This window comes from Dermacentor andersoni, chromosome 7, assembly GCF_023375885.2.
Source record: "Dermacentor andersoni chromosome 7, qqDerAnde1_hic_scaffold, whole genome shotgun sequence".
Taxonomy (NCBI): Eukaryota; Metazoa; Arthropoda; class Arachnida; order Ixodida; family Ixodidae; genus Dermacentor; species Dermacentor andersoni.
Window position 1 is genome coordinate 51,282,417 of NC_092820.1, and position 119,177 is coordinate 51,401,593.

General features: G+C 48.0%; 1 protein-coding gene across 2 annotated transcripts; it reads right to left on the bottom strand.

Moving 5' to 3' along the window:
* Positions 1–25,512: 25,512 nt before the first annotated feature.
* Positions 25,513–90,452, bottom strand: LOC126534451 (sulfotransferase ssu-1-like). Of its 2 annotated transcripts, none has more exons than XM_050181726.3 (5): positions 90,367–90,452; positions 54,111–54,286; positions 44,062–44,214; positions 42,857–43,244; positions 25,513–25,793 (listed from the first exon to the last, which is right to left on the bottom strand). In XM_050181726.3, exons 2-5 carry the CDS (start codon positions 54,284–54,286, stop codon positions 25,560–25,562), a joined length of 951 nt encoding a protein of 316 aa, XP_050037683.2. In that variant the 5' UTR covers positions 90,367–90,452; the 3' UTR covers positions 25,513–25,559. The 2 variants fall into 2 exon arrangements, with proteins under 2 accessions (XP_050037683.2, XP_054928883.2); XM_055072908.2 differs by lacking the exon at positions 90,367–90,452 and adding an exon at positions 89,451–89,534.
* Between the last annotated feature and the right edge of the window lie 28,725 nt (positions 90,453–119,177).

The window sequence follows — 119,177 nt, forward strand, 5'->3', positions numbered from 1 at the left end:
GGTTGGCGGTCAACCGCGGTTAGCAGCCTAACCGCAGTTTCGCCTGCCGTATAACCACGCTAACCGCGTTTATCGATAACCGCGGTTACGTTAACCGCGGTTACGTTAACCGCGGTTAAGGTCGCCCGTGTAACAGGGGTATAAGACCACCAACCTGAGCTCTCGCTGTTCCAAAACACCAATCTGTATGAACTCTTTAGGAACATGGTTAGATCTTTCTATCTGGCCATTGACGTATGGGTAGTAAAGAGGAGACAGGTAATGCTTAATGCTGCTCTCCTTCAGGAAGTTCTAATAATCTGCAGGGAGAAATTGTCGTCTATTGTCGGACACTAGCTTCAAAAAATCCTTCTCTACTTAATATAGACATAAGACTGCGCATGACGACTTCGGATGTGACTGAAGGAATAAAAGCAACTTCAGGCCAATGAGAATGATAGTCAACAATGACTAAAGCAAAACGTGCATACTGTGGAGTACGATCAAGAGGGCCTATTATGTCTATGGCGAATTTTTCCCATTGTCTTAACCGCCATTAGACAGGTTGTAATGGAGCAAAATACAGTTTGACAGATTTATCTGCTTGTTGACACACAAACCAGTTTCCGATATGTTTCTCAATTTGTCTATCCATGCGAGACCACCAGTAGATTCCTCTCACTCTGAGCATTGTTTTAGTGATGCCTAAATGACCTTCATGAGCAATAGACATTAGTTTCTGACGCAAGGAAGCAGGAGGAACGATACGTTCACCTCGGATAAGCAGATTATCCTTGTAGGAAAATTCGGACTGTACACAGCATATGCCTGTAATTCTGGCGGAAGATCCGTGCCTTTCTCCATCCTTTTACTATTTTTCTTTTAACGCTTGGCAAACTGGATCTGCATGTGTAGCTGCTTGGAACTCTTCCTTTGTAATACAACATGAAACCAAAGGCACTATTTCCTCATTAGTGCAGGTTCACATCGGGAGGGACAGGTAAGCGCGACAACGCGTCCGCAATGACATTTTGGTGATCTTTACAGCACTCAATGGTGAAATTGTAATATAGTAATCTTGCAGTCCACCTTGAAATTCTTAATGAACGCTGTTCAGAACCCTTTGAACACAGTAATGCGACTAGAGCTTCGTGATCAGTTCGTAGTGTGAACTTTCGACCCGACAAGTAAATATGCCAGTGTTCACACGCGAACAGACATGCCAACGCTTCCCGTTCGCCTACAGAGTACCGTCCTTATGCGGAAGATAACGTACGAGAAGCAAAAGCTACTATAAAGAGCTCTTCCGCATTTTTGCTGTAGGACGGCTCCTATGCAAACGTCAGAAGCATCGACCGTCACAACAATAGGAAGATGCGGTTGGAACATGTGTACCACCAGGCGTTATGCAAGTACGCCTTTAATCGCCTGAAAGCTGTGTTCAGTATCCCGATCCCAGACAAAGGCTTGTCCTTTACTTAGCAGCTTCCTTAGCGGTTCAACTACGTCGGCATACTGCGGGATAAATTTACCGCAATATCCCGTGAGGCCCAGAAATGAATGTAGCGTCTTCTTGTCAGTTGGCTGCGTGCATCAACAATTCACTTTGTTTTCCAGCGGCGAAATGCCGTTTGCACTGAACCTATGTCCAATAAATGTGAACTCTGAGAAACTGTATCCACACTTTGCATTTATCTCCATGCCAGCAGCTGAGATTCTGGAAAGCGCAGTTTCCATATTTCTATCATGCTGAGCTTGTGCCTGGACCCAAATCAAAACATCACCTAGGCAGCACAAAGTACCTGGACAGTCTTTTAAAACAGATGACATTATCTGCTGAACAGCGGAAGGCGCAGATGCCAATCCGAAAACCACACGCTTAAACCGAGAGAGACCGTCATGAGTGATGAATGTAGTAAGCTCACGGTTTTTCTCTAACAATAAAACCTGATGATAAGCGGACTGTAAGTCCAACTTACTGAAGGTAGCAGCGCCAGCGAGTCGACGCAACTGTTCCAAAGCCCCCGTTAGCGGAAAGGCGTCGACAACGACAGCCTTGTTGGGTTCTCTAAGATCGACGCAAAGTCGAATGGAATTGTCCTTCTTCCGAACCACGACGAGCGAAGAAATGCACTCGGACGCTGAGACTATGCAGTTCAGCGGAGACTTGCTCATGGAGAACCAAGGATAGAGGACACAGATACGCTGAGACTCGTTGCACTGAAGCTCGAAGACGAACGTCGTGGACGAAGCCCATTACAAGTCCCAATTGTCCTGAGAACAGATCGGTGAATTCTGTTGGAGCGTTGTGCGAAAGAGACTAAAGCTGAACGCTTGGGTCAGCTGGAGCTCCTGACACTTGCTGACATGTGAGCGAAGATCCTTGAATGTCAATGCCCAAAGCTTGAATGGCGTCTAAGCCCAAAATTGCCTTGGTTCGTGACGTGAATTGTCACTACTGCTGTTTGCTGCTGCTGCTTGTTGCGGTACTTGATGAGAACGTAGAAATGTCCTGAATGCAAAATGTCTTGCTGAGAATAATTCTTGAGCCGAAGACTCGAAGGATATAAGGGAAAAACTTTGAAATGGTCTTCGTACAGGGAGCTGTTCATCAGCAACACCGTAGCTGCTGTATCCATGAGCAACTTAAGTGTAATATTCGCAATGAGGACTTCGACGCAAATTATTGCCGGACAGACGGAATTGTAAGCACAGACGGGAATGTGGTGGCTGATTCTGTATCGGCGGTAGCGGAAACAAGCTGCGTTCGAGCAGAGGGCTGCGTTCGGTTCCTCGAACAGCAAATCGAAGCGTAATGTCCCACTTTTCCGCACGCAGGGCAGGTAACGTGCTTGGCCGGACAGCCTGGATAGGATGCGATGTGGTGAGGTGAACCACATCTGTAGCAATGTACTGCGATGTCTCGACTGGCTTCGCGGGGTTGGGGCCGGGCGCCATGTTGGCCTGCCTGCACAGGTTGCGACTTTTGACAATGCCGTTGAGCGCCATCTTGAAGCCGCCGGGTCGAGGAAGAATTGTGGCGGAGACCGCCATCTTGCACGCCCGGGCGAGGAAGGTGATGGCTGTCGACGTCATCTTGGCGCTGCGTTGAGACGCGCTGGAGAGAAGAGCGGTTGAAGACTCGAAATTCCTTATCCACTTGCTCCATGCTTCGTCCGATTTCCTCGACTTTCCTGAGCGTGAGGGACGATCCTTCGTAGAGTAACCTTTCTCGTATTCTTGCTGATGCGACGCCTTGCAAGATTTGGTCGCGAACTTACTCGTCGTGCCAAGCGCCGAACGCAGAAGTAGGCGCTAGCCTTTGTAACGCGGTGACGAAGTCCTGAAAGGTTTCCTCGGGTTGTTGCTTTCTTTCCATGAAGATAATGCAATGCATCAGGGGACTGGTGCTTTCTTATAGTGTCGGTTGAAGAGGCGAAGAATATCTTCGAAAGTTGCATTTGTCAGGTCCGTTTGCGACGCAAGGTCGTAGTAAAGACGCTGCCCATCGGAACCTAAGTTACTGAGTAAAATGGCTTTCTTCCTCTCGTCTTGTTGTGCGTCACATCCGGACGCCTGGAGAAACGTGCAAAAAGAACATTTCCTTGTGAGCCACGGTACCGAAGGAGTACCAGGTAATGCAAGGAAAGGCGGCATGCGGGGTGCGAGCGCCATGGTGGACACCGAGAACAAAGGAGGGGGAGTTGAGGTTGACGGAGAAGCAGACGTAGTTGCGGCGTCTTGCACGCCGGAGGCAGGAATAGAAGAGAAAAGGCAAGTTGTAAGCAGAAGAACAGTTTACCTGCTCGCCAGTTTGTAGTAGCTTCAACGGGGCGGCCGGACGCGGGACCTACGGCACGAGGCCTAACGGCTGCAGAGAAGAGCCGGACTGCTCGAGTCGGGGACCAAACAAAGAATGACTTTATTTCAGCGAAGGGAAACGCAGCAGGTATGCTTACAGCGTTTGGCGCTGAGTGGTGCCCTGACGTAACGATTCGAAATCGAAACTGGAAGCCGACACAGGATATCACAATCTGTAGTGAAGGATGATAAGTATATGTTAGGCTCGGCACGACCGCGCTAGAGGGGCTCGCTGCTAAGTGTACATACGTAAACTCAGGGCCCGACAGGCCGGACTGCCCCGATGACAAAGCTTTACCCATTTCTCTCTGGCGGCTTTGCATTCCTGCATGTTTCGCCGCCCATGGCCGCCGCTTCGCGTTCTCCTCCATGACATATGCAGCATGGAGTTCCACCTCCTATTGGGCGCTACGTCAGAAGGAATTTCGTTTGTGTAATTCGACGCGTCTGATGTAGAGACGCTCGCAATATCTAGAAAATAATGCACTACCTTAAACGATCGCTCGAGAATATCGCCCTTGAATACAACTTACCTTTGAACGTTACCTTTCGTTTTCATGAGCAATCGCGGCTTCTTTATAGTATTCATAGTCGCCCAGAGATGCGTTCGCCAAGCAGATCTTGATGGGCAAGTGGCTATGCTGTTCAAATGTAGCTTGTGCAGCTTCGTCAACTGCAGTTTACATCCTTTGTGCCCGTTGGCTGGTCCGCGTAGCACTTGCCTGCTGCGCCGCGGTGCACGCTTTCGCTCTGTAAGCTAGGACAGGAAATATGCGTTCGGCCTTCCTCTACTCAGCGTTGTGTACTGCAGGGCCATTGCTCATTTTCGAGTACATATTCGAGCACCCGACGGCCACGCAACACTTCGTCACTCTTGCAAAAGCTCAAATCACGAGCGCAACGGGCAGAACGCACGGCGAGAGTGATGCCAATCAACTCGCAAATGACGAGCGAGCAATGTGCCTGCCTGCCTCCGTACAGGTGCTACAAGCCGCCACTGAGAGATAAACACTTGCGCAGTGTTGCCAGGTCAGACAAGGCGCATTTTTGCACAACCCATTGTAATAATATGTCCGTAAAGTCGTGACGGTCGACCCTTGACATCCGCAGCAGCGACATCATGCTTGCCCAATGAACACTTTTTTGGTTGGCCCCAGAAACTCAAGTTCCAGCGAATCTCTGCAGAGGTCGAACCTATCGAAATGAATCTAGAATGTAAGCACTAACAAAAACTTGGAGGATGCTTCAAGGGACTGAAACTGACCATAATGTGTTGTGAGACGTTCATGGAAATGGAATGACCATGGTTGTAGTGATGGAACTCAACATGATGTTTGCAATTGAAGTAGGGATCATAACTTTAAATTGGCAAAGAAAGCCTCAAAAGCTAGTAAGTGGCGTGGCGTGGCAGTGAAATCTTAGTACTTCGGATGTACTCTATGAGATTACTGTACATAAGTTGGCTGCTATTAGGTACAACATAATAATTTCTAAAATTGTAGTTGCTATATTATTGGACACTTGCGCTTTATTCTATGCTTCGGAAATCAAAAGCACACGCATGGATACGGCAACACGCTGAATTGCGTATGACACCTAAAATCTTCGTTCCGTTTTCGATCCGACTGGTGTCGTTTTGACTGGTTAAATAAAGCAGTCGGACAGCAAACAACGAAAACACGTAGCTATTGTCGCAGAAATACTTAAACACTTCAGAAAACATGAATCACACGAACGTCGACTTGATAGACACAATAATACATGCTCATAGTTTCGGCGGTACTTGTCGTCTGCCTCGCACGTCCGCTGGCGTGTAATCGCTATCGCCCTCACCTATTACCGTTCTCCGCATGCATCCTTTGAACGACTACATGCTCACTGCAGATCGAAAAATTCTGATAAAAATGTTTCATAGCGTTTTCCGCGGTACCACTTCATGATTTGACACTCTGACCGGTAAGTTTTTCATTGCAGTAAAATATAAGTACCATGAAAATTGGTCCTCACTACCTTTAAGCTTCGCATTTAAGAGTGGAACGCGATAGCATTCAAAGATTCCTGACTGCTTCTCAAGCTTCCTGGCAGCTGCAGCTTACGTAACGATAACGTTTGCCTGCAAACGCTGGCGGCGAATGGTATGCACGAAGGCGAGCTTTCTGGTTCTTTTTTTAATTCCCCCCCGCAATGCGGTTGCCGATGCTGCAGCGGATCCGAGCGCCATCTGGATGGTGTTGCATGGAACAGAACGGGACGCGCTGCTCCCACTAAGAGAGACGTCAAACGGCAGCTGGAAAAGGGGTGTCTGTTTGAGTTCCCGCCTAACAGAAATATGTTTTCTCGTATATTCAAATTACAATCCGACGCTATCATGTATATTCGTTGTGTGTAAGTTGTACTTTACGAATTTTCTGACGCATGTTATATTGAGAAATTTAATTTGCTCTGTAACGCCTATGCGCTACCCGAAAGATCTGCGTGGTTCGGCATCATTTTTGCTTTCATACAGAAAGCGGCGCCGACAACACCGGAAATTCTCCTACAAGGGGCCCTGCGCGCTATCGCATTAAAGTTCATCTCACGCCTAAAGCAAAATGACAGTAAAGCTTACAGTGAAAAACCTGGAGTAGGTCGAAAGCTGTGCCCGGCGCGATAGTTCAACCAAGAGCATTGGCAATGAACAGACTGGACCGTGTCATCAATCCATGCTTCCCTTCTTTCATGCCGGCGCCACGATCGCCCGACCCTATTTTGTTTCTCTCCGTTTCTGAGCATAGCCATATTTGTAGTGTACTGTGAAACAGCCTCTACACCCAGGCTCATCCCGATGTCCGGTGATCGGATGTCGTGATAAGACGGAGGCGATGTTGCTGGCGCACATGTTAGTAGGGTGAAATGCGGTGTAAATTTAAATGCATCAAAGATCAAAGCCACCTGCTCAGAGAACGGCGCACTGAGGGGAGTGGGGTATTTGGCGCACGCGCATACGTACAGCCGCGCTGCCTGCTCAGCCTGCATCGCCTTCGAGGTTTGTTTCTAGTCGACAAGTGCCACCTCTGTAGTGTGGATTATGGTGCCGCTTATAGCACAAACAAAGCCAAGTCGCAGGTTCTAAGTAGGCCAAATATAGCCACGTAGCCAAATCGCCCAAGTCGACGCCAAAACAATTTTAATTTGGCTGTATATGCCAAACCCGGCAACACTGCAGCTATTCTGTTCTGTTCCGTTCTGTTCGGCGTACTGTTCTTCACTGTAAAAAAAAACTTATAGTGTTTTACGTGCGGAAACCGCTTTCTGATTATGAGGCACGCTGTAGTGAGGGACTCTGGAAATTTTTATTGCCTGGGGTTCTTTAACGTGCACCAAAATCTAAGTACGCTGGTGCTTTCTATAGACAAGCCAATCAATGGCAAATAGGTTAATGTACGAGGAAACACAGGATGTCATTATTGCAAATAAGAAAGAGTAAAGGGCTTAGCACAATCCGTTGAGGGACCTCTGATCGAAAAGCAGTGCTTTCTGAACCCAATATAGCAATACATAGTCTATATATATGTTCAGCTGGCGTCTTTTCTAGAAAAGAAGTTTATGGCATAGCTTGTTGAATGCCTTCGAAAAGTCTAGAAAATGCAGTCAATTAGAGAAGAACGATCAAGGATAGCATAAAGTTTCTAAGTGAAAGATGGTTGGGTTTCACAAGAATTTGATTTGCGAAAACCATGCTGTAATAGCGAACAGTTAATTTTTGTTTCGAGAAAGTTAGTAAGGTTTGAAGGAAGCATATGTTCCAATATTTTGCAAGGAATGCTTGTGAGGGAGCGAAATGGGCCGGTAATGTAATAGTGATTCCAGCTTACGTGACTTGAAATGTGGAATCACTTTCCCGATCTTCTATTCAGCCGGGAAAAATACCGTCTCGAATGATTTCTGAAATAGCTAGGTTAAAATTGTTGATGAATATACAATTGTGGATTTCAAAAAGATTGTGGTAATTTCATAGCAGCGTAGTGAAAACAAAAGTTTATTTCCAGAATTAAATTTTCAGCACCGTTAGAATAACAATGCCGTTTTTAATTGCATTAATATACATTAATGTGCATTATAATGCATTTTTGTTTGCGAGCAACGGCTTCAAAATTCTTGCTTTTACCCTTGCCGTGTCTAGGTTGGTCTGTTTCCTCTTTTGTAAAATTTTGCTCTCTCTCTCTCTCTCTCTCTTTATATTGAAATCCATCCGAGACACCACTAACCTATGACCACTGCCCTTTACCCTACTTAACACTTCTACATCCTGCAATATGCTTGGATAAAAAAAGAAATTAAGCTATGGGGTTTTACGTGCCAAAACCACTTTCTGATTATGTTGCACGCCGTAGTGGAGGACACCGGAAATTTCGAATAATCGGGTTCTTTAACGTGCGCCTACATCTAAGTACCACGTGTGTTTTCGCATTTCGCCCCCATCGAAATGCGGCCGCCGTTGCCGGGATTCGATCCCGCGACCCCGTTCTCAGCAGCCCAACACCATAGCCACTGAGCAACCACGGCGGGTCACTATGCTTGGATCTGCAGAGTGTAAGGAATCTATTCGATTTCTTGTTTCTCCAATAGGGCTTTTTCAGGTCCGCTTTCTGTTACTGCGCTTCCTGAAGAACGTATTCATTATTTGAATTGTGTTTCTTTCCGCGAATTCTATCAACCTCCTCCTTCACCAAACCTAGAGAGAGAGAAATGCAAATGAGAGAACGGCAGGGAGGTTAACCAGACTTAAAACCTCCGGTTTGCTACCCTGCACTAGGGGAAGGGAAAAGGGAAGTAAAGACGGAAAGAAGAGCGTGACAAAAATAAAAGCGTGAGAAAACAATATGAGGAGGGACGAAAATGGGGTCATTATATTCGTTCTAATAGGCCACTGTCACGTAGAAAAGTCAACAAAGCCTTGACCGACTTTTGCTGCGACGACAGTTCACGTCGGCATTCCAAAACTGACTGTTCTGAAAGTGGCCTGTCGTCAAGGCGTGCCCACGCGGTTGCTAGTGGCAGCCGGTGCGCGCTGCATTGAGGACAGTGGCAAAGCACGTGTTCGATCGTCTCCGCGCCGCCGCAGTGTCTGCAAGCGGCGCTGCCGTCCATACCGACTCGGAAGGCGAAGTACCTTGTGTAGGCGACACCAAGCCACAGTCGGCAAAGTACTGCTGTTTCGAGTCGAGAGAGTCCAGACGGAGGTCGAAGTCGAAGGGATGGGTCCAGTCGGTGTAGACGTGTATGCTTTAAGCTTGGTGTGTTCCATAAAGTTTTGATGACTTCAACTGCAAGCACATGAATTTTCGTTGCAGCGTCTATTCTTGAGAATGGAATGGAGTCTTGCAAGCCCTCCTCATGTGCACATCGTGCTGCTGCGTCGGCATGTTCATTGCCCATTATGCCACAGTGGCTTGGAATCCACTGCAACGTGATGCCGTGTCCTTGCTCGATGAGGTGGTGAAGCAGCAGTCTGATTTCTAGAACTAGTTGTTCGTGGGGTCCTCGTCGTAAGGCAGAAACCAAACAATGAAGAGCAGCCTTGGAGTCAGTGAACACGCTCCATTTCTTGGGTAGTTCTTCAGAAATTACACGAAGTGCACAACGAATAGCAGCAAGCTCCGCGGCAGTCGATGAAGTCTGGTGAGATAGTCGAATCTTTATGGTGGAAGGTTTTGCAGGAAAGATCACCGATCCTGCGGACCCATTCACCATGGTTGAAGCGTCAGTATATAGATGATGATGCTCGTTGTAAGTCTCGTACAGCAAAAGCAATGAAAGCTGCTTGAGTGCTGGAGACGAGAGTTGGGCTTTTGTTCGTATTCCTGGTACCATTAGTCGAACCTTTGCTTGAGTCAAGCACCCTGGTGGAAACTGAACTTTCGCGGGAGCTGTATAACCTGATGGAAGGTATGCACGATAAGGCAGGACTGTTTCACAAAAGGAACCACGTGGTCGATCCTCTGGCAGTGAGGCTAGATGATGGGCAGGGGCTCGAGAAAAGTCCCTTACGTGTGCTCTGAGCGCTTCCATGACTATATGGGTCTTGGCTGGGAAATCCTGTGCAATGGCAATTGTTTCAGCCGTTGACGAACCCCGCGGCAATCCAAGACACACTCTAAGTGCCTGGGCCTGGACGATTCGAGTGTACGGATATTACTTCTGCAGGTGTTGGTCAGCACAGGCAAGCTGTATCGCAAATACCCAAGAAAGAGCGTCCTGTACAGTTGCATCATTGCATGTACTGAAGTACCCCAGACATTTCCTCCAATAAACTTAAACACATTAGAGATATCCGTCAGGCACTTCTTTAGGTAGGTCACATGAGGACTCCAGCAGAGGTCACGATCAATGATTACGCCTAAGAATCGGTGCGTCCTAACATAAGGTATGCTTTGACCGTCGATAGAGACATCGTATGATCTCATTGGCTTTCGGCTAAACGCGACCAGTGCGCATTTTTCTGGCGAGATCTTGAGGCCTTGTTCATTTAAGTACGCCGATGTTGACGTGGCAGCCTTTTTAGCCTGGCGCGTACTTGCGGCCATGTCACACCAGATGCCCAGATGCAGATGTCATCGGCATACATTGATATTTTAACTGTGTTCGGAATTCGTTCCACGAGACCAATGAGTACAAGGTTGAAAAGTGTGGGACTCAAGACACCGCCTTGTGGAACTCCGTGGTGCGTATAATATTGCTAGGTTGGGCCAGCTTCAGTGTTAAGAAATAGAGACCGCCTATGTAAATAACTGCGAGTCCAACGATATAATGGACCGCCTAGGCCCACCGATTCCAATGCTTCAAGTATAGCGTCATGAAGAACGTTGTCGTAGGCTCCCTTTATATCTAAGAACATTGAGACAGATAACCTCTTACACATCTTTTGGTGCTGAACATAAGTTACCAGATCGATAACGTTGTCGATAGAACATCGGTGACGTCGAAAACCAGCCATGGCGTCCGGGTAGATTTCGTAATGTTCAAGGTACCGCTCAAGTCTGGCGAGGATCATTCGCCCCATTACCTTCCCAACGCAACTTGCCAGTGCAATTGGTCGGTATGAAGTAATCTCTAAGGAAGACTTGCCAGGCTTAAGAAGCGGTACCAGGCGGCTGATCTTCCAATCTTGAGGAACTTTGCCCTCCTGCCAGGACTCGTTATAGATATCAAGGAGCGCACTTCGTGCCCGTTCACCAAGGTGACATACCATGCGGTAAGATATGTCATCCAGACCAGGCGACGACGACCAATTACATAGGGCGAGCGCCGCGTCAAGCTCTTGCGTCGTGAAAGGCAGATCCATGCGGGAATCTCGTGAATCTGGAATACGGTTCAATGTAAGCAAAGCTGTCCGAGTTGGCTGGCCCGCAATCATAGCACAGAAGTCTTCCGCGACATCAATGTCTTGTCGGCGCTGGAATAGTGCTAGGGCCTTAAACGGGAAACGTTGTTCCGGAACAGAACGCAGACCTCGCACAGTTCTCCATATTTGAGGTAGCGGTTTGCGGGGATCTAGTGACGCACAAAATTTCGACCAACGCTGAGTCTCTAGTTTATCCATGTGGCGTTGTATCTTCTTTTGCATTCGCCAGGCTGTTCTTAGATCCTGAATTGACTTAGTGCGTCGATATCTTCTTTCGGCACAGCGGCGAATCGCACGAAGCCGCTCCGATTCCAGGTCGAATTCAGAATACCTTGTATGACATGTTAGTGTGCGCGTGGCTGTCTGTGCCGTTTTCTTGATAGCTAGTTGAAGTCCTCAAGAGAGGCCTTTGTGACAAGCGTCCTCAGTCTGGGATTTAAAGACAGTCCAATTATACTTCGTATCGTGGTGGACGTATACGTGTTAGACATTCCCTTGATATTGAGGTAAGTGGGGATGTGGTCACTTCCGTGCGTTTCAATGTCCAAAAACCACTTAACATGTGTGGCGAGGCGGTGGGAGACGAAAGTCGAATCGAGGCAGCTGCTGTACGTTATGCCCCGCAGAAACGTTAGACTCGCGTCATTCAGCAGGTAGAGATCATTGTTGGAAACTAATGAAGCCAGTCGCCTTCCCGTCACGCTAACCTTTGAGCTTCCCCAAATGGTATGTGTGCGTTGAAGTCACCGGTGATAATCCATGGACCAGGTTGTGATTTTAAGATGTCTTCCAGTCTTTTGGTGTCAAATCGACTTGATGGAGACAGATACAGCCCCAAGAGTGCAAAGGTGACTTTCCTATTTTTAACAGTCATGCACACATACTGATTGTCGTCATGAGGTTGCACCGGTTGGACGACGTAAGTGAGTTCACGGCGAATAAACACGACTACATTGCTACTTTTGATGTCGCTTGATGAGAATATTGTCTCGTAGCCGGATAGTCTTATTGCATGGGATAATCCTGGTTCACAGATGAGAATGATTGGAAATCGGTTAGTGAGAACAAACTGACGAAAATCGGCGATGCGAGATCTTAGACCTCTCGCGTTCCACTGAAAGATCGACGCTTCTCTGACCTCCTTACGAAATGACTGGTGATTGTCAGTCAAGGCTTCACTCAAGGCTTGCTAGGACGGGGCCCAGCGCGTCGAGCACTTCTAGTCCACTTCGAGCAGATGGAGCGTCAATGCTTGTCAGCATGGCCCTGATGACATTCATAATGGATCGCAGCACCGGGATCGTTTGGCAGACGATTGTTGAAGCCTCACCAACAGAAGTGGGCTTCGATGGGAGCATTAAGCGTGGAGGCTCCTTAGAAGACTGAGAGCTTGCAAGCGCCGGCCACTCTTCCACGGGGGCAGCCTTTCCCGTCTGAGGCCTTCTTGTGCTCTCAGGCGTTCTATTTGAAGATGATGGCGTTAGCGCAAGCGGCGCACGAACTCCAACCTGTCTTGAGCGTTTCCATCGGTGACGACGTCGACGCCGGATCTTTTCTGAGGCTTCTCTATGGGTTGGGTTATCCCCGACCATTTGCTTCAGAACTTCGAACTCTTTTTTGATTCTTGGGCATTCTTTAGATGTCGCTTCATGGGTGCCTTCACAGTTGCCACACCTAAAGTTTGTTGCACGGCCGACATCTACCGTGTGTGACTCCGCGCACCGGGGGCACATAGGGGAGTTTGCGCAGGCGCCCTTAACATGCCCGATCTTGAAGCATTTGTGGCATTGAAGCGGCTTTGGGACAAACCACCGTACGACATGTCGGAAGTGACCGACCTTTGCGTGCGAAGGGATGGAATCCCCCTTGAACACCATCTTCACACAACGGCTGTTGCCGAGTCGGCATACGTGCGTGATGACCGCTCCTTCATATGCCTGTTTGATCAGAATTGACAGGTCCGAGTTCGAAATAGCCAAGTCAACATCGTAGATCACACCTGCAGTGCAGGCCCCATCCATAGGTATGACCGGTCGTACTTATCATCACCATCATCATCAGCCAGGTTATGCCCACTGCAGGGCAAAGGCCTCTCCCATGCTTCTCCAACTACCCCGGTCATGTACTAATTGTGGCCATGTTGTCCCTGCAAACTTCTTAATCTCATCCGCCCACCTAACTTTCTGCCGCCCTCGGCTACGCTTTCCTTCCCTTGGAATCCATTGCGTAACTCTTAATGACCATCCGTTATCTTCCCTCCTAATTAGGTGTCCTGCTCATGCCCATTTCTTTTTCTTGATTTCAACTAAGATATCATTAGCTCACGTTTGTTCCCTCACCCAGTCTGCTCTTTTCTTATTCCTTAACGTTACACCTATCATTCTTCTGTCCATAGCTCGTTGCGTCGTCCTCAATTTAAGTAGAACCCTTTTCCTAAGCATCCAGGTTTCTGCCGCGTACGTCAGTACTGGTAAGACACAGCTGTTAAAAACTTTTCTCTTGAGTGATATGGCTACCTGCTGTTCATGATCTGAAAATGCCTGCCAAACGCACCCCAGCCCATTCTTCTTCTTCGGATTATTTCAGTCTCATGATCCGGATCCGCAGTCACTACCTGTACTAAGTAGATGTATTCCTTTACCACTTCCAGTGCCTCACTACCTATTGTAAAATGCTGTTCCCTTCCGAGACTGTTAAACATTACTTTAGTTTCCTGCAGATTAATTTTTAGAACCACCCTTCGGCTTTGCCTCTCCAGGTCAGTGAGCATGCATTGCAGTTGGTCACCTGAGTTACTAAGCAAGGCAATATCATCAGCAAATCGCAAGTTACTAAGGTATTCTCCATTAACTCTTATCCCCAATTCTTCCCAATCCAGGTCTCTGAATACTACCTGTAAACACGCTGTGAATAGCATCGGAGAAATCGTATCTCCCTGCCTGACGCCTTTCTTTGTTGGGATTTTGTTGCTTTCTTTATGGAGGACTACGGTGGCTGTGGAGCCGCTATAGATATCTTTCAGTATTTTTACATACGGTTCGTCTACACCTTGATTCCGCAATGCTTCCATGACTTCTGAGGTTTCGACTGAATCAAACACTTTCTCGTAATCATTGAAAGCTATATATAAAGGTTCGTTATATTGCGCACATTTTTCTATCACCTGATTGATAGTGTGAATATGGTCTATTCTTGAGTAGCCTTTACGGAATCCTGCCTGGTCCTTTGGTTGACGGAAGTCTAAGGTGCTCCTGATTCTATTTGCAATTACCTTAGTAAATACTTTGTAGGCAACGGACAGTAAACTGACTGGTCTATAATTTTTCAAGTCTTTGGCGTCCCCTTTCTTATGGATTAGGATTATGTTAGCGTTTTTCCAAGGTTCCGGTACGCTCGAAGTCATGAGGCATTGCGTATACAGGGTGGCCAGTTTCTCTAGAACAATTTGCCCACCATCCTTCAACAAATCTGCTGTTACCTGATGCTCCCCAGCTGCCTTTCCCCTTTGCATAGCTCCCAAGGCTTTCTTTACTTCTTCCAGTGTTACCTGTGCGATTTCGAATTCCTCCAGACTATTCTCTCTTCCATTATCGTCGTGGATGCCACTGGTACTGTATAAATTTCTATAGAACTCCTCAGCCACTTGAACTATCTCATCCGTATTAGTAATGATATTGCCGTCTTTGTCTCTTAACGCATACATCTGATTCGTACTTTTATGTTGGCCAAATCTGTTATCTGTCGTAGCGTCTCCAGCGTGGTTCCACGGGTTGTGTAGACAGCTAGAACATTCTTTCGCGTGTTCAGCCGGACTTCCTTGATTTCGTTTGGCGCCTTTCCCTCAAGAAAGACAGAGAGAGCTTGCCTGTTCAATACTCGAAGGTTGACGGAAGAATCCACTGGCATGAAGAGGATGGTGTGCGGCCAGCGTTCACTACCTGCCTGCATGGTTGATGTACTCGCTGGTGACGACACCTTGATAAGCCTTCTTTTAGCCCTTCGGCTCCTCACCGACACGAAGCTATCATCGGATGAGTCGTCACTTGTGACTGAGTAGACCTCTGTCTCTTCGCTGGTGCTGGACCAGGTGCCTCGTTTCCTTGAGGAACTTGTCAATGTAGTGATCTGGCCAGACGGGCCGGCAATAGTCTCTGCATTGCCGCATGGCCACAGGAGTAGGAGTCTCTCTTGAGCGTTCACTGGAGGTTGACCAGGTGCCTTGACTCATAGAAGAGCTTGCAGCTGCAGACTTCTGGCAGCACGAGCCTGCGGAACATTCCGTGTCCATCGCCTCAAGCCAGGACGCGGAAAGCGCCCCAGAGACTGATGAAAATTTGACGAAAACTGGCTAGCTGGGACAGGTGCGTTCTAGCACTGAGTAACCTAGAATCGATGTTGTAGTTACCAGCTGCTCGTTTCTCAGCCTGGTTTTTTTTTGCCCACTTTGAATTAATGTCGCCTATGACTGCAGTACACTGAGCTTGCGCCTTTCGCATTGCTAATCCAAAGTCTTCATAACACTTGCATTTCTTCGTCATCGCGACGGGAAGGTAGACGCACCAAGGATAAAAAGCAATAAGTTTCAAGGTGGCGCTCACAAACAAATATGCAGTTTCAGAACAGGAAGGTGAACATAACAGAAGTAATGAGGTAAAATAAGTACGACCTTTCGTATGTATCTCCTATGTATAGCTTTATTAAGAGTGCTAACCTTTTGGTGATGATACAGAATTCATCAACGTTGCCTGTTGTGTCCTTATGAATCAGAAATCCTACGCCGTATTCTTTCTTATCTGGAAACCTCTGTAGCAGAGGACGTGGCTCTTAGTCCGCACTGATAAGCCTCACCAGTTCATCTAATCTCACTAAGGCCACCAATCTCCCAGGCAATTTCTAATAATTCCTCAATGAGCCTTGCTAAGCTAGACTAATTTTAGAGGGTTCGCGTGTTAAACGTTGCCAGGTTCAGTTTCCAGTGGCGGCCTGTCCAGATCCAGAGATTCATAGCACCCTGAGCCGAGTTGCAAGTCCCACTGCCACCTTTGTCAAGTACTCTGCAGCCGCTGGGGAATGAGGGCCACGGGTCTTTGGAGTCATTCTTATTCCGTCTGAGCCATTTCGCCTGAGCCGGCTCCTCTAGCAGGCTCTTCGCGTTCCAACCGTTCGACCCTGTTCGTTCGAGTTCCAGTCAGCTCGGCTCGGACTCGGCTGCCGTTCTGTTTCTGTCCTCTGCCGTTGCTCTCCCCCCACTCCACTCTGATAGACAGTAGCTTCCCTCAGCTCATTGGCTTACGGCTCACCGGTGCGAGATCGAACAAGCATCTCGCTTTCCGAACATTCGCTTGCGCGCTCGTGTTTCGCCAGAGCCACACTTTCGTCAGCGGCCGTCAGCACGGCGAGGCGGCAGTGCCAGCAGAACGCCGCGTGCTCAGAGACGTATGAGTTACATTATCAAAAGCATTTAATAGCCAATATCAGGAAAAGGAGCTCCACTAATATTAAGCTTCACGCTTTTAAATTAAGAAACTAATACCTGGTCAGCAAACATAGTCAAAGTGCCTATAACACGGCCATTTTACTAAAGCATGTATTATTTTACGAATAGACTATACGTCTTTTCAGTGAGCTGAGTCATTCGAAGCTGTCACTGAAGGGACCCGTTTCACACACCTCTATGAACAACACTCCGTAATGTGGTAAACGCGGTTTAAATCGTGCATGAGGGACCTCAAAGAGGTACAAGATAATGCTATAAAGCACTTTCCTCGTATTCGCCACAAAGTCCTCACTGAACATTTTTTCCTTCCATCTCTTCTTGCGATCTGTTTAACTTACCAAGCTAGCTTGCTAAATGTAAAAATTTAGCTTGTTAGTACATTCTTGGTAACGCAGGAACTGCGCTTAACGACGACACAAGAAGGGTAACGTATGGGTGCACACCAACCCCATCTACCTGCGTCCATGCCGTCTCTTGTGCCGTCGTTTCGCGCAGTTCGCAAGCGCAAGAAAAAGAAAATAAACTTTAATAAAAAGAATGATCCGGCAGTTTTTGTTGTAGCGGTCTCAGGTGGCGGCTCGAAGTCCTTTGACTCGGGCGGCATCTTCGGCTTTGCGGACGGCCCAGAGCTGGTCTTCCAGCTCCCAACTTTCGAGAGCCGCCTCCCAGCGGCGGCGACGCCGACGAAAAAGGTACCCGACGGCCCCTGCTACCGGCACGGCATCGGGAAGGAGGGAGCTCGAGGCTTCCCGTACGCTGGCAACGTCCGTCGTTATGGAACGCGTCGCGTACGGCGGCGGTTTCAGCACCATTGTTGCCGACACATTCCCAGAGCATGTGTCTAAGCTTTTCTCTGTGTCCCCACGCTTTACAAGCATCAGTCGGGTATAATCCTGGCTAACAGTGGTGTAAGACGGCTGTGCTAGGGTAGGTGTATGTTTGCACGTTCCCGTTTAATTTATCGTGCGGTGGCGGGAATGTGCGTCTTTCGAATCTGTAGTGTTAAGTGAGGTCTCTGAACGTGGCCAGGCGATCGCCCCACACCCATTGTGATTCGTGTTGTTGCTGCGTTTCTGTCGTAGTGACCCGACCCGGCACATCCAACGCCCCGCTCTTGGGGGCAAAGGCGGCGGTCAAACAATCTTCTGAGGCTCAGCGTGCGAGACTTCGAGCTGTGGCGTGGGCCGCCTCGTTGCCCCCGAGCGGGACGTTGGTGTGCGCCGGGATCCAGGGGAGGAAGACCGTATAATTTTGGCGTTGCGAGAGCGATGTCGAGTCGCCGTCGTCACAAATTTGGAGTGTGCGGGCCGCTTCCCGCGAGACGCGGCTGCGCGCGAAGCCGCGGATTGCCGCCTGCGAGTCGCTGACCACGATCGCAGCGTTCGGCGCCGCGGCAAGCGCTAGGGCTATCGCGGCTTCTTCGGCCGCCTACGTGTGTCCCGCGATCACCGTGGCGCTCACGAGGCGGTCACGAGGCGGTTACCCGTGCGGTCTACAACCGCGATCGCATGCGCGCTTCTCCCTTCTCCATACCGCGCGGCGTCTACGTACACCGCCTCGTTGCTGTTACCGAACTTCTTTTGCAAGTCGCTTGCTCGTTTGTTGCGTCTCCGACGTGGTGCGTCGGGTGCATGTTCTTGGGAAGCGGCGGGATGATCAGGCGGCCGCGGACGGAGGCCGGAACCACCGTCTTTTTTCCATGCTGTGTGTGCTACGTGATGCCGAGCGGCTCGAGGATGCGTCGAGCTCTTTTTGACTTGGATAATCGCTTGTATTGCGCAGCGTCGTGCGCCTCGATTAACTCGTCAAGTGAGCTGTGAAGTCTGAGCTCTAAAAACTTGTCGGTGCTCGCGTTGAGTGGAACGCCGACCGGCCTCTTGAAAGCCTTTCGTATCATGCACTCGACCTTGTCATTTTCCGACCCTATCCTGTTGAGGTAGCGGGCAACATACGGTATGCGGCTTATCGCCTACGCCTGCACGAGACGGATCGCGCAGCGTTCGCGCATACTGTTGCGCCTATTAGTGACGCGAGGCAAGAGTCGGATCCTGTCGTCTACCGAACGACGGAGTCTTCGCACCGTCTCTCGGTTATGACCATTTGCCCAGGATTCTAATTTTGTCTATGTGCGGTATGGGAGTACCGTCTGCCGATATAATGCGTGTTTTTGAGTATTGCCGTTCCTCGTCGTGCAGGGTTTTACGACCTATGCTCGTGGGTGCGAAACTGCGACTTTTTATAATAGCGCACAGCTTGAAAAAAATTATATTATGGGGTTATAAACCACTTCCCGATTATGAGGCACGCCGTAGTGGCGGAATTCGGAAATTTCGACCACCTGGGGTTCTTTAACGTGCCCCTAAATCTAAGTGCACGGGTGTTTTCGCATTTCGCCCCAATCGAAATGTGACCGCCGTGGCCGGGATTCGATCCCGCGACCTCGTGCTCAGCAGCCCAACACCATACCCACTGAGCAACCATGGCGGGTAGCGCACAACTTTGCAAGGCACCGGCAAGCAACAATTACTCAATAGCTTATAAAACAGTGCATACATAAATCGCTGCTTTGCGTCACGGAAAGCCAACGAATGTCTCTTCTTGCGTCTGCTTAAGAGTTTAATGCTGTTTACTTACGCACACGACAAACTGCCTTAAAATATTTAGAACGAAGCTTTCCCTCAAATCTAAATATTTTAAGGCAGTTTGCGTGTGCGTATCATGGCCACGCACGCTCACATCGCCTTCCGTTTCGCTACCGCACGCGCGCTTTAAAACCACGGCGCTGCAATTTTGCTTCAGAAATTTTCCTTTCCTTACTTCTTCTCCTCCCTTAAACTGGCTCGCTTTACTACACGCAGAGACAAAGCAACAGCGCTCGCATTCGATCCCATAGATGAGATGAATACATATATAGAAAATTATCAGTCATAGCACTCGTAGTACAGCCCTCTGGGCCGTTCTTTCTTTTTTTTCGAAAGTAGTCCTATTAGGGTTATTATAATTACGCGAAGGTATTTCGCCCTCGTCAGCAGCAGTCCTTGAGACAGTTACTCTGGCTAGCTTCCCACGCTATGCGTGCCGCGTTCGCCTAGCACGTGATCAAGCTTTCCCTAGTCTCTAAAGCGGCTCAAGTTCGCTCTTCTCCACGGGCGGCCATTTTTCCAAGAAAGTATGCCTCGAACATCGCGGACAACATCAGTCCCATTCCACGTAAGTATGAGGCTCGGAGCAGGAGCTATGGCGCTTCAAACTAACCTGGAGCCTGACGAACCAACCGACTGAGCTATCTTTCCGGGCAACATCCAAGGGTCACGAGTTCAAATCACTTGCTCTCTACCTTTTTTTCCCCCTTCTTTAATGTCTTTTATTTTAGTTTATCACTGTACGGGAACCCTACTAATATATATATATATATCCTCAATTATGTATGGCCACACATGTGCAGGTCATAAAAACCAGGTTCTCTAGCCGCGTGCCATCCGTGCGGTATAACCGAGCTCAGATTGGTCCACCTTCACTGATCAAATAAGGGACCACTGTAGGTTAAATGAGGCGTACAACTCCAGCGGAACCCACCGTGGTTGCTCAGCGGCTATGGTGTTAACTGCTGAGCACGAGGTCGCGGGATCGAACCGCGGCCACGGCGGCCGCATTTCGATGGAGGCGAAATGCGAAAACACCCGCGTACTTAGATTTACGTGCACGTTAAAGAACCCCAGGTGGTCGAAATTTCCGGAGTCCTCCACTACGGCGTGCCTCATAATCAGAAAGTGGTTTTGGCACGTAAAACCCCATAATTTTATTTTTAATTTAACTCCTGCAGGGGCGGTAGAGTATCCGCCTCCCATGCAAGAGGACCGTGGTTCAAATCCCGGTGCCCCGCAATTCTCCACCGGAAAATACAAAAAAAAAAAACGTGTGTTGAGAAAATTGCACAAACAGGCCTGTAGTGCGGCCTGATCCCGGTGACCAGAACCGGTAACGCACTCAGAGTTCTCACCAGAGCAGGCTTGGCCACCCTAGTGCAGTAAGTACTTGGCCACAACCTCCTATATGAATACAACAATCAAACCCCGGCCCTCAGTCCGTAGCAGCCGCGAAGCAACTGACCACGGCGGTGGTCAGATCTGTGACGCAGCACAGGGTTCTAAGAATACCTGCCTCCGGACAGGGCGCCATTGGAATCTGAACCTGGCCACGTTTAATGTTAGAACGTTATCTAGTGAGGCGAGTCCAGCAGTGTTATTGGAGGAACTAGAGGGTAGTAAATGGGATATAAAATGGCTCAGTGAGGTTAGGAGGACAAAAGAAGCATATACAGTGCTAAAAAGCGGGCACGTACTGTGCTACCGGGGCTTGTCGGAGAGACGAGAACTAGGAGTCGGATTCCTGATTAATAAGGATATAGCTGGTAACATACAGGAATTCTATAGCATTAACGAGAGCGTGGCAGGTCTTGTTGTGAAACTTATTAAGAGGTACAAAATGAAGGTAGTACAAGTCTACGCCCCTACATTAAGTCATGATGACCAGGAAGTCGAAAGCTTTTATGAAGACGCGGAATCGGCGATGGGTAAAGTCAAAACAAAATACACGATACTGATGGGCGACTTCAATGCCAGGGTAGGCAAGAAGCAGGCTGGAGACAAGTCAGTGGGGAAATATGACATAGGCTCTAGGAATAGCAGAGGAGAGCTATTAGTAGAGTTTGCAGAACAGAATAATATGCGGATAATAAATACCCTTTTCCGCAAGCGGGTTAGCCGAAAGTGGACGTGGAGGAGCCCGAATGGTGAGACTAGAAATAAAATCGACTTCATACTCTGCGCGAACCCTGACATCATACAAGATGTAGACGTGCTCGGCAAGGTGCGCTGCAGTGACCATTGGATGGTAAGAACTCGAATTAGCCTTGACTTAAGGAGGGAACGGAAGAAACTGGTACATAAGAAGCCAATCAATGAGTTAGCGGTAAGAGGGAAACTAGAGGAATTCCGGATCAAGCTACGGAACAGGCATTCGGCTTTAACTTAGGAAGAGGACCTTAGTGTTCAAGCAATGAACGACAATCTTATGGCCATCATTAAGGAGTGCGCAACAGAACTCGGTGGTAACGCCGTTAGACAGGAGACCAGTAAGCTATCGCAGGAGACGAAAAATCTGATCAAGAAACGCCAATGTATGAAAGCCTCTAACCCTACAGCTAGAATAGAACTGGCAGAACTTTAAGTTAATCAACAAGCGTAAGACAGCTGACATAAGGAACTATAATATGGATAGAATTGAACAGGCTCTCAGGAACGGAGGAAGCCTAAAAGCAGTGAAGAATAAACTAGGAATAGGCAAGAATCAGATGTATGCGTTAAGAGACAAAGCCGGCAATATCGTTACTAATATGGATGAGATAGTTCAAGTGGCTGAAGAGTTCTATAGAAATTTGTACAGTACTAGTAACACCCACGACGATAAGGTGAGAGAGAATAGTCTAGAGGAACTTGAAATCCCACAAGTAACGCCGGAAGAGGTAAAGAACGCCTTGGGAGCTATGTCAAGGGGGAAGGCAGCTGGGGAGGATCAGGTAACAGCAGATTTGTTGCAGGATGGTGGGAACACTGTCCTAGAAAGACTGGCCACCCTATATACACAATGCCTCATGACCTCGAACGTACCGGAATCTTAGAAGAACGCTAACATAATCCTAATCCGTAAGAAAGGGGACGCTAAAGACTTGAAAAATTATAGACCGATCAGCTTACTGTCCATTGCCTACAAAGTACTTACTAAGGTAATCGCAAATAGAATCAGGAATACCTTAGACTTCTGTCAACCAAAGGACCAGGCAGGATTCCGTAAAGGCTACTCAACAATAGACCATATTCACACTATCAATCAGGTGATAGAGAAATGTGCAGAATATAACCAACCCTTATTTATAGCCTTCGTTGATTACGAAAAAGCGTTTGATTCAGTCGAAACCTCAGCAGTCATGGAGGCATTACGGAATCAAGGTGTAGATGAACCATATGTAAAACTACTGGAAGATATCTATAGCGGCTCCACAGCCACCGTAGTCCTCCATAAAGAAAGCAACAAAATCCCAATAAGGAAAGGTGTCAGACAGGGAGATACGATCTCTCCAATGCTATTCACAGCATGTTTACAGGAGGTATTCAGAGACCTGGAGTGGGAAGAATTGGGGATAAAAGTTGATGGAGAACACCTTAGCAACTTGCAATTCGCTGATGATATTGCCTTGCTTAGTAACTCAGGAGACGAATTGCAATGCATGCTCACTGACCTGGAGAGGCAAAGCAGAAGGGTGGGTCTGAAAATTAATCTGCAGAAAACTAAAGTAATGTTTAACAGTCTCGGAAGGGAACAGCCGTTTACGATAGGTAGCGAGGCACTGGAAGTGGTAAGGGAATACATCTACTTAGGGCAGGTAGTGACCACGGATCCAGATCATGAGACTGAAATAACCAGAAGAATACGAATGGGCTGGGGTGCGTTTGGCAGGCATTCTCAAATCATGAACAGCAGGTTGCCACTATCCCTCAAGAGGAAAGTGTATAACAGCTGTGTATTACCAGTACTCACGTATGGGGCAGGAACCTGGAGGCTTACGAAAAGGGTTCTGCTGAAATTGAGGACGACGCAACAAGCTATGGAAAGAAGAATGATGGGTGTAACGCTAAGGGATAAGAAAAGAGCAGATTGGGTGAGGGAACAAACGCGGGTAAATGACATCTTAGTTGAAATCACGAAAATGAAATGGGCATGGGCCGGACATGTAATGAGGAGGGAAGATAACCGATGGTCATTAAGGGTTATGGATTGGATTCCAAGGGAAGGGAAGCGTAGCAGGGGGCGGCAGAAAGTTAGGTGGCCGGATGACATTAAACGTTTGCAGGGACAATATTGCCACAATTAGTACATGACCGGGGTTGTTGGAGAAGTATGGGAGAGGCCTTTGCCCCGCAGTGGGCGTAACTAGGCTGATGATGATGATAATGATGATGATGATTTTAGAATTTTGTGTCACTGACATTTCGGTTTTAGAATAGCAGATTATGAATATTGCGGGCGAATCACTTTCGATGAAACGGTGCAATTTCCACTGTCTCTTGCAGTTCATCGTAACAAGAGTCTACTACAGTTAGTGTCATGTTGGTAGAATGTGCGCATCGTACAGTACCACAAGTTTATCTACCTTTGAGTCATTCATCGTGGCGGTGAAAAAAACCTGGCGCTTGTAATCAGCATCATTACGCTGTTTGGGTCTGGTTCTGGGGTTCTTGGTTCGGACTAGGGAGTCTCACAGAGGGTCGCTTGCGTCTGTGGCCTCAGGTCTGTGTCTTTGGCCACATTTTAGACGCCACAGGAGCGTCTAAAATTTGGTAGCGTGCCTGCGTATACCTGGGCAGCGCACGAAGCCGACTAAGAGGATGCACGCCATCGTCCGTCTCAGTCGCCGAGATTTATTTGTTACAACGAGATGAGGTGAGCAAGTTCAAGGAAACGCATTGGCTTATTTGACATATTCACAACTCGCGAGTGACTGCATGAATACAGGCACACACTCCATGTTGGAGCAATTTACATGTCTGAGAGTCTGAGCACATTACATGTCAGCACGCGCACAGTGACCAAGATCCGCTTTTTAAGCCCTGGATTACAAAACAATGAAATGTAATGACCTCAACCCGACCGATCGGACTTGTCGAACTGTTCCCAGCACTGCGACCATGGTCCCATCACCTTACTGGACTCGGCCTCTGGTGTTGCACCTTCGCTCCCGCGTACCTATGGCGTAACCATGAGAGAATTGGGAAACTAGAGTCGACGCTATTCCCTGCGGAAGACGTTGACACTGGCCCCTTGCCTCCATTTTATTTTATTTATTTATTTATTTATTTATTTATTTTATTTATTTATTTACCACAGCGCCACAGTGGCATTACAGTGGGGGGGTTGCACAAAAGAAAATATTACAATGGCAGTCACAATGACAATGCAAACACTTCATTGTCAGTAATATTAACAAGAAATGAAGATAAAGCATTCCATTCTCGAACAGTGTGAGGAAAAAACGACATCTTGAACATATCGGTTCTTGACCTGAATTCACGCACTTTATGGTTATGATCAACCCGCTCGGATCTGTAGTGTGGATGAAAAATGTACTTCTCCCTAGGAATAGCAATCTTATCGTAATATATGTTATGAAAAAATTTAAGCCTTAGCTTTCTTCTTCTTACTGCAAGGGGTTCCCATTCTAATTCCTGTTTTATGCCAGACACACTAATGTATCTACTATAATTCCCAGAAACGTAGCGGGCCGCTAAGTTCTGGATTCTTTCTAATTTTTGTCTGTCAGTCTTTGTCTGCTGTTTCGGTTTGTAGGATAGCAGATTATGAATATTGCGGGCGAATCACTTATGTGGTCTCTCTGTGGTCTCTCTGCCAGTGGTCTCTCTGCGATAGTAAGCTTGCAGCGATTTGAGGAGCCTGGTGTTGATGGTCGTTACCGCTTCCATAGAATGCGGTGGTTACTGCCACATAAAGGGAGATTCTTAGTGTACCCATTAACAAGCAGCGCCGGGCCCGTCGTCGTCTAGGCGGGCGCTGCTGAAGGGGTCGGGTTCTCAGAAGCACAACAAGAATGACTTTGCCATTCAAAGACGCAACGACGCTCAGAAAATACTGGGGCCAGTTTCATGCCTTTCGAAAGTCAATTACACTCACGAGCCAGACAGCTAGCTCGAGTGAATGGAAAAAAAAGCAGCAGAAATAGAATGAAAAGAAAATGTTTATTACACCTGCGGAACCTGCTATCTGTCATCGGGGAATATCAATGTCCTTCCACAAGTCCATGACGTCACTCCCGGCAGTCTTGACTCTGATGAGCTCCAGCATGCGCTGCACCTGCACCGGGGAGAAGTGTCCTTTCCAGTCGCCTACGGTGCCCTTGCGGACAAACTCGCCGGTCATCGGCCTACGAACCAGTTCTTCCACGCTCGTGCTATTCGCTGCCACTTGGGATTCTTGGTATTTGACGCTTGCCGATTTGACCTAAAAAATGAATTATAAAAGTAATAAAAGGCACATTGGTTTCTTTTTTATATTCTGATCTATCGAGAAACTTTCGTTGTGCGACTTATCATACCGATCGGGAAGAGTCGAAACTCGATGTAAATTGTACACGGATATAGCAAAGTATCGGACATAACGAAGTAAGTCTAGACTCTTTCTTGACGATATCAGCTTGGAAGAAATATATGTTTATACGGATAGTGGGTACCGAAGGAATTTTTTACCGTACACTTCCTGTTCTGATCTAGAACGGTTATAAAATAAAGAAATAAACTCAAGTTGCCCTCTCATGTCCTAAAACGTTCGCAATGTGATTTACTGCAAAAATGTGATACAACAGAACTTCGATATAATTTGTGGGGTCTTCGTGTCTCACAGGAGTACCGACCACCGCGGATTTCAGCTTAGCGAGCCAAGCGGTCGCGTCAGCCTCTAGCGCCGCTAGGCACGAGCTCAGGCCGCAAGGGGCTACCGAGCGACGCACGCAAGAACACAGTATTGCCCTGAGTTAGCGGAAACCGTTTATTGTAGCCGACGGCACCCGACACTGAACAAACTCCCGGTCCCGCGGCGGCGGGGAACCCAAGGGATCCCGCACCAAGGGCGAAAAATGCAGTCAGGTGCGCCTGTAGCACGTCGCTGCGAGAGCACAGGCTCAAGCTGAGACACGCCGCTAGGAAAAGTTCCGGCGGCTATGCTACTTGCTCTCGCGATAACCGATGGGCCAACTCGCGAAAGCTCGGGCAAGCTCCTTCGGCTTGGGACTCCGTTAAGTGCGGCTCGGCGTGGTACGAACTCGCGCGAGCACTAGGCACCCGTTCTTCGGCTTAGCGTCGGGACGGGGTCAACGCGAGGTACGCGCTTCCCGCGCGGGCAAAGGCACCGTGCGGGAAGCGTGAGCTCAACTCCGCGTCACAAAGGTCTCGGCGGACGAGAGTAAGCATGTGCGTACCCGGCTCAGTCCCAAGGGAAAAGAGAGACGCTAACGCCAAGAGAGCAGCTACCAGGGGCTGCTTCGTAATGTCGTAGCTCCGCCCTCACCGCGAAATATCGCCGCGAGTGGAGCGCCACCGCTGACAACTGGTTCGGAGCAAGGAGGGAGCGAGGCGTAGGGATTGCAGAAACAGCTGAAATGCGGCCGCACAATGGCGCGTCGAGTTCCCTAAATCCCCACAAAAGTTAACACGGACATAAACAGTTATTCGGTATAGCAAGTGTTTCTCGCCGGTGTTATCCCGTAACATATATGTGCGTATTATGAATATCAGGTGTAAGGAAAATATTGCATCGAACGCGATTTACTTATAGCAAGTTTCGCCCGTACCGACAAAGTTGAATCTATGTAAGGCTGAAAACCGCGCACTTCAAGTATCGTCACTACGACAAGGATTTTTCACCTAGTTCGCATGTTTTCCACCTTAAGCTTTCAACTATCTATGCATCACCGCATCGAGCCTTTAAAGCTGTCTTTCTCTCATGTTATAGTCAACTCCTTCACAACTTCCTCTACTCAGCAAGTACATCACACCTTATAGTCTGTGACTATACATCCGCCGGACGCTATAATGCGTATTATACACGTTGTCCAACATAACTTGAGCCAGTTTTAAAAATGAAAGGCACTCTGGACACAAGTTGAACCGAATGCATTATATTGGCACTGGCCTAAATTTACTCAGGCTATTTTTTTTTATTTTCCCCTTAACAGATTTGTTATGTTTAATTCATCAACTATATAAGTGTTGGCCGCAGACCCCAAGTGTGATAGGCAAAGTTGTAGAGCACCTTAAGAAACCTCTCAATAAACTGTTTCCAACACGCCATATCTCCCGAGGCCCTATCTTCCGCGTTGAAAAGATATCCCGCGAAATATGAAGAAATGCCACGTGACGGAGCGATTGCGCCCTGTTATTTTGCTGCTCTCAAGCATGAGATGGATGAACAAGGTCGGCTGCAGCGAGACTGGCGCGCGACAGATCGTTATCTCTGGTGCAGGTATCTGGGCACGTCGCTTTTATCGCATGACTGCGCAAATGCGTACTGCTGGCCGAGCGGTGCCGAAGCGATAAAGCGTCTAAGGAGACGAAAGAGAACGAGAGCATAACTTAATTTTTTCATGCTTGAAATGGGCAAGATCTGGAGTGCGATCGGAGATGGTTGTTCGGCGCGTTCCTTCGGTTACCGGCGCGCGCGATTGGCCTACTCCGCGCCGACGTCGCCAGCTGCGGGGCGCGGCCACGTTTTTGGTGACGTCAAATTGACCCCACGCTCCTGTCAGTAATCTTCCAACCGGACACGTCGTCTGCTAGGCGCCGAACCCGATGGGAGTTGGGAAGTTCTGAGCGATCATACGCTCGTTAGGAGACCGGCTTCGCATGGCGCGTCTGATGAAGTGGATTGGATCCAACCGGCGGCTGCGGAATGGCACGTTTGGATCCAATCCATAGTTTAATTCGAGAAAATGGCGCTTGTGTTGGGAAATTCGGTTGTTGCGCTGGCGTTGCTCGACAAGGAAGAAGAGCGAGTGGAGCTGCGAAGCGCGTTTGGAGAAATGACAGAAAGCGAATTCCGGCGTCGATTTCGTTCCTCAAGGCAAATAGTGCATTGGTTGTACAGCAAAATCGACCCCATCATCGGGTGCCAGCGAGCCACTGAAATGTTGTTGCTGCCTCTTGAAAAGTGCGCCACTGTTCCCGTCGTTTCATTCTCCATTTTTTTTCTCACTGTGCGCGACACCACCTAGGGATGACGCAGAGAAAATAATAGTTATAAATTGTAGTAGTCATACCTACAACTATTTGAAAACGTGTTTAAGCTTGAAAAGAAAAAAATCCTTTTAGATAAATATTTCATTCATTGGAAGACGAGAAACATTTCGTTTTGTTGTATACTGTCTGCAAGCAGACGACAAACGAGGGAAGTAAACTTCCGGGGAGTTAACCGCTTGCCGATTGGCTGCTCTCTCCACCCCGTTCTCGCAAATTTTGCATACTGCAACTTTGTGACGTTGCAGCAACCGAACAGAACACGTATCGAACAAAGATCTCCGATCGCGCCCCTCGCAGCCTTCCGACGGAGTGTAATGGGGTTGGGTGGGGAGGCGGCGTTAAGGCCGAAATAATTTTCCAGTGACCTTCAATCCGAAAAGCGCCCTTTGAACATAACGGGTATTTAAAGAAGTCACCGTCTGCTGCAATGCACATTTGGTAGCTCATAGACACATTTTCCGAGGCGTTTTTGATCATGGTATCTGGGATGGAGTTGCAGACTTGCCTTATCTTTTTTTTCCTTTAGGTTTTCTGATGTTCTGGTTGGTGTCCGGCGTACTTGGTCCTTGACGTAACCCCAGAGAAAGAAATTGAGAGGAGTTAAATCTAGCAACCATGCCGGCAAAGCAATGGGCCCATGCCACTTAATCCACTGCTGCGAGAATAGTTCATGCAGCCATTTGCAAGCTTTACTGTGGCCGTGCGCAGAAGCATCTTCATGCTGATACCAAATATCCTTGATCCTTGCCACTTGAACTTCGCAAAGGAAATCCTCGAGATCCTCAAAGCCCCATCAAGTATGTCACTCACGTATATTTCGCCTGTAAGCGTGTTATAAAAAAAACGGGGCCAATGATAGTGCCACGCTTTATTCGACACCACACATTAACCGACCACTGATATCGGTGATGTGTCTTCAAAACCCAGTCAGAGTTTCCGTCGCATTAATAGTGAGCGTTGTGAATGTTCACGTAGGTATTACGTGAGAAGGTAGCTTCATCGGTCCACAGTATTTTGTTGACAAAGCCTGGGTACTCTTCCGTCCTGATTATAATCCAGTTTGCAAAGTCCTTTCAATTTTGGAAATCGCGGAGCTCCAACATCTGGTGCAGCTGCACGTGGTGCGGATGAAGTTGTCTCTTCTTAAGTACTCTCCACACTGAAGACTTTGACACTCCAGCTTCAGCATCCACACTACGAACACTTGCATGCGAGTCTGAAGAAAACTTTGACAGAATATCTGTCTCCATGTCCTCGCCCAAGATTGAAGATTTATGTCGTTTCTTCGTGAAAGTCCTAGTCTGTCTCAGCGTTTCATATGCACGCACCATCGTCATGGAGCTCGGACGCGTACCGGGATGCCAGCGTTGAAATAGCTCAACTGCGCGCCTTCTATATCCACTTGCTGCACCTAGAGCTAAAACCATATCCGCTTTTTCCTCGGTGCATTAAGCCATATCTGCTGCTCAACGTTGGTCGCAGCCAAATAGCGTTGCTGTGGAGAACACGCAGCGATACGGGTGCCTGAGGAGCGCTGAATATATTGCAGTTCGCTGGTATTGCTTCCAACGAGGAACGTAAGGTGTTATCTACAACCGGTAAATTGGAACAGCCTGCGGGCGTACTCTCTCATGGGCTGACCCGTCGGTCACAGTGCACAAGTGTGAAGCCAGACGCGTCCACCCGATACTGTGACCACGAAGCGATGCGCATGTGTGGGGTGCGAGATCACGTCTAGTGGACCGTAAGTGTTAAAAGGAGAGCAGACGGGGCCATTACGAAAAGAGTCATCGTCTGAAGAAGACACGCGTAATCTTCCTTGAATATAGCCACGGTTTTGTTTTAGCATTACTTTTGTCCCCGTGTGATTTATCCGCTGTTATTTGAGCCCTAAGATATAAAGTTGTAGCATCATCGTTCAATTGGAAAAGTACTACAAGGTAATTTGCGCAAAAAGGCAAAATTGTAGCAGCCGTCATCACCTTCCATCGTTCCCACGTGCTTCGTTCTTTCCTTCTTTACAGCAGAATCAAAATGCTGCTTTCGTCTTTTCTTTCTAGTGGCCTTAGACGCTTTATTGCTTCGACAACGCTTGGTCAGCATCATGCATTTGCGCGGTCATGCGATAAGAGCCGCATGCCCAGATACCTACACCAGGCAAAGCGCCCTGTCGTGGGCCAGTCTCGCTGCAGCCAACCTTGTTCATCCATCGCACATGTGAGAGCAGCGCAATAACAGTGCGCAAGCGCCCCGTCACGTGGCATTTTTTTCATATTATGCAGGCTTTCTTTGGAACGCGGAAAAGAGGACCACGTGAGATATACCGTGTTGGCAACAATTTATTGAGAGGTTTCCCAAGATGCGCTAAATCTTTTCGTATCACACTTGGGGTCTGCAGCCAATGTTTCAAAAGTTTATTAATTAAACATTATAACTAATCCCTTTGTTAAGGGGAAAATATAGATAGCCTGAGTAACTCTACACCAGTGCCAACATGCATTCGATTCAACTCGCGTCCGGAGTGCCTTTCATTTTTAAAGCTTTCGCTCAATTTATGCGCACAACCTGTATATATTTGCTGCATTGCCGCAGAGAGATGTTTAACTAATTATTGGCGTCTGTACTTAAGCTTTCCTCGGATACTGCATTTCACCCACATCACACACCTTAAGCTTATCGCTGAGCACAAAACGCGCCTGCATGGTTGGGACTTATTGGAATGTTATAGCAATCCAATCCACTGTCTGTTGTCACCGAAGCTTGCGTAGTCTGATTGTATGCGTGACAAGAAATGCGTAATACGTTCTGGGAGACACGCAGCCACCAGCGATTACTTCGGAAGCTTCGATGACTCATGTAAAAAGCCGACGCGCTTGACCGGCAGATCAGATTTTCGGCGATCGTCGACAGTGTTCGCCGCTATCGGAGTGGTTTTTCTGGGCACAGGTTCGCCGAATGAAGAGTTAGTTTCTCTATTTACATTTTTGTGACTGTGTTCTTCACCATCACCACCGGGTGACATCTGGTGGAGGTGTTTTGCGTTCATGTGCCGGACGCCCCCGACAAGCCGCGATCAAAGCCCGGACCGCGAAGACAACACCATCGTTGTCCCGACCGAACCATCGAGTAAGCTGGCAGGCTACAACACCTGATCTCGGAACGCGGACTTCTACCTAAGACAACCAAGAAGATCGTGCCAAGTCAAGAACCCCAACAACCCCAACAGCCGCAGCGCCCCCATTATGCTGCAGCAGCCCAAGGAACCATCGATAATCCGTAGATCATTATTTGCCGGATAAGTGACTGGAAACATGAACGGGCAATTGAAACTCCGACGTCAAGCTGCGACAAGTGTTCTTCACCTTATAAGGCGGCACCAGGACGTGGTTTTGAGAACCGGGAATCGACCCTAACCACATGGGACCTGTTCCGCAACGGTTTCCTGCCGACGTTCACGAGCGTTCTGCGCCAAGAGCGAGCCAACCTCTGCTAAACCCGCACGCAGCTGCCGAATGAGAACATCGCGATCTTTACGAAGGACATGACTCGCCTCTTCCCACACGGCGGCCCCGACATGTCAGAAGAGAAAAACAAGTTCGCCTTTTTCAACAGGTTTGTAGCAAGAGCTTCTCGCCGGATTGATGCGTAATCCGCCTAAGACCGTTGCTGAATTTATTTCCAAGACCACATCTACTGAGAAGACGCTCGAGATGCAGGGATGGCACAATAATCACGGACCGCTGACCGCGAGCCACACCGGCGTCCAAGCACTCGGCAGCGACGACCTGCGGGAGACAATCAGAGCGGTCGTTCGCGAGGAACTGCAGAAGCTCTTTGTGAGGTCACAGCTTCAAGTGGCCTCGCAGGCCGACATCGTGAAAGATGATGTTCAGCGATCACTTGGAGTTCCTGAGGTCCAACCGCAATCCCTGCAGACCCAGCCAGAAGTGATAACCTACATCGCCATCGCCCGCCGCCAAGATCCCCTCCGCGACCACGCCAGAGCCTCGTAACACCGCAATGCCCTCACCCACCGCCGCCACAGCGAGCACGCCCTCCCGTCACCCAGCGCAGCTATCAGAGGAAGACGGACATCCGGTGCGCCCCCTGCCACCGCCCGCTCTGCTATCACTGCGGCCATGGAGGAAGGAACCAAAATAGGAGAGTGCCTGCCGGAAATGCGGCCATGTCGGTATGCCATCAGCCTTTGCGCCTCCAATAAGCTTGCCGGAGCAGATAGGCGCGAGTTTTGAACTTCCATTGCTACGAGCCACCGGAAGTGTATGCTGCCGACGCACGTAAGAAGAAAGCTCCGAAACTTCCATATCAGTTTTAGTGAAGCAGACATGCCGCTGTGCTTTACCGTGGCACGTTGAAAAAGACGACGAAGACCCGCGCCGTCATTACTTGAGTGTGTCCATTGCTGGCTGACACTCGCACTCATAAACACTCAAGCTTTCACACCACACTCCAAAGTCAGCTGATTTTGTGAGTAGATGTGCTGCGAGAAAGAAATGGGCCGAAAGAAACTTATCTCACTTTTCAGAGGCCTAGAGCAGCAGCGAAAGCTTCAGGAGCGCGGTTGCTAAGGCAACGTTGACGTTTGGGGTTCCAGTTCCAGTGCTGATTTACAGAAAACAGCACGTGCCTTGTGCCACATTTTCTTCAACAGGTCCGTGCTGGCCGGGGTCTCTCCTATGCTTTCCTCTTCCATGGCTGCGGCGAATCCGACCATATCTACCGCCAATGCCCGTACCAGCACTTGAGACTGCGAGGGTTCGCCGTCAATGCAACGCACCCACAACAAGGTGAACGGCCAAGTGATATTGCCGACTACATTGCCGTAACGCCGTGGAGTCCTATATGTCTATCCCGTTCGCTGTCACAAGGACGATACCTTTCGCCGAAGAGCCGACCATACACTAGAACAGCCCGCGGGGCCAATCCGTCAGCACATATCCGGAAAACTAAAAGCAGCAACCGATGGAGCTGCAGTTGCTGTTCGTCGAATTGACGAAGATCCTCCGCCGCCGACGAAGACGCCAAATAGACTATCTAGACGATATTTAAACGAGACGCCGCCAACCCGACAAAGCCTAGAAGCAACGAATACTTTGACGAAAGAAACCTGACGACACAAGTTTCCAACCGCAGGTCGGCTCGACGCGGCCATTATCCGACGCCAACAATAAACTCCAACGCGCAAACAACCACCGACCTCGCTGTGCTTCGCGACGGCCACGCAGTCACCGCCTTAACTGCATCGGAAGGCCCTCAAATTCGGAGCGCTAGAGGACACCTAATAATGCCGACTGGTATCTGCACGGCAAGAATGACAGTTCATGACCAGACCAACCCTGCCACCTTCGTTATCCTCCAACACTGTTCACGAGACGTCATTCTCGGCATGGACTCCCTGAACCAACACGGCGCAATCATCGACCTGAACTCAAAATCTATAACGCTGTCCGAAGATCAAGCGGTACCGTCGCAAAGCCCTTGCAGTCACCATGCCTTGTGTATGCTCGAATATCAAGTCAGCATCCCGCCTCGGTCCAGCATTGTCATTTCCGTCAGCATCGAAACACCCCCAGACACAGAAGGCGTCACTGAGGCCCACGAAGGTCTTGTGCTCGATCGTGAAATTTGCGTCGCACGAAGGATCGCTCGACTGCACGGAGGAAAAACGAAAGTGATGCTGACAAACTTCAGCGAGGAGTTCAAGCACATCAACAAAGGCACGACGATCGCGTACATTGAGTAAATTGTGGAAACCAGCAATGCGTTTGTCTTCTCAGATTCTGTCGCATCTACCTCAACGAATATAGTTGCCGAACACGACTTGGACATGAATTCAAACCTCCGCATAGTAAGCATTAAAAGCTCAGCGGTCTTCTCCGACGATACAAAGACTGCTTTTCGACGTCATTGAGGATTCGGCAAGCACCAGTTACAAAGCATCGCATAGTAACCGAAGAGTGCGCTCGATCACTTCACCATAGCGCTCACCGAGTGTCGACGCGAGAACGTGAAGCCGTAAGGCACCAAGTCGACGAAATATTGCGCGACGACATGATCCAGCCATCGAGAAGCCCGTGGGCATCTCCTGTAGTCTTGGTGAAGGAACAGGACGGAACCCTACATTTCTGCGTCGATTATCGTCGACAGATCACGAAGAAGGACATATACCCCCATCCCACAGATAGACGACGCATTCGATCGGCTCTGTAAAGCTAAATAATTCTCTTCAATGGATCTCAAGAAGGGCTACTGGCAAATAGAAGTCCACGAAAGAGACCGCAAGAAGACCGCCTTCATCACGCCAGACGGCCTGTACGCGTTCAAAGTCTTGCCATTCGGACTGTGCTCGGCGCCTGCCACGTTCCAGCGCGTGACGGACATGATATTAGCAGGATTGTCGTGGGAAACCTGTCTTGTTTACTTAGATGACATCATCGTCTTCACCGGGAATTTCGACGGTCGCCTAAGGCGGCTTGAGACAGTTTAGAGGCCATCAAGTCATCAGGGCTGACCCTGAAGCCGTAATAGTGCCGTTTCACTTACGAAGAAGTTCTGTCCCTAGGGCACATAATCAGCAAGTCTGGAGTCCGCCCCGACCCGCAGAAGACAGCTGCCATTGCAAAGTTCCCGCAGCCCATCGACAAGAAGGCAGTGCGTAGATTTCTTGGCATGTGTGCCTACTACAGGCGATTTGTCAAGGACTTTTCACGTATCGCTGAGCCGCTGACAAAGCTAACTAAATGTGACGTCGACTTTACATGGGAAACACAGCAGGAAGGCACATTTCAGGAGCTGAAACTACGGCTGCTGTCACCACCAGTGCTTTCACACTTCGATGAAGACGCCGAGATGGAAATACACGCCGACGCAACTGGCGCTGGCTTTGGTGCCCTGCTTATTTAAAGGAAAGGTGGTATTGAAAGCTTAATAGCCTACGCTAGCCGGTCCCTGTCAAAAGCGGAAACGAACTATTTTACGACGGAGAAAGAAAGCCCCGTTGTTACTTGGGCTACGGCGCAATTTCGGCCTTACATACAGGGCATCGCAGCGAATTTCACCCCTAGTTTAAGAATAATCGAATGCCACGCAGCTGGTCAGAACCAAGGTAATGTTGTTTGCCATCGCTTGGAGATACTCAAATTATTTTTTCATTCCGCCTTATTAGAAAATTAGTCCTAATTATTTAATCAACTTCTCCAATATTAGAAGTAGATGAAAAGTGTCAATGAGAAAATTGTAGAAAAACTCACGATACAGCTTTCCGTTGCTCAATACGTGCTACATAAACGTGTTTTTCCGAGTGTGAAAGAAGCCCGCAAATGCACGCAAAATTGCCGCCATAGTGGCCGTTCGAGATACTTTGCGTGTATTTGCGGCTTGTTTCACGCTCGGACAAGCCTTTTTATGTAACACGTACTGAGCAACAGAAAGGTGTATCGTCATTTTTTCATGTTCTACAATTTTCTCATTGACACATTTCATATATCATTTGAGATGTTTATTAATTAATTAATACTAATTACCTAATTAGGTAGAATGAAAAAGCAAATAATCTAAGTACCTGCAAGCGACGGCAAACAACATTGCCTTGGTTCTGTCCAGATACGTGGCATTCGCATATTTTTAACCTCTGACTAATGTTAGCTGGGACAACCTGTATAAGGCAGGCAACTCAACGTGGCAAGCGACCACCACGCCTTGTGTTGGCTGGCAAAGAAAGAATCATTACGGCCACCTGGCACGATGGAGTCTCAGACTCCAAGAATTCGACATCACCGTGGTCTATAAGACCGGACGGAAGCCTTCTGATGCCGACTGACCCATCACCGCAAGGCGAACTTGATGGCGACGCCTTCCTAGGAACAATAAGCACAGGCGACTTTGCCGAGTAGCAGCGAGCAGACCCAGAGCTAAGAAGCCTTTGTGAGTACTTGGAAGGTAAGAATGACTTTGTCCCGAGGATATTTAGGTGCGGATTGCCGTTGTTTTCCTTGCGAAACGACGTCCTGGTAAAGAACCTTTCCCCAGCCCGCGCAGACTACCTCCTTGTTGTGCCCGCAGCACTGCAGTCAGAAGCCCTGCACGCCTTACAGGACGATCAGACGGCCGGGCATCTCGGTTTTCCCGTATGCTCACAAGAATACAAGAGAAGTGCTATTGGCCACGCCTGACTGCCGACGCCGCCCGTTAAGTAAATACATGCTGTGATTGCCAGCGACGCAAGCAGTGGCGTAGCTAGGTCGTCTGGCACCCGGGGCCCATAGGTCTTCTGTCACCCCCCCCCCCCAGGTGTGGCCGAAGAAATCGAGGATATCAACAATTTCCGCGTGTCTTCAGACGTATATGACACCCCCGCCCCCCACTGGCCCACTGCTCTCCCCCCCCCCCCCCCTTTGCTACCCCAGTGGGCGCAAGACATCACCGACAGGGCCAGCGGGAGCCGATCGATCCTCCTTGCCGACCGTTTCAGGAAATAGGAATACATTTTCGGGACCATTTCCGACATCAACATCCGGGAAGAAGTGAATCGCCGTGGCAACGGGCTACCTCACCCACTTCGCTGAAACGAAAGCTCTACCGAAGGGTAATGCAGCCGAAGTGGCGAAATTCTTCGCCGATAGTATCGTGCAAAGGCATGGTGCCACGGAAGTCCTCATCACCGACAGGGGAATGGTCTTTATTGTAGAGTTGACTTAAGCCATTAAGAGACTTAGATAGGCTAGTTTGTTGATGGCTTGATGGAGCGCGGTTATAACGGCGCGTTTTGGTACAGTACACAGAAAGAATGCAGAGACGACAGTTGAAGTTAGGTGGCTATCCTCTGTGCATTCTTTCTGTGTCCTGTCCTCAAAACGCGCCGTTATAACCATGTTACCCAAGCCATTCTGCAGTAAAGCCAGACAAGCCACAGGAGGACAACTGCATACCGACGCAAGACGAACGGCTTTATGGAGCGGCTTGACGAGACCCTAGCCGAGATGCTTGCAATGTACGACGACGTCGAGCACAAGAAGGGGATGCTGTCCTGTCCTACGTAACCTTCGCTTATAACACAACAGTGCATGAAACAACGCAAATCGCGCCGTTCAAGCTTGTTAACGGCAGTAACCCGACGACGACTCTCAACGCTATGCTGCCACACGTCACGGACGAAGAGAATCTCCACGTCGCTGCCTATATCTTGCGCGCCGAAGCAGCGCGACAACTCGCTCGCATGCGTATCAAAAACCAGTACAAGACCGACAGCCGGCAGTACAATCTTCGACGACGCGAGGTGGAATACCAGCCCGGCGACCGTGTATGGGCCTAGACTCCAATACGCCGACGACGACTTAGGGAGAAACTGTTACGATGTTATTTCGGACCCTACAATATCATCCGACTTATTGGCGCACTGGATTATGTGTTCGTGCCAGATGGCATTTTACAATCACAGTGATGCCGCGCACGAACTGAAATCGTCCACGTGGTGCGTCCTAAGACTTTCTACGCCCGCTGAAGAAATTACGGACTGTTTCTTTCCTGTTGCTCTTTTCTATTATATTTGTGATTCTTTTTTCCGCTTTGGTGTTTGCCGCATCGGGACGATGCTTTTTAAGAGGGTGACACTGACACGTGTACTTGAAGTGAAGTGAAAGAACTGTATACATTTCTTATCGGGTATTACGGGAAACTGTGCGACGGCGGCAATTTTTCCAGGATCCGGGCGGACACCTGCGTGGCTGACGGCGTGACCCAGAAACTAGTTCCGCGAAGCCAAAGTGGCCCTTCTCCGGCTTCAGGGTGAGCCCGGCGAACCGTATGGACAGCAGAACCGCTTCAAGCCGTTCGAGGTGTTCTTCAAACATTGCGGAGAACACGATGACGTCGTCGAGATACACTAACCAGGTTTCCCACTTCAGACCTGAAAGCACAGTATCCATGAGGCGTTGGAACGTAGCAGGGGCAGTACATAAGTCGAAAGGCAAGACCTTAAGTCCGTATAGGCCGTCTGGCGTCTCGAAAGCAGTTTTTTCACGGTCTCTCGGGTCTACTTCGATTTGACAATATCCGCTTTTTAAGTCCATTGAAGAGAAGTAACGTGCGTGTCGAAGCTTGTCGGGTGAATCATCTATACGGGGAAGCGGGTACACGCCTTTCTTTGTCACCTCATTTCGTGTTCGGTAGTCCACACAGAAACGCAAGCTGTGGTCTTTTTTCTTGACTAGAACTACAGGACATGCCCAGGGACTTGTTTATGGTGGGATCACGTCGTCTTCAACCAGTTTTGTCGCTTGTATGGCTTCACGTTCTCTGGGAACCACACGATAAGGATTTTGGTGAATCGGTGTCGCCGTATTCTCTGTCATTATTGGGTGCTTTGTTTGAGGCGTCCGATCGACGCTGGACGTCGACACAAAGCAGACGTTAAACTTGGCCAGTAGCGTAAAAAGCCGTTCTCGTTCGTGCGGCGACCAAGCAGTGCTCACGTCAAGTACAGGAGCTGGGTCTTGCGTAGCCGCTTATTCGAGTAGGGAACAGCAGCCACGAATATCCGCAACGCCGTTAAAATAAGCCACAGTCGTGGCCTTGGGAAGGTGCCGTCGCTCTGTGCTAAAATTTGTTAGCAACAAGTTCGTGCACCCATCGGTGACATTGACAATTCCTCGTCTGACCCAGATACCGTGAGTAAACAAGAACGTGCTTATTTGGTCGGCAACTCCTTCGCAACGAAACGGTACGTCACATGCTACCGAAACAAGAGTACATGATCGAGGTGGGATGACGACGTCGTCTTCTTTTAGGCGAAAGGAGTTGTGTTGAGGCGATAAGCCTTGGACTAAACCAAGGGTCATATAAAACGTCACCATGCCGTCCGGGATGTTAATTACGGCGCCATATTCTTTTAGGAAATCTATTCCATTGATCAAATCTTTGCAACAGACAGGAAGAACGATGAAAGCCGCCACGAAAGAAGAATCCCCGATGTTAATTCTAGCAGTACATCTTCCAGTAGGCATCAGTAATTGGCCGCCTGCCGTCCTTATGTGAGGTCCCGTCCATGGCGTCTTTACTTACTTCAGGCGAAGGACGAGTTCCTGACTCCTTATACAGAAGTCGGCACCAGTGTCCACTAACGCTGTCACCGGCTGCCCATCCACGAAAACATCAATGTTGGCGCTCACAATTTCTTTGATGTCGGTGTTTATCGGCTTCACGTCGTTCTGCGACGAGAGTTTTGGGGCCTTCTTATTGTCTTGCGGCGGGCCTGCAACGTTACCTCCAGAGGTCGCCGCCTTCAGTTCCCCGACGGGGGCTCAGCGACCTTCGTCCTCGCAGGTAAGCAAAAATACCTCTAGTTGGTGATTTCATCTGACGTGGAGGGGTTGGAGAGCGCGACCGACGGCCGAAATCGGACCGACCATTGGGCACGGATTCGTCACGGGTGCGCTATTGGAAGTCCCTGAAAAGCAGCGTCGTCGCGGCATAGCATGGCGTCGTCGTTTGCACGTCTACCACAGGACCAGCGACGAAGAGGCCGAAATGATGTGTCCCGATGCCAGCAATGACGCGAAATATGGCCGGCGCCCCCGCAGTGAAAACAGAATGGGCGCCTATCGATGGTGCGCCATACATCGGTTCTCCAAAATTGCGGCCGTACCGTAGTGTCGTTTTGCGGTGTTCACTAAGACGCGGCGAACGACGGCTGGCGGTATGACTGCAGCGGCATAACGGCTGCGCGCCTCGAAGCCTCCTTTTGCGGCGGCGACCAAGTGGCGGCGGTCGGAGGGTGTTGGTACGGTGGTGTGGTCGTAATGGGGTGGGGGGTGGACATTGAACAGCGGCGGCGTAACTCAGGGGTCGCTGGTGGTCTTGACCTGGAACGCCTGCCTCATTTCGTTACACACCACTTCGGCGATTGATGCTACGGGTCTATCTAGTGTCGGTGTCAGAATATTTTGAATTTCCTCTCTGATGAGCTAGCTCTCTGATCAACTCACGCAAGGGGTTCCGATACTCGGCAGTCACTGCGGCGGCATTGATTGTGGTGCTGGTGGCCAGTCGATTATACTACCTGCATCGTTGATGAAGGGCCCGCTCACTAGCCGTAGCCTCTTTGATAAAGTCAGCGACGGTGACCGGTGGATTCCGCACAAGCCCCGCGAACAACTGCTCTTTTACACCTCGCATGAGGTAGCGCAACTTCCTATCTTCGGTCATTTCCGGGCGGCTCTACGAGAGAGGCGGGTCATGCCCTCGGCGAACGTTGTGACCGACTCATTAGGTTGTTGCACCGGTAGCTCCATCACCTGTTGGGCGCGGTCGCGTTGGTCGGCACTCGCAAAAGTATCTGTGATCTTCTGCCGAAAGACATTCCATGTCGTGAAGCTACCGCCGCGGCTCTCGAAACACGTACGGTCACTGTCGTCAAGGGCGAAATAAACGTGGGAGAGCTTTTGCTGCTCAGTCCACGGGCTAATCTGTGCAAGACGTTCATACTTGTCAAGCCAGTCTTCAATGTTTTCAAATACTGCACTGCGATAGCGATCGGGAACCAGCGAATGCAGAAGGGTTACCTGTTGTGGACTGGGAAACAGGCTCCTTTGGGGTGCTTGCGGTGGGCTGGTTTAGGTCATTGCGAGATGTGTGCAACTCTTGGAGAGAGGTGGTTGAAGAGCGGAGAACTCCGGGGCAAAGCCTAGCAGTCGACGACTAAAGCGATGCACGGGTGTCGTAACTGGTGACAATTCGTTCGGGCTAGATGAACGACTCCCAGAAGGACTCCGGCGCATCAGACGCGGTCAGTACCCAGCTCCTTCACCAGTGCCACTGTACAACGTGGACAGGACCCGGGGAGACGCTCTTCAAGGGCAACGGGACAACCTCCTCAAAAACCAACAGAGCAGGGGCACGTCTTCTTCGTCATCGCCCAATCTCACTGACCCACTAGACGGAGTCCATTAATGCCCCCATCGTCGTTGCCGTATGCACAAAATACACGCGTCAATATGCGCGACGCGAACTGTGTAGTACTGTCTGGAAGACACACGGGCACCAGCGATTACTCTGAAAACTTCTATGACTCATGTATAAAAGCCGATGCGCCTGACCGGCAGATCAAACTTTCGACGATCGGCAACTGTGTTCGCCGCTATCGTTGTGCTTTCGGAATGTAGCCTGTTTTTCTGGGCATAGTTTCACCCAATAAAGAGTCAGTTTCTCCATTTATATTTTCCCTACTGTGTTCTTGACCCTCACTATCATGTGACGGTCAATGTCAACGCTCAATGTCCACCCGTAACATAGAAATGTTTAGGCTAGCCATGTACAAGGTTTAACGCCTTTCATGCATTGTCACCAGTGCTTTTGCTTGTAAGCGCTCCTCGCTACTGCGATAGCCTTTTGCCGTGTGTTGAAATAGAAAAAATGAAATACGTTAGTTAAAATAACACAGAGGCATAACAACAAAGTAACCCTCTGTTACCCCGTTTGAAGGGAGGCAGAGGCGCGGCGCTTACACAAGTAGAGCACAGCGGCCCAACGATGCAAGAAAGAGCTGAGAAGTCATAAGCGCGCGCGCAATCGCGCATTTTACTGCAGGCTCAAATAAACGTTTTACCAATCCAATCCAATTAGAACTCGTGATGTCACGTTGACGTACACCCGGGTTCGGGGTTTGAAAATGCGTTATGAGCCTGAATAAATTTAGTGTTTCTCTTTTAGCGACCCTTTGAGCGGCTACATTGTCATGTTTCAGTGCCGGGGACGAATAGAACTGTCGGAAACACTAGTTGAGGATTTAACTTTTTGCTGGGCGAAGTTCTGTCCTGAAAAGAACACACAGAGCACAACAATAGCGGTGTGCACAGTCGTAAATGCTCGAAAGGTCATTTACATTTCAGGAGCTTCGGCTCTTTGTATATGACTCATCTTACATTCCAATGTAATTGGAATCTTTTCTAATCACACTGCGTGCACGATTGTGCTTGCGTACGTCACCGAATGTACACCACTATTTGCGTCGTGCACGCAATCTGATTAGAAAAGATTTTCCCGCTTTTGAATTGGCGACAACACTCGAGAAAGTTCCGATACAAACACGACGCTCGGCGAGCGTCTTGCGCCGAGCGTTAACACCTAATTGTTAGCCTGTGAAAAACGGCCACCGGAAGAAGATTAGCAGTGTGCGCGGGTCAATGTATACGTGCCAGTACTAGACCACGTTCAGGTTAAGCCTGACGGCGAGTGCGCACAATAAACCTGCACCGGTACCTCGTCCTTGACGGCGAAGTCGCACGAGTTGAAGATTTTCTTCATGTTGCCCAGCGCCGCGGCCTGGAGGATGCGTTCGACCAGCGCCGGTTCGTCGCGCAGCCTCGCGGCGTACTGGTCGCCGAGGAAGCGGGCCATCTTAACCACAGCGGCCGCGGTGTCTCTCTTGAGTTCCTCGTAGGTCAGGAACAGGACGTTGTGATCCGAACGGTGGGCGTACCACGACAGCAGGTGGTCGAAGTAGTCGCCGAACTCGACGTCGCCCGTGATGAAGAGCTCGAAGAACTCGTCGAAGGTGCCCTTTTCGAAGCAGTAGCCCGGCAGGTGCTTGGTGTGGTAGTAGTAGGAGACGCAGCAGTCAAACGGGTTGCGCGTGATGTACAGGTACCTGCGCCAGGTGCATATGTACAGGCATACGTTCAGTCGGCGTCAAGCGCTTTCGGACCACTCGTATCGGAGATAACGTTCATGTGCAGTTTGGTATTACAGATATATAGCTAGCAACACAATGCAACACTGCGCTATTTGCACTACACACGGCTGGAAAACTGAATACCAGGCTGCATGGCCTAGGCTGGGGAAATTCGCTGCTTTTTCGCAGGTTTCGTGATCCGTAAACTATGGGTACTGACACCTGCTGTACGATCACAGCACACGTGCCAGCGGTATAAACAGGAATATAAGACATGCGGATGACCCCGAACGCATATAAATCGTTATTACTGCATATAGATCACCTGTAGAAAAGCTTTTAAGATTTGGCGGTATACCATATACGGCGGCAACAGTTATCGCTGTTGCCACGTATTTTATCAAAGCGGAAATATCAAGCGCGCTAACTTAACTTCAGGGCATGAATACACTAGAGGAATGCAATGCGATGCCATCGCGCAGGGTAAAGGTGAGAAGAGTATAATACCGCACAAACCAAGTCATTGACTGGCTGAAGTGACTGGCTGAAGGGAAAATATTAAAAGCGTTCAATACAGCGTCATGTACAGTCTTTGCAACAACAGCGAAGAGAACGTGGTTAGCCAGTAGACCACTACATTTTGTCAGATAGATATATGTCTCGCATCATATCCCGGTTCTATATGTCACAACAGCAGTGTATGCATGGTCGCAACCTTCTCGCCCGTTCTCAGCAACTCTACCGGCGTCGCAGTTACGTGCGACGGCTACGCACGAGTCGCACGGCTGCGTACTTAGCCTGCGGCGAGTAGGGCTGCCTGTCGAAGGGCAAATGCGTCTTTATGGCACCCGGCTTTCTCCTCAGGATCGATCGCTCTGCGCCGCGCATCTCCAGGAAGGGCGTGCTGTCCCAGAACTCCTCGCGGTTCCGGGGAGGAACTGCGCCGCTGGGAAAGCGGTACATAGCACTCGCTGTTAGCCGTGTACTATGGTTGAAGACCGGCCCACTCTAAATAGCAACTAGCATAGACACTGCATAGGCAACAGCATAGACACAGAGGCCGCGTGCGCCCTCTAACAGTGTCTGCACCGCCAGCGTTTGGTTGGGGAGCGCATGCTTAGCCAAAGCGTCTATTAGCTCTAGAAGCAGACCCCTACGCACTTATCTTCTTTCTTTTAAGCCCAACATATCTTCTTTCCTTTACGTGCGCCGCATAGCACGAATCTCGACAGGCACATTACGGGCATTATCTCTCCACTGTAGCAGCGCGCATCTGTCACCTGCGGAATCTTGAAAGGGAGAAATTGTCATCCACCTCACAGTATCACACATGCACAACACTTGCTTTGTATAAGTTCGTTGTGATCTGAGATGGACGAAAACCTTTATGCTTGCTAATTGCGTGTCCTTTGAAACAGGATGGCGACAAATAGTCAGCTAGTCTGCATGAGGTGATCAGGTGTTGCAAAAACCCGCAGTAAAAAATAAAATTTTATTCGAATTCTGAGGTTTCACATGCTTGAAGTACAGTATGACTAAAGGCACAAAATAGTGGGGAACTCTGCTTTAATTTTCACCACCTGGTGCTCTTTAACGTGCACCTAAGTATAAATACACGAGTCTGGCATTTAGCCTACCATCGAAAAGCACCGGCACCGCCGGCATTGAAACCGTCACGTCGAGCTCAGCCGGCCAACACGACAGCTACTGAGCGGTGGGTGCTGGCGACAAAAGTTGTCAACATTTCTAATACCATCAAATAAACCAATCAAACAGGCGGTGGTCTCTCCGGTTATCTCGGAGCCCGCAGCGATGCCTCTCGTGGTACTGCAGCACTCATACAATCGACACTTAAAGCATATGGCCCCGAGAAAAGCACGAAAGCCAATTGAAATTAGTGATTTGAACACCTTGATAAAACCAGCTCACAAGAAGCAAGCGCTGCGCCGTCGCTGGGCGAGATAAAGTCGCATAAGGATGGCCCAGCGTTCCTTAGAGACAAAGTATTCTCTATCGATAAAACCGCAGGAATCGCTCTGCTAACCCAAGACGTCCCGAGAAGCTTCTAAGGACTGTCGACCCGCGGGTTTCGTCGTCCGGTAATTTTTTCAGGTTTGCAAGCCTCTCTCACTGTAGATGCGAACTTTACGGCATTTAATAACTGCACCTTACTAAGAAAGCTTCAGCTAATCTTGGTCTTTAATATCCTGCAGTCGCAGAGCACTGTCTTCCTGTCACAGTTCGTCACAGAGCGAGCGTGTACAATAACAGCACACAAGAACGTTTGCAGACATGTACAATTTCTCACAAAAAATAACCAAAACACAAGTGGAGTCGCGTTTGCAGAATTAGGTTTTCGCAAGCATAAAACAGTAGCAATAACACCCCGATGTTTAAGCAGAATTGTACAAAAAGGCAAAATTCTAGATAAGAAATTGACTGACCGTTATCATACTCCCTAATGCAAAACTTGAGCACAGCTCTGTAGGTGTGTTCATTGCGCCAAATATCGGCGCGACTGCCTCGCTAATCGGGCGATGGCAAGAGGCAGCGCGTGGGAGACGCGTGGGCGTGATTCACAGCAGCCGCCGCAGATAGACCTTCGCTTATGCAGCGCTTTGTTTCCATACGAATGACACACGCTACTCTGGCACCATCTCGTAGCCATCGTCGCCGCAAAGCCCGTCTTCTGCTATACTACGCTTTTCTTATGCTTTCTCCATAACCTGCACCTGCGCTTTCCACCTAATGGTTGCGCTGCACCCTTCTCCTCCGCTTTCCTCCTCACGCTGTCTTCGTTATCGCCGTCTTTCATCTCCCGCTGCGCTCCGCGTTCGCTTTCATCCTTCGCTGTGCTCGTTCGCTCGGTTACGAGAGATAATGCCGACACTCGCCACACGAACATGCACCTAAGTGTTGCGCTCTAAAATAGTGCTTACATGTATGCGCATGAGTACAATAGCGCTGACCCCTACATATTGTCACCCAGCTATTACAACTAAAACAGTTTACCACCGACAGATTGGCCAAAAAACGTCTGCGTTCAGCGATGGCTGGTCCTCGGAGAACGCGCGCGCAACCACGAACTTCATCGTTCTCGCCTTAAGGGTCCCGTGTCATCACGTGCAAACTTATTTCGCGTCAATATGTTGTTACTAATAAACCGCACATTGCAAACTGAAGCACGCGGAAGACATATATAAACAACTCGCACATAATAAGCTGCTGTATTCAAGACATATAGCAAGACTTAAGAGGGACGCAACCGCAGTTGGACACGTGAGACGTCTTGTGCCTACTGCAAAGGGTGTGTGGGTACTTCAGGTATAGGAATGCATTCGCTAACATTACTTATTATTTACATTATAACAATACATCTTGCGCCATTACAACATTAATAACATTACAAACATAAATTTATTCACGTATTGTGTGCAAGTAAAATTGGAGACACAGGGGGTACGAATGCGATGGTCTGTATAAGCATAAAAGCCGATGGCCTAGCTATTCCCCCCCCCCCCCCCCCCGCCAACAAAGCGGTGGAACTCATCTCAATATGACTGTCAACGGTAATGCGTTCAGCACTGAATCGATATAGCGACATAACGTGTTGCCAACGTCGAAACGAGTTAGGCATGGGGCATGTATTGCAGTGACGATACTCTTTCGCGCTTCAAAATGGTAACCACTCGGCGCCATCTAGCACCACTGCCACGAAGCCTGCGCCTGGCCGCCGAATTTCATGGCGCACCGGTGCATGCGAACGCTCAGAAACGCGCCATGCGGCAACGAGGCTCCTCGCTCGTGCATTTTTCTGGACACGCCACGCCATCTAGTGGCACTACCGAGCAGTCTGCGCGTGGCCGCCGATACGAGAAGCCTGAAGCGCCGGGCCCAGTGAACGCTGACAATTGTTTCCTAGCTTGCCGCACACTCAATGGCACTAACTCAGTGAACGAATTTGGCGAAAGGTTCGTATAAGAGCGACACATATCCAGTGCATCATGACGCACCCTGCTAAAGCGTTGTTCTGAAATGCATTGATCGAAACCTGCAAATTCTCAGTGCATTTGTGGCGTAGCCTGCTAATGTGCCCGATTGTTGTGTTTGAGGGACCCTTGTATCGTAGGTTCGATTCTGCTCAGCATCGCAGAAATTTCAGCAATATTTTTCGTGATTGTAGAGCAGCACTTTCCTAATGACACGCACATAGCTATCGACGCTGGCGTGAAAGAGGTTCGTTGAAAATTGGCACGTTTGTACACGTTCCCACATACTCATTGGCCCAAATAGGTCTGACGGTTGGTTTCGAACCCTCTTAGCTCAACACAGCAGCCCAGTGCGCTAACCAACCGTCCACGGACTACCCAGTGACCCAGGTAAGCAGGGAAACGGTGACACACACACACATACACACGCATCATCATCATCAGCCTGGTTACGCCCACTGCAGGGCAAAGGCCTCTCCTATACTTCTTCAACTACCCCGATCACGTACTAATTGTGGCCATGTTGTCCCTGCAAACTACATACATACATACATACATACATACATACATACATAGCCCCAGCAATTATGCGAAGTACCCTAAGAATGCCAAGGCATTAACAAATTTTTACAAGCGCTCTTTTCTGTGAGCTTTTGTTGGCCATTGTCGAACTGTTTCTTTAATAAGAAGTCGGCAACGGCCTTATGTTCATCAACTCGGCGTCACCAAGGAACGCAATAAACGCGCGTAGAACTCTATTCGTGGCTGCTTCGCAGGCCCTTCCGGGAACACTACGTCATTAAAGCCCACCTGTGTGTCGTAGCGCAAGCTTTGAGTGTGACGTCTTGTGAATCTAACTATGGTCTGATATAGTGACGCCACACGACCATGTGACGTCATAGCGTTTTCCGTATAAGAAGAAGCCGTTATTGGCAATAAAGTTAGTTGCCTTTCTGCTCCTGGACCGTTGTCGCTCTTCTGCATTAGTTCATCTGGTGACGAGGATGGGATCACCGTGACCTAGCCTACTGGACATCATCAACGAAGATGCGGCCGCTCAACGAGGCCACGCTACTACCGGAGGCGTCGCTACCATAGGTCAGCAAGAGATCCGGAATTCAAGCAAGTAACACATTTACTTCTCCTACCAAGCCATGTCCCGGCTCGGCAGACTAGACGAGTACGACCCTAAGGTTCAGAACTTCGAATCTTATGTCGAACGATTTGAGCATTACGTCAGGGCAAACGAGATAGCGGAAGTGAAGAAACTGTCTGTTTTTTTGACAGTAATTGGTGCAGAAGAATATGAAATTCTCAAAAACTTGGTTGTTCCATTGCTACCAGGAGATAAGACCTTCGCGTAAGTAAAGAAGCTCTTGCAAAGCCACTACAGCCCGAAGGCGTCTGTAATTGCAGAAAGGTGCGAATTCAACCGCCGAGTGCAACTTGACCACGAAAGTGTCGAAGACTTCGTAGTAGAGTTGAAGCACCTAGCCCGCAAATGTAACTTCGGGCCATTTCTACTGGACGATCTACGCGACAGATTGGTAGCTGGGATCCGAAGTGAAGAAACGCAGAAGGCGTTGTTCACGGCTGACGCACTCACGTTTGAAAGGGCATGCAAAATAGCTCTTGACAGCAAATTGGCCGCAAAACAAACAGCCGCAATGAAAGCAGCAAGCCGGGTGGAGAGCATAAACCCATTGGAAATAAACTAACGAGCATCAGCGCAGTGACCGTGACCAAGCGAAGGATAAAAGCTCGGCGCGAAACAAGACCAAGAAACAAGAATGTTACCACTGTGGCAAGACACACGCGCGAGAACATTGCTTGTATAAGAACTACTCGAGCAAGCAATGTTCAAAAGTTGGAAACCTTCAAAACATGTGTCGAACGAGCAAAAGTGAGCTGAAGGCACATGCAGTAATGGAATCGTCAGACGAAGACGAGCACACTCTGTACAACTGCACAGTCGACACACCCGTGAAGAACGGTTACGTGGTTACTGTAAACGTGAAGGGCCAGAAAGTGTCAATGCAGGCGGACACGGGGCCGCAGTGACAGTTGTACCTGAAAGTGTGTACAAAGAGAAGTTTGCGCATGTGCATTGTGAACCAACTCGGGTTGTTGTAAAGAGGTACACAGGCGAGAAAATGGATGTCATAGGGCAATGCAATGTAACCGCGACCTATGAAGGGCAGAGTGCAGTTTTACCAATCGTTATTGTGAATAACCGCGAACGAGAGTTACCTGTATTGCTCGGAAGAACCTGGCTTAACAAGCTTCGGCTGAATTGGACATCGCTTTGCAGTGTGCGCAGCGAAGACAGAGTAGATAAGATTAGCGCAAAGTTTCCAGACGTGTTTTCACAATCGCTCGGTGCTATCATGAACTTCGAGGCACAAATTGTTTTGCAACCGGGTTGTACGCCGGTGTTTTGTAAAGCACGCCCGCTTCCTTTTTCTTTGCGCGAACAAGCAGAAAAACTCCTCGCTGAGCTCGAAAGCCAAGGCGTAATCACGCCTGTGAGTAGCAGTGATTGGGAAACTCCACTGGTTTTGGTCCCAAAGAAGCAAGGTGATCAAATACGCCTCTGTGGCGATTACAAAATCACTGTAAATCTGGTACTTAAAATAGACCACTACCCACTACCCCAACCAGAAGAATTGTTCACAGCACTGTGTGGAGGCAAATTATTTTGTGTCTTAGATTTGTCATCGGCATACCAAAAAGTGGTACTGAGCCCAGAATCGGGACATATTCTGACGGTTAACACGCACAAGGGGCTCTATCAATATAACAGACTTTCTTATGGAATAGCCAGTGCCCCTGCTGTGTTCCAGCGCATGATGGATAAGGTTTTGCTTGGTATTCCGAATGTTGGTTGTTATATTGATGATGTCCTAATTGCAGGCCAGGACGTGGACGATTGCCAAAAAACGCTCGAGCGGGTGCTAGGCAAGCTTTCGGAGCATAACATTACGTTAAAGCGGGAAAAATGTAAGTTTTTCCAAGATTCTGTCTCGTACCTTGGGCACAAGGTCAGCACCGATGGCATCTACCCGACAGAAGAGAAAGTGAAGGCAATCCTGCACGCTCCTGAGCCAACAAATGTAACCGAATTAAGAGCATACTTAGGGCTGCTCAATTTTTACAGCAAATTTATGAAGAATGTGTCATCTATAGCGATATGGTTGGCGTTCAGAAGTGCCTAACGAGCTCCAGCCATACTGCGTTAGACATATAGCGCTATCACTTGAGCAAGGTTGTGTCACGTGGAGCACAAGGGTGATCGTGCCCGAGGCATTGCGACCGGCTGTGTTGTCCTTGCTACATGAGGACCACCCAGGCACCTCAAGGATGAAAACGCTGGCTAGAGGCTTCATTTGGTGGCCAGGTCTCGATAAAGTAGTAGAAGGTTACGTACGAACCTGTCGGGTTTGCGGAGTCGTGCAACCAGCCGCGCAGCCTGTACCACTACACCCTTGGCCTTATCCGTCCAAGGTTTGGCAAAGGCTGCATGTTGACTTTGCTATGAAAGGTCAGCTTAACTTTCTAGTCTTAGTGGACGCCTATTCTAAGTGGACTGAAGTATGGCTAATGACCTCTACCGCCACAAGACAAACGATTTCCAAACTTCGAACTGTCTTCGCGGCGTACGGATTTCCCGACGAAATTGTGCGTGATAATGGGCCGCAATTAGTATCACAAGAGTTCGAAGACTTCTTGGCTAAGAATAACATAAAACATACAAGAACACCACCCTATCACCCAATTTCGAACGGGGCAGCCGAACGTCTAGTCCAAACAACGAAGCGCGCATTGCTGAAACAGCTGCTATCAGATGTCTCGCAAAACCGAGAATCAGTGCAAACTGGGTTAGACAGCTTTTTGATGAGCTATCGGAACACGCAACATAGTGTGACAGGCAGCACTCCTGCGCAGCTCTTCTTAGTCTTAGCTCTTCTTAGACCAAGTTGTCATTCCTCAAACCCGATTTTAAGCAAGATATGCTCAACAAACAGCTCAACAGCACGCGGCAGAGAGATAAGCACCGGGGTACTGAACGTGGATTCTTAGTGAGTGACAAAGTGTTTGTTAAATGCCTTCGTGGTGAAAATGTGGCTTGGGAAGACGGCGTAGTTACAAAGATTGTAAGCCCAGTGATATATCTTGTGAATGTGGCGGGTGAAGTGCGCTTTGTGCATGCTGACCATTTGCGTCACTCCTTTGCGAGAGCTGTCTCAGCTGAACCATTGCAGCTACTTCCCGACACAAGGCGCCTGGCCAAGCTGCAACAACCGCCAGATACAGATCCCGTAGTCACCCCTACAAGACTCCCGGTGGCCGCCGCAGCACCCGTGGAATCTGCATTACGGGACTCTATGCAGAGTCCAACTCCTCGGGCTTCAACCGACCCTCCGACTACGGTAACGACGACTTCACACAAGGATACATCCCCAGCAAAGCAGAGCACAGAAGTTCCAAGCAACCCGAAGTTATGCCTCGACGAAGCGGCCGTGCGCGACGTCCACTGGATAGGTTTAGACATGAGGACTTTAGGAAGTGAAGTGCGGACTTAATCTAAGTGGGAAGGAATGTCGTAGCGCAAGTTTGTGTGTGACGTCTTGTGATATCTAACTATGGTCTAATATAGTGACGCCACACGACCCTGGGACGTCATAGCGTTTTCTGTATAAGAACAAGCCGTTCTTGGCAATAAAGTTAGTTGCCTTTCTCCTCCTGGACCGTTGTCGCTCTTCGGCGTTAGTTCACTGTGGAAGCTCCCGCTTCTGCAGACTGTGAAATGACTCCTTTCTTTCCTGATCGAACTTCGGGCACAACCACACGAAGTGTTTCACATCGCCAATCTCACCACGAGTTCGGCAAAACAATCGTGCTGATAGCGTTAAGAGATGCTCAAGCGGAACAACTGCTGGCCATGCACAACAGGATAAGCCTACCTTTTGTAACACCAACGAATTAAGGATCGCCAAGGAATTGAGAATAAAAAGTCCCCGACGGTTACGATACTCCCTAATGCGAAATTTGAGCGCAGCTCTGTAGGTGTTCCCATTTCGCAATACGTTTGCTGGCGCGGAAAATCTGTCTCGTGCGGCACGCTGCAAACGAAGCAAAGTGTGGCACGACCACCTCCCGAATCTGGAAATCGCGAGGAGCAGCGCGTGGATGACGCGTGGGCGCGATTGACAGCAGCAGCCGCTGCAAACAGACCTCCCAGACGACTGGTGTGGTATGATATATGGGTGTCGTATGGGTGTGGTATATAAAGTTCCCTTTAGCTGTGGCCGATTTCCCGTAGGGCAAACGGGACGGTGTATCAATCAGAGGCTAATTAAACATAAAAGGTCGCTAACCAGTGGATCGCCTTCTAATCTTTCCTTACATTGCCAAGACTGTAACTGCATGCCTGAGTTAGATGAATGCGCTATATTGTACAGACATACGAATGAAGATACGCGTCTTATGGTCGAGGCATGGCATATCAATAATGGCGGAAGTGCGTGCGTGAGTCAGCCTTCGATTACCATACGTAAGAAATAGATCAAATGCCTTAACAGTTACCTCTCACGCAGACCGGCACGTGTACCCGATTGACACGTGATGCTACCTTTCCAGGGCATGCGCAGATGAGTTTTGCGCCTTACTTTTTTCGCCTCAGTGCTTCCTTCAGTTAATAGTCGGCGTTCGTGTTGTCCCCTTCTCTTGTGTGCCTGTCTACACGCCTTACCCCTTCTTTGCATTATGGAACAATAGAAGCGCGGGCGTCAATGCCTGCCCTTGCCTGATTTTGGTCATGTGAGCTTAGCCACTTATCCGCGATCAAAAAAAAAGTTAGCAGCCACTGAAGCTTTAATCAGTTAATCGGAACGCTAATTTATCATTCGCCCAGCCCTAGTAAACATAAAATGCGATTCAGCCTAAGGACACAAAGCAGATTACAGTTATTCAGGTGCCAAAAATGTAGGTAAATAGTAAACCGACCTGAGTGCCATAATGTTGCCTAAAAGTCTCTGTACAATGTTTACATTGATAAACCTTCGGACGCACAGTCTAGGCAAATAAACAAGATCTATTGGTGACGGGCGGAGTACGGCGACGATATATCATCGCGAAATGCGCGGGCGCGAAGTCGGAGACAGCTTGTCGAATGATTCCGCAACGCCACAGTGTTTCTACAGTGTCTTCACGAAATCTTGGTTACCGCCAATACTATTCATTCGCGCAAACATCGCCAATATCCCGCGTAATTATTTTGGCCTTTCTTACATATGTGCAGAGGTTGGCATAGTGATGCGTTGAAGAAATAAAGGAGAACACTTAACACTAACTTTCAAGCGCTGTTATTAGAAGAGTAATCCGCGAAGGCACCAATACACAAGGCCCCCGTTATGAACGCATTCATAAATTCATCAGGCATTGCAGATTATTTATCGGGTTTAATAAAAATGCAACTGTGGTGCAATAAATTAAAAATGTAACTTAAGATGTAGCCTGGTAGTTGCCTTCATAGAAAACGTGTTTTTTATTATTATTTATTAACCCTCTCTTTATAGGCGTTGAACCTGAGCATCAAACATGCAATTATGCATACAACAAGAGTTCGTAATGTGATACCTTCGTTCATAAGATAACGAGGATGCTGCACGGTGCACAACGACACAAGCTAGCACATGAGATTTTCGTGCTTTCACATGTCAGCTGCTTGTACTTCTTGCATGCTCCCGCACGTATTTCCGATTTGGAGACACCACGTACACAAACACACACATCACGGAAACAATGCCGAAATCAATCCGACGACTCTGACCTCATTGTTTCTCATGTGTACCTGTATATGTTGTAGACGAGGTACTGCAGCCAGGTCGTTCCGCACTTCGGGTAGCTGACGATGAACACGTCGTCTGGAAGAGGCTGGTAGGCAAGCGCCGAGCGGACGCATTGCTCGGGGAAGTAGTAGCTCCAGAGCATGCCCTCGATCACCCGGGTCAGCGGGCGCGTTGCCATCTGCACACAAACTCCATGTTGCACTCCATGTTGCAGCAGAGGTTGAGCAACATTCAATTGAAAGTTCGCGGTTTCCTGTGCTAAAACCACGTGCTGGTTATGAAGCACACCGTAGTGGAGGATTCCGGATTAATTTTTCACTACCTTTATTGTCCGTCCAATACACGGTACACGAGCATTCTCTAGCGACGCATTCTTTGCCTACTCTAGGCACATTGAGTCGTCCTACGTACCCATTTATCTACTCGAACTGCTACATCATAATGATGCCGTCGTGATGGTTCAAGTGGCTATATATCAGGATATGCATGATACCACATGCGTGGCATAACATGGTTGGCATTGCATGAAGTGAATGACATAAGTGATGTATGACATTGTTGGGAGCTCAGTTTAGCGGAGGCAAGGAATACACGTTTGGATATCTTGAGAACGGTGCGTCCACTGGCTTTTATTCGGAAGTAAAAGCAGGTTTGCCCAGTGGTTGTGGTGGCGTCCTAGTCGAGAAGCTGCCTCGATTCCGAAAAATAACAGGGGATAATGACCCCCCCCTCCCCCACATAACGAGGGAAACCGGCTTTCCGAGAAGCGGGGACAACGCAGGTTGCTATCATCCAAATGTGGTGTCATGTATGTCATCACCTGGCCATTTAGATCTTCGTGATGCCATCGCAGTCGTTTCTTTACCTGGTTAAATGTTAAAATGTCATGCATGACATGAATAACAGGACGATATGATGATACGGGTGACATGGCATGCAACACATGTCATGACTTACACACGTGACATGAATGAGATAACATGCACGATGTGGCGTAAATGTCTTGATGCCATTTTCTAACGCACGAGATGGCAGGATATGGCATGCAATGGTATGTATGACATGCATGACATGGAAGGCTCGTCACACGGAAGGCTCGTGCAAAGCACACAAACAACTGCTTACTTTAAGCAAGCCCATCTGGTAATTCTGAAGAGGTCCCAACAATGCCGGAAAGTCAGGCAAAGGCAGGTACTAAAAAATTCAGGTCAAGTACATCTAACGTGGTGTATTACATACATGTACTTAGGATTGGCCAGTGAATGCTACGCGAAAGCTAATGCTGACGTGCCGTTCTATTTGACAGGCTGATATTGACGGTTTTATTATAACTGATAGACAATGTGGCAATGCCTATAGTATTGAACGGACGTTTTTAACCAATGCTTAAAGACGTACAGCCAATGACGACATCCTATCAAGAAAGCAGGCCCGTAATAGGCATTTGGGTTGCCCGGCTTAGGCAATTAAGTGCATCCCCCGGCAACGCAGGGCCAGCGATAGATGTATGATACAGTGGCTTTGTCAGCACTGGCATTACGGAGGCAACGAGGGTATTTGCAGGCCTGGCTGGTGCCAGCTCAAAACCAACATCGGCCCTGGCTGGCACCATGCAATGTGCTGCCTGGGATGAGGCGGAAAGTACCCGCCGTGGTTGCTCAGTGGCTATGGTGTTAGGCTGCTGAGCACAAGGTCGCGGGATCGAATCCCGGCCACGGCGGCCGCATTTCGATGGGAGCGAAGTGCGAAAGCAGCCGCGTGCTTAGATTTAGGTGCACGTTAAAGAACCCCAGGTGGTCGAAATTTCCGGGGTCCCCCCCTACGGCGTGCCTCATAATCACAAAGTGGTTTTGGCACGTAAAACGCCATAACTTAAACTTAGGCGGAAAGTAGAGGAGGAGGGTTTGGCGAAAGCGTGAGAGGAAAAGCGTATTGCCGCTCTGCGGCGACGGTGGCTACTAGTAGCGCGCGTCGTCTGTTCACTGATGGCATGCCGCGAGCGCGTCTAGCGAAACCGTATATATGAAAACAAAGCACTGCATTAGCGGAGGTCTGTTTGCGGCGGCTGCTGTGAATCGCGGCCTGTCGCCTTCTTCCGATTACCGAGGTCGTCGCGCCACTTCTTGCTCTGTTTGCAACGTGCCGCAGGAGACAGATTGTGAAACCAAAACACTTATAGAGCTGCGCACAAATTTTGTCTTAGAAAGTATCGTAATCCTCGGTGAATTTTGTTTTCTGAGACAAGTACACTATTAAAACAAAGGATTATACATTTTTATAGATGTATGTTAGTTGAAGCGGGCTAGGTGGAATACTACAGTACCATACATTGTTTAAAACTAATGCAAACATGGCGCGGTTGGCCGAATTGCTTTGATTAAATCAAGACAAGTTCCTAGGCTGCCAAAAGGCGAGGTATTCTACAGAACGACTGCCGCACAGTGGCTATACCTGCTCCATGCAATTGCTCAAGAAATGCACGGTGGCTGTGCGCAACAGCCTCGGTTATCCTCCAGCATAATCATTCGCAACTCGGAACTTCAAGTAGCGAGAGATATTATTTAGTAGAAAGGTCGGCCTGAGCTAGCCTGTTTTGGCCTGCTACTCTGCACAGGGGATAAAGAGAGTGATAAAAGACGGTGATGAGCACAGGAAGAAGGTAAGTGGTTTCCTTAAAGCCTTGATGATGGTGATTTGGGATTTTTATGGCGCAACAGTCGTGCAGACTATAATGCGCCAAGCACATGTTTTTCGGATTAGCTTATTTGTTCAAATGCGGTAAAATGGTGTAAATGGCCAAGTAAAAATATAAAACATGAAATGTGCTGCAGTTCTTGTAGAATTCCTGTGGCTTTTAAAAGTTAAACGTATCTTCATATTGTACGAGTGGTTCATCGCTCAATAATAACATGGGATGGATAGGGATTCTTCTTTCGTAAGAAATCTGAAAATATCTTTCCCTCCATTTTTCTAAGCGAGAACATGTTATTAAAATGTGTAGCACGTTTAAAATTTCACGGCAGCGTTGGTATGTTGGTTGTGGTTTGTTATTAAGTAACTATGTGTCCGCCTTGTGTGACCAATTCTTAGGCGACATAAGGTAACCTCGCAAAATCTTTGTCTGTGGCGACAACTCCGCCATTCTCGTGAAATAGGTTTTATGCAATAAAGCTTGTTAAGTTTTTGCTCATCCCACACTTTCTGCCAGTGTTTCTCAACTGCTATTCTTAAAGTGGCTTTATAATCTTGCCAAGGTAGGCCAGCATCGTGTAGCTCCAAATCTTCGGTACGAGCTGCCATAATATCTGCTCTTTCATTCCCCGGTATTCCTACATGACTAGGAATCCAGCAGAAAGTGACATTTAAAGCTCTCTTGTGACATTAGGTGCATTGATTTCGTATTTTCTTCAGTAGAATTTTTCAGATGGTAATCTAGATGCGAGAGCTTGAAGAGAGCTCAAGGATTCGCTAAGTATAACAGATTGATTATTTCCTCTTTTCAGGATGTCTTCAAGAGCTAACGAACTGGCATGGAGTTCTGCAGTAAAGACAGTAGCCTGACTTGGAAGTCTCATTTGTTTTTCAAATTGATTTGATGTAACTGCAGCGCCTACATTGCCATTGCTTTTTGATCCATCTGTAATGTATGTCATGCAGAAATTATATTCTGATTCTATTTCTAAATAATCACTTAGTAACGCCCGCTTGGTGAAGATCGTTTTCTGTTTTTTGTTAACCTAAAGTCGCATTGCGCATGTTTCATCTCCCAAGGAGCAAAAGAAGGTTCATCTTGCAAGAATCTTTTTCTTGCGTTGTAACATAGGTCCGTATTCAGCTTTTGGTACCTGATAAAAAAGGAAGGAATGATTGCCGGTTTGCTGCTCAAATGTATTTCAAAGCGCGGCCTTGTAAATAGTAGTCTACAAGGATGCGTGGAACAGGATAGTACTCTCATTATGTACATGTTTTTAATTTAATTATGGCGTTTTACGTGCCAAAACCACTTTCTGATTATGAGGCACGCCGTAGTGGAGGACTCCGGAAATTTCGACCACCTGGGGTTCTTTAACGTGCACCTAAATCTAAGCACACGGGTGTTTTCGCATTTCGCCCCCATCGAAATGCGGCCGCCGTGGCCGGGATTCGATCCCGCGACCTCGTGCTCAGCAGCCCAACACCATAGCCACTGAGCAACCACGGCGGGTATGTACATGTTTCCAAGAAGTAGTCTTCTGTGTTCCAAAGACAACTTGTTGGTTTCTGCATAGAAGCTTTGTATTGGAGACGTACGAAACGCGCCGGAACACAGACGTAGTCCAAGACGATCCACCTGATCAAGAACCTCTCATGCCGACTTTCGAGCTGAGCCGTACACAAAACATTCGTAGTCTAATTGTGACCGGACAACTGCATTGTATATGCGAAGCAGACATATTCCATCTGAACCCCACGATCGAATGGATAGGATCTTTAATAAATTTATGAATTTCAGAGATTTCTGTTTTGCATACGCGATGTGCGCTTTGAAGTTGAGTTTCTTGTCAAATATTATACCAAGAAATTTGCGTCCATTCTTTACTGTGATTTGCTCTCCTTTAATATGTAATGTTGGATGCTGTGTGAGCCTTCGGTATTGACTGAAAGTTACGCATATTGTTTTTCCTGCGCAAAATTCAAAACCATTTTCGTTTGCCCATCGCACTATAGAGTTTACACCCAACTGGAGTTGGCGTTCGCAAGTAGCCATATTACAAGAGGTGAAACAAAGTTGAATGTCATCGACATATAAAGAATACATTAAGGAAGAAAGAATAACTGTAGTTATCGAATTGAGCTTCACTAAAAATAGTGTAACGCTGTATATTCCATGCACCTTGCGGCACTCCATTCTTCTGTATAAAACAGTTGAAGAAAGTTGGTCCAAACATCACCTGAAAAGTTCGATCCTCCAGATAGCTTTTGATTATACCAAGCACGTGCCCTTTTATTCCGTATCTGTGCAAGTCCATTAAAATGCCATGTCTCCACGTCGTATCATACGCTTTTGATAAGTCAATGAAAACAGAGACGCAATGTTGCCTTTGGACGAAAGATTCACGAATTTTGTTTTTAACCGGACTAATTGGTAGATTGCACTGCGATTGACCCTAAAGCCACACTGGTACTAATCAAGTAACTCGTTAATTTCCAAAATGTGCACAAGCCGTTTGTTAACCATTCTTTCGAATGTTTTTTCGTAAACAACTGGTTAACGCAATGGGGCGATAACTATTAGGGTCAGGACGTGCCTTTACAGGTTTTAGAAGTGGTACAACCATCGCCTTCTTCCATGCTTTTGGAAAATAGCCTTCCGCCCACAACCTGTTGAAGAGGTGAATGATTGTGTCGTACGCGTTCATGTGTAGGTGTCGCAGCATTTCGTAATGTATGTTGTCCGGACCTGCTGAATGGCTCTTCCCTAAATATATCGCATCGAAGAGTTCAGTTTCTGTAAAAGGACAGTTATATGGCTCAGTACTATTCATTGATATCCGAAGATCTTTCTTTTCTGCAGTGGCCTTTATCTTGAGAAACTCGGGAGTGTAGTGAGCGTCATTCGAAATTCCAGCAAAGTGCTCGCCAAGTATATTTGCTTGCCCTTAACATCCGTTTCCTCGTCAAATACAGGGAGCGTGTATTCTGTATGAACACCGTCAACTTTTCTCACTTTCTCCCAGACTAATTTACTTGTTGTGTGACTGTTTATCGAGCTCACATATTTCACCCACGATGTTCTTTTTGCTATCAGTCTTTCCCTTCTAGCCTCACTGCGCTTTTGTTTAAAAAACAAAAAAATTTCGAAAGTTGGGTACCTGTTTCGTCGAGACCTTGGAAAGTTTTGTTTCCTACGAGCTTTATCACATGCATCATTCCACTACAGTTTTGGTCTACGTGGAAGCTTCCCTTGTGAAAGTGGTATGGAGTTTTCAGCTGCACCTAAAATTTGTTTCGTTATCGCATCACATAAGTCGTCAATATTGAGTGCATCCTTATTTCAGACCTTTCCAAAAAAGAGACTAGTCTGCTATACCCAGCGTCCATCTCTGTCTTCGTGCTGGCATTGTTGGAGGCGCGTCGATCGGCTTCAGTATTATAGGGTAGTGGTCGCTGCCACGTGGGTTTTCCCTCACGTCCCAAGTAAAAAACCTAGCAAATGACGGCGTGCCACAGGAGAGGTCAATGCTTGAAGTATATTGTGATTTCGCAATAAAATATGTTGGCTTTCCATCATTAAAAAGGTACACATTGCAGTTGTCTAAAAATTCTGCTACCATTTTCTCCCTCGCGTCAGTGTGGCTACTGCCCCAGATGTTGTTATGAGCATTAAGATCCCCCAATAAATGGAAAAGTTCTGGAAGTTCATACACCAAATTTTCTAATTCTTTTCTTGTGATATTCTTACCTGGTGGTAAGTACAGGGAGCATACTGTTATTGTTTTTTCTCTTTGAACCTTTACTGCAACAGCTTCTAAGTTGGTGTTAAGCTTCACTTTACGTACTGGGACTCCTTGAGCAACCACTATAGCGACTCCTCCGGATGCGACTGAAGACTGTTCCCTATCTTTGCAAAAGATGCTATATCGACGCAAAGGTTGTTTATGGCAACCTTTCAAATGAGTTTCTTGCAAACACATAACAGAAGCCTCAGTATTCTCGAAAAGATCGTAAATGTCATCAATATTAGTTCTTAAACCACGGCAGTTCCACTGCACAATAGTAGCCATATTTGATGATGTGGATTATCAAGTACTTCACGAAGAAATTCTATCCAAAAGGTCACAAAGATGACATGTAAATGAGCAAGAAGCTTGCTGAAATTCTTTTTAGGTGACGTCTCCTTGGCAGGGGCAATGACCAGAAGTCCACCTCATTTCTGTTTTCCAGGGGGAATACCCGACTTTTTGGTTTGCCTACCATATGTAGGCTTTTTTGTTTGATTCGTGTCTGGCGGACACACTCCCATCATATCATCGCCCTTTGGGCGTTCATCGTTGATGGTGCTTGGTGAAGGTGCCGACTTCTTGAAAAGAAAGCGGTCCTTCGGCACCGATGTTGAGACCTTCGTGGCCTCTACCGCCTGCGTACTGACGTCAGCCCCGGCAGAAGCCTCTGGGCCTCTTGGGAGAGGGTTGCGACGAGCGTCTGTTATTTCACTGGATGAGGAGGGCTGGAGCGCTGACACTTTGTCCAGCAGCTCCACTTGGGTTCCAACTGACACCATCGGCGGCGCACGCCCTCTATGCACAGCCTGTGCGTCAGTACCTCTATAGGCAAATGCAACTCTCTTTTTGGCTTCATTGTATGATATGTTCTCTCGTACCTTCAATGCAATCACTTCTTTTTCTTTTTTCCACTGAGGACAAGATCTGGAAAAGACCGCGTACTGACCCGCTCAGTTTGCGCAGCACAGCTCTTTTGGGCACGTTTAATCACCAGGGTCTGGTTGACCGCATTTAGTACAGGTTGCTCTTCCGCGACATGACTGGGATCCGTGCCCATATTTCTGACACCGAAAGCACCAGCGGGGATTGGGCAAATATTGTCTTACTCTAAGGTACAGGTAAGCGGTCTTAACGGCACTTGGAAGCGTTATGGAGTTGAAGGTCAGCACAATGTGTTTGGTCGGAGTTTCACTGTCATTTTTTCTGAATTTTATTCGTCTTGCAGATAGAACACCCTGATCTCTCAAGGCTTCTTCAATTTCCTCGTCTGTGCACTTTAGGAGTTTTGTATCTGAAATCACACCATTCGTGTAGTTCAGTGTACGATATGGTGAGACAGACACACTGTTCTCACCGATCTTCTCAAGTTTCTTAATCTGCCTGCTATGCTCAGCCCTCATAACTTTGAGCAAGAGGTCTCCAGAATTCATTTTCTTTGCTTTGTAGGTCTCACCAATACACTCATTAAGTGCTTTGGCGAAGAGGAAAGGGGACATGTCTTGAATTTTTTGTTCAGTTTCAGACGTGATGACCAAACATTTTGTAAAGCTATCACTAGGTTTACTGAAGTTCATTACCTCTGTCCGGTGCCTTTACGGCCTCCGATCAGGTTTTGCTGAAGAGGAGGTTCTATCCATGTAATTACATACACGTTCGGCAGCAAAGCTGGCCGCCCACCATGGAGCCCAACGCGGGAATGTTTTAAAAACCACTAGCCATACATAACTGCTATAACCATATAACCAAGACCAAGGAAGGCCACGCCCACATGGTTAACCCTAGCCGTCCGGAAACTTGTAAATGAAATGAAGTAAATAGTACACAGGAAAGATAAAATAGTGAAAGGAAAAGATAAAGATCGAAGAGGGGGACAGGAAAAGGCGGCTGCCGATTTCCCCCGGGTGGGTCAGTCCGGGGGTGCCGTCTATGTGAAGCAGAGGCCAAAGACGTGTGTTGCCTCCACCGGGGGGCCTTACCAGGCTATGTTTCCAATTACAATTGAACCCTGCGGCATCGAAACCGTGATTAAATCATTGCGTCTCTCCTCTGCTCCTGGCCATGACCTAATTTCCGTGAAATTTTTGCACAGCACTGTTGTTTATTCATCTATTTTACTAGCAAAACTTTTTCGACAGTCGCTTGACACAGCATACCTGCCCCTTGATTGGAAAGTCGGTAAGGTGACTCCACTTTATAAATCAGGTGACAAGCATTCTCCTCTCAATTATCGTCCTATTTCACTAACCAGTATCCCATGCAAAATATTAGAACATATTCTATATTCACAGCTTGCTAACTTTCTTGAGTCAAATTCATTTTTTTCAAGTTCACAGCATGGCTTTCGAAAAACATATTCTTGTGAAACGCAGCTGGCTTCCTACATACATAAGCTACACCTAATTCTTGATACTCGTTCAATGGCGGATTGCATTTTCCTAGACTACTCCAAAGCTTTCGATAAAGTGTCTCAGAAACTGCTACTTCACAAACTACAGCTCATGAACATTGACCCCAAACTTCTTGCTTGGATTGAGTGTTTCCTTAAAAACCGTTCACAATACGTGTCAGCTAATAATCTTAACTCTCACTCAAACCCTGTCCATTCCGGCGTCCCACAAGGCTCCGTCCTCGGGCCTCTTCTTTTTCTAATCTACATCAACGACTTGCCTTCATCTGTTTCCTCTCCTATCCATTTATTTGCGGATGACTGCGTAATCTTCAGAGAAATAACAAGCGATGTAACCGCTCTTCAGACTGACCTGAACGCTATTTCATTGTGGTGTAAAACATGGCTAATGGAACTTAACATCACAAAATGTAAATCTCTTCGTGTATCAAGAACTTGCAACAGTATCCCCACTTATTCCTTAGATCATGTCCTCTTAGAATCGGTAGGCTCATACAAGTACCTTGGTGTACACATCACTTCCACTCTCACTTAGTCTGCACATATCACATACATAATTAACAATGCTAATCGTATGCTTGGTTACATCCGCCGCAACTTTTCTAAAGCGCCCTCTTCCCTCAAACTGCTGTTGTACAAAACATTAATACGTCCGAAACTAGAGTAGGCCGCATCCATCTGGGACCCTCATCATGAAAACCTAATACATTCACTAGAAATGGTCCAAAATAACTCGGTTCGCTTCATTCTTTCCAACTTTAACAAGACCGCTAGCATACCTTTAATGAAATCAAGCCTTAATCTACCATCCCTAGCCTCACGTCGCAAAGCGTTTCGTATCTGTCTGTTCCATAAGATGTTTCATCATCCACACCTGCGTAGCGAATTAATCCCTCCCCCACGTCACCTATCATCTCGATTAGATCATGCCTACAAGGTCGGTGTCCCATTTTGTAGGACTAACGCTTTCTTCCAGTCATTTATACCTCGTACCGCAGCAGAGTGGAATCACCTTCCTGCACTGACAGCCACCATCAAAGATTACCAGCTTTTCAAGAACGCCTTAGCTAATACTGTATGAGTAGACACACTTGTTAACTTTTATTGCAATACTCCTATTCCTTGTATCACATTTCCTATTTTTTCTTCTTTTGTATGCCTGTAAACACTCCCCTCTCCAATGTCAATGGCCCTGAGGGTACATGAAATAAAATAAAAAAAAGGTCCAAACACCCAGCATCGGCTCAACCTCCAGGATCCCCCTTTCCCCAGTCACGGCTAAGCAGCACACGGCTACACGCGGGAGGGTCCAACCTTCGTGTGCTCGGGTACGTGGTATCGCAACACACCAAACGCTTGCTGACGCAGACGACCCTGCGGGGAACGCATGCAGTCGCCACCGCTACTTGCGCACTTCGACGAGTACGCCGATACAGAAATCCATACTGACGCCAGTAGCCTAGGCCTCGGTGCCGTTCTAGTCCAGAGGAGAAACGGAGCCGAACAAGTGATAACTTACGCTAGCCGGAAACTGTCAAAAGCGAAAGGCAACTATTCTACGACCGAAAAGGAATGCCTCGTCATCGTTTGGGCTGCAGCTAAATTTCGCCCTCATCTATATGGCAGGCCATTCGAAGTCGTCAGCGACCATCACGCGTTGTGTTGGCTAGCGAATATAAAGGATCCTTCAGGACGACTGGCGCGGTGGAGCCTCAGACTACAACAATACGACATCGCTGTAACCTACAAGTCCGGACGATAACACTCTGATGCCGATTGCCTATCACGCGCCCCCATTGACCCGCTGCCGCAAGAGGACGAGAATGACGACGCCTTCCTTAGAATAATAAGCGCGGAAGACTTCGCTGAACAGCAACAGGCAGACCCGGAGCTAAAAGGCGTCGTCGAGTATTTGAAAGGGCACACCGACGTTGTCGCCAGGGCATTTAAGCGCGGATTATCTTCGTTCACGCTTCAAAACAATCTACTCGTGAAGAACTTCTCACCAGTCCGCGCCAACTACCTTCTTGTTCTTCCGTCGCCGCTGCGTCCAGAAGTACTGCGCGCCCTACATGACGAACCGACCACCGGGCACCTAGGTTTCTCCAGGACGCTATCGAGGATACAAGAAAGGTATTACTGGCCGCGCCTAACCGCCGACATCGCCCGTCACGTCAAGACATGCCGAGACTGTCAACGACGCAAGACACCCCCCACAAGGCCAGCGGGATTACTTCAGCCGATCAAGCCTCCTTGCCGACCTTTTCAGCAGATCGGGATGGACTTGCTGGGACCGTTTCCGATGTCAACATCCGGAAATAAGTGGATCGTCGTGGCGACAGACTACCTCACCCTCACCGCTGAAACTAAAGATCTGCTGAAAGGTAGCGCAGCCGAAGTGGCAAAATTTTTCGTCGAAAGTATCCTGCTGCGACATGGCGCCCCAGAAGTCCTGAAGCTCACCTAAGCCATTCTGCAGTACAGTCAGACAAGAAGGACAACTGCCTACCACCCACAGACGAATGGTCTTACGGGGCGCCTGAATAAAACCCTCGCCGACATGCTAGCAATGTACGTCGACGTCGGACACAAGACCTGGGATGCCGTCCTGCCGTACGTAACCTTCGCTTACAACACGGCGGTGCAAGAAACAACACAGATCATGCCATTTAAGCTGGTTTAAGGCAGGAACCAGACGACGACGCTCAACGCCATGCTGCCGCACGTCACTGACGAGGAGAATCTTGACGTCGCTACCTATCTCCAGTGCGCCGAAGAAGCCCGACAGCTCGCCCGCCTACGGATCAAGAACCTGCAGTGTCGGCTGTCGGTACGACAGCCGACACTACAACCTGTGACGACGCTTCGTCGAGTACCAGCCCGGCAATCGCGTTTGGGTATGGACCCCGATACGCCGATGAGGACTGAGTGAGAAACTATTGCGACGCTATTTCAAACCCTACAAGGTCATCCGACGTATTGGGGCACTGGACTATGAGGTCGTGCCAGACGGCATTTCGCATTCACAGCGGCGCCGTGCACGATCTGAAGTGGTCCACGTGGTGCGTCTTAAAACCTTTTACGGACGCAGACGAACTTTCCTTATTTTGTTGTTTTCTTTGCTATGAGTGCTTTTCTTTATTACTTTCGTTTGTTTGCAGCGTCGGGTCGATGCTATTTAAGAGGGGGGTATTGACACGTGTGCTTGTCTTTATCAGGCGACCACGTTTAATTCACCGCCTAACAAATGTTATCGAACAGCGCGGGACTTGCCTGCATGTGTCGGAAGTTTATGGAATGTTATCGATGGTTCCATCCGCTGTCTGTGACCCAACCTTGTGTAATCTGATTGCATGTGTGCGCGACGCGAGTAATGTAGAACTTTGTGGAAGGCACGCGGGTCCCAGCGATTACTCTGGAACATTCGACGACGTATGTATAAAAGCCGACGCGCTTGACCCGCTCATCAGATTTTCGACGACAATCACCGAATGTATTCGCCGCTATCGCTGTTTGAGTGTAGCCTGCTTTTGAGGGCACAAGTTCGCCCAATAAAACGCTAGTTTCGTTAATCAAAGTTTTGCTGCCTTCTTCACCGTCACTACCACGTGACATCACTCACCACTCTCGTCGGTCTTTTTTTTCGCTCTCTGCCGTAAACACTGTTGTCTGTTATACCGTAACAGAACCAAATATGCAAAATTTCGAATATTCGCACGCCTCTATAGTCGCTACGAGCACATATAGAGAGAACATGAAAGAAGCAACTCAGCAGACGGGCGGAGGCGGCAGGGGCTGCAAGCTGCAGTTAATGTGTAACGTAAATCAGTCACACGCATACACGCCCACAAATAATTAGATACATTCAGTATTACAAGAATCGCAGTGGCAATATTTCAGTGGCAATAAAAGTCAATTATTTGCTAGTATAAGCGTACTAGTATATCAAAAACGTAATATTACCGCCCGACAGCGTTATACACCGACACAGAGTAGTCCACGCAGTGCCGCAGATTGTATCAGATACGAACGACGTGGCTTGTCAAGATAATTACTTTCCGAAAGTGCGTCACGACACGTGATCTATCCACTCAGCTTCACCACAAGGATTGCAAGCCGGCGCTCGCTGATGAGCGAGGGTATGGTATGGTATGGTATGGAGAACTTTATCGGGTCCTGAAGGTCAACCCTACGTTGACGCGGGCCGCTCCCACGTTGGTACAGTCAGGCCGAGCCCTTCAGGCACATCGCGGGCCTTCTGGACTGCCCGTAATTGGTCAGAGAGTGATTCACTGTATAGCATTTGCCGCCACCATTCTTGTTCCTTGTCACAGTCTGTGAAGACCGCGGGGCACTGCCAAAGCATGTGGTCAAGAGTAATGATGCCATTGCACTTATTACAGTTGGTATGAGTTTCCCTCTCCGGATAGATCCTGTTAATAAAATCTGGACTTGGGTATGTTCTTGTCTGTAGCAAACGTAATGTGACCGCTTGGGCTCTGGAAAGCTTACCGTGTGGCAATGGGTATTCCCTTCTGCTTAAATAATAATTCATCGTGATTTCGTTATATGTTAATAATCGATCCCTGTGTTCCCCGGGTGAAGTGTAAGTTGCTTGGTCTTGAAGAGCACGGCTTGAAAGTCCTCGTGCTGCTTTATTTGCCACCTCATTGAGGTTTCTCCGAGCTCCGTCCACCACCCCCAGATGTGCAGGAAACCAGCGGATTTCAATCCTCTCACTGTTGGCGTTCTCTAGTAATTTTGTTGCTATCCGTGTCACATATCCGTTGTTAAAGTTGCGTATGGCTGTTCTAGAGTCGCTGTAAATATGCGTCCACCGATTAGCCAGGATGGCTAAGGCGATTGCTACTTGTTCTGATACTGTTGCGTCCTTGGTATAGACGGTGATGGCATCCCGTATGTTACCTTGAGTGTCTACAACAACGGAGGTATAGGCATCCTTATTTTTAACCCAGGCAGCGTCAACGAACACCGCCTGCTGCTTACGTTCATCTATGTCTTGAAGGAGTGCCTTCGCCCTTGCCTTCCGTCTCTCGAGGTTATGTGTCGGGTGCATGTTCCTAGGGAACGGGGTCGTCTTTAATGTTTCTCGTAGTCCCGCTTGCAATTGTGTTAATAATTCTCCTTCGTTGGTGTGGTTGTTAATTTCTACGCCAATTTCTTCAAGTAGCGCCCTTCCAGGTCGTGTCCCCATTAGTCTCTCCTTGTGGGCCACCTGTTGAGCCTCAGCTATCTCCTCTAGTGTGTTATGCAGCCCTAGGCGCAATAAGCTATCATTGGCCGTGCTGATGGGAAGCCCTAGCGCAGTCTTTCTAAGTCGTCTGATTAAAGCCTTTAGCTTGTTCATATCAGCCTGTGTCCATTGTAGCATGCCAGCCACGTACGAGAAGTGGCAAAAGGCGAATGCATGTACCAATCTTATGGAACTGTCTTCTCCTAGCCCCTTATGCTTGTTGGTAACTCTACGCATAAGCCTAATGACTTCTGACTTGTTAGAGATGTGTTCTATCATCCTGCAATTAGATCCATTCGCTTGCAGGAGAAGTCCTAGCACTCTAATAGTTTCCACCTGCCTGATTGGTTCTCCATTCTTGGCGTATGTCAATGCGGGATATATCCTCTGGGATATATCCGTTCGGCTTGCGCCCACGCTTACTGCTCCGTAATACCAATAGTTCTGATTTTTTACCAGAGCAGTTCAGTCCCATACCCTCAAGTATTGTTTCCACCACATAAATACTTTCCTGTAGTTTGGTCTCTGTTTGTCCCATATTACCTTCGGCACTCCAGATTGTTACATCATCTGCATATATAGCAAAGTGGATACCCTCAATCTGCGCGAGACCTCGAGCCACTTTTGACATTGCCAAATTAAATAACATGGAAGATAGGACAGACCCTTGTGGTGTCCCACGATTCCCAAGTTCCAGGGTTGTCGATTGGAGTTCGCCTAACCTGAGACAAGCAGAACGGTCACCGAGAAAGGCTTTGAATATATTGTGCAATGGCTTACCCAATCCCATCTCCGAGAGGATATTCAATATGGCCCTGTGCTTGATGCGATCAAAGGCCTTTTCTACATCTAGGCCTAGAAGCGCTCTCGTATGTAGCGGGCTAGCAAGAATAAAGTGATCTTTGATTAAAAGCATTGCATCTTGAGTCGAAAGTCCAGGACGGAAACCGATCAGGTTATGCGGAAGAACATTTCTGTTTTCTACATATTTAGTCAGTCTATTCAGTATGACATGCTCCATGGTTTTGTCCAGACATGACGTTAACGATATGATGATATGGGTCTTAGGTTATCTAGACTGAGTTGCTTGCCTGGTTTAGAAATAAGAATTGTGTTAGCAATTCTCCATTCCTTCGGATAATCACCGTTTTTCCAGAGTTCGTTAAAATACTCTGTTAAATATTTTATAGAATCATCGTCCAAATTTTTCAACAGCATATTGGAAATGCCATCTGGACCGGCAGCAGATCTACTGTTGAGGTCGTACAGGGCTGCGCGAACTTCACTTTCTGTGAAGTCTTGATCCATAGGCTCACAGACTTCCCCTGTATATTCAGGCAGGTCTGCACTCTCATTGCTATCCTTAAGTGGTAAATACCTAGCTGTGAGCCGATCCAGAATGGCCTCCTCCGTTGTGTCCTGACTCTCACGATGGACGAGTCGTGCTACTGCTGTTCTCCTATTAGATTTCGTGTCGTTCTCATGAAGCAAATGTCTAAGTAAGTTCCAATTTCCACCTCGTCTGATTCGACCATCTATGGAATTACAAAGCACATCCCATTGTTGTTTCTGAAAATTTCTGGAGTGTTCTTCAATCTCCCTATTCAACAATGCTATGCGCTTCCCGAGTCTCCTGTTAAGCCGTTGCGTTTTCCATCTATTTAACATAGATTGTTTGGCTTCAATCAAGTGCGCCAGCCTACTGGCCATGATTTCGATATCCTCCTCTGTGGTAATATCCTGCGTTGCCGCCTTTACATCTTCCCTGAGCTGAGTGGTCCAAGTTTGGAGTGTTTTCTTTTGTCCTGTCTCTGTCTCAGCTCTGCTTTTTCTTGCTTTCCGAAAACGATCTCAGTCAATGTAGTTAAAGTGCTTTATCTCATTACTTGGTGTTTCCAATAGTATTTGTAATATGTAATGATCACTACCCAGGTCAATATTGGAGTTACTCCAGCCAGCGTTCGCTAAATTTGATACAAAAGTAAGGTCTGGGGTGGAGTCCCTGCATGTAGATGTACCACACCTAGTGGGATAAGTTGGGTCTGTGATGAGGGAGAGATTAAGATCTGTAGCTAGGTGCCAGAGTCCATCCCCTTTCTTAGTATTCCAGAGATATCCCCAGGTTTGATGTGGGGCGTTGAAATCCCCTCCAATAATGAGTGGAGCGTGCTTAGTAACAGCCATAGTCTTATTAAGAAGTGCCCTGAAACTCTGTTTCATGCCGCTAGGGCTGCTATAAACATTAAGACAAAAGAGGCTTTGCGGTTTGCTTCTGTTCCTTTTCAAAATTATTTCCACAAGTAAGTATTCTAATTTGTTTAGTCCAAGGCGCAAATCATGTTCTATGTAAGGTATTTTCTTATCTACGAGCGTGGCTAGCCCCCTACCCGGCTCTTTGCCCCTGCATGTCGCTTTGTATCTCGATAGGCTGATCTCCACCGCCAAGGTTTCCTGCAGCATAATTATTTTCGGTTTGTCTGGAGAGGTTTTTATTAACTGCATGAGAGGTGCTCTTTTGTGATAAAATCCTCGGCAATTCCATTGCCGCACGGTAAAGCTCCCCCTGCAAGCCATTGCTTATAGAACCCGCCTTACTGCTACCCGCTAGAGTGCACTTCGTAGAACCCCCCGACGCGCCAGGGAGCGATCTGACGCTTTCTGCTTCTGAGGGTAGGTATTCGTCGTCCTCGCCTTGTGCTTCTACTTTAGTAAGCCTCTTTTCAACCGTCAGTCTCCATTTCCATAACTTATCAACTTTGAAGGTAGTTTTATCTATGGCATCTCTAAGTTGTTTATTCGCCTCCTTGATCTCTTCCAAAGCAGAGCACACTGTCGTTTCTACTGGGCTTATTGCTCGCTTCTTTGGAGCTGGTGTGTTTTCTTCATCCTGGCTGTTGTCATTATTCACCGGTTTGGCTATTGCTACTTTTGTGGAGCTAGTCTGCGAGTTCTTGCCAAGTTCTACAACCTGCTTAGTAAGTCCTTCATTTGCCTTTCTCAGATACGTTACTTCTTTAATTAGCTGTTCTACCCTGGCATCATTATCTCCGACCAGCCGCCCCGCACCGCTCTCCGCAGCCCTCACAGTACCTTTCACTTTGTCGGCCCACGTTGTTCCAGATGTCGTCTTGTCGCCAGGCGTCTGCCCTCCTCCTTCGAAGCGCACCTGCACTTCACGTGATCTGGAGCGGCTTCTGCCCTTCGACGGCGAGCGGCGTCTTGACCGTGTGGGGCTCCTTGAGCACGTGCGCCCCCTGGTGCCCGTTAGGGCATCCCATTGCAGCTGTGCTGATGTCGTCCCCGATGCAGATCTGTTGCGTTCTCGTCGTCGAATTCGTACCACGTATGGAATTTGGTACCGCTGTCGGCAAGTCTTGTCCCCAGTTGGGTGGTCCCCTCCACAGAATTTGCAGTTAGGCACACACATGTGATTGTCCTCCAGGTTTTGAGTTCCACATGCTCTGCACTGTACCACGTCCGGTGTTGGACATACATCTGATCGATGTCCAATCTTTCCGCAAGCATAGCAGACATCAAACTGCTTCCTATACAGGTAGCACCTCACAAGGGTCGACCCGTATCTGACATAATTGGGTACCTTGAGCCCATCAAACAGAACAATGACCGAGCCCGTGGATTTAATACGTTTGGCTGCCAGTGCCAGTGGGTTAAAGTCATGCACAATGTTCTTCGTTACCGTGGCCTGATTGTCTCTGAGGTCAACTCTCCGAATCACTCCTTTACGCGTGGTATGCGGAGCTGTCTCGTAGGCGTTCACTTCGTATTCGGTTTCCACTATAATGATTGACCTGATTCGCACATACCTGGCAGCATGACTGGGATCTGGTGTACTAACCACCACGATGTTTTGCGTGAAGTTAGGGCAAACGACATCCTCTCGGGCTTGTTGCGAAGTCAGGCCCGATGCTTCAATAATCGCCACGCCTATCGCTGTGGTGCTCACTTTGCTCAAGTTGAGACCTCCTCGTGGGCGGATGATCATTTTGCTGTGCTCCTCGGGCAATTGGGGCATCCTTGATGCCTTGACAATCCGGTTTTTGAACATAGTGGTTGTAGGTCCCTTGTTCTTGCTGCTGTTGCCTTGCTCTTGCTGGCTCTGCGGCGATGTTTTCCCATCGCCAGCAATCCTTGTGGTGGAGCGGAATTTTCGGCTTGTCACAATTTGCCAACCTAGATCTTCCTCATTCTCTTCTAATCCGGTAGCGTCTTCATCTTCCATGCGCGTTTCATCCCCTTATTTCCGCGCGACAACAACTCGCCTCATTAAATACGAACTGGCTGAATCCTCGTTCTTACAAATTAAAAGAAAATATATAGTGGACCTGTATATGGGCAACGCGTGTACATTCTCAAGGTTGCCGTGGTTTAAAGGGGTGCCGGATATTACGGGATGAACAAATTATTCGCGAACTGTAAGCACAACTGCTGAGGAGGTAAACATGTTGGTATTAGTTAATCATTGCAGCAGCGCAGAAACCAGATAAGGAATTAATGGTGTTCTAATAATAAAATTGCCATATCGAATCGAACACGAATAATCGAGAAAAATGACCCGCGAATGCCGAATGAAATAGGGAATAGGTCCACTTTATAAACAAATCAAATAGAATGTTTGCTGGAGCCCCTTTGGCACAAAAAGAAGGAAAAAGAAAGAGGCCTAATCATGTTCACCTTTATTATGCGGGTAATTGAATGTCAGGTGCCACTCAGAAGCTCGGAAATGAGGAACAACTGAAGGGTGATCGTATCTGATGTACCATTTCAGTGAATAATAAAACAAAGGGACACCGGCCGCATCACCAGATGCAGGTACTACTTGTTGAAATAGTCAAGTACGAGGGCGAATCAGAAAGTCGCTGCCCCTATTTTTTTTTAGGCAGATCACGGCTGTAGATTCGAAGTCAACATATCCATTCGCCGCTGTGGACCTTTGTTGGACCAGCCCAGCCTTACTTGACGGTTCCTCCGCGGCAAGGCGCTGCTGTCAGTTGTTGAAGATGGCGGTTCCGCTGTCCACGGCGTACGGGCAGCAAGTGTGATTCGTTTTCTTTGGAGCAAGGGACGAACGCCCATCTATATACGCAGGGAAATGCAGCCCACGTATAGGGAAAGACGTCTCGCTTTGAGAAGTGTGAAGTTGTGGTGTTGTGAGTTCGCAAAAGGCCGTGAAAACTTGCATGACAATGAGCGTTCGGGGAGACCGCGTGCTTCACTGTCTGACGACATTTCCCAAATTTAGTGCTGCGGTGGGACACATGTCTGAACCGATGTGGTGACTATGTGGCAAAATTGTGTAATTATAATGTACGCATATTTGTAATTACCTGTTTGTACCTTATCTCGGCTAATAAAAAATACAGGCAAATACTTTCTGATTCGCCCTCCTGTGGTACTACAGCACCGTACATCTGTTTCGAGGAATCCAGACGCGAGGAAATTGGTCAAATAATAAATTGACTTGCGCAAGTCGAGGCACCAGTTTCGTAGACCTATTAAGGCACGGCATCCTTATTCAACGAATGTAGGCTATTATGGCGAAGTCCTCTCTTCCACGCACTTCATCAAAAAGTGGCGCATCTTTGCAACAACCGCGGTTCTCCTGCAGGCTGGATCATTCGGAAGGGCCTAACTTTAAATCGGTATTGCTCACTGTAAACTGCAATTACAGTCGTTGTCCGTTTAGCCATTCGACCACAAACGAATATCGAACATCGCACAGCTATTTCTCGAATCTAATGCAAGTCGAATAGCAGACTATATATTTCCTATACGAAACATGGAATAAACGCCTCTACAAAGAACAAAAGATAGAAATGTACAGGGACTAAATGAGAAATTGTATCTTCTATTCGTTTTGCGCACTAGTTAATCATAAACTGAATTGTTTTAATGAAAAGATCTAGACAAGAACACACTGCCAAAGTGAGCCTAAGAAAATAAAGTGTTTAACAGTAAACCTATAAAAATACCCATTTTTCACATTTTAAAGGAACGCAACGTTAACGTTAATGCGTACAGACCCACAAGCTTGGACATCGTGGTTATTTTCAGCAACTGCGCATTTTGCGACCGCGCGCAAAGGGAACTGACGATCGCGGCGAGGGAGGAAGGAAGGTCTAAGGAGGGGCCCTGACGTCACTCTTTGTGACGCTACGTGAAGCCGGAAGTTGGCGTTACTTCGCAATCGTGTTGGGCCAACACCACCTAGATAGCGAAAGGCCTGTTCACTACGTCATACTAATGGTCCAGAATTTTCATTGCCAAGGCTGGCGTGACGAAAGCGGTGACGTCAACATCACTGTTGCCTACTCGGGAGCAGCCCCATTAGATTGTATGGCAGTAGGGCCAGTAGCATGACAAAGGATCGGAGTGAAATGGCCTTGTACTATCTGTGTGGTGTCGGTCCATTGCATCACATGCCGTCGTGGCAGCGAGCATGGGACGCAATCACAGCCATATGGCTGCAAGGTTTGTCACCGATGTGCGCACACCCCCACTCGCATGTCCGCGCTCACCCACGCGCCCACTCGCACAGCCCTACTCGAATGGCGCCTCCCCTCCTTGCTCCACTCGCAGGTGATCACGGCTTGTCTGCGTCCACCACGGGCTGCGCCCAGACACTCATGAGCCACTAAAGGCTTACGCCTTAAAAGTGGGGGTGGAAAGCAAGGGGAAATAGGAAATGCCACTTCCTCATTTTTCTCCCAGTGCGCGCAGGGGGTATGGCCTCTTAGTTCTTTAACGCGACAGCGTTAAGGAGCCCGTGCCGCAGAAAATCCGGCGTCGGCGTGCGGCGTCGGACCTCGTTTCGGCAAAACAATTTTCTAACAACCAATACCCAGGGCATCCATGCGGCGTAAAAAACTTTACTGAAATAATTGCATTTCTGAAGGTAAAATACTTCGAAACATCGTAAACTATGAATTACGCACAACATACAGACATGATAATGTCTGTAGGTTGTGTGTAATTCCCTAATGCTGCAATTTTATATAATTCTTCCGGCCTGCTCACCAGCATTTTTCTACGGCAATTTGTACGTTGCATAAAAATTGGGTTGTCTTCAGTATGCTTAATATTCTGGTGGGACTCCATTAGCTCGCACGTCACCAACCGTTGTTATTCAGTCGGAAATGCAGCACTACAGGTTGTTTTGCGCTGCGAAGAATTCTGAGCGATGATACAGCCTCTCGATCGGACTTTTCGTTATTGTTAGGCTACGTTGCCTGTTTTACTGAAAATCAAAATAGTGGCTTGTAGAGGAGCTATTATTTTCACCTTACGTCAATGTGTGCGTCAGTCATACAATGAATGCAGGCCCTGAAGAAATTCGTGGCAAGTATACCTGTGGTGTTGCAGGTGATGCGCGCTAGCTAGTCCACATTGCGTTTTTTAAGTTTTAAGCCGAAAGCCTTTAGATCGCTGTTTCAAGGTCGCGTTGAGAACAGCAAAATATCACGTGACCCAAGTATGCCAGAAACGACCCAAAGCATGCCCAGCCGTGCATAAGACATTAATGATTAGCCAAGTTAATTAATGATTCATTAGTGATTGAATTAAAGTGGATCAGGGGAGGATTAAGGTGGAAAAGGGTGTATTAAGGTGGCTTAAGGTGCTTGAACAAGGATTAAGGAGGATTAAGGTAGATGAAGGAAGATTAGGGTGAATTACTGTAGATTAACATTTATAAAGGAGGACTAAGGTGCATGAACAATGATTAATGCGTATTAAAGATAATTAGGGTGGATTAAGGTGGATGAAAGAGAATTAAGGTTCATTAGGGTGGGTCAAGGTGGATTAGGGTTGACGAAGGAGTAATAAGACCGGTAAGGGTGTATTAAGGAGGATTAAGGTGGAACCGGGTGGATGAAGGTTGATGGAGGTTGATTAAGGTGAATTAGAGTAGGCTTTACAAGGCTTTCGCATTCGGGTCTCTTAGGCGATACCTAAGTTGAGCTTGGATTTTTGTAATTTCATTTGAACTGCACTTCCATGCACGCATGAGTGGGCGACAATTATTGTTCGGTTTTCTCACGGATACAGGCAATGTGCAGGGGTTGTTCACGTGATCGCGCATGCTTGCTTTTGATATCGACATCTAGGCGGAGGCCGGGAATCTTCGACCTAATAGCGAATGTTTTAAAACCACCTTTCTGCAGTTTTGTTCTGTGCGGACACTATTTCCATTGATTTAATACGAGCCGAAATCATTGCATGAATGCGCTTTGATTACGAAGATTCAGCAATCAATCATGATTGTGGTCTTGATGCAGTAATGCAAGAAATATTCTGCAGCCAATAGTGTTTAGCACTGCAACATATTTCGTCTTGATTGACCTTCATCCTAACCTTAATTCGCCTTAACACGCCTTATTCCTCCTTAATGCACCTTAATCCATATTAATACAATCAGCAATGAATAAATAATTAACTCTGCTAATCAGTAATCATACCTTACACACGGCTGGACATGCTTTGGTTCGCTTCCGGCCTTCCTTGGGTCATGTGACATGGTCTACACCTCACAACCCGACATTCAAGCAGAGATTTAAAGCTTTCTCTTAATAAGGCACACGCAGAGGAATGTGCCACAAGCAATACTATTTCAGGCGCAAAAAGTAAAGCGTCTCATCATGTGGCAGAAAAATTATCTGCAGTATCGAACTCGCCTCAAAGCACCTTTTACATCAGTATACCCCGTTTATACGGCTTTGCGAAAAAACCAACCTCCTCCTAAACGTTTCCTTCGGCATTATCGATGCTGTTATCAGCATCTCTCAAAATTTTCAACACCACTGCGGCACGCAGCTGGCCCGAAATAACGCGCCTCATAGAATGCTGCGGCCCGTCCACGGGAGCCCAGGAGAAAAGGCGAAGAAGATCGAGGAGGAAAGCGCCACGGGGAGGAGAGTGTTGCTATTTTCAAATTATCAATGGGCTTTAGTCGTATCGTAAAACCCCTCCATCTCCAAAAGCAGCTCCAACCACTTCCCTCCACCTCCGCTCGGCGCGGCCTCGACGCTGACGGCGCCCATGCTGGCCCTGCCGTTACAGATACAGGGCCGAGAAATACCTCGGGTAACAGAATATAAATACCTTGGTATATGGATAAACGAAGGCAATGGATATATGGAAACACAGGAAAAAACCATAACAGTAAAGGGGAAGAGAACTGCAGCCATAATGAAGCACAGAGCGCTATAGGGATACAATAGGTACGAGGTCCTCCGAGATATGCGGAAAGGTGTGATGGTTCCAGGACTTACTTTTGGAAATGCGGTTGTTTGCTTTAAATCAGGGGTACAATTAGGACTCGACGGGAACCAAAGGTCAGTGGGTCCCCTCGCATTGGGCGCTCACGGGGAGACTACAAATGAAGCTGTGCAGGGTGATATGGGCTGGACTAGTTTTGAAGTGAGGGAAGCTCGCAGTAAAATTGAGTATGAAGAACGGCTGAGGAATATGGAAGAAAGTATTGGGCTGGGAGAGTGTTCAGGTATCTGTACAGGAAAAACATTGATTCACAGTGGAGGAAAAGAACTAGGAAGCTTACCAGCAAGTATGCGGCCTGTAGGGTGGGCAACACAGCAACAAAGAAGGTCAAGCGGAAAGTCAGAGAGGCTGAAATAATCTCATGGGTGGCGGCAATGGAAAAGAAACCTGCCATGAGTAACTACTTAAGAGGAAAAAACGAAATCAGGAAAGAAACCATTTATGATAACTCAAAGGGAAGCGAATTACTTTTCGAAGCGAGATCGGGATGCCTTATAAGACACACCTTTAAAGCGAGATATAAGAAGGAAGAAGAAGCATGTGCTTGCTGCGGTAAAGCTAGGGAAACGACGGAGCATGTTTTATTAGAATGTGAAGACTTTTACCCAGCGGTCGATTTAGACACCACTGGCCTCCTTGAAGCCCTTGGGTTCAGCGGGAGCAGTGGTAAAGCAAACATGTCCGCAGTAGGCATTAGTAAGAGGTGATTGGAGGATTGGTGGTAGAAAAGTAGGGAAACGACAAAAGACGGAGACGTACAGAAGCACAGTTCGCAATAGGGGATCAGAAAATTTGGGCGTGGTAGCTCATAGTGTTTTTTTTTTCATTGTTTAACCAAGGTAGGACATTAAGCAGTATAATAGCAAGAGCTTGGTGGAGCAACCCACCGCCCTGTTCCAAAGGGGACGCTCATAACATCTATCCATCCATCCATCCGTAGCAGACGACGGCTAACACGCTACCGGAGGATATCTGCGGAAAAGTTCGTTCGAGCCACGGGGGAAGGAAACTCGGGAGAGGCCCTGCCGTCATTCTTTGTGAAGCTAAAGTGAAGCCGGAAGTTGGCGTTGCTCATGGCGTTGCTCCGCCTATCGGGCCAGCTCTCCTCTCTTGTTTACATTTCTCGCGAAACCACGCTATGACCACGCCGCGCTGCGCGCAACCGTGGTGCTCGGACGCGCGCGCTCCGCAGCAATACTAAACAATCGTCAGCACGTTAGCATGATTCCGCCAAAGAGGGCAATATTTCCCGCGGATATTCCTTCGTCCGTTGCCATTGCCGTGGCGCGGTACATTGCATACAGCGTTGCATGCGCGTTCATTTCACGAGCTTCAGTTCCTCGTGTCCCACCTGGCCACAGCAAAATCCGGGCGATCACGGTCCAGCTAACGCAGCGCAACAAAACACGGAGACCAACGCGAACCTGCCCGCACGGCGCCTTTGCCACGGTACAAAACCTACGGAGCAACACGTGTGAGCGCACATAACCAAAACAAAGCCGCCATTGTGGCCCGAAAGGCGTGGCTGCCATGGCAAAGAAATAAAAAAATAAGCAAGAAAGAGGAGAACCTACTATGTCATTTCCTCCACATTTTTCTCCTAGCGCGCGGAGGGGGTAAGGCCTCTCCTCAGTTTCCTTCCTCCATGGTTCGAGCCCTGCGGGGCAGTTTTATTGCGAAAGCAATACTACTTGCACTTTCGGCCCATCGGTGGTTGTGGCGCCTCCTTAAGGCCATAATACATGGAGCGAATATGCGATGAATAGTCGGCGTTCGACGCCCGCCGGCGTACGCGCGACGCGCGGCGGCGGAAAAAACGTCGTTCGCCGCCGATGTAGCTGGCGCAGAAAAGTTCGTCGGGCGGCGACGATACCGGAAGCGGCAAACGAGCGGCGCCCCAAAGCGAGCCAATCAGGTCTCACTATCCGCCCCGACTTCCGGCTAGGCTTCCCCGCTTGTTCGTGTATCCCGATCCCACTCTATCGTTCACGCCGGTCTCCCGCCTTTCGTATTCATGGCATCCAAAGCGGCGCGGCTGGAATTTAACAAGTTAATAACAGCCATGGTTAGACAAGCTCACGTGCGCTACTTTCGGGTCTGCTTGCTTCGGCCGCGCGCGCGTTGAGCCACAGAACAGAGCCGCGGAGTCGGAGGAGCCGAAAGTTGTTTACCCGCCCAGTGTTGCGACAACGCATAGCATCGCCGCTTTCTTTAAACTACATCGGCACATGAATGTCTCAAACACATAAAAAAGACTAGAAATCATTTCTAAACAAAATTTTACGCGTTTTTAGAGTGTTCCGTAATTCAAAAGCGATAATATTTGTCGTTAAAGTTTTTGTTTTTTTTTGTCATGTGTTTCACGACAGCGCATTTGCCTCGTCTAGCCACACTGATAACAACGCAGCGACTCGCCGGCGGCGGCCGGCCTGTCTTTGCTCCATGTAGCGCAGCCCGACGAACATACAGCGTCGTGCCGCGGCAGATTTTCTGCCGCCCGAACTTCGTCGTGAAAGTTTGCTCCATGCATTCTGGCCTTTACACAGCTGCGCGTCACGTGACCATGTGACGTCACGCCAGACCGAGAGACGGAGCCCCAGCTCGTGGCATCGATGGTGGAGGCGAAGGCTTGCGCGCCGCTACTGCGGCGCTACCGAGAGAGGGCGCTCGCTGGTGTGACGTCACGCTAGGACGATAAATGGGGCTACAGCTCGGCTCCTCGCAGTGGTCGGCGCGCTGCCTTGCGCTATGTCGGATGATGTATAGCCGTAAGTTTAACAAAGGGCAACCATGTCCACACGATCAGCCGAACCAAGGCGCAGCCAAAGGTATTGCTTTCACAATCTTCCAGGCGTAACCAAGCTAAGCCCTCAGCCAATTTTTTTCAATCGAGATCTTGCTTCGTCAGTCGGTAACTCATGCTAAGAATGTCGTATTGGAATTGCGGAAGAAATAGAGAAAAGCACCATTATTTATGGCGTAAATAAAGCACGCGCACGTTGAGAGTTCGTGTTACTGAAACACGACGCATGCACGCGGTGTGCTCAAACACGCGTGTAATTACCAGCGTTTCAGGTTTTGACAGCGTGTGAAAGTATGTGTAGATGGTTTCGTAGGTTTACGTACAGTGCATATGACGCATGCGATACCCATTTACTTAATCGGACGCATAAAAAATTTAACGTTAAGCAGTAAAAATCTTAATCCTTATCAGCCGGCCTACGGTCATTTGCGGCCTTTCTCGGCCATTATAATCCTGCACACAAAACGTGCGAGTAGCCGCTGCTCATGCCTCCGATATTCAGGAAGCGTCCGGCAGCAGCGGGAATTGAGGCGAAATGCAAGAGGCCCTTGGAGAGGTTCCTCGTTGGTGTTCCGTAATTCTCCTCGCACGGGCGCGGGATGTTGCAGCAGTCGCGGGGCGCTTTTTTCGTTGCGGGGTGCTTTGGTAACCGCGACGATAGATTGTTTTATTTTACAAGTACTACTCCAGGAGGGCACATGTGACGGCTAACAGAGGCATCTGGAGAGCACGTGACATTACAAGTGTTCCCGTTGCCGCTTTGGTGCCCTGGAGAGGGCACCAAAGCACCATTATTTCGTCAATAAGACGAAATAAGGACACGTTGGTGCAACTATATAGTAAATAAAAGCTAATAACGAAATACAATCGCGTCAAGGCGCTAATTTCTGGCGCAGCGCTAGCACCCCCACGCGAGAATTACGAAACGCCAACGAGGAATTTATTGGCCCACGTACAACTACGGTCAAGGTGCACGTTAAACAACCCCAGGCGGCCTAAATAAAGTTATCCGGAGCCATCCACTACGACCTCCCTCATAGATTTAGTCGCTTCGGTACGTTAAAAACGTTAATTACCACAAACCAAATCAGTACACGCGGCTGTACATTCGAAGCTAAACGACTGCATCCGTAAGTCATAGTGAGCCTTGCAAAAGCGTCAAGAATGTGCTAACTTCTGGTGGAACTCGGAACATAACATGAATAATGTCGCTTTTATGTCACAGGCCAGCTGCAGATGCGTACACTTTCGCCGCAAGACGGAACTACATGAAACAAAGAGAGCACGTTCAAAAAACAGTCAACTTAAACGCGCTAAAAGCAGGCACAGCATGAACACACACACTTTTGCGAAGTGGCAGGCGTGAATTAGGCTCAAAAGAAGACGTTGTGAGAAAGCGTGGCACTTCACAAAGTGGTGCGTATTTGCCCCTTCTTCGAAGTTAGCCCGCCTGATCCTATGTATCCACATTATAAAATATAAAGCCGCCAAATAAACGGACACACACAAGAGAAGAGAATGGGACAGGGTGTTTGTCCGTCTATTTGGCGTCCTTATATTTTATCATGAACCGCTACCAACTAGCCCAACAAGGTGTGCTTTTAAGCTATGTATCCACACTTTTCTTTTTTGTGCGTTGCTCTCGCCAGGTGGTAAAGAAAGAAGCTTTTTGCCATCGCTGTGTCGCTTGCGCCACACGAAGGCGCAGCAGCACGGCGTCAGAATTAGGTTCTCGTCCATAACACACTCGATTTGTTGCGCTAACGCACTCGATCAGTACTCTATCAGTACTCGAGCGTACTCTCGTCGCGCAGGGCCAACAATGGTGGTCGGTGCGCGCTGGAAAGTGTTGTGTCTTCAAGTACGCAGTAGCCTACTTGCCAGAACACATGTTTATGGTCACTTGCAATACAACGGAAAAGAACTACAAGGCACTTACGTGGCCGTCTTATATAGCTATACAGAGCTACTAATCAGTGACATCACACACACACAGGCACGTGCGTTCTATCTAAGAGGTTCTTACTAAATGGTGATGACACAACAGAAAAAAAAATATACAGAAGCGCGGCGCCTCTTTCCACGTGACACAAATTGACCAATGGGGGAGCGGAGGAGGTTGGAGCGACAGGAGGCGTGGAGGAGGAAACGTCGGGGACAGCGGGGTGGCGGAAAGATCTAATAATGGCGCTACTTTTGGAAACTCCACCTCTTTCAATTTCCTGTGCTGCCCTCTGCCGCACGCCGCTGGAAACGTTTTGGAATGGTCCCGGGGCTTTCGCCGGTGGATGTGAGTACCTGCGCCCACGTTGAGTGCGCGTCGGTTGTGCGTTTCGTGGATAGCGAATCATCATTAATGGCTTCTTCGGGACAGCACGTCGTTCCTGAAGCCAATGACTCAATGACTACTGGGTGAGCAGGCCTGAGTGCACTGTTCTGCAAACAGTGCGGCCGATGAAGGAACGCTGAGTTCCCTTTGGCGGCACGGCTGCCTTGGAATTTGTCCCTGATTTCTGCACTTGGACAACACTTATTGTATTCTTTTTACACATTATCTAGACGTTTCGCATATTCAAAAGGTCTTCGAGCGCAGCCTTTTGCGTCGGATTTATTAAAGCGGTGCACTTGTTTACATCGACATGTACAGCCGCAGGTCGTTTTTATCGTCAAATACTGTGAAAAAGGTCCATCGCTGATATAAAAGAGTGTCAAAATGTAGCAAAACATGACTATCTGCGCATGTGTGCCATGTTGTTACACCCTGGGACGAGTCAATATGAGCGGCCGAACCACTTAAACAACGGCAACTGTGATCCAGATACATATATTACGAGCTGTTAACTCATTCTCGCCTTTCTTTAACTCTATCATACTTACACTTTTAGCGTGCCATAGAGCATTATTAGTGTAAACTGTGCTCGCATAAGTGCTCATTTGTAGGCCATGTTGTTCTCTCGCGAAAACGCGCGGATGCCATCGCGCACACGGCGTTCGTTTAAATGAGCGAGGCGGTTGCTTATGCTGCTGTATACCGAGTACACCGTCTCTTGTTTGCCGCTTGACGCAGAGGCAAACAGTGATTCTCTGAAATTGAGAAATGTGTCGCCAAAACAACACGTACAGGCCCACCCATATACGTAACGAATGAGGCCGACATCCTATGCAGATACGGTGACGTACAGATGTTGGCACAGCGCTGTGTCGCCGCTTTCCGCTTATTGTGTGCGAAGTGTAGCCGATCTCAAATCTCTAAGGCCAGAATCGAACTATAAAAGCAGTTTCGGTCGACCTAACTGCTTACAGTTCAGTTCACGTCCGCCGGTAGCGAGTGCACGAACTCAACGGCGCCCGGTTAACCTTCGCTGAACAGGGTCGACATTGGCTCAACCTTCGTGGGCACGGCTTGAGAGGTTTAAAGCTTGTGCATTTCCACTTGGTAGGCGTGCTGGACTAATTTTGAGCAGGATTATTTATACATACAAGCGAAGACGCTCTCGCTATTGTGTTCTCGGTTCGACGGGCGATCGCGTGGGGTTCGGTCGAACGATGGTCGGCACGCTGATTTTGCCGGTGCCTTCGACAAGAAAGCCCGTCGCAGTACAACTAGCGCTCGTCTGATGCGTCGTTGTCGAGCTGGTATAATAAGGAGCTTTCAGTGACGCACAATAGTCGGTCAATCATTGGACTGAGCGTCTTGTCGGTCTTGTATCGACCCAGCGTTGCCGCGCCTTACGAGTACGTGCAGTCGGGAACCCACTGCCACCACCAGCAAGTGAGGACCGGCGCTGCAAAAAGACTTCGTCAGCAACGTGATGTACTTAAGTGTCACCCAAGTGTAACGCACGGATTTTTCGTTAAATTAGCGAGTCATTCATGAAAGGCGGCTACTACCTGGCTCACGGTGCAGTGCGGGCAACTCAGACGACGCCCTGGCTGCTTTCTCTTTTAACGTGGAGTTGCGGTCTTGCGCTACGCACGTTTTCGGCACGGCACCGACGTCGAGCTACCAGTAGAATTTCAACGCGGTACACGGCACGAGTGTTAGCAGAAGCGCGCGTCCGAGCGCTTTTTTTTTTTTCGGGGACTTTCCGGCACACGGCCACGCGCACGACCCTTCCAAAACGTTTCGCGAGTAATCCGCTAGGGCAGGGCGCATGCGCCGTCGCGCCATGAAAGAGGCGGATTGAGATGTTTTATGGCTTCGCGGCACACGCAAGAGGCCGCGTTTCTACCAGAAAGCCCGCCTTCGTGCATGGCGTTCGCGGTCAGCGTTTCCCAATAAACACTGCGCTTACATAAGCTCCAGTTGCCGGGAAGCGTGAGAAGCAGCCAGGCATCTTTGAATGCTATGGCGTTCCACTCATAGAGGCGAAGCTTAACTCTCGTTACAACGCCTATTCTGATCGATCACCGGTGAACGATGCCTTAGATGGCTAATTTCGACCTATCGGAGCCGTTTCTATTCGACATAAGGTAATCCAGTAGTTAGTACAGGCACTCAATTTCAGTATCAGTTTAAATTTTTGCACTCGGCGACGTCGTCATTTTTGACGAACCTTTTCGCGATCTAATGCGCGTACGTTGTAGCGAAAAGAGGCGTGGCTGTCACCTTCAGCCGCACTCGACAGAAAGCATGCCGCTTACGATTACGCCGCATAAGCATCAAAATTTTGTAATCAAATAAATCACAGCTCGTCACTAATTATATTATATCGCCAGCTTTGCCATCCAACAGTGCTGAGCGGTGATAATTAACCAAAAATGACACCACCTATTCACTAGTCGGCTTTGGTTTGAAGTCGAAGTCGTTTTATTCCACTAAAATGTATGTATTAAGGTCTGCCGCATGTCCAACACGTGGACCCGGCTTTTGCAACCAGTTTTCAAGAATTTCGGTAACGCTTCTCTCGTAAGGTCCCGGCAAGGGGCGCTGCCGGTGTCACTGCTCAGTTATCAAAAAGTCTCTCCCATGGCATCGTCCCGCGCGGCTGCGTCCCGAAAAAAAGTGTCCTGCTCGAAAGTATGCTGCACTCGCACTTGAATTTAGTGATGAGGACTCGAGTTACGATTCCGAAAATGACAGTAAGGCAGATTCAAGCTCTGACGGTGACGATGTCTTTAGTCAACATGGGACATCCGCAACTGTTGAACGGCGAGTTTCCTTTACGGCCTTGAGCGGTCTCCTTCCTTGTGCGCGCTTATCTGCCAATCTTTTCTCCCGACCTGAGAGTTCTGCTGATTATCTTAAGGGTGCCCACTTCGCTTGGTTATGATGTGATACCATCGGCAGCAAAGAAACTTCCGTTCACGCCAAGAAGGCCGCCCGTAGCACACCTCGGCCCAGCACTACGGATCAGCGCAAGACAGTTTACAACGGCGTGGGATTTCTTTCTATTGGTCTTCTCTGCAGAGGTGATAAACACAACGTGCAAAAATGCAAACAGATATGCTTTGATGCATAATCTTGTAGTTGCCCAGCTACGCTGAAAGCGATCGGTTGTGGAAGAGGTGCATGAATCTAGACGAACTGGTGAAGTACGTTCCTTGGACTTCTCATCGGAACATCTTCGGCAAGATGCCAAAAAGGCCAAACTGCAGAATGAGTTAGGAGGACCACAACGTTGAACGAAAACCATACGTCTTGTGGGGAAATTGTGGAGTGCACCAATGCTTCACAAAATCAAGGAACTGCTACACCGCATGGCATGAGCGATAAACTGGTCTTAGTTTCTTTTTGCAACAGAAGAACGGTGGTATACTGATAATTTATTTTTTCTGACACTATTCCTGGGTTATGTATCTTTAAAATGCATGTCGTGAACTTTCTTTATTATAATATATTTGTAGATATGGGAGGGGGGGGGGGGGGGTGTTACTTTTGTTTAATTAACGGGCAGCAAAAACGACGCTTTCTTGAATTTTTTACGTTTTACATAACTTTTTTTGTTTGGCAAGCATGTTTTTTGGAAAAAGCATTTCATTATGCACAATATGCTGGGCTTCAATGTGTGCTGAAATATTATTTGTAGTGGTAAATAATTTTTTTGTGAGACCTACAAAAAACGACCAATTTCTAGCGGTAACGAAAGAGTTTGGCGCCCTCCAATTTTTTTTTCCTTCCTCCATTATTGCGGCTCAATCTGGCCGGTCATGTATGGAGGAAAGTGGGGAGGCAGCGCGATAGGGAGGGGGCGGCGACGCTTCGACTCCGCCCACAAATGCGCACTTTGCGCGGCCGCGTGTGATCGCGCGCGCGTCGGATTTCGAAAGATGTGCAGACGGCTCATGCTTCTGTGAGCGCTGTTTTCTCGCCGCTCTTGCGTTCAAGCCATAGGTCGCACGAAGGTCAAATCACTCGCTGCTGCTTCCGCGCTTGCTCATACCAGCGTTTTGACAGCGAGTGTCCGCGGTTATCGAGTGTGCTGCGTTCATGCGTGTCTGTGCGCGCTGACACGATGCTTGTTAATTGCAGTAGTAAGCGAAAGTTTCCAAGTTTTATGGCCTCCAAAACTACTACCCTTACTTCGTATAGCTGTCTATTAAGTTCCTATTGCAATCGATGCTCCGCTTCTCGGACGAAACTGACTGTCTCTATAGGTAAACAACAATCACACTGCGTTTTACAGAAATCAAAGATTAAACCTGCGCCAAGCCTCGATACGTTTTTCTGTGCCAAAAAGGCCATATACGAGAAAATTCTGGGAAACCCGTGACGTCACACTGGCGTAAAGGCAATGAGCTTTCGGCGCTAAATTTAAAAAAGCGAAGCATGGCTTTTATTTGTTCTCGTAATCGTCGACATTTTACCGCCGAAGGAATGAAAATCGAGTTTTTTAAGAAAAGCTCAAATGAATGAACTGATTTAGCGTTATAAATATATTTCATTATGTCAGGTTGGATTCGATGCCAGGAAAGAGAGACAGTTTGTGTGATAAAGGGGGATTGCCATTTTAAAACCCCGTTCTTGGTTAGGGCTCGTCCTTTAGACACTGTGGATGTCGCACTTTTCACCCATCAATTCCAGCTAGCCAAATTACTACCTACAGGACATGCCGCCAGGCGCTGATGAATCGAGGAAGTCCGACTAACCTCGTCAGGATATCGAGCGAATATGTTTGCCTCCATGCCGGACACCAAGGCCTAATCGTTCACGTGTACAGCCACGCGAAGGGTTGCGCGTTAGAACGGTTGTGTTCGCCCATCCCATGTGCCACACTCCGAAGCCGTCCTAGGACGGTCCCGTGAAGCGTGCCCGCGGGCGCGCGAAACATCCGCGCACGCGTACAGCCGACCCCAAGCCAAAGAGAAAGCGGCTACTCCATTTCTGCGCCCGAGTAACCCCGCTGTTAGGTGGCGCCAGCGGCGCAACACTCGCGCCACCTCTCGTAATATGCTGCAACCACCGTCGGCGCACAGCTACACGGGGAAGCCGGATCACAAGAGACGCGAGAGCCATGCGGGGAAAACAGCATTAGAGGACGCGTGAGAATCGGGCATCCACGCAATATACAGAGGCCGCCAGTACAAACAATTCATGACTCTCACGGTGGATGAAAGCTTGCAGCATCAGATTTCCATCGATTCACCTTAGCATGAAATTACCGTACGAGCAAGCCCCGTAGCAGGCGAACAGACACCCGTAAAACGGAATAGAATTAAGCGGCAGAAATAGTGACGGTGCGGTAGGCGGTTGAACCGAACAGCAAAGCTGCCATGTGCCAATATATCACCGTACATTTCAGGTTATTCGACCGGACTGTTGCAGACATCACTGCAAGGTTAGTGGCAAAAGGACTGGCCGATCGATAATCAGAATCTGATACAGCAAGCACCTCTTGCGCCGGGACATAAATGTAATCGCATCTACAGAAGCAGCACGTCAAATACGGGAAAGGAAACATGTGGACCACGTGGCATTACCATCAGCAAAATGGGGCTGTATTTGCTATAGACGCTTGCTCCGCCGTACTATGACTTGCGTAATACTGAAGAACTTCTAAAATCCTCTCAAATAAAGAATAAAAGAAGTAGAGAGTGCGAATGGTATTCAAGATGACGCTATTCTGTAGGGGGGAAAAACCGAAACTGAGGCTGCCCGTTTTGCGGGTTCTCGGAAAAAAATAATGCCTGCGCCAGCGTGAGTCAGGAGCAAGCAAGGGAATACGCGCGCGCGTCATCTGCTAGCCTGATTGAAGCTTACTAAGGATTGAAAAAAACTAAAAAAACTTCTCTGGCCTACTTGTTTTCGATACGCACAACTGTAGCATGCTGATAGTACCTATCGCGACTCTTTCGTGAACAAGGGGGTCATGAATTTATATATTCTTTCTCGAGCACAAGTAAAACAAAAGAACGACAGTACCACGCTCATAGTGGCACAGCGCTGAGAGAGAGCAGCACTGATTAATGTCCTCTTGTATTCGATCTTCCAGACAAAAAAAAGATAACTAGAGGAAAATGGAACACACATTCCTCAAATGACCACTTTGCTCCAGTTACCGTTGGCTACGTAGTTTGTCGTAAACCCGAAGTGCGCTATTGAAGAATCAATCATTGGCACACAGCCGTTGAGCTCAACAGACTCGATTGCCATCGATTCCAGATGCCAGTACGATCATCCCGCACCAGTACATTTACATCGGGGCAGTCGACAACGCCAACTTTTCTAACACCGTACACAAATAAGGAAACAAGCGAAATATCGCACCACAAAAAAAAAGCCAATTAAATTTCGGGGTTTTAGGCGCGAATATTACGATCTGAATGTGTGGCATACCGCAGTGGGGGGACTACAGATTAATTTTGACCTTGCTGGGTTCCAATGACGGGTGCTAGCTATCACAGGTACGCTGCCACGCTGACATAGATGCGCCATTATGATGAGTTATTGGGTGCCTTTTAAGGAGCCCTTTTGTATGACGTTAAACCAAGCGCGCGATCTTGTGGTGGGTCAGCTATCACATGTTTACCTTGCCGCTAAGGCCAAGCTGGCCTCCTTTACGTAACAATAATTTGGTCCGCATCTTACTTTCTATACTCCGGTTGAGATATCAGCTACAGCGTTGCGGAAGCTACGCAAGTCATTCGGTCACGAAAATTTACCATTCGGGGCCTTCGGTCAAGGCTTCGCTGTGCACCAACGGCGTTTCCTCGCGCGAGCACACACGCGTGGCGGCCGCCTCGGGTTGCAAAATAAGAAATCCGAAAAACTACGAAGAGCAAATTGATCTGAAACAACGCATTTGCCGCTGTATACCAAAGCTGTTTTGTTTTTAAGGACGAAGGCTTTCCTTCATTCAATACTGAGCCTATGTAAAGAACAGCATCGCAGAATTGTGCCCAAAAAACATCAAACTATATGCAAGCAAGTGCCAAAGCAGCCACTGCAAAAAATATCTGAAGCTTCCATACCGTTGCGCCTGATGTATGAAACGGAGTATACTGTACTTCTCCTGACATTTATCCGGCTGTCAGAAAACAAGCGGCGTGGCCTCTTATAATAAAACAAATAACACACGGGCACAAAAAGACGCACGCAGCGCCTCAAGTTGGCAGACGGTTCAATCAGAACTAGGATAACTGTGCAGTGCTTTAATGCGTCACGGTAAAAGGTAAGGAAGATGCTCATCAACACTGTAAACAAAAAAAGCCGCCAGATCTCACTGCATGTGGGAATCGGTGTTATGTGAAGCAGTCCACCAAGTTAACGAAACGACCATGAGTGCGCCAAGGCGTAGATGGCTGTTTCATGACGCACATGATACACATGTCATGATATTCATGTTACGACCGATGATCTATATTCATGATACACCCTTTTCATACTGCGCCAGTTATGGCACCTACCAACTTAACGGAACGACCAAGAGCGCACCAACACGTAGGCGGCTAGACAGATACTGTCAAAGTGACAAATGTTCGCCAAGAAATGTTTCGCATTTAGAACGCGCGTACAATGCGGTGAGAGGCCACACCACAGGCTTGAAGCAGGCGACGCAGCCCCAACAGGCCAACTTACGGCTGCAGCAGTTGGCGTCCGTACACCTTTCTCCAGCGCCTTTCGATCAACGTGCGAAGCAATCGGGGACGCCGCAAGCAACCGCGTCCTTCTTTCGCAAGCTCGGCAAGCAGTAACTCCGCACCGAGAAACGAGCGCCCAGATAAACGTATGCCGCAGGGGGCGAACGGAACGTCGTCGTAATTGACGAGCGAAGGAAGCCGGTCACAGCCGGCGCGCCCGTCTCGTATGCTCTCGGAAAAGCGCCGCTGTCCTCCTCACTATCCGTTCTACATTGAACACGTGACCGACCCCGCGGGAGGCGAAAAATAAAGGCGGCGGCGCACTAGTGCCGGGGGCACGGAAGCCGCTGCCCCTGGAATCAATCCAAATCGTGCCTGCCGAGACCATGACTTCCGAGATCACCAGCGCCTACGCTCTGAGGCCACACACGGAATTTGCATACGCCGGCAGAAGGCACCGCAAACGCTGACCGGCTGAGGCACTAAAACTAATTTCGGGGGACGTTCAAGCAGCGAACATTTCCAAGCCGTACGTAATGCAATTGTTTTAAAAAAGGTGACTGCCACTATTGAGTAATACGGAATATTTTCGTGGTTCGCAAATGGTTAGAAAAAATGAAAAGAAAGGCGTCAGAAAGAGAGAAAACTGAACTTATCTAACCCCTGCAATATGCTTTAGGCTAACTGAAAATCAGTTGGGATGTACATCCTGTAAATTCAGGAAGAGTGTGGCCATTGCGGCTTGCTGTGCATGGTTCAATTTTTTTTTAGAAAACAACTTACGGTACTTCACCACCTTATCTCTGCCAGTTTTGTTGTTCTTGGCCCTGGCGAAAGGTGAACAAAATTCTTTGACACGTACGTTCGGGGTCCCATAATTGTAACACGGCGATGACGCCCGATGCTTATGTAGGTCAGTCTATTTATGTAGGCGCGTCTAGTTTACAAAACGCCAGACGTGCCCGAACTAACATTTTTTACTGAACTTGCAAATCGGGCACTAGTATATAGGGTCTATTGAAATTGATTATATATATATATATATATATATATATATATATATATATATATATATATATATGTCAGGGGCGTAGCCACGGGGGGGGGGGGGGCTTATGGGGCATGGGGCTTCCGCCCCCCCCCCCCCCCTGAAATATTTTCGTGCTGTCATGCGCCGCCGGCCAACACAACCCCCGGCGCCGGAAATCATGCTCGATTTTGTCTATAATGTCCTTTCCACGCTCGAAAAGACGGTTGAGCGCGAACATTGCGAAATCGGGCAGGATTTCGCAGCAACGCCCATGCACCAGGAGTCAGCTATCGTAACGCCAAGGAGCTCCATCCGAGCACAAAGTTTTAAAGGCGTTTGGATGGCGAGCGGGCTCGTCGCTGCATCTCGCGGAGGCCGCGGAATCTAGGGAGCGCTTGGATTGCAATTCTGAAACTTTATGGGTATAAAGTTATCAAAATTTTGATGCGAAAGGTGCATTGACATTTCGAAAGTCGTGCATTAGATTTTCAATTCCGGAACTATGTGGGCTTAATGTTGTTACAAACATATGACGCCAAAGGTGTATTGACTTTTCTAAAGTCGTACATCGGACCATACGAAGAGACAAGCCAAATCAACACACGGTCAGACAAGTTGACAAAGCACGCAGCGAGGTCCGATGAGACGAAGCGTTGTGGTGGTTCATTTGTGCGGTCATGTCACAGAAACGAATATCAACTTTTTCTTTCACCTGTGGCAAAGCATCCATGTCAAGGCACTAATGTCAGCAGAGGTAACTACGTTCTTATTTATTCTTCTACTTGGACTTCTATTCGCGAGCACACATTCTTCCTCTTCCTTCTCTTTTTTTGTTCTCGGTACACGCGGGCTACCGAACCAGCCAGAGCGCATGCGTTTTTCTCGTGCTGCATCGACCACCGCACGGCGCACTTGTTTGCGCGCTCGTTTTTCTCTGGTCGAGTGGATTTTTGCCTGGCAGAGTTTTGGACGCTTTCTGGCTAGCAGACGAGAAAAGGAAAAAAAATGCATCGTCGTTCGCCGCCATCACTACGGGGACTCGATGGATTGCAACGCGTTCACTTGAGCGCAACTTCTCTGGAAAATTTTGCCTTCCCGCGGGTGTAGAATACCGAGCAGTGTGCCTATGGTTCTCTGTGCACCGTGCGTCTCACGTCTTCTTCGATATTCATTCGGTAGCCATACTAGGCGCCCAAAGTAGGCATTCGACTGTAGCCAACATGCTTTGCATTATTTCATCTTCAGCGCCGACCGCCCAACAAAAGAAAAGAAAGACTGTTGCGGCGCAGCGAATTGTCGCATGGTGAAAGTTCGTTTTTATTACTTCTTTTTAGCTGAAAGTAATGGGCCACGGGACGCTTCACTTGCCGGATACTCTTATTATATTGTTGCGATAGAAGTTACATGGACACTCCAGGCGAATTTCTGCCGTCGCTGTCGCCCTCATGTTCCGTATAAAGTCCAAGGGCGGTAAGATCTTGACCGCGCGCCGCATGCTGTATGTGGAAGTGAAACCGTAAGGGGTGGGGGGGACATGAGTAAGCCGACAATGGAGGCCCAGTCTTGTGCGCGCAAGGGAGAAAAGTGGGGAGGAAGCGCGCCACCTTTCGTCGCGCGCGATACATCTGGGGAAGGGAGGGTGTGGGGGCTGTGATCTGTGGTTGCGCAACATGTTTATTTGCCTTGTTTGACGTATCATAGATAGCGACTTTTTCTTAGATACGTAGATTTATTGGAGACTTATACGTATACTTAAATATCTTGTTGCGAGGTTTTGTGTATACGTGCAGTTAACTTTGTTTCCAGTGACACTTTTTTGCCTTTTATCAAGCATTTGTATATTCCATTGTATCTTCGCATTTCTAATAAACGAGGACGAGTTAAAAGAAAGTGAGCCTACCCACCCCGCGCAATAATGGTTCGGTTCATTATCTGCGAGGCATGCGCGTAGCACACAGGCATCTTTCATTTACAAAAGTGACACGCAGATGTGAGAGTAAATGTTCTTTAATGCTCTCATACACTGGATTGTACGTGGTTGCGTGACGTAATGGACACTTGAGAACTTGAGCAGCGGGGTGCCGTGAATGTTGTGACAGCTGAAGATGTTTCCCAAAAAGAAATAAGTCGCCGTATGGCTGCCGTGTACGATGAACATTGCGTTTCATTGGCCACTGTGAAGTGTTGGAGAAAACGGCTCAAAGAAGGACGTGAAAGTTACAAATACGATCCAAGACCAGGCCAGTCACCCCCAACATAATTCCAAAGGCTGGTTAGACCAGAACGGAGAATAAGCATCGATGAATTGGCAGGGCGTGTGAACATGGGTCACGGTTCGGGCCACACCATAATTCATGAGCATCTCGGTTATTGGCTCTTGTGTGCTCAATGGGTGCCCAACATTTCAAACCGCCGCCAGAAGACTGAGAGTTTCGGAGCTGCCTTGACTAATCTAATCCAGTATCACAATGAGGGTGGCGGGTACGAATCATGGTGCCACTACTACGAGCCTGAAGCACGGCGGCAAAGCTTACAGTGGAAAGACTTGAATTCAGCACCACCAAGAAAAGCAAAGGCCGTAGACTTTTTTTTTTTTTTTGATCGTCAGGTGCCATTATTGATCGAGTTTGCTAAACCTAGAGAAACTATCAATCGTTTCCGATAGTTTGAAACGTCGGATCGGCTGCGTGTCGCAATCAAGAATAAACGACGTGAAAAATTCAGGAATGGGGTCATCTTGCTGCACGACCATGCCCGTCCCCACGTCGCTGATTTGGTTAATACAAAACTAGCAAAGTTCAAGTGGGAAACGCTGCAACATCCGCCATACAGACCAGACCTGTCGCCTTGTGACTTCCACATTTTGAAGCACTTGAAGAAACACGTCAAGGAAACCAGATTCGTGTCGGACGATGACGTGAAAGAGTCAGTTACAAACTTTTTGAAGCAGCAACCCAAGGCGCTTTATGAGACGGGAATCACGCGACTCGCTAGTAAGTGGGACAAATGTCTAAATGTTCATGGAGACTACTTTTAAATAAAGTACCCCGTTTGCGATATATTCGCATTGGCTCACTTTCATTTGACTCGCCCTTGTATATTTTGCAGAACTCCTGCTTTTTATATGTGCTTTCTATTGCGACTATAATTTCGGAGCAATTACTCCCAATACACGAGCGGTGATAGCTGCTCCTGAGCGAAACATCCTAACAAAGGACGGCGTCATTGAGATTTTTCTCTGGTCGTTGCATATGTACAAAACTGTAGACAAGGTTCTTCAATGACACAGAGAGAGAGAGAAAGATGCAAATAAGAAAAAGGCAGGGAGACTAACAAAGTTTTAAGAAAACATTTGTCTTCAACTTGTTCATTTCATGGCCTTTACATTTTCCATATCAGCCGCATGCACTTCTTTGTTGGTTTCAAACTGATATAGTTCTAAAGTTCGTGTGATATTTGCTTTACTTGCTAAATATACAGAAAACATGGAAGCATTGATATCAGTTATTTTGGGCACAATTTTTGAGACATACGAGTATATTCTTTTATTTAAAAATATAAATTTTCTTGTCTTAGCAGTGCGTAGCGTTCAAGAATTTGTTCATCAGCTTTGGCAATGGCAGCGCAGTAATTATTAATGTTTAATGTATTTTCTCCCTCGAAAAATTCTACAAGGAGGAGGCCGAGCTAGAAAGTGAGCCCCCCCCCCCCCCCCCCCCGAATAACATTACTGGCTACGCCACTAATATATATATATATATATATATATATATATATATATATATATATATATATATGTGTGTGTGTGTGTGCGTGTGTGTGTGTGTGTGTGTGCGTGTGTGTGTGTGTGTGTGTGTGTGTGTGTGTGTGTGTGTGTGTGTACGAACCTGTCAAAACTACCGAACACCGCGCATAACAATCATGATGTGAACACCAGCTACGTGAAGGCAACCATTGCTTCATCATCGTTACAGAGCTCACGCGACGCGCATAAGCACTTTAGGAATTACAATGCCACTTATGAGAATTAAAAGGTGCGCCCTAGAAAGCCGTCTTTGGAACAATTTTCGTAACATCAATGTCGCTGAAATGTCCCTAATTTTTTCGGTCATGTCGCTCACAGAAAGTGGCCAGCCGCTAAATGGATAAATTCGCCGTTAACGAGACATAGAAGTCTCTAAATCTACCGACAATATCGCTGAAATGACAATACTGCGGCCACGATCAGGATGACTTATGTTCAATAATACGTCTAATTTGAGAACGTTAATTAAACAAGTTCTTCTTTCTTTAATCACGCCATGGATTTAGATGGGAAAAAGATGTGATTGCGTCTTAAAGCCACCCACTCAATAATATTTATCACGCTATGTCATGCGTAATTATCTTTCCAGCGCTCACTCCGTTGTGCCAAATGCGAATGCGAAAAGTGCTGCGTGATTGTGCGCTCGCAAACCACGACGCCAGCGGTCCGAAAAGAAATTTGAAGGAACTGGCTGTGCTCATTGCTTGACCTCGGCAGCCGTCTGAAAGTGGCAAGCTGTCGGTGTTGGCTTCCGCTTATTGTGAGATGCGTGTTCCGCGTGACGTTCACAGCCTACACGCAATGACCAGGAAATATACCATTAAAGAACCTGCAGAAACCATCGAAGATGGTTGTCAAAGTGAGCGAACAGCTTCTTCAGACCGCAGAACTGAAATGGACACAGTGACATTCTTTCCAATGCATGGTGGTGACGTATATACACGTGACCGATGATAGCGGCACAAATTCTCACCAACGTGTTTTAGTGGATGGCATGAAAGCGTGACGACAACGGCAGCAGAATGAAAACGCAGTCAATGATGGCTGCACAACTGCGCTTTCTTCGCCGCTAGTTTATTGCACTAGAGTCAGATCCGAGCGTTAGCTTCATGATCATGAAGATTCCGCGCACTATTAATTGCGGAAGTCGATCTAAGCGAAGCTGTTGTGAGCCGGTAATAGATAGCTTACACTGAAGTCATCCTAGGCGCCATGTTGGTGAACCACCACGGTCAGCAGCTGCGTCCCTTGGCGTCTCACGCGGCTCCGACACCCTCCAACACAGCCGGTAGGGCAGGGGCCTCCTTCCCTTTCATCATGAAAGCACGTCACCCGCTGCAGCGGATATGACAAATTTGAGGGTCACCTCGGTGAGAAGCTGCGTCCGTGACGTCACGGCGCACCTCGACAAAAGCCACGCGGAGCACTTCGGCTCTGTTAAGTGTTTCGCAAGGTTTTGTTTGTTTTTGACGAGCTACCGACCCCTGTTTAACGACAGCTCCTGACATAATAACACAATGCGACCGCGATACAAGAAAGGTATGAATGTTTAGAAGTAAACAAACAGGTGGCTCGACGCCCAGATGTTTTTGTGACCGCTCGCATACCCTGCTTGCTAAGACGTTTCGTCTGAATGGCAGAGAGCATGGAAAGGTTGCAGCTTGGGCTAGTTGGCGCTAGCTTGTAATGCACTCTTGAAACACTGAAAGCAATTTAAACGAAGAACTTCCTCCTTCTCGGCAACTTGCAAAAGTCTTTGATGACCTTTTTCGGGATCACAATTTCTCGATGGACGTTGAGCAGTGCCATTCCGGTCAATCGGTCAAGAAGACGACGAGCGATAGGCAGGCTTCCGAACGCCCGTCTGTAATTTTAAGCCTTTTTTAGAAAGTGTAGAGTTCATTTTTGCTTTTTGTGCCTCTCTCTCACCGAACGCCGGTCTGGGGGTCACCGCCCTGCGAGAGAAACACATAAGCTGCTCCCGAAGCGCACCTGGCCGAAGCAGCGCGGCGAGCCTTTGCCATCACCCGCCCTTCGTGATGCTCTGATGGCATCCATCGCAAGCAATCAGCAATCAGGTCAGCATGTTTCTTCGGTAGACCACAGAGAAGATGAGCAAGCAAGGAAAAGGCTACGTGAATATAAGATCGAGACAAGGGAATCTACAGGAGACAATGAAGAGATGGACCAGACAGCCTTCACTGTTGTCTCTTACAAAAAGAAAAGAGCCACAGGTGTTCCTGTTATATTCAAGCCAACTCAGCCTGACAGCAGCTTATGGAAAGTAAACTCAAATCTTCTGGCTTCTGCGGTCGGGGCAACAGCCCAAGAAAAGATACTCAGCCATGGTCTCAACAATGATGGCAGCCTCATGGTGACAGTGTCTACACTTCCTGCAGCTAATCGCCTCCTCACAGTGACAGATCTATCGGGTATTCCTGTAGAAACTCTAGTACCGTGCTCCTACTTTGCCACGTACGGGAGGATACAGGACGTTCATGTTGAGTACTCGGATGACGACCTCAAAGAGTATTTGAGCGAACAAGGAGTCATATCTGCTAAACGGCAAGTTTTGTAGGTCCCTAACGAAGATGGCGCAGTAACGGAAACCCGAAGACGCTCGGTCATCCTGGAATTCTCTAAGGATGCTCCTTTACCAAACCGAGTGTCGATTGGATTGTGCAGTTATCCCGTGACGGAATACATGGGGTCTGCTACTCAATGCTTCAGATGTCAAAGACATGGGCATATAGCAAAATATTGTAAAGGCCCCATCCGCTGCAAGATATCCGCTGGTGCACATACGCATAAGGAGTGTACGTCACGTTCCCAGCCTCGATGTGCAAACTGTGGGGCTGAGCATGCTGCATCATACGGAGGGTGTCCCAAAAAGAAATCAGGCACTCTTGCACAAACAATAAAGCAAATCCAGGGAAAAGTGCGGAAACGACGAGAACCACAAGCGAATCCGGATGTGATATATACATCTACAAACCAAAAGCAACACTACACGGTGGAGCGCAGCGACAAGGCTTCGAAAAAGTCCTTCGACTCAGTCGTGAGAGAAAACCAGCAAAGGCCTTCATCTGCAAAGAGTCAATCAAATCCCTCATGTGATGTAGCCGCAAGCCCACAAGAACAAGTGTCCCCAAGGTCGCAGCAGAAGAACAAGTAGAACCAAGAAAAGTTGTTGGATGGTAGCGTTGTAAACGAGATATCAAGTGTGCTGATTCCCATTATGTTCGCAGCAATCAAGGCTATTCTCCGTGCCAGTCTATCGTTTAAAAGCTTCCCTGAGGTAGAGGCCATCCTGGCTTTGGATGCGCTGGTGTCATCTTCTTTCACGGCGCAGCGCCGTGATTCTCCGGAGTAGCGACGATGGCTTCGCCAACAATCGTATCACAAGCGGTGTCCACCAACAAACACTTCCGCACATGTACTGTATTCCAGTGGAACGCTCGCGGCTTGCGCTCGAAGTTAGCAGACTGAGTATCTTGCGCGAGTGTACCCGATTCCCTTTTATGGCCATTTCCGAGTCTCGCGTGGACGAACAGTTTAGGATAAAGGGTTATTATTTTCATCACTCAAGGCGACAAAACGGAATTAGCCGAGTGCTCGTTGGATTTCGCAGTGACGTGCGGGCCTCTGCGATTGACGTAGCACCTCATGACAAGAATGAATATATTTGCGCAACCACAGTGATTGCATCTAAAGTGTTTACCCTGATCGGCGTCTAGTTGGAACCAGGATCACCTTTCGACGTGCCAAGAGTGGCAAACTTGTTGACCAGCATTCAATCTCCACATATTATTTGTGGCGATTTTAACGCCCATAACGAGATCTGGGGCAGTTCACATACACGTGCTCGGGGTGCTAAGCTGGCGAAGCTTCTTGCAAGATACAAATAGAGCTCTTGAACGATGGAAGAATAACATACTTGAAAAATCTGAAGACTGTTAGCTGCATTGACGCCACATTCGCATCAAGTCAAGTTGCTCCTATGTTCGGATGGTTTACAGATTTCGAGACTCGAGATAGGGATCACTACCCGATCCTAATCTCTGCCCTTCATGTTCGGACGTCGCCCAGAAAAGTTAAACTGAAGTCGGTACACTGGGAGATACGATCTCTCCAATGCTATTCACAGCGTGTTTACAGGAGGTATTCAGAGACCTGGATTGGGAAGAATTGAGGATAAAAATTAATGGAGAATACCTTATTAACTTGCGATTCGCTGATGATATTGCCTTAGTAACTCAGGGGACCAATTGCAATGCATGCTCACTGACCTGGAGAGGCAAAGCAGAAGAGTGGGTCTAAAAATTAATCTGCAGGAAACTAAAGTAATGTTTAACAGTCTCGGAAGAGAACAGCAATTTACAATAGGCAGCGAGGCACTGGAAGTCGTAAAGGAATACGTCTACTTAGGGCAGGTAGTGACGGCGGATCCGGATCATGAGACGGAAATAATCAGAAGAATAAGAATGGGCTGGGGTGCGTTTGGCAGGCATTCTCAGATCATGAACAGATGGTTGCCATTATCCCTCAAGAGAAAAGTGTATAATAGCTGTGTCTTACCAGTACTCAACTACGGGGCAGAAACCTGGAGGCTTACGAAAAGGGTTCTACTCAAATTGAGGACGACGCAACGAGCTATGGAAAGAAGAATGATAGGTGTAACGTTAAGGGATAAGAAAAGAGCAGATTGGGTGAGGGAACAAACGCGAGTTAATGACATCTTAGTTGAAATCAAGAAAAAGAAATGGGCATGGGCAGGACATGTAATGAGGAGGGATGATAACCGATGGTCATTAAGGGTTACGGACTGGATCCCAAGGGAAGGGAAGCGTAGCAGGGGGCGGCAGAAAGTTAGGTGGGCGGATGAGATTAAGAAGTTTGCAGGGACAGCATGGCCGCAATTAGTACATGACCGGGGTTGTTGGAGAAGTATGGGAGAGGCCTTTGCCCTGCAGTGGGCGTAACCAGGCTGATGATGATGATGATGATGATGATGATGATGATGATGTTACACTGGGAATCTTACACAACAGCCGTACAGAAAGGGATCACAGCCTCGACTACGAATGCAGAATTAATACCGACAATAGCTCATTGCCACAAACAAAATACCCGCTCTGCCACTAAGCATTGTAATGTCCCTACTAACGACGAGGAATTCGAAAGGTTATGTGCCATTCGAAGGCGTGCCCAAAGGTAGGCTCTGCGTACTAAGAATATCGAAGACCTCAAAACTTGTCGACAGGCACAAACAGCGTTACCTCACCAAACTGAACCGAAAAAGATGGAGGGACTTTTGTGGGAAACTAACATACGACAACCGCTGGGCAAAATTTGGCGAGTCGTCAGAGGCATTCACAAAGAGCCGCAACAGCTTTATCCTTTTATCGCCCTCTCATTACATGAGCGCGCATGCCTGAAAGATGTGACAGAGCAGTATTGTATGGTCCTTTCCAGCGGGGTACAACCTTCTCGGCAAATTGCAAGTGATCAGCCAAGTCCACCTCGAGCAACCCTTCCTGACTTAGAATTACCATTTACAATTGAAGAGCTCACGGCAGCAATCGGCAACGCAAACAAGCGATCATCACCTGGCCATGACGGTGTGAGTTATGAAGCGCTCGCAAATATATGCAACACATCTCGCCTACGCCTTCTGGAGCACTACAACGCCTCATGGATAACTGAGGAGGTTGCTACGGACTGGAAGCTTGCGAAAGTTATTCCTATATTGAAACCGGGGAAGCAGCCAACAAATTACGCCTCCTTCAGACCCATATCTCCGCTTAGCTGCGTAAGGAAGCAATTCGAAAAAAAACATTCACAAATGACTAAATTGGTTCCTGGAAACTACAAAAGTTTACCCGGAGGAAATTATTGGCTTCCGGCAAAATAAGTACGCAATTGATAATGTCATTGCCTTGGTCTCGTCATTTGAAGAGGAATTGGTTTGTGGAAACACAACTACTGCATTATTTTTAGACATTAAGGCAGCATATGATTCGGTCTATCATAAAGCAATACTTGACGCTTTGGAAACCCTTGGTCTTGGAGGACGGCTTTACGCATGGATTGAAGACTATCTCCAAGGACGCCAACTTTTCATGTGCACCCCGGATGGTCCCACGGCGCTTTATGCCGTAAAAAGAGGAGTGCCACAAGGAGCTGTTTTAAGCCCAGTATTATTTTAGTCCTCATCCATCTGAGAAGAAACCTGCCCTGTGGCGTCAGAATCACACTGTATGCGGACGACATCTGCATTTGGAGCGCGGCGCGTTCCCGCTGTACCACCAAGAACGTCTCCAGATAGCGCTGGCAAATATATCGGCCTACCTAAATCCAAGGGGTCTAAAATTGTCTCCCGAAAAAAGCGCTGCTATGGCTTCCTCTCGGAGGTGTATGGAAAAATACCTACTAGTGTTGGGTGGTCGTTCCCTTCCATACGCCAAGAAGCAAAAGTTTCTTGGAGTGACGATCGATAGGAACCTCACATGGTCGCCTCAAGTGAAGAAACTGAGAATATTTCGTCGGCGTCGCACGTATTCCGATTTTTAGCCGGATCACAGTGGGGCAGCAACTGTCGATCAATGGTGCTCCTCCATAAGGCCTACGTCGACGGAACACTTCGGCATTACCTCCTGATCCTGCACAAAATGTCTCCCACAAGCAAGAGAAAACTTGAGGCAGCACGGAACAACTGCCTTCGCGTGTGTCTTGGCCTTCCGAAGGGGTCGTCCCGCTCAGGAACTGTAGCAGAAGCTGCATGCCTGCCTCTTGAAGCACTATCTTCGCAGGAGACACTTCGAATTCACCTCCGACAGGTCATTCATATGAAGGCCCACTTTTTAAAGGATACTTCTAGAACCCATGCTACATCTAGCTTTGGATATGCCGTCGGAAGCATATCTATTTCGATTCCTGCTCAGGCGTCACAAATTATGCCACGAAACATTTCACCCTGGACACTGTCCCCACTGGAAATCATGCCATATATCCTTGAAATCAGTGCAAAAAAGAAAACGCTTCAAGCAGCGACTTATCAGAGAGCTTTCCAATATATGCACAAAGAATACGCAGCCACAACGAACATTTTCACAGATGGTTCTACGACTCCACATCGTTCATCATGCGGACATTTTGTTCCCTCTACAGGGCAACGATTCTCGTTTCGTCTTGAGCGAGCGACATCATCTACTTCAGCGGAGCTATATGGCATTAAGGAAGCCCTTGTGTATGTACTTCGACAGCAGCCGCCAAAGTCATGGGTGATTTTCACAGATTCAAAAGCAGCCCTACAAAGTATGTGGAACAGGCACAAGCGTTGCAATAATCAACCTGTAGCGTTTGACATTGCTTATCTTCACCACAGGACTAAGATTGCTGGGCATTGCATAAAGTTCCAGTGGATACCTGGCCATGCCGGCATTTCGGAAAATGAAAGAGCGGATGAAGCTGCCAGAAATGGACTCCAATACCGCAAGTTCAAATGAAATTTTTTTACAAAAGCCGACACTTCAAACATGGCAACAAAATATGCCTATCAAGAAAAAGACCGCATCTGGAATCTGCCGCTTCACCAAGATATTTCCTGCGTTACATTGACCCAGAAATGAGACCGAAAATTCCACGACCACTTCCTCGACACTTAGGGACATTGTACCATCGTCTTCGACTAAACGTGGCATACACGAACAATTATCTGTACCGCATAGGGCTTACAACTAACCCATACTGTGATAACTGTCGCAACTTAGAGACAATGAAGCACATATTACTAGAATGTCCCACGTACCGTGACGACAGACAATCTTTTGAGCACCAAATGGACATGATTTACCACGATCCGTTAACATTACCCAGCCACTTAGGTCCAATGCCGGGCCCTTCAAAATATCGGCGGGTTTTGCATTTATTGTTTAGATACCTGTCAAAAATTGGTCTAACAGGAAAGCACTAAATATTAAACCTTTCACATACAAATGCCTAAATTTACCCGCCATGTCATCTGTAAATATTAGTGTCAGGTCCGCTTGCACATTTCATATTTATTTTTATTCTCTTTTTCTCCCACTCTCCTCTGGGATCTTTTAGTCCAATTCCCCATCTCTATATAGAGTAGCATGCCAGCGGTTGTATACACGCCGGCAAAATTATCTGTTTTTTCTAATAAAGACTCTCTCTCTCATCTCTCTCTCTCTCTCTCTTGGTTCATACGATTTCGGAGGTAGCCCTTCAGCCTTCTCGGTGTCGAGAACTTTCGTTCTGGGGTTGACGCCGACACGGGTAATATCACCAGCATAAAAAGCAGGCTGTGGTTGTTAGAAAAAAAGTTGCGGTTACACATCCCTAACACCTGCAAGCCGCAAGCTGTGCGATCCTTCGATTTGACAGCATCTGCTCGTCCACAGCGTCAACTCTGCTTCGATGGCATAAGCCGAAGGAATGTCGCCGAGATAAAACTTCACTTCCTCATCAACAGCAGAAAGATTAGCCGATGCGCTGAATTTCGGCAGCAGCATGTTAAGCCTAACCAAAACCTTCCTATGGGCTGTGGGGATGCGTGACTCTGATATTCTGTTTTCCCCGCATGTCTCGCGTCTCCTGTAATCCGGCTTCTCCGCAAATCTTAGTCCCGGCAGCAGTCGTGGCTGGACTCGACTCACTCTCTCCTCCACGCGGAGGAGAGAGTCGAGTCCGGCCGTGCAGCAGTCGGCCTGGTTGGAGCGCATTACGAGAGATGGAGCGATGGACGGATAGATGAATGGATGTTATGAGCGTTCCCTTTGGAACGAGAAGGTGGGCTGCGCCACCAAGCTCTTGCTAATGTCCTACGTATATAAAAAAAGAAAAAAAAAGGAAAACGCACGAGGAATTTCCATAACCAAATTTTCTGATCCCCTATCGTGAACCTTATTTTTGTACGTCTCCGCGTTTTGTCGTTTCCCTACTTTTCCACCAATCTTCCAATTGCATTTTACTAATCTCTACTGCGGACATGTTTAGTTTTCCCCTGCTCTCGCTGAACCCAAGGGCTTCAAAGAGTCCATTTGTGCTTAAATTGACCGACATTCTAATAAAACATGCTCCATCGTTTTCCTAGCTTTACCGCAGCAAGCACATGCTTCCGAGTGTGGCGCTGCTAGCGCCACCTAACGGCGGGGTTGGTCGGGCGCGACAGGGAGTATGCTCTCCCTCTTTGGGTCGGCGGCAAGCGGCGCGGACGTTCCGCGCGGGCGCCGATCCATGCTTCTGCGAGACCATCTCGCGTGGCCTAGGAGCGGTACACCGGAATGGACGAACACGATCGTTCGAACGCGCCACCGTTCGCAAGACCGTACACGGGAACGACCAGGCGTTAGTGTCCAGCATGGGGAGAATATATTCGCTCGCTATCCGGTCGCGGTAAGAAGGACTTCCTCGATTGCGTGTTCTGTGTGTTGTGAGTCGGCTAATAGGTATTAGTGTGTATAGGTGCAATAAATGTCTTTGTGATTCTGTGTCTTGTCGTTCCCTTGTCCCAAGAATACGGGTGAGACCACCCACAGGACATTTAACGGATCTCTTCATTTCTTTTCAAAGTGCGTCAGGAAAGGAAAATACACATTCCTCCAATAGTGTTCTTCGGGAGTAGCAGAAGGTACACTACTTCTTTGCATCTGCCTTCCGATAATACTTGGTAGGACCATCTCAATATCCGTGATTTAGAGCAAAGAGAGCGACTTCTGAAAAATCATATTGAATTCTGTTTCTGTAGTCGCCCTTTTTATGTGAAAAACGTACGTAACATTCTTTACTTGAACTCACGCTTGAGACAAGTCGCAGTCAAGTTTTTGCAGAAACTTGTAAAGTGGCAGTGTCAAAGAGATCACGACAGATCTGAAGCGAAACGACAAACTCGAGCTTCGTGATGGCACTGAGAAGTTGAAAAACCTTTGAAGTATCAGAAAACACGCCCTCTTCTTACAGATATTCGAGAAATGGGATAATTAACGTGTACAGCTCAAGTAAACGCTGAAGTGCTTCAGTTGCGGATACAGTTTCCGAAAAATTGCGAATGCTGGGGAGTTTGCATACACGAAGCAGAGCAAGGCTTAACGAATGGGCGCCACAATGCACGTACAAGTCACAATGTTTTGGGCGTGGTTTGACGAATGAAGGCTTGAACACCGTTTGTGTGGCCGCTCATTGACGCTGCGCCTTCATATCCTTGCCAGCAAAGTAGGCGTAGGTCAAAGCCTAAGGTTTTTCAGGATTGTGTTTGCCAGCGCTTTGCCAGTGAGATTGTACACGGGAACGAAATCTACAAAATCTCCTTTCAGTATGGGTAGTTCCAAAGCGTCGCGTTCGACGTACTCACACATAAGGAAATGTGGGCAGTGCGAGATACATCAGTGGCCTCCTCAGCTAGAACTGAAAATCATGAATCTTAGTTTACCGTCGTCAGCTGTCTTTCCTTGCAAGATTTTACCACAGAAGGTGAGCAACTCATTTTGAATTTTTGGGCTCGTGTACAGGGCATTCGCCGGAGATTTTGCAATATGAGCTCTCAAGGCGGCATCTCCACATTTGGCTTTCATCCTAAGCAATGCGCGGAAATATCCGTCGTTTGTCAATGGGAACACTTGGTACATATTTATAAAATAGAGTCATTCTTGCCACGAAGCGGCACTTCTTGCCTGCGCAGAAAAGAATTGTCTCTATTATAGGTAGGTTATGTAACGTATATTTTTGATGGTTATATAATGGAAGCAATTCTTCGTCTGCTTTTTAAGACAGTGGTCAAGTTGTTTCAAGATGTCATGCTGAGCGAAACCGGAGGGCTAGAAAGCTCTCAGATAGCGTTGTTGACATGATGTGGTAACTGCTCGATGTTTGGCCCTTGAAAGGGTGCATAGCTTTCTTGTAGTTGGTAAACGCCTTAGTTACAAAGCAGCCAAAACACCGATGCTCCCTTTTTCCTGCACACTCGCCTGTGAAGAATACGCCATATTTACATAACGCTCCTTGAAGGTTTTCTGAATGAACCAGCCATGGGTAACGATATACCCAGTGAGGGTGAAACTTCGTGTTTCTTTTCTCTGTAGCTGGATAATCACTGCCGCGGAAGGGCCGGGATTAATCAGCAGTCTCTCCATCGTCTTTGGATCAAGTACATGTTCAGTCTTTGAGACAAAAAGCCCCAAGTCATAAATATCTGCACTCATCGCACCGAGGGCAGGCGAACCAGAGTGTGTATAGTGCCATGCCACTCATCTTGCTTGGGTATTGCTCCGTGTTGAAGGCTTCACTTTGCACGGCGCTAACTGTGGAGCGAAGGTCAGTTGGAGCTGCACGGCAGACGCCATCATTTCCTGGTGGCACGTGGGTGCCATGCTTGTTCTTCAGGGCCTGCTGCGATTCCTTCTCGGGCGATTCACAAACGCCTGCGCATTTTCCCGAGTCGCTACAAATGTTCCGACGCGCTTGACTTTCCGGCTGGGCGGAGAAGGGAGCAGTTTTGTCCATTGGCGAAATGAGCTCTTATCCTCCGCCTGTTTCATCCGTTCGGAATTTCTTGAAATAAAACGCGAGTTTCGTTTGCTTGGTTGTTGCAGCGTGTCTTTTCATTTTTCTACCGCAATCCAGTGCACGCAAACAGAAGTGGCCAGCGACACCAAGGAGACGCGTTTGCGATTTCCTGGCGAATACGTCGGACGAACGGAGAGAGAATGAACGCGCAAAGAATCTGCCCCGATACCCTCTCCTGCCCCGCCCTGCTATTACGCTTAAAACGGCACAATATCATTGAACTCCGCATTTTACACGTCTTTTTTTTTTTCGGTAATTCAGCAGGAAAGGAAATACCGGCTTCACTGCAGCAATTTTTTGGTTGTTTTCTTTCTCTTATCTGTTCTTTTTCTAATATGGAAATCGAGGAAAAGCCACCTTCCTTCTTTTTTCTCCCCTCATTCCACACTGCGGGTTTTCTTTTTGTTTTCAGCATGTCCCCCATACGGACAGAGCTGCGAGCTTGCTATCGACAGGCTGGCAATTGCCGAGCCACTCGTGTGGCCTGCGTAGCGCCACGCACGGCATCGCAACACTTGCCGCATCTTTGAGATAGGCACCCGTTCCTGCGGCGAGCGTCGGCGTCGTCCCTACGCGTCCTTGTAACTGCGCTACAGTTCACTCCGCTTGCAACGTGCCGCACGAGACAGATTGCTCACGGCAGACAATATTGGGGGCGAGCTCCAGCACTGGAAAAGCTGGCGCCACTGTCGGCGTGACATAGCACGAGGGATCACGTGGACACAGCGGCCGCGTCGGCTGCTTCGGAAGCGCCGAAACGAGATGAAAACGAACGTTTAAAGTGCCATCTGCGCTGCGGTTCTGATTAAGCGGTGAGGCTTTACCGCCTTGGGTGTCTGCTTGACAACATTTGAAAGTACTATAATAGGTAGTGGCTGCCTTTGGAGGCGTGCAGCATGGTAGCTAGGTTACTGCTCGATGCCGCAGTGCCGGACGTACGCAACGGAGCCTTGTGTCAGCCTTATTCACACGTAGCCACAGGACAAGTAGCTGAATTAAGCTTGGCTCGCAAAACATAGAACCGGCAGACAGCCATCAGCTACAATTCGGGTATGCAGCAAGCACAGACCAGAAGAAGATTTCTGCTACGGCGCTGGCACTGCATGCGATGTTCGGTGAGTAGCAGAAAACGCTCGCCCGAACCTGCAGCCCGGCTAATGTCATGTCGGTTTGGTCTATATGAACTTTTTGATGCTAGATACTGGCAAGTTCACTGGAACGGAAAGGGAGCGGTAAGACGCACATTCAAAAAAGGCATGACATATGGTCATGTTTGTGTTATGAATTAATGCACTGGATTACGAAAAACAAGCAGAGGGAAATCGCATGCTGGGAAGACCGATAAACATACATGCGACGCAACTTGAGAAATAATATTGAAATGTCCAAGAATTTAAAAGACAAAAAAAGATTGAATCGTCGCGACGGCACATCAGAGTCGCCGTAGGCGTCAAAGTCTCTATAACGAAATTATTTTTGAACAGTTCTGATAGCGTCTACGCAACAATGGTTGCTAGTGTACAGTCAAATGCTAATATTCTGCGGCCTAAAGCTAACGGCACTGTGCGAAAACGCGCTCGCAGCGAAAGCAAAACATTGTGCGCGGACATGCATGCAAACGCGCAGTCAATCGCTGCGAGCCCGTTCGATCGCTGCATTGAGGCTTCATTCTGTAATGCTCCATTCGGTTGTATAGAGACAGCCTACTCTAAGAACATATTTCACATAGTTTACTCTCAGCGTTTGCCTATCTTTCACGCAAGAAGCCGGTTCGGGAAACTCCATCGCGGCAACCGCGCGCTGTGGCGTTCACTGTATGTATTCGGTAAAGAGATAGCGTCTGTAAACGATTGGGTGCTTTCAGTTTGCCCGAGATTATTATTTGACAGTCAAAAACTTCCCTCGTTTTGAGAGTACTTACATAAATGTCCAGGAGGGCTGCCGCGTGGTGTTCTTATTTAGCACCGTAAGCGAAACCTGTGAGGAGGGCGCCGCGTGATCCCTCGTACTACGCAAGGGAGGCGCTTCCGACAGATGGCGACTCCGTAAGTCCTCGCCCCCAATGTCACGAAATGAAAACATATAGGGCTGTGCTCAAATTTCCTATTAGGGAGTATCGTAATTGTTGGTGAGTTTTTTTTTTTTTTTTTCACTGCGCATCTATGCGGGATTGAAGAAGAAGGCGCAGTGTAGTGCGGACGTGCCATCGGCTCCTATTTTTCAAGGTTTTTGGCCGTTTTGCGAAGCCTACCTACGGAAAGCATGCCTTTTATGAAGCGGCGAGTTCCGAGGATTGCGCAGATAGTGGACTCTTATCGGTGGGTGGACTTTCCACCCTTTTGTGACCCCTTGAATCTCCGACCACGCCGTGAGAGCGTCAACCCTAACGGGCTACGCCTACTTACGGCGTGACAGCGCGAGAAGACGTAGGCCTAACCCCCCCGCCGGCGCGGACGACCGGCATTCCAAGCGAACTACTGACCAACAGATACCATGCCTGGGACCATAGTCATCGAGGGGATGGAAATCGCTCCGGAGGAGCTCGATGAAGCGGGATGGACGACCGCCCTCGGCAGCAAACGAAAACAACCAACGAATACGCCGTCATATGGCGGGCAACGTGTCACCAAGAATATGTTGGCTGGCAGCCGCGCGGCCAACTCGCCGGCCAAAAGGTTCATGAAGCAGGTAACGGCAGCCTCGAGGCTACCGAAATTACCCAAGGACCAAATCAAGATCATCGTGCGCCCCAAGGGTGGCCTCGACGTTTCCAAAACGGATATCATACTCCTCGCCCAAGCCCTGACCATGGCGGCGGCCTTGACGGAACAGCAGACTGCCGAGGACACCGTGTGCCGAAACAAGATGCATAACATTTTGGTTATCTCTACCCCTCACGATCAAAACGCGAGGGCATATGCAAGAATCAGCAAGATGCATACTAAACTCGGCGCCTTTGAGGTGTCAGCCTACGTTTCTGCCCCTGATGACACGTGCAAAGGTGTAATAAGAAACATCGACCCTTCATTTGACGAAGGAGCCCTTAAGAGGATGACTCAGAGCCCAAGAAACCCTACGGCATTAGAAGTCAGAAGAATTAAGAACACACAAGTAGTTGTTATACTTTTTGACGGCATGCGAGTGCCCAACACGGTCATGTGTGGAGCCGCCCTCCCTCCGTGCTTTCTGTACAAACGACAGGTGGATGTATGCTACGCGTGTGGCCACGTGGGTCACCGAGCCGACGTGTGCCCCAGTAGCGAAGAGGAAAAGAAGAAGTGCCGCGGCTTTGGGAAAATGAAGTCATCAGAGTCACAAGAGGAGGAACACCAATGCACACCCAAATGTGAAGCATGAGGCGTCCCCCATATCACCGGGGATAGGACATGCAAACAACGCTACCAGATCCCATACATCGTAAGGCGTCGGCGTCGAAGGCGACGACAAATGTTGCGAAAAGCACAGATGGCCAGCGGCGAAGACATCAGTATCTCCTACGCACAGAGCTCGGTGACACCTGTGGCAGCATATGGTGGCTCCACCCTGCGAGCCCGCTCACAATCGAGGGGGCGCTCTCGCTCCAGGAGGCGAACCGGCTCAGGGAAAGGCGGGAATTCCAGCGCATCCAGATCGAGATCCCGGTCCCGGTCTCGCTCCCAGCCCGCGAAGCGGGTCACGTGGGCCGACAAAGTCAAGGGCTCCGGCACAGCGCTGTCGATCGGAAAGAAGACTACGACGGCCAGAAGAGCAAGTGGTGAGGCACAGTCAGAGCAAGTGAATGATCCCCAAATCCGATCACTTGACGCGGAAAATCAACAGCTCAGGCGTGAACTTGCAGAGCTTAAAGAGACCTTAAATAGCATTAGATGGCAAATCTCGAACCACAATGAGGATAAAATAAAAGATCTAGGCCCACTTGCTGGCAAATCCAAGCGTAAAGCTCCCAACCCAGAAGCGGTGAGAGAAACAGAAGACGAGGATGAGATGGCTGAGCCGAGCGAAGCCATAGCTACCGCCGCCGATCCTCCTGCCAAAATAAACAGCAGAGGCAAGCTACCTGCCATAGAAAAGACCCGTACGACGCATGATGTAAATGCTCTCCGGGATGGAGACGAGATTAACTCAACTAGAAAGACCCAAGGTCCAAGCCAAAGGCAGGCTTACGATGTCAACAGTGCAGAACCAGGCAAACCCGAATCCCGAAAGTGGGGCTAAAGGGCTAATTTATCATTCTCAGTAGGCAAAATGGCGAACGCGAATAGCAACCATCTGAAAATCTGGCAGTCGAACTGCGCAAGTTTCCAGACGTGCAAGGCCCCATTGGGACAGCTTATGAGGTCTATTGCGGACAAGCCGCAAGTTATATTTTGTTACAGGAAACGCTATGTACAGCTGAAATTTCCCTCTCGGGGTACCGCACGGTAGCATACAGGAGAGAAAAGGCTAATCAAAAAGAACATCTCGTTCGTTCAGCACGAGGCCCGCGCGTACAAAGCGGGCTTCGAGGCCCCGTTAATAGAAATCGTACCTAACAGAACAATCAATTCTAACATTTCTAACATTTTCATTCTCGACGTGTACAGCGATCCATCGGACAGGGAAAGAGACTTCGAAACATTAATAGGCACCACGTCTAGGGCGGCGAGAAGCGCGCCTCTTGTTGTTGCGGGTGAAATTAATGCACCCAATAGGGAATGGGGGTACTGTTACAAAAGTGTAAAAGGGACGAACTTGGCCTTCGACACTGCACAGCTCGGCTTAATACTCATCACAGACCCAAGGCTGCACACCAGATCCGGTAATTCGGTCAGTCGAGATACGACTCCCGATCTCACCTTCCTCCGAGGTATCGAAGGCTCTTGGGACAACCTCCAGGAGGAGCTAGGCAGTGACCATTACATACTGAAAATTCTGTTGCGTGTCAAACCCAGACCACCCGCGAGATATGCGTATGTGGACTGGGACCTTTTTCGAAAAATCAGAAATGAGACAGTCCCGCCAGACGAAACGTATGCAGATCTGCTAGAGAATCTGAACATGGCGGTTAAAGGAGCAACCAAAGAAATCATTACGGATCTTGAAGTTCCTAAAATGGACTCGAGACTTGCTCACCTGCTGGAGGCCAAACACGCCCTCTCAGCCGGGTGAAAGACCCAAAAGCTTAATCGTAGACTCAGGTCAAAAATCGCGCTTCTTAACAAGGAGATTGAAGCCTATCCGGCCCAGCTCGCCCGGCAGCAATGGGATGAGACGTGTACCGAAACGGCCGGGCGTATGCGAAGAGGTAGCAGATGGAGCTTCCTGAAAAGTCTCCTCAACGATAAACAGTCTAAGGACACCCTTAGCCGTGCAACGGATAGGCTCATTAAGAAGCAAACCGCAATCGGTCTCACCGACAGGGAATTAGCCAACAACTTAGCACGTACTTATCTCCCCCTCGCCAAAGACGCGGATCGCCCGGTAGAGCGTGTGAACTACATGGGATTCTCGGCACCTGATCTAGACGAACCTTTCACCGTGTCAGAGATCAGACACGTTCTCTTCAATCTAAATGGCAGATCAGCCCCGGGACCTGTGGAATCACGAACAAACTCCTCAGGAACCTAGACAATAGGGCAATCGAGATAGTCACGGCCAATATAAATGCGGTATGGAAAAGTGGGCAGGTCACGATAGACTGGCGTACCGCAGAAGTGGCACTCATACCCAAGCCAGGAAAACCCCCACATATAAATAATCTGCGGCCTATTTCCCTTACATCATGCATCGCCAAGGTTGCGGAACACGCGATACATAACAGGATCACTGAACACATTGAAAACAAGGAGCTCTTTAGGCCCAACCTAATCGGCTTTAGACAGGCGTTGTCCACACAGGACGCTATGCTTTTGCTTAAGAAAGCAATCTTTAATAACCCTACTCCCGACGTGAGAGGGATCCTCGCACTGGACTTCTCCAAGGCCTTCGACAGGGTCGCGCATAAACACATTCTGATGGAGATTTCGTCTCTCAACCTGAGTCAGCGGTTTCATGATTACACCAGATCTTTCCTCGCGGATCGCAAGGCACACCTCCGACTAGGCATGGTCACGGGAGGACCCTACGAACTAGGCACCTGCGGCACCCCGCAGGGCTCGGTCCTCTCCCTACTCTTATTTAGTATAGCCATGCACAAACTCTCCACTCGCCTCGCTGCAGTCCCGAACGTGGGTCACGCCATTTATGCGGACGATATTACTATCTGGGCGCCGGGCGGATCGCTAGCCATGCTCAAATACTCGTTACAAAGCGCGTTGGACGCTACCGAAGATTTTCTTTCAAACACGGGCCTTGAACTCTCCCCCGCTAAATCAGAGCTACTGTTATACCGCCAACCCAGACAGGGGGTCAGAAATCTTGCTCCTCTGGAAAGTCTGCCGCCAGAAATTTGAGCTAAAAATGGGCATCCCATACCAAGGATGGACTCGGTCGAAATTCTAGGTGTCCTCATTGATGCCAAGGGCTGTAACTCGACGGCCCTCAACAGGCTCACTGGACAGGCTAATAATGTTCTAAGACTAGTAGCCCGCGTCTCAAATCGAAGAGGCGGTCTCAAAGAGGACAATTTGCTCAGAGCTTATCAGGCAATCTTCCTGAGTCATGCCATCTACATCGCGCCGTACCTTAATTGGGGTAAAGCGGAAAAGGCCAAGCTCGACTCCCTAATCAGAACCGGCCTCAAGCACGTGCTCGGCCTTCCGCAGTCCACAAGCAATGAGAAGCTGCTGGAGCTAGGACTCAATAACACCATCGATGAGCTAATAGAAGCTCACACAGCTGCTCAGATAATCAGACTTTCATCCACTAAGCCAGGGATTAAGATTTTAGAAGAAGCAGAAATCCAACCCAGACATGTACCGGCGACCAAAGTTAGCTTGACCCGGGAAACCAAAAGTCGCGTGATGGTTGACCCCGCCCCGCGAAACATCCACCCAGTGCATAACGAGGGTAGAATATTTGCGAGAGCCAAGTCCATCCTTAAAAAGATCAATCATCAGAAACTAGATGCCCTCTTTGTCGATGCTGCCAGATATGACAGTGGGGATAAGTTCACTGTCTCGGTGGTAGACGCAGGGGGCAACCTTGTCAATACAGCCTCTGTTTATACGAAGTTTGCCCATGGGGCGGAGGAAGCGGCGATCGCTCTGGCTTTTCACAGCTCAAAAGTTCCCGCTATCGTCTTCTCGGACTCGCGCACGGCGGTTAGATCCTTCTCGTCCACCATCATATCTGAACAGGCGAACAGTATTGTGATTAAAGCACTTCAAAGGACTAGGGAGAGCAGCGAAGGAGGATACCAAATCTCGTGGTTCTCAGCCCATCTAGACAGCTCAATTAACCCGCTTGGATGTAATCATAACGAGCAGGCCCACCGGAGAGCGCGCGATTTCATGCACCGCGCTGTCGCGGGTAGCCAGGCTTGCAACGAGGTCAACATCCACAAAGATCCATTATGTACTTTCCACGAAATTGTTTCCCATTATCGACTAGGCAGGAGGACATTTCCACCCCCTCACCCCAAATTGAACGAACTTCAGGCTACCTCACTCAGACTCTTGCAAACCCGTTCGTATCCCACTCCTCGAACCCTTAACAAGATAGATCCTGAATACTCAGTCGTGCCCCAAATGTGATCATGACTCATGCTCTTTTGACCACATGCTCTGGCTGTGCCCAGCCCTTAACGCCTCTCCACCCATCACGAAAGAACAATGGCAGGAATCTCTCAAGAACAGCAATCTCCACATTCAACTCCAGGCTGTCCAGAGGGCCCACGACATTGCGACGGGACTTGATCTCCCGATCCCATCGTGGGCGGAGCCACCGACTTTATCTTCGGGAGCCTTCGGTTTTGGCTCCCCAAGATCTCAGTCCCTCAGGACTCAAATAATGTTCTTGTCATGTCATGCGCATCTATGCATTCCCGGAGGCAGCAATTGTACTTTGACGGCGTGTATTCGCTGCCACGTGGAAATGCTTGAAATGCCTTCCTCTCACCCCAATCGCGGCTATCTTTCAATGTTGGCTTCGGTTTTTTTTTTTTTTTTTTTTGCTGTGATAGCACCCCGGGAATGTGTCGCTGTGTCACTGCTCCACAAATTACTGCAGACGGCTCACCGCTGCCATTGAAAGAGACGCACGCGTTTTTCACAGGGACTCGAAGCCGACAAGCGCAGTCCGCACAGAAGGAGAACTTCTCGAGCGGGAAGGGAAAGCATCGGGAACCAATAAAGGAGCCGCCACGGTTGAAAGACGAAAAAAAAAGAGAGGCGCGAAGAAACGGGAGGGTAAATTACAAGGCTATGCAGGGCTGGTGTGCGGGAGAGGGAGCACTGACCCAGAAAGCCAGATACATCGGTTAGATGTGAATAATATGGTACCCCTTGGGCATTCAGTACGTCCATTAGATATCCAGATTTATGCAGAAAATGTTCTATGGATGTACTATCGATCATCACAAATGCGTCCAGAACATGTAAGTGGTACGTTGTGGGGATGTCAGGGCTGGATAGATATAACAACATCCTGTAGATATTATTACATCTAATAGATATAAACATCTAATAGATATGCACAACATCAGGTAGATATTTACTGCATCTGATATCCATATTAACCACACTTACGTCCAGAGGACATTCACTTTAGTGGACATCCATTGAGGTGCTATTACGGCCAGCGAGCGTTGGCGTATGCAGTTTCTCGGATAGTCTTGGACTGTTTAGGACAACAAATCAAAGAAGTGTCACTATTACTAAGCCATGAAAAACTCAAGTTCTAACCGCCATCATCTTTATTGTGAAACCTCTTATTGGTATCAACCGTTTCACAAGTACGTAATGATGTGCACAATATATGCAGTGAAATACAATGGCAGACTGCGGACATTACCGGCAAACTAAATTGCTGCACAAAATGAAAAACTGCTTGTCTCATGAAAATAAAGTGGACACTAAACATACAACATAATGCAATCTCTTGGTTTCTGAAAGGCACTATGAGCGCTTAACGCCCAAGCCAATACAAAAATATCAGATACGCATAACAGCTAAGCATAAACATACTACAGTACAAATAGAATAAGACATTAAAAGCAACACTTGAAAAGGAACAGTTCTCTCATAAAAAACTAGACAAGTTCTTAGGTGAGCAGCACCGCAGTGTTAGCTGCACTCATTTCAGTAAAATAAAACACAAAGGGCACAATCAGACTTAATTCTCAAGACCAAAAACAAAAGCAGAATTCACATCAGGAAACCTCAAAGCACTATTTGACTAGCCTTGCATTCAGCAAAAAAAACTAACAAACAAACAAAGATAAATAATAGAAGTAACGTAGTGTAACATGAAGAACAACAGCTGAAGCTGCAAAAACAGCAATATCCTATCATAAAAACAACCTGAAAACCACCAATACGTTAGTACAATGGTAAATTGTGTAAGAGAAGCAGGCAACCCCTTGGAGCAAAAGGGCGCCAAATTAGCTTCTCCATAGAGGAGAAAAATTCGGAACACAGCTGCTGCATAAAAATAGTTTTAACATACTGTTCTCACTCTTAGAAATGAAGACTCTTGCAAACGGCACAAAGCTATTATAATTGGGAAACATCTTAATTTGTGCCTCATTTTCTCTGAATAAGCAAGCATATAGTCCAAGTTCAACGATGGTGTGCTCTATAAATTATTCGAGTAGAATAACTATACCATATTTCCGTGCGAGTGAGACTACAGCCAATTTGTGTGTAGATTCATGGGCGATAAGGAATGTCAATGTCATTGCAGTTAGTGGTTACCAAGTGCCACAACGCCCTTAGCATGCACGTCAACCAAATGCAGTTGCACCAGGCCACACCATGCTGCTGAGAGTGCTGAGCAACTTGTAGCAATATCAAATCAGCCCTTTCCGTGCAAACCATCTCAAATCTTTCCATACACTCAGTCTGACACCAGGAAACAGGGTTCTACATTTGTCACATTTTTGAAAACATGCAGCACTCGTTATAATGCAATCAGGCACCACGAAAGGCCAAAGCGTTGATTCAAGTGATAATGGAGACGAGCTGCTACATCTATATCTCCGTAGCGTTAACTGGTTGGTGTTCATACACTGGGCTCAAAATAGCAGCAGTGGTTAATTGCATTGGCCCAAACAGCAGTACTACCAAGGAAGCATGTTGCAATGAGTGCTCATTTTAAGGTTTCCACTTCAAAGGGATTTTTTTTTTGCACGCTGAAGACAGTGAGGTTTAGCCTTGCAGTTATTACCATGATTGTATGTTGGGGCGCTACTTGTTTCAAAAGAGGAAGAAAATTTGTCGGCACTCTGAAAAGTATATGGGACGCTGCTATGCGGTGCTGGAGGGCGATCGTACTTGGAAGATAACTCTCTTGTTGGCTGGCTTCAGCATCCTAAACCTGAAAAAGAGGACAGAATCTTTACACCTATGCAAACACATCGTTCATTACTTACCTCGCATTCAGAAATGCGCCCTTACTTGAAGTCCATGCTTGACTTTGTCACTATAACGACAGGCGTTAACATGCCCGAGGCACTCATTGCCTTTCCTTGGACGCATTCTCGCCGGGCTTTATCTTGACCAAATCAAGCACGGGCTTCAAGCTAAGGCCCATTTCTGAATGTAGGGGTAAGACAAAAATTATCTTAAGATGCCTAAAGTAACCGGTTTTTAGCTTGCCTAAATTTTGTGATTAGGTTAAAATCCCAGAGTATAAATCTACAGCTATAGCATCCACAGCTATAGCATGTTCAGGATCCTACGAGATGTGCTCCTGAATTGCGAAAGTTGAAGTAATGAAGCCCAGAATTTAACTTATGGACGCACTTATTTTGTATTATTATTTTGTATTTGTATTGTATCAGTATTAATTTTGCACAACCTCTGCACGCACTGCTGGACAACGCGTCAAAAGCCCCCTTCCAACTGTCAGAGACATTTGTCATTTTCCATGCTTATCCCGAAGTCTGTAGCAGCATGATGCTTTTGACATTTTCGTGATGTGAGAAGCTGGCTGAGCAAATTGCTTATCAAGATGAACATTCCATCTCAGGATTCTGATTGTGGGGGTTTTCTTTTAGCATATATTTTTAAAGATAGCTAGAAGGGTCTGGCTTTCTATCTCGAATCTCGTGGACGCAGAAGCAGGTGCTGGCATGCAGGTCATACCCTTTTGGTCATTCATTAGTATGTGATATTATTACCTCCTACTAATCAGTTTTAATCTTTTAAATATAACTGTGGCATTGTGACAGCTCATTTTTTTAGTGTTAACACCCTTTTCTCATTACTTTTGCTTTAGTTAAGTTAAATTTTCAAGAACTTTTTAGTGAAGTTATTTACGTTTTTTTTATATCCACGTTTAACCTGTTTGTATACAGCTAGAATTTTCATACATGTGCCTGTCTGGGTGCCAATGATTTTTGCAATAAAGCTTTATCCATTGTACTAAAAAAGTAACGTTGATATCACATTGTGAGTCTCACTTGTGTGCTTTACCTAGTGCTTAGTGAACTCACTTTTTTCATTTAGCCATTGCAGGATTTGTAATAATTCAGAAGGATTAAAATGCAGATGTACGATTTTGTGAGCCCAGTTATCAGATTTTGATGAGTGCAGGACTATATATCAAAGTTGACAGTCACTTTAGCATACGCTAAGAAGGACAAAGGTGAAAGCCTGGGAACTCACGAGATATTCATTAAATTACTTGTCATTCTCGTTCGAATGCATTTCCTATTGTTTTCTGGGTTCGAGTGCCTGAATTACGTGTGCCTTCATTAACTTTGGCCCTAACACCAACAGTCGTGGTTTCAACTTTACCCAAAAGTCGAGGGTTCGAGCGCCGTAATTCACCATATCTTAATTAGCAGTGCCCTAATTAACATCAAATCTCGAGGGTACGAGTATTTTAACTCTACGTTAATTAACTGTGCCTTAATTAATCTCGCCCCAATTAACACCAAATGTAGTGGGAACTCGAACTTAATTATATGTGTCTTAATTTACTTTTTCCTAATTAACACCAACGATCGTGGGTGACTTCCACCAAAGGTCGAGGATTCGAGTGCCGTAATTAACTCTACCTTAACTGTACCCTAATTAACTTCGCCATAATTAACACCAAATGTGGGTTCGAATGACTTAATTAACATCAAAGGTAGTGGGGTCGGCTCTCGACCTTTACCATGACAATTGGAAACCAACTTGGAGATAGGGCCGGTTCGCCCATATGTTCATGTCGGGTCGTGGGTTCGAGTGCCCTAACTTTGCCTTAATTAACACCAAAGGTCGTTGGTTCGACTCCCACCAAAGGTCGTGGGTTCCAATTT

Coding starts and splice junctions, on each gene's coding strand:
- LOC126534451 (XM_055072908.2), bottom strand. Junction 43,245..44,061: donor CCCTACTCGCCGCAGGCTAA/GTACGCAGCCGT, acceptor CACCTGGCGCAG/GTACCTGTACATCACGCGCA. Junction 25,794..42,856: donor ACTTCGCCGTCAAGGACGAG/GTACCGGTGCAG, acceptor TTCATTTTTTAG/GTCAAATCGGCAAGCGTCAA.